Raw genomic sequence first — 144,179 nt, 5'->3', positions numbered from 1 at the left:
TGGGCCCCTATTCAAAATGGAAGTATTATTTCAAATGGTTTCTTATATTGGTGCAGTGTCTCTCTTGTGTTGAAGTCCTAGGGACAATGTAGAGGGTGGTTCTGATGCTTTGATCAAGAATCTGTTTACTGACACTGAAGATCCTTGTCCTCAATTGGTTCTTGATCAACCAATAAAGTTGCCAATACCCATTGACTAAGCGCGGGGCTGGACACTGAGAACTGAGTGGGAAGGACACAGGAGATTCGGGGTAGATTGAGAGAGAAAGGAAAAGGGGGGAGAGTAGCAGAGGAGGTACAGCCAACTAGCCATATGAGTGTCAAGGAAGTGACCTAGCCACTCCCCTGACTAGGCCTGGGGTTGCAGGGGAAGATTTAGGAATGACCGGTCATTGAGTTAGCAAAGGTATTTTGAGAATAATTGGCATGTATGTGTGTGTATGCATGTTTGTGAGAGAGAGCCAGTGTGTGTGTGTGTGTGTGTGTGTGTGTGTGTGTGTGTGTGTGTGTGTAACTCCTGGGTGGGTATGTGGGTATTTCCAGCCAGAAACACAAAGTGGTGTAATCAAAAAGTACATGCAACAGGGCAAAACCCATAAAAGCTCATACACAGGTGCAGGAGGTGCTGCAGGTGGTTGGTTCAGTTCCCAGATTATTGTGACTAATTATACAAAGCAGTTCTAACTGACCTCTATTGTGATTGCTTTCCAAGAACAACAAAGCATAGAACATAATAGAATATGAAGTCAACTGAGGCCTGAGAAACATGTCCTAGTAACAGCACATGAGAGGGTTTCCTTGTAACAGTGTAAGATGGCTGGCTACAGGCATAAAACAAAATGGCTACAGTTATGTTAGGGGAGCAGGCCTCAAGACTCTCTGATCCCCATTATGACAGGTGGCAGGCCTCTGCCCATCAAAACCTGTCTTCCATATTCCTACTAGGACAACCATTAAGCCCCATTTAAAGCCTTCCACAGCTTTCCAAATACAAAGTCCCAAAATCACATTCTTCCAAACAAAGGCATAGTCAGGCCTATCACAGCAATACCCCACTCCTGGTACCAACTTCTGTCTTAGTTAGGGTTTTATTGCTGTGAACAGACACCATGACCAATGCAAGTTTTATAAAGAACAATATTTAATTGGGGAAGGCTTACAGGTTCAGAGGTTCAGTCCAGTATTAAAGCAGGAGCATGGCAGCATCTAGGCAGTCATGGTGCAGGAGGAGCTGAGAGTGCTACATCTTCATCCAAAGGAAGCCAGGAACAGACTGAATATCCTCAGGCAGCTAGGAAGAGGGTCTCCAAGCCCACCCCCCACAGTGACACACTTCCTCCAACAAGGCCACTCCTTGTAATCGTGCCACTCCCTGGGCCAAGCATACACAAACCATCACAGCATGTATCACCATGCCCATAAATTTTGTTATCTTTTTCTTATCCTGACTTTGTTAAAATTTTAAGATGCCTTAAGCACCAATCCAGAAGTTATGTGTTGAGTGATAGATCTCCAATATAAAAAGGCAGAGATGAAGAAGGTGGAAAATAAAATATGCACAAATGGATCCTCTTTCAAATAGTGTAATCCTTCTTGTTGCCATAAGAGTCCTAACTCACTGTTCTATTTTTTTACCTTATTTTTTGGGTGGGGTCAGGTATTGTATAGCCTGAGTTTACTTAGAACTCACTATGTAGACTAGGTTGACCTCAAACTCCCAGAGATCCACCTGCCTTGGCCTCCCGGATGCTGGGATTAAAGGAGGGTGTGTACCACCATGCCTAGCTTCACCACTGCAAATCACACTTAATTTTATATCTTTTGTGTTTACCAAGCCCTAAGTACCTTTTTATCTTCAGAGATTTATTTATTTTATGTGAGTACGCTATCACTGTCTTCAGACACATCAGAAGAGGCCATCAGATCCCATTACAGATGGTTGTGAGCCACCATTTGGTTGTTAAGAATTGAACTCAGTCAGGACTTTTGGAAGAGCAGTCGGTGCCCTTAACCTCTGAGCCATCTTTCCAACCCCTAAGTATCTTTTTTTTTTTTTTTAAAGACAATTTCAGTGTGTTGGTAAAAACAACACAATCCTTCAAGAATGTGTCTGTTAATCTTGAACTTCCTTTTAGGGGACCAACTGGTCCTTCCTTTTATAAGGAGTCATATTATCGTTCGTTATAATCCATTAAAAGCAGGAAAACAAAACAAAATAAAACAGGGCAATCTGAACTTCTCCTCTCTACACCGTTATTCTGAAATTAGCTTTCATGTTTAAAACATAAACTGTGTACCCAGAAGCATCAACTTTAAAAGTGAGCATACTTAGTGTAGTTGAAGCACAATTCCAGAACATTCTGAAAGAGGGTTTGTTGATGTTGTGAATGCTATCGATGTCACAGTTGGTGTTCTCTGTGCAGAGAGCAGAGGCCATTTGTCAGGTACAGGCAGCAAGGCAAGGCAGGTCTGGTGAGGTGCTGAGTCAGGAGGATGCAGAGAAGCTGAGGAGCCAGTCAAGATGCAGCTACACGGGGAAAGAGACTAGCAATGGTTCACGGTGAGAAAGGAATGCCTTTTCTCTCACCCTTCCTTTTCCTTTTCTTCCTTTCTTTCTCTTTTCCCCCCTTCCCTTTTCTCTTCTCATGTAGCTCAGGATGGTCACAAACTATATATCCTCTACCCTCCAAGTGCTAGCATCACAAGGCTCATTACCATACCCAGATTCTCAGGCAGGGAATCTCTTATATTTATTATGTTCGTTGGAGTGTCCATGGATACCTGCACACTACAGAGCTTGTGATGGTCAAAAGACAGTTGTCCAAAGTACATTCTCTTATTCCAGCATGTGTGTCTTAGTCAGGGTTTCCATTCCTGCACAAAACATCATGACCAGGAAGCAAATTGGGAGGAAAGGGTTTATTCAGTTTACACTTCCACATACTGCTCTTCACCAAAGGAAGTTAGGATTGGAAATCAAGCAGGTCAGGAAGCAGGAGCTGATGCAGAGGCCATGGAGGGATGTCACTTACTGGCTTGCTTCCCCTGGCTTGCTCAGCCTGCTTTCTTATAGAACCCAGGTCTACCAGCCCAGGGATGGCACCACCCACAATGGGCTGGGCCCTTCCCCCTTGACCACTAGTTGAGAAAATGTCTTACAGCTGGATCTCATGGAGGCATTCCCTCAACTGAGGCTCCTTTCTCTGTGATAACACCAGCTTGTGTCAAGTTGACACAAAACCAGCCAGTACAATGTGGAAGGTACTCAGTGTTATTAGTTTGTACCCTCAAACCCCAGGTAGATTTTTGGCAATTACAGAGAATTACCTTTGCTAAATACAAAATTCTGTTGTTCCACAGTTACGGTCCACACAAATCAAGAAGATAATTTAAAAGCAAATATCCAGAGATTTGTCTTTCTTCAAATCATTAATTCTAATGTGTTGGCTCTCTTAAGAACTTAACTGTGCTGAATGGTTCTATAAACAGACACGTTTATGTAAGAGATTTCAAAATGAACTTGGAGACTCAATGTCTTTCCCATTTAATTCTACTGCTTTGGGGGGTGGATTAAGTATTCATCCTCCTGTCTCTTTTCCAAGCGCATTTGCTCAATAGGTCTTAGTTGATGAAGCACTCCACCCTAAGAGTAGAGCTTGGGAAACATGTCCTAGAATCAGATGGTTCTAATTGTCACTTCTCCAATCAGGATAAAGGGAGCCTTTTGACAACCCCAGGATTTTATATAATGGTGCATGATTTAATTTAATAATTTAATAATGTATGCTAAATGCAGCAACCTACCTACCGAGCTGCAGGCTCAGTGCTAGCATGACAGATCAGGAATTCTTGTGTTCATAATTGCACTTACGGCTTGTCCCCCAAAGGTCGCAGGTGTAAGCACCAATTTAATAAAGCTGGGGTCTTCATAAGAAGGCCGGGCCCTCCCCCCATTGATCACTAGTTGAGAAAATGCCTTCCAGCTGGATCTCATGGAGGCATTTCCTCAACGGAGGCTCCTTTCTCTGTGATACTCCAGCTTGTGTCAAGTTGACACAAAACCAGCCAGTACAATAGACTTTCTATTGCTGTGAAGAGACACCATTACCACAGCAACTTTTTTTTTTTAAGATTTATTTTATTTATATGAGTACATTGTTGCTGTCTTCAGACACACCAGAAGAGGGCATTGGAGCCACCATGTGGTTACTGAGAATTGAACTAAGGACCTCTGGAAAAGCAGTCCGTGCTCTTAACCGCTGAGCCATGTCTCCAGACCCACAGCAACTCTTTAATTAAAAAAAAAACATTTAATTTGGTTCTGGCTTATATAGTTCAGAGGTCCAGTCCACTGTCATCAAGATGGAAACATGGTGGTATGTAGGCAGACGTGGTGCTCAAAAAGGAGCTGAGAATTCTAAATATGGATCTACAGGCAGCAGTAAGAGACTCTCGGCCATGAGGCCTGGTTTGAGCTTCCAAGGCCTCAAAGCCTACTCCCACAAGGCCACACCCACTCCAACAAGGCCACACCCACTCCAACAAGGCCACACCCACTCCAACAAGTTCACACCCACTCCAACAAGGCCACACCTCCCAATAATGCCAGTCCCTATGATCCTATGAAGATCCTTAGGAACTAAAATTGCAGATGATTGTTAAAAGTTCTGATGTGGGTGCTGGTAACAAAACCCCTAACTTCTGAAAGCTCAGTAAGCACTCTTTAACTGCTGAGCCATCTCTCCAGCCTCTAAAATAGATTTTACTTTAAACTATGCCCTATCATATCTGGCAGAATGCTGAAGGGGCTCCTCAAATCCCTGTCCTAATGACCCCAGTGTTTACACATCTCCCAGTTGTCAAATCCAGGCGCTCTTAGGTTTTGCAGATGTAATTAAAATTCTAAGTCCATTGTTAGGAAAGAGAATATTCTGACTAAGCCTGGCCCTCGACCCTGAGCTGCTACAAAGGAGTTGGTTGCTCTTTGGGAGGAATTTCAGAGCATGTGGTGATCTTGTCATGAGGAAGATTTTTTTCACTGCTGATTTGAAGATAGAATGGGTCCATGGTACAAGAAATGTGGGTAAATTCTAAGGCCTGAGAGTGGGCCACATTTGATAGCTATTAAAGAAATGTGCATCTCGGCTCTAATGTTATGAAGAATTAACTTTGTCCATCAATAAGGCATAATCTTCGAAGTTGCTTCTTCCTCGAGTTTCTAGAAAGAGCATTCTTACTAGAATCACTGTGTACTGTTGTTTATCTCGTCCTAACTGTACAAAATACTGCATTTCTCTGGTGGTTTGAACAAGAGCAGCTTCTAATTGGCTCACAGACTTGGATGCTTAGGGAGTGGCTCTATCTGGAAGGATTAGGGAGTGTGGACTTGTTGGAGTGCAGCTTTGTTGAAGGAAGTGTGTCACTGAGGGTGAGTTTTGAGGGTTCAGAAGCCCAAGTCAGGTCTAGTATCTCTCTCTCCCTACTGCGTGTGGATCTGGACACAGAACTCTCAGCTCCTTCTCCAGCACCATGTCCACCTGTGTGCTGCCGTGCTTCCCACCATGATAATGAACTAAGCCTCTGAAACTGTAAGGAAGCCCCAGTTAAAGGCTTTCCTCTTTATACGGGTTGGCATGGCCTGGGTGTTTCTTCACAGCAATAGAACACTGACTAAGACAGTTTTATTAGGGCATTTAATATACACTTATGATAGTCTTAGTCTTAGATTATACAGTACCCTTGCACGATAAGTCACCACAGTAAATGTATTGGTTCGTTAATTTGGACACTTCCCCATGCAGAAATTCTAATGAGCCCAACCTCATGCAGGTCGTGTGCAGCTCTTTGGGCTATCGGTGCCTTCCCTGTTTGAATACGTATTGAATACAGCTACCTTTCTGTGCTTAATATGATTATCTCCTGTTCTATATATAAGGTGATTTTGTGCTTCTTTATAGCCAAATGATGCTCGTGTGTGTGTGTGTGTGTGTGTGTGTGTGTGTGTGTGTTTTCCTTACTTATTCATCATTCACAGGCATGCTGATGTTGTAACCTGGCTGCTGTGAATACTGCATGAATATACAGGTATTTCTAGCAGTTGGCGCGTCTGTTTCTTCAGGGATGAGCACAGGGGTGCTATAGCTTGATCATATGTGAGTTCTATTTTTAATTTTCTCAGGACTTCGAATTTTAATTCTAATTTAATTCCATATCGATTTCCTTAGGAATTGCAATAATCTACCTTCTCATCAGTGATGTCTAACCCACACCGAAGAGTCGATCCTTACCAGCCTTTAGTGTTTGTTTTTCCACTTATAGCCATTCTGACTAGGGTGAAGGGAAATCTCAAGCTAGTTGGAGCTCTGTTTCTCTGTCAGCTTGTTTGGGACAGAGTCACACTGTGTGACTTGGAACTTGGTATGTAGACTAGGCTAACCTGGAACTCACAGCAATCCACCTGCCTCTGCTGGGTATAAAAGTTATGTGACACCACATTCAACTCAGTGCAGTTTAGACTTGTGTTTCCTTGAGGCTAAGAATGTTGAGCATTTCCTTCTGTGATTAGCAAGGCCAATGTTTGACTTTACTTTTAACAATTTTCTGAGTTATGTTGTCTCAAATTTGGGCTCTGTACAAATGTGATCTTAGGAGCCGATAGTATAGTAAATAGGTAGATGTGTGGGAGTTTGCTGCTTAGTAATGGAAAACAAGAGAATCATTATTTATGAATAATTTATGACATTGTGAACCATGCCTGAAATCCCAGCACTTGGCCATAAGCAAGGCAATCAATTCAAGGCCAGCTTCAGCTATCTAGTGAAGTCTAGGCCATCCTGGGCTACATGGTAGCTAGTCTCAGAACCCCAAAACAAACAAAAAATAAGTTATTAGTAGTAAACAGTCAGGTTTGCAGTGGTCTGCAGGAATTCGAGGTTAGTGATAGACAGCAGGTCTGGGGGAACCAGTATGGAATTGTTCCTTCTGCTTTGATCTCTGTAACTTTTTGTATGTGTGAAATCATTTCAAGTGAAAAATTTCAAACATAAGATTAGCGGCTGTCTTTGTGGGTGTTTTCGGTTGTTTTGGTAAACAGTAGTTTATCTAAAACCTTAAGTTGTTCATTGCTGGGAACGGAAGGTTGCCATGGCTCCATTGAGTTAGAGCTAACTGCTAGCATCCTCAGTAGGGCCCACACACTTGGCTAAGTGCTTCACGTATCTGAACTCACCTAAATGTTACAACACTAAGAGTAAGTACTCTCCCAATCCTCTGCAGTGCTGGGGGTTGAACCCATGGCCTCATGCATGTCAGTCAAGCAGACCATCTCTGAGCTACACCCCAAGCTGGTAAGCATTCTCATTATCACCTTTTGGGACCTGAGTACCCTGAGGCTGTTCCAGGTTATAAAACCCTATCCAAAGCATCTGACACTAGACCCAGGTTCTCCATACAGTCCCCCATCAATGATCTACAGATGCCATTTCACACTAGGCCTCTTATCTGGTCTGAGTCTGGCTTAGTTTTGTTTGGGAATTTATAATAATCTCCTGGTCTCTGTTTTTTACTTTGGGGAAAGAAAGGGGGGAAAAATTTAAAAAACCAAAAAAAACAGAACAAAACAAACATAGTGACATTCTGGCTCAAAATACAAACAAACAGGATGATAAATAAATACATACATGTATTTTAAAGTCTGTGTGTATGAGTGCTTTGTTTCCATGCACATACATGCACTACGTGTGTCTGCTTCCCCTAGAGACCAACAAAGAGTTCCAGTTGGATCCCCTGGAACTGGAATTGCAGATGGTTGTGAGTCACTGTGTCGATACTGGGAATTGAACCTAGGTCTTTTGGAGGAGTGGCCAATGGTTTTAACCATTGAACCATCTCTCCAGTCCATCAATGGGGTCTTACCAACTGATTCTGTTGGGTACAAGGAATGGCAACAGACTGTATTGTTTTGGGGACCTCTGTGGTCTCTGTGATCAATAACTATTTAGTTGTCCCACATACAGCGCTGGGAATTTTGTTTAGCAACCCATTGCTTCAAGGTCTGGATCTTGAATGCACAAGCAGGCACTACCTCATGGGTTATAAAAGATTTTAGGAGTAGACTCTGGAAAATATGACCTCCCACTTTTCTCCTAAAAGTCTCAGGTTCTCTTCCCAGCATCCTCCTTATCAAAGCCTGTCTCCCCAGCTTCCTTTTAGGGGCAGAGAGATGGGATGGCCATAAAAGGACTCACTGTTCTACAGAGTCAAAGTTCAGATTGTAGTACACATGTTGGACTGCTTACAACTGCCTGTAACTCCAGGTTCACCTTCTCCTGGCCTCCGTAAGCACACACACACACACACACACACATTACATCACATCACATCACATTCTTCGCTTGCACTCATACATGTAAATAAAAATCTTTAAAAATATGGGTCAGGTGAAATGGCACGTACCTAAAATCCCATTACTTGGGAGTAGAAGCAGGCTGATCTCTATGAATTCTAGGCTAGCCTGGTCTACACAGTAAGTTCCAGGTCAGTCGAGGCTACGTAGTAAGATCTTGTCTTGATACAGGTATATATTGTTAATCCTGCCAGTTAAGAATAAAACCACTACTATAATTTTAGGCCAGATTTTAAGCAGCTTTAATTAGATACTGACCAAGAGAATGAACTCTGGCCAGGCCCATCTATGGGTTCTCAGAAAATTTTGCAGGGACTTAAAAGGCAACACCATGGGATCACCATATGTCAGGTCCAATCAGGAGTGAGCACATATCCTGACATATTTCTGCCTGCATTCCTGCCTACATGTGATCAAGCACATCCAGGTGGGTCAAATAAACATAGGAGCAGCAGGAGCCTACTCTTTTCTAATAATACTTTTTATTTTATTGTATGTGCACTGGTGTTGTGCTTGCACGTGCGCCTGTGTAAAGGTATCAGATGCCCTAGAACTGGAGTTACAGACAGTTGTGAGCTGCCATGTGAGTGCTGAGGACTGAACTCACATCCCCCAGAAGAGCAGCCCAGTGCTCTTAACCACTGAGCCATCACTGCAGCCCCGGTAACTTAGACTTAACTGCAAACTCTTAACATGCAAGGTATACTACTGTTTCCTATTTTGGTCACATAATATATCTTTAGTTCATAAATGTAAATGGAGATTATAGAAAATATTTAAATGGGACAGCCCATACATACTAAGTGTAATTTCCATGTAAACATTGATTACTTACAACTAGTAATTTGAATAAGAATGTCCTCCATAGGTGCAGATGTTTGAATATTTGGTTACCAGCTGGTGGAACTACTTAGGAAAGGTTAGGAAGTATGGCCTTGTTGGAGAAGGTGTGTCACTGGGTTTGGGCTTTGAGGTTTCAAAAGCCCACATCATTCCCTGTCTGTTTGTCTGTCTCTCTTTCTCCCTTCATCTCCTTCTCCCTCTTTCCCTTCTTTCCTTCTCCTTTCACCCCCTCCCTCTGTTTCCTGCTTGTGGATCAAATGTAAGCTCTCAGCTACTACTCCAGAGTCATGCCTGCTTGCTATGTTGCCCACCATGTTGGTCATTGACTCTTATCCTCTGTAACTGTAAGGCCCCAATAGACTCTTTCTTCTAGGTCTTGCCTTGGTCAGGTGTCTTATCATAGCAATAGAAAAGTAACTAAGATACAAGTAGTTGATATTTGGAGACACTTAGCCATATTTACCAATTTTAGTTGGAGAATTTAAAACTTCCGGGTGCTGGGTAGACGGTGCAGTCTGTAAAATGCTTGCTGTACGAGTGCGAGGACTTGAATGCAATTTCCAGCACTAGGATGTGAAAGCAAAGAGTGCCCCTGTCATCCCAGCACTAGGAGGTGGAAACAGAGGATCCCCTATTCGAGCTGACTAGACAGTGGAGCTGAGTCTGAGAGTTCCAAGTTACTAAGGGATCTTGTCTCAAAAACCAAGGTAAAGAGCAATGGAGGAGAACAGTGAGACCAGCCTCTGGCAGCCATATGCCTGTGCATATACATGCTTGCACAAGCACCTCCCCATTAACATACACAGGCACACACTACATGCATGCACCCACATAAAAGCTCCAGAACCAGTAGGGTATTTTTGTTAGAGATCTCCATTCAACAAGTACAAACTTACAAACAAATAGGAATAAGTGTCCTTATCTTACAGCACCCACGGATAACTGCAGTTAACAATCATGAATATTTCAAAATTCTAGAAATGTTTGAATGTCTCACCAGAAATCAGTGACGAACATCTGAGGCAATATATGTGCTCATTACAACGATTTTATCACAATGCAACATGTACATATAACTGAACACTTCATGGTTCACTAAAAACCTGAAGAACTACTTACCAGAAACCAACAAAAGAACTGTAATGTTAGAGAAACGTTAGGAAAGACTGTTTCACTAGGGGGCGCTCCTTCCTCTTTACGAAAGGGAGAGAGCTTCAGGTTTGGTGAGCAAAGGGTTTTGGGGATCAGACCAGGAAGGTGTAAATACCTCCCAGTGCAGAGGACCAGAGTCTACTTCTCCAAATACATCGGATTAGTTACTGTATTGGTTAGTGCAGGTATGTTTGTGTTGTATACTGGCAGTTTCCGTTTACAGCAGTAACCTGAAGGTGCTTGATGTGTGTGTGTGTGTGTGTGTGTGTGTGTGAGAGAGAGAGAGAGAGAGAGAGAGAGAGAGAGAGAGTGAGTGAGTGAGAGAGTGAGTGAGAGAGAGAACAGTGTCTTGTTCACTGTTAATGTCGGAGGCAGTATTTTTGGCCTAGGAAGTGCTGGAGAACCAAGAATCTTCGTAAATGTGGTGAGGCCACTGGAGAATGGTTTTTAACCTTGTGGCAGTTTTGTTTGGTACAGCCTTGTCTTTTTCCTGGGAGCCAATGACATGGTTCTAATTAAGTCTGCACTGAGCTGTCAGTTTCCAGACAGAGATTTTATATCACGAGAATATGGAGGTTGATTTACGCATCGGTTGAAGGTCTTCTTAGAACAAAATTCAGTGAATTCTTGTCCTTTTAATAATTGCTTAAACTCAAATTCCTCAGGGCCTGGTAAGACATATTTTCCCTTTTGAGTGGCTGGGTAGAGCTCAGGCACAGGAAAGAAGCCTGTGCTTACTTTGGCATAACATCCCCCCCCTCTCCCACCATCACACACACACACACACACACACACACACACACACACACACCCCTTAATCATCTGAAGATTCTTTCTCCCTAGAAAAGCCACAGCTTTTAGACAGGACTGTGCAGGTAGGTGTACACACTGGCCATGAAACACTTGCTGAATTGGAATTCCCAAGGATAATGGCTTGGTTTCACATAAAAATAAAGACATGAATTATTATTATTATTATTATCATTATTATTATTATTATTTTTACAACTTACATGTTACTGCAGCTCAAGAGGATCCAACAACCCTCTTCTGGCATTCTCAGGTACCAGCAATGCATGGACATACATGCAGGCCAAATACTTGTATGTATTCTGTGGAGATCACCTGTCAATAAAAATGCTAATGGCCAATGAGCTGAAAGGCCAGATATAGGACGCGGGACACTGACAGGAGGAGAGAGGATTCTGGGGAATAGTAAAAGAATAAAAGGAAACTCGGGGAGAGATTCGGAGAGATTCCAGCAAGACAGTGAGAGGGACGCTGAGGAAGAAAGAAGCAGGCTGGAACTGAAGAGGTAACTGACCACATGAGAGATATACAATAGTTTGAATGGGTTAAATAAGTTATGAGCTAGTTAGGGAATGAGAGTGAAAGCTTGTGTCCTGGACATTTAATAATAAAGAACTAGTCACTATTCTTCATGCTGGGGCTGGAGAAGGAAAACTTGGAATTTATTTTATTTTCCAAGATTCAATAAAAAAAATAAATATTAAGAAAAAAAGAATGGGAAGAGAGCTGTAGATCTGTGGAAGTGAAGCGACTCCCCCAGAGACAAGCTCTGCTGACCCACAGCAGCATGCAGTGAGTTCAGGGAAGAGTCCTGCAGAGTCTAGGAAGGAATGGTAGCTGAGGCCGGATGGCAGGCTACAGGTCCCAGAGGAGGCAGCCCAGAGCAAACTCCTAATGTGAAGTTCACAGTTATTTAAAAAGACATGTCCGCCCATGCTAAGCCACCCTTTTAATATTTACTGCGACACAGCCAGAACGTGAGAACGTGACTTCATTTCGGAAGGGTCGCTGTGGTTGTTTGAATGAGAATGGCCTCCAGAGGCTCCTGCGGTTGAATACTTGGTCCACAGTTTGGTAGAACTGTTTTGGGAAAGATGAGGAGGTGTGGCCTTGTTAGAGGAGGTGTGTCACTGGGAGGTGAGCTTCCAGCTTTCAAAAGCCCACGTGGAGCCCAGTCTCCTGCTTGTGGACCAGGTGTAACCTCTCAGCTACTCTTCCAGCACCATGCCTGCCTGCTGCCATGCTCCCACCCATGATGGCCAAGGACTTTACTCACCTCCTGAGACTGTAAGCAATCCCCAGTGAAGTGCTTTCTTTCATAGGAGTTGCCTTGGTCCTGGTGTTTCTTCACAGAAATGGAAAAGTAACAGTATGTGACAGTTTTCCAATACAATGTTCATTACCTTAAGGGTCACACTGGAAGCATGAAGGCAAATCAAACCCAGGCCCGCTGGACGGACTGTCCCTTTACGGTCTGCACGCACTGCTTCTCTGATCCTCGGTGTGCACGTGTGGAAGCCAGGTCAGTGTGCAGTCCCGCATTGAGAAAAGACACCCCTGCTCCATACGCAAATGAGACCGTGGGCTGAGCTGAGTGTGACCCAGCATGCCTCTGCTGCTGCCATCCCCTCTGTTCCCAAGCTCTTGCCTTTGAGAAGTGACCTCACAGCAGCGAGGAGTGGCTTTTCCCAAACCTTCACTCTGATTGGACTCCCCGACTCATTCCAAAACCTTTACTGGGACTTAACCGACTCACACTGTTTGCCAAACACCAATGTGTGTCTGGTGTCCGGTGCGAGGATTCTCTGGGATGGGCTTAATTTTAAAATCACAACACAGGCATTTTATTTTCTACAGCGTTTACACAATAAATGCAGCAAGCAGAAGCCAGCTGATTTCCAGACAAAACAGAAAACTTAAAAATTACAAGTCATAGTCATTTGTCCTTTCCACTAAATGGGATGTCCTTCTGAAGTCTAGTTTTCAACACTGACATGCCATTCTAACATCCTTAGAGGGTGCAAAATCTAGAAAGGAGAGACAAGACAGGCTCCCGACATTCATCACAGGGGGCTGTAGTCCCCACCGCACTCCAGCTTGCTGTCCTTTCAAGGTTTTATATTTTAATTAAGGACAGCAGGGGAATTAAGGACATGAGACCAACCTCACTATTTGGTATCACCTTGTCTTGATATACTGTAATAGTGTTAACTGTTAACTTGATAGAATCTAGAATCACCCAGGAGATAGTCCTCATTAGGGAGTGTTTAGGTAAAGGCTCTGCCAATGTCTGTAGAGCATGAGTATGAAATTGATGTGAGAAGACCCATGTCAACTGTAGGTGGAACCATTCCCTAGAGGAGGATGCTCGCCTGTATGTGATGGAGATGGAACACAACATTATCCTTGTCTGATTCCTGATCATGGATGTGATGTGACTTCAGGCTCCTGTTGCCTTGAGTTCCCTGTCACGATGGACTGTATGAACCTTTGAACAGTGAGCTAGAGTAAACCCTTTCTCTCCTGAATTGCTTCTGTGGGGTGTTTTATCACAGCAATGGGAAAATGAAGTAAGACACATGTCTTCATATCACTTCACCTTAACATGCTGTGGTATGCATGCTGGGGGTGGGGGTGCCAGCTGTGGTTCCAAGTCCTCCACTTCCTCCCTCTGCACACATGGCTGGAAGTATGAAGTGGAATCTGGAATGGGTGGGGTTCCTGGTCTGATGCGGGTTGAGAACCAAGAGGGAGACAGCCTTCTCAGAGGATCAGTGTTACAGATCTTTTAGACAAAGGCCTTATCTAATGGTCTTCAAATGAAATCATCCTCTTAGATAATCTTAGCTTGTGAGTATACCTGTATTGGGGGTGAGTTTATATGCTTACACTGTATTCAGGGTGAACCAGGGATATATATGGACTTTAGAGAGTGGGAAGGAGTTTTGGGGTAAATGAAAAATCATTGGCTAGAGCTTTAAAGTTCTGCAAATGTCTCATTTGTATGGAGAAGCATTCTAAAAGTCTCAGGTACTTGCTAGGCCAGTGTTTATGGGGGTTGGGGGAAGAGGAACTTGAAGGTATGGGGGTTATGTCTCCTCAGACAAGGTCAAAGAATGAGAAAACATGCTTAAAGGGGATCCTCTATTTTGTGCAGAGCTCAGAGAAGCTCTCTGGTCATGGTAGACTTTGACATTAATTAGCATGGTTTCCCCACAACATGCTACTTACTACCTTCCCCGGTTTGGTGTATCATAATAGTTGTGTTAGTTAGGGTTTCCATTGCAGTGAAGAGACACCATGACCAAGGCAACTCTTATAAAGGTCAACATTTAATTGAGGCTGGCTTACAGTCTCAGAGGTTCATCCATTATTATCAAGGCAGGAGCATGGCAGCTTCTAAGCAGGTATGGCTCAGAGGAGCTCAGAGTTCTACATCTTGTTCTGAAGTCAAACAGAAGACTGGCTCCACCAAGGCTTAGAAGGAGGGTCTCAAAGCCCACCCCCACACTACATACTTCCTCTAACAAGGCTAAACCTATTCCAATAAGGCTATGCCTCCTAATAGTGCCTGGGCCAAGCATATTTAAACCACCACAATAGTTAGGTGCTGGTATAAGAAATTGCTACATGCCAGAGATTATGCTAAATATTCTATAATTCTTTTTTTTTCAAAACAGGTTTTCTCAGGTTGGAAAGATGGCTCAATAGTTAAGAGTACTGACTGCTCTTCCAGAGAACCTGAGTTCAAATCCCAGCACCCATGTCAGAAGGCTCATAACTCTTTGAAACCTCAGCTCCAGGGAATATGACACCTCTGACCTCTGTGGACACTTGAACACATGTGATCATACCCCACGTGCAGAAACATACACACGTGCACACAATTAAAAAACAACAAAACAAATCTTTAAAAGTAATAAAAGCTTCAAACTTTTTGGGGTGTGTGAGGTTAAGCCAGGGTCGCACCGTGTAGCCTTGAGTGTCCTGGAACTCCCTGAGTAGCACCAGCTATTTTAGGAGCGCAAAGCAAAGGTAGAGATCTGAGCTGCAAGTGCTGCAGGCGTTACACCAAGGACAAAGGCTGAATTCTGGTAGCCTTGAACTCAAGACTTGAAAACCATGTGTATATCAGGGAGGAAGCTCAGAGCCTATCCAGGGTGGAGCATATAGTGGGAGCCACTGGCAGAAAACCTGAAGCACAGAACCAAAACCAAGAACAACCTCAATGAAGCTGGATGAAAGGGAAAGACATTCCCTGGTGAGAAGTCACATTCACAGCCAGCCTTTACACGATTCTGTAGTCCCAGTTGGCACTACCTACATACTTTCTAAAAAACCTCCCGACAGACACTGTCTACTATGACTGACTGCTAAGGGCATGGAGCATCTACAAGAAGAAAATACAAACCCTCCCCCCAAGAGACAGATTTCCTACTCAAATCTCAATGTGTTTCTACCACAGAGTCTAAGTAATGGAAATCCACAGAAAAATAAGGTCACAAAGTGTACTAGCAGGAAGGGCGCAGCCAGGAGGCACTGGCCTACTCTGGCTCAGAATGCCAGCTCTCAGGAGGCTGAGGCAGGAGGAGTGCCACCATTTAAGACAAGCCTGAGCTACACAGTGACTTGAAAACCAGCCTGGGCTACAGAATACCAAACTAGGGACTAGATATGGCTGAGCAGTTAAGAGTGCTTACTGCTCTTGCAGAGGACCAGAGTTCAACTTCCAGCATCCAGGTTTGGCTGCTTACAACTTCTTGTAACTTAGGCTGAGGGGTTGCCTCTGACCTCCACAGGCATAACCCTCCCCCAACACACATGCAAACAAACATGTGCACATACTCCTACACAGACATGCACATAATTCTAACCAAAAAAAAAAATCTTAAAAAAAATTAGCTAATTAATTAGGAGATCAAACATGGATTCTATTTATCCTATCCATTTAAATTTTTTAGATTTATATTTATTACACATATATCAGTGTTTTGCTTGCATGCATATATGTATGTATGTAGGTATATATGTATGTATATTACATACAAATATCTGTATGAATGTCTGTTGTCAGAAGAGGGTATAGAATCCCCAGAAACCCGAGTTAGAGATAGTTATGAGTCACCATGTGGGTTTTGGGAACCAAACACGTATCTCCAGAAGACTGGCAATACTCAATCACTGAGCCTTTTGTCCAGCCCCACTGTTCTGACTGTCTTGGAACTCACTCTGTTCCAAGCTGGCCTCAAACTCACAAAGATCCACCTGCCTCTGCCTCCTGAGTGCTAGGGTTAAAGACTTGTGCCACCACCACCCAACATATTCAATACTTTGTAAAAGTTTCAGCTCTTTAAAAATAATTTCCTCCTCCCGGGCCCCGCTGAGGAGTGTTGGTACATCCCTTTAATCCCAGCACTCAGGAGGCAGAGACAGGTGGATTTCTGAGTTTCAGACAGCCAGCTCTACAGAGAGAAAACTCTGTCACGAAAAAAATTTTTTCTTAATCATGTTTTATTATATTGGTGGAGGGTATAAGATGCTATGGCTTATACATGCAGGTTAGAAAGAAAGGTTCCAGGAATCTGTTTTTTCCTTCTATTGTGTAGGTTCCGGATACCGAACTTGGATTATTAGACATGACCGTAAATGCTGTTAAGCACTAGAGGGTCTCACCTGCCTTCGTCGGCCACAAATGCAGTTGCACATTGTGGGGGTCTCTCACCCTATCTCCTCCGTCCCTTTATTATTCCATTCTGTTTTCCTTTAAACACATAAAGAAACGTTGGAGGAAGTTAAGTGGCCAACTAGACCAAAGTGTAGCTCCCAAAATGTGCTCTGAGCACTGCATCGGCCTGCACCACCAGCCCCAGAATCCTGGCTCATTCGTGCGGATCGCTGAGGCACTGACTCAGCTGCTTGAGGATACCCCATCTCAGAAGTCAGACCCTGGGCTCCGGGCTGGAGGGCCCTCTCCTAAGGCAGACCTGTTTGGGGCATGGGCGGGATGTAGTGAGCTCAAGGAGAGCAGTTACCAGGAGCTGTTTCTAGACTGCACTCTGCCAGAGCTTCAGGGACAGAAAATCTTGACAAAGTCACCGGCCTCGGACAAGGAAAGTATCCAGTCTGACTGGCGGCTCACAGTATGTAAGGTTTCTGTAAGGCCTGGGCTTGCGGTTTGGACCCAGATCTCCAAGGAAGAGTTAGATGGGGAAGGAGGCTAAAAGAAGACGGACTTGGGCCGCACCTGCAGCTCCCTCCAGGCACCCGGCCTTCTGGGTCACAAGCATTTGTTTGCACTGTCTATCCACCAGTAGGTCTTCGTCCTTCCGACCTTGGAAACCGCACCTTTGACCTCACTGAGACCCCAGGTACTTAGTCATGCCTCATTGAGGCCACAGCAAAGCCAAAATAACCATGGGTACTTGTTCTGTTAAGCAAACCCTTTCCCCAAGTAACAACTAAGTGGGAAAAAAGAAATCGTTTAGCACTATTTCTAGACAGGCTTGCATAAATCACCACCAACTCCAGCTCCAAGAAATAAAACTATTGTAACAAAGTTTTGACAGTAAAAGAAAAACAAAAATAATTTCGCCAGCTGTTGCCTTTTTTCTGTGGCAGTATGATGCTATCCATGACAAAATATGAATGTATTCATATGCTTTTTGGTACTAGAGATCCAACTCGGGGCCTTGAACATGCTGGGGAAGTGCTCTACCACGAAGCTATCCAACCTTCTTCAGTCTTTTCTTTTTGCCCTCTTGCCTTTCTTCTCCCCCACCTCCCTTCTTTCCCCCCTCTCTCCCCTCCTCCTCTATCCTTTCCCTCCACCCACCTCTTATTTCCGAATGTCCCAGGAGTATCCATTTATTCACTCAGCATTCATTATTAAAGCGTACTCTTTCTATTCCTGGCCCAGCTGATGAACTGGCAAATCAGATGTGGTCCAAGACTTGGAACACTTTCTGCTAGAAGAGGGAGAGAGCCATAGCAGAAATAGTGGACAAGAAAAAGAAGTCATTCTAATAGAATCCCTTTGAAAGCACTATTATTATTATTATTATTATTATTATTATTATTATTATTAAGTTATGAGTGTGTGTGCCTGCATGTGTGTATATGGGCACTATGTGCATGCAGCACCTGTGGAGGCCAGAAAAGCACACTGGATCCCCTGGAAATGGAGTTACAGGTGGCCATTGTGAGCCATCTGACAGGGCTTCTGGGACCTGAACCAGTCTTCTGCAAGAGCAGTAAGTGCGTACGCACTGAGCTATCTCTCCAGACCTGCAACAAATTCCTTAATAGGTAAATATGATGAACAACAAATATAAATAAATGAATATTAGTAAGCATTGCTAAACATCAAATCGAAGGTGCTTTCCCTCTATGTAAAATGCGTTATGTAGTTTTATGTTTTGTGTATAAAGCATAGAGAACTATTCTATATAAATAATATGATTTTATGTATGTAAAATACAGAGCCATATATTAAAAGTGGAAGTCAAGGATCATATTTAACCACCAAAACCCATATTAAAGAGTTAGATTTATTGTCATGATAGCATATGAGGCTGACATTAGAAGAGAGAGAAGAAGGAACTGGGTACAGCAGCCAGAAGGACAAAGGCACAAACAACCCAAAAGGTGGGTAACTAAAATGGTTAGATTATACAGGGAAGGGCAACCCAGTTCCTGGACTGCAGATCTCAGGGTAGAGGATGGGATATGCCAACCATACCCTGTACTAGGTGGAGACTAGTACAGTGATGCTGGGAGAACCTGGTGCCCAGGTCTACTTTGATATGTTAACTAGGCCCCTCACCCATTTCTCTGTTCTCAGAGACATTTCCAGATTGGTCCAAATTAATAAGTGGTATGGATAGGTTCAAACCAGTGACTCAACTGAGGCAAAGTCATCAGAGGACCCTGTAGAAACAATGAGCTGACTTCAGGTAGTGGGTGTGGAGGCACAGGGTGAGGTTAGGGGGTCGCTGGGAAGAGAAAAGAATGTGCCAGAGGCTGGAGGCAGCATCCAGCATCTGTAGGACTGTTGAGGAACAGACAGTTCTAAGGGATGAGGCTCTGAGGCAGGCTGAGGTGTGTGTGTGTGTGTATGTGTGTGTGTGTGTGTGTGTGTATGTGTGTGAAAACATGGGGGCCTCTGAGTCGCTGAGGAATGAATGGTAGGATTGCTTCTCTGAAGATTCTTAAGCGGGAGTGTGATAAGGCTAGATTTGCATTTCGTAAAAAAAAATAAAATTCTTCAGCAGCAGCTGCCTAGATTAAAGAAAAGGAGCCTGGAAAACTACTTATCTCTCTGGCTCAAAAGAGCCAGAAAGTAATGACAGTCCTGAAAACAATCTAGAGAACGCCCAAACATCTGCTCAGAGAGCAACGCTGTACATTTCTGAATATCCTTCAGTACAGAGTAAATCAATAAATTGTTGTACAGTCTTGTAATAAAATAACATATGGTGGATGAAATGAACTCGAGCAACCTGTGCCAACAGGAAGAGTAATAAAGTCAAGAGAAGGAAGCAGTTTGCAGAGGCTATATGCAACATGGTATCATCTTAGCAAAGTGAACAGCCTTTGTAGCAATGCTTTCTGTTGTTTATGGACTTGCTGTAAAGTCTCAAACCCTTGGACAAATGAAGGAGAGGCCTACTTAACATAGCAAAGTGGGTCTGACCAGCAGGTTCTCCCAGCATCCCTTTGTACCTTTGTCCTCCTGGTTGCTGTGCCTGGTTCCTTCCTCTCTCTCCTCTTCTCTTTCCCTTCTCCTCACATGGCTCAGTGTCATGGCCACTCTGAACTCTCATTCAGATGTCTCTGTCTCTGGCTATGATTCCCCTCTTATCTATAATACGCTTTCTCCTCCACCATACCTAAAAGGAGTCATGGCCTTTCTGTCTTCTTTTATTTACAAATGTTTGTAACACAAGATGGATGATAATCATTTCATAAAAGTAACCTGGAAGAAAGAAAGACCGAGGACAAGGCAGCATGTGTGTGTGTGTGTGTGTGTGTGTGTGTGTGTGTGTGTGTGTGTGTGTGTAAATAATATATATTGTGTGAATATTTATAGAGAGATGTATATACTGGTATACAAACAGTCTCTTAAAAATCACACATATGACAATGCTTAAGAGTTTACTCAATGAAAACAAAGCCTTCATTATTCTCTATATCCAATTGTATATTCTTTTTAATGCATTTCAACAATGGTCTTGAAAAATTGAACTTAGGGAATGCTGGAAAGACACCAAGAGGTCCACCCACAGTGAGAGCCACTACGATGTGCAAGAATGTGGTGGAGAGATGGGGAACAAAGAGAAGAGGAATCGTTTGAGCATCATAAAAAGAGGCAGAACTGGAGACACACGGTAGAGAGGAAGAGCCTGGTGTAATAGCCTTCCCTGCTACCTGAGGCCATGGTAAAATCCAGGCCTGTGCTGCTGCTGAGGACCAATCTGGAGTCTGTGGCCAGGCAGCAGCAGGGGTCTGTATCTTTGACTCATATGACCAATCAAAGGCCATGAGGACATCCCTGGTCTGGGTGCTGTCTGAGACTATGTTGATATCCAAGGCTGTGCAGAGCTGCTCCACTCCTCACAGAAGAGCTGGCACCACCTCTCATGGGCTGCAGCACCTTGTTTAGGTGGCACAGTGGAGCTGACCCTGGTGGCAAAGGTGAGGATAAGCCAGCTGGAGGGCATGAGAACAGAAGAGCTGGTCCTCCCGCTTGCCAGCAGCAGCATTGGTGAGCCAGCTGGGGCCTGGCTGGAGAGCTTCCCCTGGTGGTGTGGGTGTGGGAGAGCTGGAGGGCTGACCAATGCAGCTACCACCCAGATAGATGCAGGACTTTGAGTTGGCCCATCCCAACGTCTACCCATCTATGAACTTCTGGAGTGTGTAAAACAGCCAGTCCTATAGATCCAAAGATGCAGGATCTCCATGACACAAGGCAACAACAGGATATCTGAGAGGGGTCCCAGTGAGGATCTGGTATTGATAGTGTAGCAGAAGCCAGAGGTGTTGAAACAGACCAATGACTCACTGCAGTGAACATCTGTAAGTAAAGATGTGTGGGCAAAAGGGTCTACTGTGTGGCACCGCTAACACACTACAGCTTCCGTGATGATATGATTTTTTTGTTTTGTTTTTTAATTAATTCTTTTTTTGTGGGAAAGGAAGGATTCGGAAGGGATGGGGAGATAAGTGGGATTGGAATCCCTGATGTAGAATTCACAAAAGAGTCAGTAAAACAGTTTTTTTTAAATGAACATTTGGAATAAAGTATTCTCTTGCATCAGTAAAGATGTCTCTGATAGCACTGTAGCCCAGAGAGAGGGATCTGGGCCACTGGTAAGTCAAGAAGAGGAGACAGGCACGGACTAAGGCAGGAACATCTGGATGAAGGAACCACAGGATAAAGAAAGCAGGTGATTGCTGAGTCATGGGAGGGAGTGGAGAGAGTGGAATCCAGATGACTCCCAGCTTCTTGCATTACTGAGGGGGTGTTGGGGCCAATGCCAGGGGAAAGGAATGTAGGAAAAATAACAGGTTTGACAAGTGTGGTGAGAAGAGATCAGTTTCAGACATGTTTGGCTTGAGGTTCCTCCAGGAAGAAATGTCCAATATACACATTCAAGCCAGAGGTTCAAAGTGTGGGATAGAAATATAAACATACTTGCTGGATATGTAAGTCTTACTTTAGGGATAAATACAAAGGAAGACTTTGTGCAACAATTAAGAAGTTTTTAACAGAAGAATTATACAAGGTATCATGTGTAAGTAACATACTAATCCTGGGTCTGGAGAGATGGCTCAGCCATTGAGAACATTTGCTGTCCTTGCAGAGGACCTTAGCTCAGTTCTCAACACCAGCACCTGGTACTTGACGTACTTCAGTCACTGAAGTACAGGGGGCTCTGATGCCCTCTTTTGGCCTACTTAGGCACTACACCCATGTACTTCATGTTTCGCCTTAAAGGCCTGGGGGAGGATTTGGGTGGGGGGTGGAGGTCTCAATCATGCACAGAGCACAAATGTCACCAGGCTGTTAACCACCTCTGGTTCTATTTGTAAGAGTCTGGGGAGGCCAGGTGTGGCTTGGCCCTACAGAGGTCACATCCATACCTAACCAACCAGGTGGAAAACAGGTATCTTCTTCAGTTGAAGAGACAGCGCCCTGCATTTAACATTCCTGTTTGTTTTTAGGACTTACCTATGTGCATGAGGACTTTGTACCCTCTGCAATAAATGTCACTCTGCACATAGCTTCTGGAAAAGAAACCATAGAGACATACTTAAGAAACACCAATTTTACCAATCGCTTTGTACTAACCATTGTATACTGAGCTGGCTCATTTTCATAGGTATAACTTTCTCTGTACTGAAAGTTGTTCAATGATGATCTTAATTTTGTGCTGATAATTCTGAGATTTTTTTTTATTTTAAGATTTATTTATGGGACTGGAGAGATAGCTCAATGGTTAAGAGCACTGACTGCTCTTCCAGAGGTCCTGAGTTCAAATTCAAGCAACCACATGGTGGCTCACAACCGTCTGTAATGGGATCTGACCCTCTCTTGTTACAGCTACAGTGTACTTATATATAACATAAATAAAACTTTTTAAATAAAGATTTATTTATTTTATTTATATAAGTACACTGTAGCTGTTTTCAGACACACCAGAATAGGGCATCAGATCTTATTACAGACAGTTGTGAGTCACCATATGGTTGCTGGGAATTGAACTTCGGACCTCTGGAAGAGCAGTCAGTGCTCTTAACCACTGAGCCATCTCTCCAGCCCAATTCTGCAATTTTTATCTAGTAAGTAGTTCATTATTTCTTTTTTAATCTTTTTTTTTGTTTTTTTCTGTCTTTCTTTTCTTAGAATTATTTGTTTATTTAATGTATATGAGTTACACTGTAGCTGTCTTCAGACACATTGGAAGAGGGCATCAGATCCCATTATAGATGACATGGTTTCTGAGAATTGTACTCAGGAACTCTTGAGAATTCAATGCTCTTAACCACAGAGGCATCTCTCCAGCCCCCCCCCCCTTTGTTTCAGTACAGGGTCTCAAGATGTAACTCTGGCTATTCTAGACAAGGCTGCCCTCAAACTCAGAGATCAGCTTGCCTCTGCCTCTGTTTCTACCTCTGTGTGCCTCTGCCTCCTGAGTGTTTCAAATAAAGGCATGAGCTGCCACTACCCAGAGAGAAGATGAAATGATGCAACGGTAAAGATTTCAACACATGGCCAAAAGGCCCAGCTTGACTGGTCATCAGGACCTAAGAAGTATCAAAAAAAAGAAGGCCATTGCTGCATACCCACAGAGGGACTGACATTGGAGAAGTAACAGCTGGTGGGTGGTAAAGATGGGGAGGAATACTAGGAATGCTAAGTTCAGGGCATGGAGAATGGAGTCACAGGAAAGTCTAACTGCTGTCATTCTTGTTTTTCTTTCTTTCTTTCTCTTTCCTCTTTCTTTTTAAACTTACTTTCATTTATTTGTGTGTACAATAGAGTGCTTCTGGTAGTCAAGGGACAATTTTCAGGAGCTGTTGACTCAATGGAAGTCAAAATCAGGTCCTTGGGCTTAGTGGGAGGCTTCTTTGCCTGCTGCTGAGCCACTGTCTTAGTTGGAGTTTCTGTTGCTGTGAAGAGACACCGTACCGTGTCCACAGCAACTCTTATAAAGGAAAACACTTAATTAGGGCTGTAGGTTTATCTTGGTAGGAAGCATAGTGTAATGCAGGCAGACACGGTGCTGGAGAGGTAGCTGAGAGTTCTACACAGGAATTGACAGGCAGCAAGAAGAGAGAGAGAGAGAGAGAGAGAGAGAGAGAGAGAGAGAGAGAGAGAGAGAGAGAGAGAGAGAGAGAGAAACACTGGGCCTGGCTCAAGCACCTGAAGAACCCACCCCCAGTAACACATTTTCTCGAATGCCACACCTACTCCAATAAGGCCTCACTTCCCAATAGCCACACCCCCTATGAGCCTACGGGGTTGATTTTTATTCAAAATACCACAGACATCTTGCCAGCCTTATAAAAGTTTGAATTTAAGGATCCCAAAATAGAACATCAAAATATCCTTCAAGAGGTATGATGAGTCAGGCTGGAAAGATGGCTGGGGGGGGGGGGGGTGTTAAAAGCATTGACTGTTCTTCCAGAGGTCCTGAGTTCAATTCCCAGCAACCACATGGTGCCATATAACCATCTGTAATGGGATCTGATGCCTTCTTCTCGTGTGTCTGAAGACAGCGACAGTGTACATATGTAAAATAAAATAATCTTTTTTATAAGGGGGGGGTGGGTGGATCAATGAAAATCATGTGGTATGTTAAGTTTAGAGCTGAACAATGACCCTAGTCAACTATGTGCTAGTACCTGGGAGTGTGATCTGATTACAAAAGGGAAAACATTAGACTGCCAACACGATTAGGGGTCCTGAGATGGGACACACACATGGGTGTGTTTATAAAGAAGGACAAAGGGACTGGAGAGAGGTGGAGACACTGACTACAGAGACAGACACTGCAGTGATGTGGCTAAGCCAAGGGATGCTAACAGCCACGAGAAGCTGAAAGAAGCAGGAATAGGTTCACCTCTAAAGCCTCAGAGGCCTTGGTTGAGGTTTATTAATACTGATTTTTAATTTGTGGCCTCGAGAATGACGTTCTGTTGCTTTAAGCCACTGAATTATAGTAATTTGTTACAGAAACCACCAACAATTAATTATTCCACATGATAGAATACTACTTGGGAATCAAAAGAAATGAATATCAATACACACAAAAGTTTGGATGATTCTCAGATGCATCCTGTTCAGTGAGAGAAACCAAACTGGAAAACGCATTTTATACAGTTTCATTTACATGGTATTTTATTATTTTATTTTATTTATTTACTTTGGTATTTTGAGGTAGGGTTTCTCGGTGTAGCACTGGCTGTCCTTGAACTTACTATGTAGACCAGGCTGTTCTCAAACTCTGCCTGCCTCTTCTGTTGTGCCAGGAAATATTTGTCAACCCCAGAAGACCACCAAGGAACCATCTCCGATGTAATCACATTAGGGTCTCTTTATCATAAGCTCTAGTTGGGTTGGGTTTACTCACTGCCAACCTGCAGAATGATTTGGTGAAGCAGCCCTGAACTCTTTCTTTTTTAAAAGATTTGTTTATTTATTTTATGAGTACACTGTAGCTGTCTTCAGACACACCAGAAGAAGGCATCAGATCCCATCATAGATGGTTGTGAGTCACCATGTGGTTGCTGGGAATTGAACTCTGGAAGAGCAGTCAGTGCTCTAACCACTGAGCCATCTCTCCAGCCCGGCCCTTTACACTCATAGGCCTCTTTCAAAACCAGTCTCAGGAAAAGATACGAAGCTGGTTCCCACACCTCCCAGGGATCACTAGGGCTCCAGCTAGCTTGGTCCACTTCTTTCTAGAAGCCTGCTGGCTCTGCCTGCAGCTTGGGTTCAGCTGCAGGTCAAGTTCTCAGGCCTTTTTTTTTCCTTTAAGATGGAGGTGGGTCCCAAGATGGAGTAGGTTTGGCCTCTCACTACCTTCTGAGTGCTGGGATTAAAGGCAAGCACCACAGTGCCTGGCTCTACATGACATTTTAAAGAAGGCAGAACCATAGGGCTAAAAAACACCCTGATGGCAGACTGTCCTGATACTCCATAGTGATGTGCACACACGTCATCTGTCCAGTACACACGTCATCTGTCCAGTACACACTTCATCTGTCCAGTACACACTTCATCTGTCCAGTACACACCTCATCTGTCCAGTACACACGTCATCTGTCCAGTATACACGTCATCTGTCCAGTACACACGTCATCTGTCCAGTACACACGTCATCTGTCCAGTACACACGTCATCTGTCCAGTACACACGTCATCTGTCCAGTACACACGTCATCTGTCCAGTACACACGTCATCTGTCCAGTATACATGTCATCTGTCCAGTACACACGTCATCTGTCCAGTACACACTTCATCTGTCCAGTACACACGTCATCTGTCCAGTACACACGTCATCTGTCCAGTACACACTTCATCTGTCCAGTACACACTTCAGCTGTCCAGTACACACTTCATCTGTCCAGTACACACTTCATCTGTCCAGTACACACGTCATCTGTCCAGTACACATGTCATCTGTCCAGTACACACTTCATCTGTCCAGTACACACTTCATCTGTCCAGTACACACTTCATCTGTCCAGTACACACGTCATCTGTCCAGTACACACGTCATCTGTCCAGTACACACTTCATCTGTCCAGTACACACGTCATCTGTCCAGTACACATGTCATCTGTCCAGTACACACTTCATCTGTCCAGTACACACGTCATCTGTCCAGTACACACTTCATCTTTCCAGTACACACTTCATCTGTCCAGTACACACATCATCTGTCCAGTACACATGTCATCTGTTTAGTACATATTTCATCTATCCAGTACATACGTCATCTGTCCAGTACACACTTCATCTGTCCGGTACACACGTCATCTGTCCAGTACACACGTCATCTGTCCAGTACACACGTCATCTGTCCAGTACACACGTCATCTGTCCAGTACACACGTCATCTGTCCAGTATACATGTCATCTGTCCAGTACACACGTCATCTGTCCAGTACACACTTCATCTGTCCAGTACACACGTCATCTGTCCAGTACACACGTCATCTGTCCAGTACACACTTCATCTGTCCAGTACACACTTCAGCTGTCCAGTACACACTTCATCTGTCCAGTACACACTTCATCTGTCCAGTACACACGTCATCTGTCCAGTACACATGTCATCTGTCCAGTACACACTTCATCTGTCCAGTACACACTTCATCTGTCCAGTACACACTTCATCTGTCCAGTACACACTTCATCTGTCCAGTACACACGTCATCTGTCCAGTACACACGTCATCTGTCCAGTACACACTTCATCTGTCCAGTACACACGTCATCTGTCCAGTACACATGTCATCTGTCCAGTACACACTTCATCTGTCCAGTACACACGTCATCTGTCCAGTACACACTTCATCTTTCCAGTACACACTTCATCTGTCCAGTACACACATCATCTGTCCAGTACACATGTCATCTGTTTAGTACATATTTCATCTATCCAGTACATACGTCATCTGTCCAGTACACACTTCATCTGTCCGGTACATACGTCATCTGTCCAGTACACACTTCATCTGTCCAGTATACACGTCATCTGTCCAAGGCTACAAAACTGGACATCAAAGAGAGCACATTTTTTTCTGTGTGTGCATTTAAAAATAAAATTTTTAAAAACTTAATATTTAATAGCATGGTAATGGACCTGTTAAACTTTAAAGTTGGTATAAAACAAATCCTGTTCTAAAGAACACTGATTTTCTGCATAGACATCATGTCTGTTTCCTTTGGAAAAGTTAACTCTTTGGTGGCCAACATCATATATAAGTCAAGAATGGAACTCAGAGCACGTTTGGATTTGTACTTTCTTATGACTATAACAAAATACCCGATAGAAACACTTTAATGGAAAGAAAGATTGGTTTGGGCTCATGGTTACATTGGTAGCAGGAAGGCTGTGGTACAGGAGAGCAATTCTCATCATTGTGGTCAAGAGACAAAGTAAAGGACTAGAGAGATGGATCAGCAGTTAATAGCACTGGCTGCTCTTCCAGAGGAACCAGGTTCAACTCCCAGCACCCACATGGCAGATCACAACCATCTATCACTCTAGTTCTAGGGGACCTGACACCCGCACATAAACACATGTGCAGGCAAAATACCAATGTACAGAAAGTAAAAATAAAGTTTCTTTAAAGTAGCAAAAAGGGCATAAGAAGGGAACCAGGGCCCACCCTATGGAGTGCCCAAGAACATAGCCCTAGTGACCTAACTCCATCCTTCCTGGTTCCTATCTTTCTTTTTTTTAAGATTTATGTATGTATGTATTTATTTATTTAATGTATATGAATACATTGTAGCTGTCTTCAGACACACCAGAAACAGGGTATCAGATCCCATTAAAGATGGCTGTGAGCCACCATGTGGTTGCTGGGAACTGAACTCATGACCTCTGGAAGAGTAATGAGTGTTCTTAATCACTGAGCCATCTCTCCAGCCCCCTACCCCCACTACTTTCCAAAAATGCCTTCATATGAAGAGTCTATCAAGAGATGAATCCTTACAGCAGGACCTCATGATTCAAGCATCCCTGGAAATGGCCTCACAGGTGCACCCTGAAGTGGTATTTACTAACAACCATCAAAGTATTATTTGATCCAATTAACCTAACAACCAAGGTTGACCCAGCATAGTGCTACAGCAGAGCATGGACACAAATACCTTACATTAGAAAGAAAAGAAACTTCTAGATTAGGACAAGAATAAGAACCCGAAGTGCTTGGATGGAGAAGTTTGCCTTTGTTCAGGATGATGAAGAGAAAACATTTCTTCAGAGACTGCCCTTGAGGCAAGACTGCAGGTATATATTTAAATTTATATCGTGTGTGTGTGTGTGTGTGTGTGTGTGTGTGTGTGTCTTGTGGAGCTAGGTACACCTAACTCTAGATGCAAACGGAGATCAGATGTGATGGATTGCCTGGAATTGGAGTTACCAGATGCTGTGAAGCACCTAATGTGGATGCTGGGGTCCTCTGCCTGAACAGTAAGTGCTCTTAACCACTGACTCTTCTCTTCAGGCCCCTCAATGGTTCCTTTGTTGCTTCATCAGTTTTATAGTTGAATTACTTGGGGTAAAGGTGAAGGGTTGTTAGTGAGAAGCAGACGACATTGTAGAAGTTGGTTACTGCACCTTCATGGAAGCAAGGGGAGGGGGATGGGAATGGGAATGGGGAAAGGGGATAACATTTGAAATGTATACAGAGAATATCCAATTTACAAAAAAGAATTTAGAAAAAAAAAAAAAAGAAATTGGTTACTAAGACCCACCCTCTGAGAAAGACAGAACCTTTGTAGATACTGTCTCTATAGCTTGTGAGGCAACTTTGTGCTTTGTAGACTCAATTTACCAGGTACCTTGAGTTGAGGAGATGATCTCGGGCTGTGCAGGGAAACCCACTCTAATGGCTTGAGCCTTCTAAGTGGAGAACTGTCTTGGGCTGAAAGGTGAAGAGATCAGAAACATGAGAAACTCTGGCTGACTTGGTGAAGCAAACCTTACAGGCAATCTCTAAACAAATCATTCTTGATGGACATTCAGCAAGAAGACAAAACCCTCATCTGAAGCCTGCATGGGGCTGAACTCTGTCAACAGCATGCGTGAGCTGGAAGTAGGTTCCTTCCTCTAGCCTCTAGAAAGAAATGGGACCCTCCTGACTTGAGTTTGGCTTTGCCAGGCTGAAGGACTTAAGTTTGTCCTTCCCAAATGAACAACTCAAATGAGCCACACTGCACTTGGACTCCTGTCCTACAAATTGTGTGCAAATATAGGTTCTCACTGTCCCTCCAACCTGAGGGTCCCAAGAGTACTAGTGTTTCCAATGCCCAAGATGCCATACAGTTCTCGTAGCCTCTCTGTCGCCATCAACCCACTGTATAAACTTTCTCTCTGCTTTAAAGATTATGAGCAGGTTCCATTTCCTGATGCCTCTGGTGTGATAAATATACTATAATACATATCTCCAAGTGTTGTGGTGGTGGCTGGAAAGGGTATACACTTATCTATTCACTGAATGAACATTATCTGAGACTCTAGGTCAGTGTTGGGCAGGTAAGACAAGGGCCTTGACCTTCATGAAGCTTACTTTGCCAGCAGGCAGACAGGCGTCTAATTACTGACTAAAGAGAGCCTTTATTTACGTCTTACAGTAAGAGAGGAACAGTGATCTGTGAGAATTTAATGAGGAGTCTAGGGGCCGGAAGGGTTGCCAGAGAATCAGGAATAATTAAAAGTCCTGCGAAGGAGGAAATATCAGAGAGGAGGACTTAAAATAATCCTAATTTATCTTGCGAAAACTTTAAATTGTATCATTAAAAATTGTCTTTCTTGGGGTTGCTCTTACAGAAGGTACAACATTGATTGATTCTCAGCACTTACCTGATAGCTCACAACTGCCTGTAACTCCAGTTCCTGGGGCTCCAGTGCCCTCTTTTGTCCTCTGAGGGTACCAGAAATGGACATGATGCCTGGATACACATGCAGGCAAAACACCCATACACATAAAATAATAGTGAAAAACTTTAATTGTCTTTAAAAATTAAAAAAAAAAAAAAGCAAAGAGATAGCTTAGTTGGTAAAGTGCTTGCCTTCTAAATGAGAGGGCATGAGTTCAGCTCCCCAGACCCCAAGTAAAAAGCCAGACACCACAATGCATGCCTGTAATGCCATCCCTGGTGACCTGTGGGACTCAAGGAGTTTTAAAGGGTCATAGAGTCTTACCTCCTTGGCAAAGTTCCAGCAGGAGACCTTGTACCAAACAAAAGGAGGAAAGGGCCTGAGGACTCACTACTTCCACCCCACCCCACCCCACCCCCTGTTACACACACACACACACACACACACACACACACCTCAGTTTTGAGCCCAATGCTCTCAAGGTACTGGTTTTGAGTGAACACTCAAGAGCCAACTGAGTTGCCTTAAGCTTAGATGAAACCCGAGTCTTGTCTGTGTAGGAAGTATAATAACTTTTTTTTTCAAATAGCTAAAAGTTACGTTGGATTGCCAAAGTCAGCAGCTTACTCCACCTTCCCCTCCCCTCTCATTCTCTTGCACAGGCTTGTTCCTCTCATTCGGGAAAAGCGGAGGCACACACGCCCAGACCCGGTCAAGCAGTCCTGAGTAAGACTTTCTGCTTTCCTAACAAAGAAACAAGCAGATGTTGCTTCCCTTTGCTCTTGCTGCCATGGACGTAGATTGATGTTTGAGGTGGCAGCGCTATCTTGTAGTCAGGAGCTAACAAGCACAATTGTAAGGGGATGCCTCTGCAGGGCCCATGCTGGAAGCCAGACAGCTAGGAATCAGCTTACCAGAACAGACTGTAGGAAGCACTCCCAGGGCAGCAAATGGGGGATGGATGAGCTGATAAATGTTCAGGGTGGGACCTCTGACACCTAACGTTGGGGAACCGCAGTCAGAGACAGCTCCGTAATTCTAGGAGCTCTCCTCCAGGAACCTTGCCAGTAATCACAGGAAAAGGAGTATGTCAGAGCATTTCTTCTAAGCACAGCCTCCTCCGGGAGACCCTTGAACCTGGCTTCCCTGGGCAATCATCAACCGAGCCGTACTCCTGCCCTATAAATAGGGGAAACATTGAAAAGCACAGGTAAACTTCTCAGTCTAAGGGCACAGGTTAACAGAAACCTTCTTGGACTGTTGAGCACTTCCATTCCTGCCCCATCTCTCCATTTCATCACTAATGGCCTGTCTTCAGCAGGTCCTTTGGCAGGTCATGTCCACCTGTCTACAAAGGCTTATAAGCCACATCCAAAGGAGCACAGTTTGAAGGCAAAATAAGTCTGCACAGAGAATGGCAAGAATGTTGGAATTTTGAACCTATTTTACAATTATCTTAAAGTTAGAAACCTGGTTTTTAAAACTATGATTACAATGCTAAGGCCTTTAATAATCAATGTAGATGTCTTGCAAGAACAGATGAATAATGTATTTAAAGAGATGGAAACTCTAAGAGAATAAAAGAGGACCATGAAAGGGGGGAGGGAAGTCCCTGTAGTCACAGAAGGAAAAGCACTACTTATGGGCTCACTGGCTTCACTAATGGGAAACGCAAAGGAAGAGTTTCTGAGATTGAGACTAAGACAGTCAACGTTTGTAAAATTGAGGCTGGGGAGATGGCTCAGTGATTAAAACGTATCTCTGTGCAAGCATGGGGTCTTGGATTTGAATCTCAAACATCGTCCCTAGTGGTGCACACCTGTAACCTTGTGTTTAGGGGCAAAGGCTGGTGGAACTTCAAGCTCTTTGGCCAGCAGTCCAGCCAAACCAGGAAGCTCCAGGTTAAATGAGATACCCTGTCTCAAAGGATAAAGTGGGGAGTGGTAGCCGAAAAGGACCTCTAGTTTTCACACACACACACACACACATACACACACACACCTTGCAAACATACATGCACATGTACATTTGCACACCCATGCCCATGCATACACTGACACATCAGAAACTCATAAAACTGAAAGCCTAGAGAGGAAAAAAAGACTCAGAGAAGGGAGAAGAATAAGAGCCGAGAGACATACAGAGGGCAACAGACATATAATGGAAATATCAGAAGGGGGGAGGGAAGAAGGATTAATATAATAGTAACAGTGACTCCAGATTAATATCAAAACCACACACGAATGACCTAGGAAGCTCAGGGGACACAGAGAAGGGAAGTAGAGTTGATTATCAACATGCATGCCTTAATCTCTGCACTCATGAGGTAGGGGCAGGCAGATCTCTGTAAATTCAAGGTCAGCCTGTTCTACAGAGTGAGCTTCTGGACAGTCAGAGCTATATAGTGAGATTCTGTCTTAAAAGGTGGGTGGAAGGTAACACTCGGACAAGCAAAGGTTGAGGAAGTTTGCTGCCAGAGAACCACCTTGTAAGAAACACTAAAACACAATTATTCAAGGAGAAGGGCAGGCCATAGACTTAGATCAGCACCCACAGAGGACGCACTCCGGATAAGAGAGGGTTGCCGACAAAGAGCTTAGCTCTCCTCCTTGAAGGCAGTCAGAAGTAGTCTACTCTGAAGCCCAAGAGCACTATAATGGAACTTTTTAGAACCTGCCAACAATATTAATAATGACACAGAGGCTTTTAATATTTTAAATCATAGGCCTTATGCTGGACATTTTTCTTACTATTCTAAACTTATCCCGACTAATCTTAGCATAGCACCCCATCAAGTAGCCAGTTGTATTCTCTACTTACCTCGGGTTCACCTCCATATCCCTTGCAGATCTCCCATTTCTGCCTTTTGTCCCAGTGTCCTTCTCACTGTCCAAAGATCTGCCCTCCACTTCCTGCCCAACTACTGACCCTCAGATCTTTATTATAGCCAATCAGGTATAATTCTAGATTGTCTTAGGCAGGTGAGGAAGAAAAATATTTACAATATATGAGACAAGTAATGGTCCATGGAAGTCACAATATCGAGATCCTACCAGCGTTTAGCTCTCTACAGGTACAGAATTAACAACTGAGTACACAGAGACACACCTCCACAATGCACCCCAACAAGAACTATGGCCCCAAGAACACAGATCTAGTTTGGCCAAAACCCTGTCTCCAATGTGGTAATATTTCATGGGGCTTTATACTACTAAAACAAGAAGGTTATAAACCAAGGCACTTTTAGACTACATCAAGCAGATGGTCACATCAGTCAGAGAAGCCTTCGTGACAGGTCTCTGCTGCTGTGTGATGACATTCTTAGTCCTTGATGCTAGGAGTCTGAACGTTTCTCTTTTTTTTTAAGATTTATTTATTTATTATAAGTACACTGTAGCTGTCTTCACGCACACCAGAAGAAGGCATCAGATCCCATTACAGATGGTTGTGAGCCACCATGCGGTTGCTGGAAATTGAACTCAGGACCTCTGGACGAGCAGTCAGTGATCTTAACCGCTGAGCCAACTTCTTGTGGACGAAATGAACATTTCAATGCTTTTATCTGATGTCAGAAGGATGTTAGCTCCCACACAGAGGTGCACAAAAAATAATTCTGAGAGGAATCAAAAATTACCCGAGATCATTGGCTCTGAACCCTAACATTCTAGCTCCCCTCAGTCACTGACTTCCTCCTCAGGCTTCATAGATCGCTTAACGTGGGCATTGTTTTACAAACAAAAATCCCAGCTATTGGATTTTACCAAATAAGACTCAGGAGCCAGATGCAATGATTAAAGCTTGTTAGCTCACAGAGGCAAAGAAAGTACCCAAATGATCTTACCCCACCAAAGTTCCAGAGGGGAAAAAGTTCCTCTCCTCCACGATATCTAAAGTATCCTTCAACTCAAAACCTCTCCTGTCTCTTCCCGGGCTTTTCTTATGTTCACTCCCTGTCAACTGATTGCTTGCTCTGCCTCTTGACCTATGGTGGACTTTATTTAATGCTCTCTACAGAAAGCTCTTGGATTAAAGTTGAGTGCTAGGGCTGAGCTACACCACAACAAGAAAGGGTCTTTCTCATTTACAATATCAAGGTTCACAACATAAACAAATATCCTGCTCTTCTTCTGGGAACTTCACAAGGTAAAATACCTTTTTGTCTTTTTTTGTGTAGTTCTTGGGATCAAACCCAAAGCCTTGAGCAAACTCAACCTGTGCTCCACAATTTAGCTGTGCACGGTGGTCCTCCTTCATTTTTCTTTTTATGATAGACTGCATCTCATTCATTTGGCTAGGCACATACCATCACATCATTTTATTTTTCTTCTCCTTTAATTGTGTGTATGTGAATGGTGTTCATGCACACATTTTCACATGCATGTGGGCACATGGGCATGTGGATATGCATGTGCATGTGGAGGGCAGAGGTTGAGTGTTGTGATGACTATATTCTTGCTTGTCATCTTGAGTTACATCTGAAAACCCAAATGGCAGATAGCATCTTTTGTAGGCAGTTTACTGGCCCAGCCACCTGCCTTTCTGAGAAATTCTTCCTGGTTATGAAACCTGACTTTGTTTGACTTGGACACCAAATCAGAAGCCCATAGTGTGTACATTTTAAAATGCATTGTTGAAAGTGCACAAAACAAAAATAATTTTGTGTGTGTGTGCCTGCTCATACATGTTGGTGTGGGGTGAGGATATAAGAGTCTGTCAATGGGAGCTGGAGAGATAGCTTAGCGGTTATAGGCACTGACAGCTCTTCCAGAGGTCCTGAGTTTGAGTACCAGCAATTACATGGTGGCTCACAACCATCTGTAATGTGATCTGATCCCCTCTTCTGGTGTGTCTGAAGACAACTACAGTGTACTTATATATAATAAATAAATAAATCTTAAGAAAAAAAAAGAGTGTGTCAATGGCTTCAGTTGCATAAGCAGCAGAGGATAGCACTGTCTGGCATCAATGGGAGGAGAGGCCTTTGATCCAGTGAAGGCAAGTTTTCCCAGTGTAGGGGAACGCCAAGGCGCTGAGGTAGACAGGGTGGCTGGGAGAGAGAGCACCTTCATGGAAGCAAGGGGAGAGAGAGAGAGGGAATGGGAATGGGGGGGGGGCAGGAGGGGATAACATTTGAAATGTAAATACAGAGAATATCCAATTTAAAAAAAAATGTCAAATGTTTTTCTCATGAAAATAAAGCTACCAAATAATATACAAAACATCTACCCTTAAGAATTTAACCGAACCATTGACCTATCGATTCAACATTCTGTAATTTAGTGTGAGAAAATAATTATTTAAGCTGGGCATGGTGGTGTATGCCTTTAATCCTAGCACTTTGGAGGCTATGAGTTCAAGGCTAGCTTGGTCTAAAAAAACAAGAAAGAAAGAAAAAGAATTATTTAAAGATGCTCAATGCAACAGTGTTCATAATGGTAAATGGAGATAGATTTTAATAGAAAAATAAGTAATTAGCCAAGTAAAAGTAGCATATGTGATGTTTGACAATAAAAATATTAAAGCATAATGGTTTTGAGTCATAAAATTCTAATAAAGCAATTATGCTGCATACTAGTGCAGTAGCAACAAAATGCCAGCTTTATAAAATCATACACACATTTGCACATATTCCTAGACCATGCTCAAGATATTAGATGTCTATCACTTACCAATAATCTATTACCTTTCTGTACCTGATTTCATTTCCACCTCTTCAAAACCAGAGCCGAATGTCTTGTGTCCTTTCTCACTGTCAGTCCAGGGCTCTGGCATGACACGGTTCGGGGCAGGGTTTCCCATGGCCTGCCTTGGCAGGTTCCTGCAGTCAGCTGCTTTCCCAGTACCCTGAGGAGTCAGGCTCCGATGGCTCCCAAAGCACACCAGGGAGGAAGGCAGGCTCCCACAACCACGCAGGGTAAGGTCCTGGGAGCCACACCCTCCTCAGCACCATGTGCGTTGGGTTCACAGTGTGATCAAATGTCCTGCAAGGTTCTTTGTTAGAGTAAGGAGATGGTGCCATTCCTTCTAGCTGCTGGTCTGAAAATCCCTTAGCGTTCTTTTCACTTAATAGCTCTTTGGATTTTGTTGTTTATTTTTATAATAATTTTTTCAATATTGCATTCATATATTCTCTCTCTGTGTCTGTCTCTCCTCTCCCCTGCTCTCTGTATGCAGACCAAATATCTATGCATGCATACATACTTTTTAAAGATAGGAAAATGGATTCATGCAGATTTTGTGAGTTTTTCTGCATCTGTGTTTGCAATGGTCGCACAGCACTTCTTCAGACTCACACGTCTTGAATTATTTACGTTATTTAAATTTCCCTGTGGTTTGGGTCTTTTAAGTTCACTCCAGTGTTGTGGTTTTGTAAATAGGGCTGTAATAAACATTTTTTTAAGGGGCTGGAGAGATGGCTCAGTGGTTAAGAGCACTGTCTGCTCTTCCAGAGGTCCTGAGTTCAATTCCCAGTACCCACATGGTGGCTCATAATCATCTGTAATGGGATCTGATGCCCTCTTCTGGTGTGTCTGCAGACAGCTATAGTCTACTTATATACATGAAATAAATAATCTTAAAAAAATAAACATATTTTAAAAAGCAATCATGGACTCTTGACTATCCACATTCTACCCTCATCTCAATTCCTTGCAGACCAGAATTATGTTTATTGTTTTTGTTGTTGTTTGCCGTCTGACTTCTGGTTGGCCCCAGGCAGCAGATGACAGATAAGAGCAGGGGTCAGGCCAGGATTCTAGTCCCTCCGCCCTTTTTAGGTCTCTTAGAGCTGACTATGGTCCTGCTCTCAGGGTGACCTCCTCAACAAAGTCCTCTTTTCCTAATTCTCAGAACCAGCCCTTGTCCTGTCTGATTTTTTGGTGGTGCTAAAGGTAGAATCCAGGCTTCATACCACTATGTAAGCATTCTATGACTGGGCCTAGCACTGAGACCATGCAGTACTTTTTCTTTTGCACTAAGGAAGGGTTGTGACTGCTCTGTTGCTATTGGCACAAGCCTTGGGTACTGGCCTGTGTTCTTCTCTGTCCATCTCTGAAAATAACTCACTTGAATCATCCATGGTAAGGGCCTGACGATCAGCCTTGTCCACAAATGCTCATCTATATTGAAAAGTCCTAGGTGAAGAATTTGCTACAACAGATCTAGTTAAAAAACCCTGCAATATACATTTGAAATTTTAGAGGGACTATCTACACCCCTGGTTTCATAGAACATTACCCTTTAAGAATGTACAATCTAAGGAGCTGGAAAGATGGGTCCACAGTTGAGAACACTTACTACTCTTTCAGAGGATTCAGGTTGGAATCTGAGCACCATGAAAAACTTCAGTTCCAGAGGATTCCATGCCCTCTGCTGGCCTCTGGGGACACCAAGCATATATGTGGTACATAGACCCACATGCAAACAAAGCATATATATAAACTGGGCATAGTGGCACATGCCTTTAATTTCAGCACTTGGAAGACAGATTTCTGGATTTCTGAGTTTGAGGCCAGGCTGGCCTACAGAGCAAATTCCAAGAGAGCTGGAACCAAATAGAGAAACATTGTTCAGAGGTAGTGCTGGGGGTAGGAGTGACAGAAGGGGTACTGTAATCCACACCCTGGATCCAACTAGCTGAAAATATGCCAAAGAAATCTACAGGAAGAAAAACTTAGTGAAGTATGTAGTCTGCCATTTACTTTGACCCTTGAGACAGTCTAGAGACCCCAAATATGTCTGAGGTTTAAAAAAAAACAAAAAACAGATTTTGTGAAGCAGTATTAGGAGGCTCTACATAGAGAGTGGACAAGAGCAATGCATCTTAGTTGGCTGATGAGTTTATGTACTAAGGTAGCCTTCCAGTGTGACCCGGGTTCTGACACATCAATCCTGTCCCGAGAAGTAGCCAGGGTTCATTTACACTTTTTAAAATTTGAATGATTTATTATTTCACAAATTGAATAAATATATGCATTTTCATATTCCCCCTTGTTACACCTCTTTTTTATTTTCTTTTTTCTTTCTTTTGTTGTCATTGTTTTTTTGTTTCTCTGTGTGGTTCTTCCTGTCCTGGAACTCACTGTGTAGACCAGCTGGCCTTGAACTCACAGAGATCCTCCAGCCTCTGCCTCCTAAATGCTGGGATTAAAGACCTGCCCCACTCTCTCCAACTTTGTTTACATTTATAATCTCTCCCTGCCTCTTACCAAACAAATCCCCTCAGGCTTCTATGTTTTTACATTTTAATTTAAAAGTTAGATTCTCTTGATGAAGAGTTTGGTTTTCTTTGATGATTTCTTGAGTGATCTTTTCTAAGACAATAAGACATTTGAGGGAAGTGAGGCAATTGTGGTTTCCCCCACCCCACTCCTCGTGATCTGGGATAGGGATGCAAGGTTTGTAGGTTGAACCCAGGAACTGGATATATTTACAAGTCAACAACTATCAATCGATCAGCAACTTTTCATGCCTTACCCTAGTCATTTTTCTCTAAGTCAATTTAATTCTATTTTGAACCTTTATTTTGCCACACTGGCTAGAAAGTGAAGCTCAGCCATGACTAGGCCATTATACTTCTCTTTATCTTCCTTTCCCTCCTCCTTCCAGCCTCCTCTCTTGCCCTGGAGTACTTCAGGGAGGAAGGGATTGGAGGAAAAGGCAAACTTCTGGTCACGTGATAGGGAATCTCCCACAACTTGGTTCTAGGTTCTTTCCTATACCACTCTGGGAGAAATATGTCACAAAGTTGCCTAGGGACCATACACAGGTCCATTGTTTGTTTGTCCCCCCCCCCCCCCCCCCAGGGACGGTAGGGGAAGTGCCAAGCTAGGTTTCCATAGCAACCCAGCCCTGAGGGCAAAGGAGTTTCTACAGGATCAAGACAAGACTTACTGTAAAGAAAATAGATCCCAGTCTACTCTACAGTGCCTGGAACACTCAGTAAATATTGATTGAAGAATAAATAAATGACCAGAGGGTTCAGCCCAAGCGTAGTAAACAGAGCAGAGAAACATCAGTCATTCATTCTGATTGATTGGCTTTTTAACTCATTCAGTCCTCAATGACTTACAGGTTTATAACTGAACAACGCTACAGTAATTTCTCAGGTTTGCAGCAGCTCCTGCCCTGTGTGACTCTGGGTCACACTACGGCTCCCAGTAGGAATCAAAGACGCCTCCTATTTCCCAGAGAGACAGCCTACTTGAGTACTTCGTGTAACTTCAAGCACAGATTGTTTTAGCAACCAGCCTTCACGTATGACACTTAAGGTCGCTTACGAATCCTGGGCAGCGGCCTGGCATACAGGCAGCCCCACTGGCATTCCTCTCTGGGACGCTTTGCAAGACTGGTCATGTGAGAAAGATAGCTAACAGCAAAAATTGCTGTGTGATGAATGTCCAGAAGCAACAGCGGTCGGCATGACGGGGCCGTGGAATGTAATCAGGAAATACTGACCGGGAACTAGATAAGCCAGGCAGTGATGGATGGAAGGCAGTCACTCTCCGTCCTTGTTGGCATCTACAGCCTGTGAGATGCTGATTAATTTTAATCGAAGTGGGCAGCTTCAGAGGCAGAAAGGCATGCTATGACCAAAGGCACAAACCCCAACACAAACTGTTCTTTAATCTTTCTAGCCACACTCAAACTCCTGGGAACATGGCTGCAATGAGTTGAATGCATTTTTCAATATGCTAAAGCACATGCTCTAAGGCTCAAAGCTTAGGGTCAGGCTGGGAGAGATTTCTGTTGGAAACTGGGAGGAAAAAGCAGAAGAGGCTAGAATCTGAGACTTAAGGGGCACATGAGAGCTGATCTGTGAACAAATGGCTTTGCTGAATTTCTTGACGAGGCAGTTCCGGAGTGTCCTGAAGTGAGCATACACAGAGTGTTATAGACGTCCCCCTGTGACACATCTCAAAGTCAAGTGATTATAGATGGTTCTTGTCAGAGTTCTGGGTTCATAGGGCCATGAAAGACGCCAGTGGACGCAGAACTCTGGATCTTGATTGGTCAGGAGGATATCTGTTTCCATGTTGTCTGGGTATGAATCTGATTCCCCAAATCACAAATGGAAGGCACGTCATGGCTAGATTCTGTTAATTCCAGGTTATAATCAAGACTTCACATGGGTGTTCAAAGAGTCAAGGGAAAGAATGTTATGAAAATTTCAAAGTTTCTGAGGATTTTCATAAAGTTAACCCCCAAAACAACATTGTAATTAGGTCACAACATCCTCTCATTGGCAAAAGCAGTTTTAAAGCTAAGCACAAACGAGTTTTAATTTCTTTTTTCTGTTAGATACTATTGGCTCTTAGATGATTTACCATGGGCCTAAAAATGTATAGAATCCTAGAATTCTACATGAAAAAAATACCAGAGATGACTCAGTAAAACCCTTCAGAAAGAGGGACATAAAAGACTCATAAAAAATCCTACTTCTGAAGAGTTCACAGACTCAGTCAGAGAGGATGCATTTTTCTTCTCTTCTTGGTCATGACAGACAATACTCTTAGCCCCTTTCTGCCCTTGGGAAGGTGGGGTAACAGGCTGTGCCTGGCTTATTCTGGTCTACTTTTCTCTCTGCCAGATATTTCAGTCTATCCTAGCAGTTCTTCAGATGCCTTATGTTTTGTTTTACTTTTACTGGAAAGAGGAATGTAATTCCTGAGGTTGATTTTATGACCCTAAAACCATGTGAAGGCTTTTGACTCTCCCTTCCTCATTGGATTCATCTTGGTTGCCAGGATTCCCCTGGAGAACCACACAAAGCCAAAAAGCACATTACATTAAAACAGGCTCTGCTCTGGAGACCTTCCCTAAAATGAAAGAAAGCTAAAGCTTCAGAGATCGGATATCGAGTGCTTGTAGACGACAGCAACACCAAGCCCTACAGTCTTGCCTTCATTTTACTCTTCTCAATAGTGTTGAGCATGAGACTGGTGAGGTGGCTTGTGGGTAGGTGAGGTGGCTTATGGGTAGGGCACTTGCCACACAAGCCTAAGAATCCAAGTCAAGGCAGAAGGGAAGAACAGAGAGGAAAGAGGACCAATCCCCCAAAGGAGTTGTCTGACCTTACCACAAGCACCATGGTACACACACACACACACACACACACACAAATAAATACAATCCTAAATATTAGGCTTCTCTCCCTGTTTTGACATATGAGGAAGCTGGGTTCAAAGATGCCCCAAGGTTGTCCAACAATTAGGAAGTGGAACTTTATAGTATGCGTCTTTTGTATCTGACTTTTCATTTAGCATTTAAAAATTTTTTAAAAATATTTTTTATTGTAGAAAAATATATTCAATACTTGCCATTCTGACCCTTTGAGGTACACAATTCAGTTTTTTCACATCTCTGCTATTCCAGAACTTTCAGCCTAAATGGAAACTCATACCTAAGGAGCAGATGCTCTGCATTTCATTCTTGCTACCCCTCAGGCTTCCAGGCCTCCCTCAGAAGGCCCAGTAACCAGCTAACTACTTACCTGCTTCTGTCTCTGTGGATATGCCCATTCTGAGCATTCACATAGGTGCTATTATGTAGCATATCAGCTTTTGTGTCTGGCTTTAAAATCAAAGTATTTAAGGTTTCTTTATGCTGCAACTTGATTCAAAATGTCACTTATTTATAGCAGAAGACTCTTCCAGTTAGTGGACATGCTGTATTGAGTCCAGCAGGAAAGGAGACATCTGGTCTACCTCCATCACTCCACTCAGCTATTACAAATAATGCTGCTGTGAAGACTGCTGTACAATTTATTTTGAGTCTCAGCTTTCAATTCTTTTCAGCCTAAGAAGAAAGACGACTAGATTACATAGTAACCTGTGTTTATCTTTTGTATAACCTCTACCCTACTTTTCATGGTAGCTATTATCAGTTTAAATTCCCATGAGAAATGCAGAAGCACCCAGATTGTTTACATCCTTGTGGGCATTGCCTGTATATTTTCTTTTTAATAATAGCTATCTTAATGAATATAAAGTGGTAACTCACTGAGGTTTTCATATTTCATATTGTCCCACTGCTTGACAGTGGGTCTTCATGCACAGTACCTTTAAGTTTAGGTTTTTGTTTTTACTAATTAAATCAATTGGTTAAAATAGCTGACTATCGCATCTTGGCCTTTTGGCTAAGATCAAGTGTAAAATAACTGACTAGGCATTAGCAACAGTAACTTGGACCTCTATGCTTGGCTCAGTACTGATGGAAGCAATTTGCTTCATGGTCTCAGGACTAGTCAGTCATTCAGTTATTGGTGGACTCTTGTCTGGAAACACCATAGGGTGCTTTCCTTGTAATTCTTGGTGTTTGGTAGGTCTGTCAACTGGTCCTTTTGCTTTTAGATTTTTTTTGCCTCTGGTCAAGTCAGCACACTCCTTCTCTAGGACTTCCCATTGTTTCTGATAAGTGTAATTCAAATTCTGTGAATCACCACTATGTGATCTTTAAAATTCAGACTGGCCAGTCTTGAGACCATGAAGTAGATTGCATCTGCCAGTACTGAGCCAGGAGTGGAAGTTCAAGTCACTGTTGCAGATATCTGAGTCAGTTATTTTAATAAACTGACTTAATCAGTAAATAACCTGTGACAGTTTGAATGAAAATGACCTGCACAGGGAGTAACATTATTGGGAAGTGTAGCTTTGTTTGGTGGAGTTTGATTAATCTAACCTAACCTATCTTCCTTCCTTCCTTTCTTCTTTCTTCTCCTTCCTTCCTTCTTTTTCTTACTTCCTCATCTCTTTCCTTTCTCCAGAAAGTATCTTCTGTAGCTCGGGCCAGTCTTGAACACACTGTGTAGCCAAGCATGATTCTGAACAGTTTTAAAAAATGCTGTTTTGTGAGACTGGAAAGATGCCTCAGTGGCTAAGAGCACTAGCTCCTCTTCCAGAGAACCCACATGGCAGCTCACAATTGTCTTCACCTCCTGTTCCAGGGGGCCTGACACCCTAACATGGACACACATGTAGGCTGTAGGCACAACACTAATGTATATATAAACAAATAGATAAATAATATATTAATGTGTATATGTGTGAGAGAAAGAGAGAGACAGAGAGAGACACACACACACAGAGACAGATACAGAAGGACAGAGAAAGAAGAGATACAGAGAGACAGAGATGGAGGCAGGGAGAGCTCAAAGTAGATACTCACATGCCATGACCTGTGTGTGAAGATCAGAGGACATTTGGAACTCTGGTCTTTCCTTCTCTTGTGGGTTGTTGAACTGAGGGCATCAAGCTTTTACTCACTGAGCCACCTTACTGGCCCTGAATCCTTGATTCCTTTCCTGGGGTTGGGATTACAGGAAGGAGCTGCCATATCCAGTTTAATTCTTCTTTTGTTGCTAGCACTTGGTCTCATATGTAAGGATTCATTGCCAAATATGAGATTATAGAGAGTGACCCTTGTGCTTTCTTCTAAGAACTGGATAGCTTGTGTTGAGGTTTGGTCTTTTGTTATGCTAAGTACTTGTTGCTCCCAGAGACTGCATGTAGACCCAGGCTAGGCTATATGACTTTGCCCCCCAAATAATCTCTGATTGGTGAATAAAGATGCCAACAGCCAATAGCTGGGCAGAAGAGGCATAGGCAGGAGTTATGGTTCCTGGGCTTGGGGATCAGAGGAAAATTATGAGATAAAAGGAAAAGAAGGCAGAGAAAAGAGAAAGCCACCATAATGTAAGAATTTTAATATAATGGCATGTAGGCTGGCTAATTGGAGTTAAGAGCAGACTAGGCAACACATGGCAGATTATATAATGGGATTCTTGGCTGGGACATAATAGCATAGAGGATAGACATCTGCCCAGTTCTTGTGTTGACCAGGCTTATTATAAACATAAACGTTATGTGTATCATTTATCTGGCAATCAAATGGTCAAAGGTAGGGTAGAAATCCTGGATTGAGATTAAATATTTGGGGTTGCTCTGATTTGAATGTTTATGTCTTCTCTATAATTCATATTGAAAATAAATCCTCACTGGAGAGATGGCTCAATGGTCAAGAGCACTTCCAGAGGTCCTGAGTTCAAATCCTAGGAACCATATGGTGGCTCACAACCATCTGTAATGAGATCTGATGCCCTCTTCCAGTGTGTCTGAAGACAGCTGCAGTGTACTTGAATATAACAAATAAATATATCTTTTAAAAAACAAAACAAAACTGATAGGTTCTCTGTAGCCCATCTATTAAAAAAAGAGAAAGGAAGGAAGAAAAGAAAGAAAGAAAGAAAAGAAAAGAAATTCTCAGTACAGGTGGGGCCTTTGGGAGGGAACTGTATCTGTCATGCTATTCCTGTGTGCAAAGAGGTCAGAACATTGCAGAAGAGGAGTGGCTTTGGTCCTCTACCCACTGCCTCTACCATGCAAGGACATATAGCATTTGCTCCCTCTGGAAAATGTAACAATGAGATGTTCTCTTGGAAGCTCTCAGTAGACATCTGTGGTGGTTTGAATGAAAAAATAATAGGCCCAAAGGCTGTGGCACTATTAGGAGGTGCGACTTTGTTGAAGTAGGTGTGACCTTGTTAAGAAAGTGTGTAAGAAAGTGTGTTACTGTTGGGGAAAAATATGAGGGTTCAGAATCCCAAGTTAGGTCTAGTAGCTCTCTCTTCTTGCTGCCTGCAGATCTGTATATTGAACTCTCAACTACTTCTTCAGCACCATGTCTTCCTGCATGCCACTATGCTTTCTGATATGACGACAGTGGACTAAACCTCCAAATTATAAGCCATCTCCAATGAAAAGTCTTCCTTTATAAGAGTTATGTGGGCAGGGGACACACTGCCTCTTCATAGCAATGGAAACCCTAACTAACCTGACTCTCAAACCTTGATCCTGGACTCCAAGCCTACAGAACTGAGAATTACCCAGGTTCAGACATTTTGTAATGGTAGTGTATGTGCAGACACACATGACAGCAGTACAGGTGAAGGCCAAAATCTATTTTCTTGTATGTGGGTATCTAGTTACTGCAGCATTTTTTGTTGAAGAGGCACATTTCTCCCTGTTGACAATGTGATAAACTAGAGATAGGCTTTCAGTACCATCCCACTGATCTACTGTTGATCTGAGGGTCTCGTGCATGTCAGGCAAGTACATCAAGCCTGAACTCTATGGAGTGGAGGGAGCTTTGAGAGGCCAGAGTTCTGAGTGAGTATGTATTTTTGACACAGGCTCAGACACAGCATGGACCAGGTCTCAGCCCTTTAGGAGTGGCAAACCAAACGCTTCCCCAGGTAAGGCTCAGAGGGATGGCAAGACTTTTCTCTGAAGTCCAGGACCCACTCATCAGGGAATAAAATACTAGAAATGGCGGATTCCTCCTCCAAGATGCTCACAGCCTGAGACCACGGGCCTGCGGGGACCTCCTGCTGAGATTAAGCCCCCCTCTCCACCCCACCCACCTGCCACCCTGATATAAATAACAAACAGGCTAAGGAAGTAATTAGACAATGGCTTTCCTTAACTGTGTCTGTGTGTCTGTCTTTTATTCTCTGACTGCTCCTAGTCAGTGTTCCAGGATCAAAGTAGGATGCAGAGATGAGTAAAAGATTTCTTCCCAGGGTCCAAAGAAATGGTATGCAAGTTCAATTCCGGCACTCAGACACAAATCTCTATGAGTTCAAAACTAGCCTGGTCTAAATAGTGAGACCCTACCTCAACAAAACAAAACAAAACCAAACAAAAGTTAATTTTTAAATTTTAAAAAGATTTATTTATTTTATGTATGAGTATGCTGTTGCTGTCTTCAGACACACCAGAAAAGAGCGTTGGGTTTTATTACAGATTGTTGTGAGCCACCATGTGGTTGCTGGGAATTGAACTCAGGATCTCTGGAAGAGCAGTCGGGGCTCTTAACCTCTGAGCCATCTCTCAAGCCTGGGGCTAAATGTTTGCCCATTATAAGATTTTGAACACACAGGTACTGGTGGTGCATATCTTTAAATCCTAGGACTTGGAATGCAGAGGCAGTCAGATTTATGAGTTCCAGGCCAGCCTGGTATATAGAATGAGTTCCCAGACAACCAGGGCTACACTGAGAAATCCTGTTTCAGAAAAAAAAAAAAAAAAAAAAAAAAAAAATTAACATACTTCCTTATTTTTTTTTTAAAGGCATCGTTTTATGTTTCATTTTAAATATTTGATGTTTTTGTGCTTATGGGATGCAGGATGGCCAGTATGTTGTCTTTGTCTAATTTATCTACCATTATTTTCTGAAGAATAGATGCATAGGTCTTAAACAGTGGGGACTGTGTGAGGGAGCAAACAGCAGTGGTATTCCAGGGTGGGAGAACAGAAGCCAGTGCTCATAGAGTAATAAAGTGGCTCTATTGAGGTGAATGTCAAACTTTAATATACAACTCATAAATATGTATTAATATTGTTATTTGAGAAGTGTGGTATACGTTTGTAACACCAGCCTTTGAGGGCCAACACATTGGATGTCAATTGGGGTTCTGTAGTGAATAGAAAAAAAAAAAAAAAAACAAAGCTGATTTGTGGAAATGCCCAAACAAGCCATGAGGAACCCTGAGAAATGCCGGTGGTCTTAGTCACTACCTCTGGTTTAGATGTAGCCTTCCTAGTGAGCATCAGCTAGTAATCTACCATAGTACACGAAGGCCACAGATCTCACTGGAATAAGCTTTCATCAATCTTGGACTCCTTGTAATGTTGCCAGAGACATTACAATTCTTATATACATATTGCTGTTTAAACAAAGGGAATACAAGAAGCATGTTTAACAGCCCAGAAAGCCTCTTCTGTCTTCAAGTGTCACTAATGTGCATGTGTGCACATTCATAGGTCAGAGGACAAGAGTGACACACACACACACACACACACACACACACACACACACACACACACACGGTGCAGGTGCACCTTTCTGCTTCTGTTCCTGTAGTGTGCTTCAGGGGTCTGTGCTCTTGCATGCTCTGTCTGCAACTGGCAGCTCTTTGAAGCTTATCTTGCTTCTTATAGAGCAAAATTCCAGTGCTGCAAGTCACCATCTTTTCTGTTCATCACTGGAAATGGGTCTTAACAGCCATTTCCCATCACTCCATCATGTTAGCTACTTCTGGTAAATACTTCAGGCCTTAGCTGCAGCGTCTTTCTGCTGGGAAGTGGGTTCCCTATCTCAGAAGCTATGCTGCCCTGTATTTCAGAAAAGTCATGTGACTGAAGTCAAAGCAAGAGGAGCTGTTCAAGAAACAATCGGTGGTGTCACATGACGGCGAGGTTCTACCAAATGAACATTAAGATGCTTTGTTGCCCGGAATGCCACTGGTCACTTTGCTAAGGAGTGCTGTAGAAGCAAACTGCCATAGGACTGGTATCAAAGGGGTAGTGAGAACACACTGTCTACTGGGTATTTAGTTTTGGACACCGAACAAAGGACTGAGGTGCATATTTTACATATCAAAGCCGACCTGGGCTTCCAGGTTCTCCCAGAATCCTCCAGTCCCTACCTAGCAAACTCTGCCCCCACCCTAAACTTTTGTGCTCTCTCCATCTCCCCTTCTGTCCCTCTCCTCTCTTCTCTGTATGCATTCCTTTTCTTTCTTTCCCTTTCCTCTCTCCCACCCCTCCCCATGGCTACTTCCCTCAACCCTTGGTGCCAGTGAACTCGCTGGAGATCAGCTTTTCAATAAACCTGCCTTTAGTCTAATCTAATCTGGCTTGAACGGTCTCATTTCACTGGTGGAGAAATTACCTATCAGTGGGTACTTCTCACGTGGAGAGCGAGAGAGAGCTAAAGATTGAGAACAAGAGCCAGAGTGAGCGCGGAGAGCAAGGACACATGAATGAGAGAACCAGGTGAGTGCTACTGATGGAACGAAGGCCCCTTAGGATGCCAGGAGCTGACCGCCAGAGCTCTGTGTCATGGGGCTTGTCATCCGGAAAAATCATTTTGTAGCCTTCACAGAATAACAGCTTCCGATCGAGCTTGGACTCTGCTTACTTTTTTTTCCCTTAAAAGTGGGACGTTCCCCAAACATACAGACATTCCAAAAGGTAGCTTTGAAAACGGTTGAACCATCGAAGCATGGTGGTGGGTGGAAGGTCCATTCAACAACGGCATCCATTGTGGAAGGGGAAGCTACTTGAAAGGATAAGGGTCCAGTTGGATCATTTTCCTCTCCATGTAGTCTCAGGGTCTCTCAGCAATGGGGTGGAATTTCCTTGTCTCTTTTGTTTTTGTTTTCTAGCTTTTGTTGTGTTGGTTGTTTCCTTTCCTTAGTCCTGGAACTTGCTCTGTAGACCAGGCTGGTCTCAAACTCACATCCACATGCCTCTGCCTCCCAGGAGCTGTGATTAAGGGCTTGAGCCACCACAATCTAGGGGTGGGTTTTCTTAAAGAGGCAATTTAGGGCTCTAAAATCAGTGGCTCCAAGGGACAGTGGGTGGAACTATGTGGGCCCAAAACTTGGCATAATATTAATTTTGTCACATCCCAGAGCCCTCCCAGATTCAATAGGGAAGCAGGAGTGGCAAATGACTGTGACTCTCTTTGTTATTATAAAAGCCTTTGAATTCCACATTCTTGAAATGATTACTAAAGAAAGGGTACAGCACAAGCCCCCACCTATGTACCAGCTCCTCTGTTTAAGAGCTGGTTGTTTCCAGAGCTGAAGTCTCAGAGAACCTTTTTTTTTTTTCAGATGAAGGCAGGTCTGACATCCTCTCTTCCAGCTCTGTAAGCTTTGGCTTCCCTGAACTGGCTGAGTTAGATACAATCTCTTTCTTACTCATGTTACTCTCATCTTTGTAGAACTCCCCAATTCTGGGAACCTCCTCTTCCCAGGATTAGGCTTCTTTTCATCTATCAATATACTGCAGGTCTTTAAATCTTTTCCAAAATCCAGAAACAAGGAAATTGCTACATGTTAAAGGCAGTAAACTATGCTTTTGTCAAATGAGGGAGGAGGGAAGAAATCCTCTTTAGGTAGCTACATTATACCTTATAGTTTTCAACAAAGTTTAATTTTTGGTTGTTTTAAGAGATAACTCAGATGCTGAGTGCTAAACCCTCTTAGCAAGTTAGTTGTGGATTTCAGCAACATCGGTGAGTAGTGAGCAGCAGTCATAGTTAATTATAACTTAGCTTAATTATATGTGTTAACTATAGTTAATTATGTTACATTTTACTATACTTCAAAACTTAAGGGTTGGTCTTAAATCCCAATAGGGCTTGCCATGTGTAACATTTCTAGTAAATCTTTTTGTTTTGATGTGAGCAATTAGAAAGCTTATAAGGATTGACGCATCCATCCAGCTGCTCCCCTTTGAAAAGTCAAAGTTTATACAGAATAGAAGCGGCTGCTGCATTTATACTTCTGTATCCATGATAAGAAGAAAGACATTTGGAGACTGTTTCCCTAAGGACCTGTGCTACTGTCTAACTTACAAACGAACCTAAGTATCATTTCTGTGTGAATGATGGTGTCCTTTTCCATAGTTAGAAAAAAATATTCTAACTGGAAACTTTTTTTGTGAGGGGAGGAGGTGCAATTATAGAGTTGTTTGTAAGCTATTCAAGAAACTTTAAATTCCATCACAGAAACAATACATTTCCACTTTGTATTAAGCCTGATGGCCTCACTTTCCAACAAAGCCAAATCTTCTGGCACTCACAGGCTCAGAAGACAGTGGCTCAGTAATCGACTTTTGCTGGCCTTGGAGCCATCGAGAGCTGAGTAATATTTACGAGAAACAAAAGGAGCCGGCTCCTTGGGTTAAAATCTGATAGAATGTCGTCGTAGAGAGGTAGAGAGAAGTGGTGATTGGATATCCGAGGAATTCTCAGCACCTCACCAGGCTGTTGCTACACACGGTCCAGTTTTCATTTCCGCTTTGGAAGAGCTCTGGAAAGCTTGGGCAGAAGTCATTCGAACACAGATAGATGCGTAGCATTCTTGTATTCAGCCTATAATGAGGACATTCTCTGTTAATGTTGACACTTATCTGATGCTCAACTCCTTAAGGATTTGCCCCTGGGTAATGGTGAGTCTGATTGTATATCTCTACCCTACACTCCAGAAGCGTGCCTATTGTTTGGTAACTTTTGAGGAGAGCTTAGAGTATGGTGTTTGTAGATATGTTCTGCGCAGTGACTGGCGTTGTCTGAGAGAGTAGTAATAATAGAAAAAAACAGTAAAAAGCAACACAGGGATTCTGGTCAACTTCTCTTAGCGCTGCAGTTTCTAGTTATTTATCCTTGCTGAAGGAATGGCCAGCAGCCAGCAAGCACTGCAGTCTCACAATATTTGCACACAAATTTATTTAGGCCGGTCTCTAATAATCCCTCTTTCGGTTTGTAGCTAGGGCTGCTCAGAGAACTTTATTCTGCAAAGGAAGCGTTCGTTTTTTGAGGATTTCGGAGAAATACCAGCAACGTGTGTGTCCCAGTGGTGTGTGTGTGTGTGTGTGTGTTCGCGCATCTAACAACTTGGAGTATACTTAAAAGGCATCATCCGGTGTCGGGGGCCAAGTGGTACTTTTGTGAGAGGGTCACGTGAGACCAAGGCCGATTGGGGGAGGCAGAGTAGGGTTGAGTGGATGAAGGGATTCTGCTGGGACTTCCTGGCTGGGGGGAGTGACGTCTCTGCAGGACAGCGGGGGGGGGGGGGTGCACCTCGAGGCCTCCGTCTGCGTGGACCTGTCCCTTTAAGGGGCCGGGCGGCCCCTCTGGCCGCGACGCCCGGACGTGCGGAGCCGCCCCGCCCCGAAGCCTCCCGTTTCCTGCGGGGCGGCGCGACGGCACCTGAGCTACTGCGGCGGGGCCTCGGAGCGCGCTGACCCGGAGGTCGAGCTCGCGCCGCCGCGTCGTCCCGGCCTGGTTTCCGGCTGCGCAGGGTGAGGAGCAGGGCCGGGGGAGTCCTGTGCGCTTGGGCGCGGGGTGGGGGGCGCACTCGCCCGGTAGGCCTCGGCCCGGGGGTCGCAGTGTGTAGCGTCCGCCCAGGCCGCGCCGCCGCTGGCCCGCTCTGAGGATCCGCCTGCGGGTTCCGGTTCTAGGGTTTCGGCTCGGCGGTTTCCCCACGGCCGCCAGGTCCACACCAGCTCCGCCAGTGACCCGAGCTCTCGGGCCGTCTCCTCTGAGGGCGAGGTCGGCCCGCCCGGGCCGCGGGGTGACCGAGGAGCCTATTTTTAGCGGGGCTCGCAGGCCCCAGGGCAGGCGGGAGGATTAAGGCTCCGGTGAGGGTGACCGGAGGGAGCGCCTCGCCTCGGGCCCGGGCTGGGCCACGCGTGCGCCATGCGGGAGCGGCTCGCCCCTCGCTTGTCCCGGCGCGCGGCCCCTCCCACCACCGGGTTCTGGGAGTTAGGGGAAATCCTGCGAAGTCCTCCCTGTCTCCCAGGGGTGTGTCCGCCTCGGTACCCAACAATGGAATTTGGGGCGTCCGGGATCTGGCCGCGTTCGGGGTAAGGAAACTGAGTCCGGCCATCCGAGACCGGGGCGTGGGTGAGCAGCGACCTCTTCTTTGTCCGGCTGCTCGTCGGTTTAGGTTAAAAAAGTGCTCTGTTTAGTGTCTTCGGGTCCTTCTGGGCGGAGGCGGAAACCGGGATTCTAACAGCGGGGGGCCTCTGCTAGACATGGATTCCTTAGCAGCTATGTGAATAAGCACAGCCTCAAAAGCTGCGGCCGAACAGTTCAAAGTTTCGGAGTGTTTAGAGAGGAATTTACACCACCATACCCAGGTAAAGAGGAGCACCCCAAAGGTGAGCTAGACATTCCGTTGTGTAGCAGGCGACTAAGGCGTGATTTGACCTTTTGCTTGAATTAGCTTGCACTTGTTTCTCCCCTCACCCGCAAGCAATGGCAGCAGTGGCTCCAGTGGCAAAGCATTTGGTGATGAGACTCGAGATAATCTTTCCAGGAGCTGCTTTGGAGCACTCAGGCAGATCTTTATTTTGTATGTTCCGCGGTTGCCTTTCATATCTGATGTATGGCTTGATAAACAAGCCTCCTTCCCATTCCACCTTTCTTTTAGAAACCTTATACGAAATAGCTGAGTTTAATTATTTAGGTTCCTTTCGCATGTCAATCCTGAGTTAGAAACGTCTCTCAATTTTGTAGCCCCCAATAGACATAAATGTCTTAATTATCAGGTGCATTAGAGAATAATGTCTTCTACATTACTGAGACACACACTCAAATATATAGGGAAAATTCCTCAAGTGTATTAAACACTTTAATATCATAAAGGATACCTACTATATTACCCTTTCTTGATTAATTGTCAGCATTATGAAAAGCCATTGGTTTGTTTTATTGCATTGGTATATTTTTGTGACCTCCCTAAGTATTAACAGTCTCTTTCTTTGGTATAGTTTCCCACTAAACAAACAAATCTAATAAGCAAAAGCAAAATCAACACAAAACACTCAACCCTGAGCAATTTACAGGCTTGCTAATTTGTGGGTTTTAATCTTCTTGTAGGTTTTAATCTTTTGTTAAGGTGTTTTTTTTTTTTTTTTTTTTTTTAAATAAAGACCTAACAAGTAAAGGCTTATTCTGAGGCTTAACTTCTTAAGGACCCATGTTAAGATTGACTGTTGGTCAATTTTTAGCTGGAATTTTACGTGAATTCTTTGAAGGATGTATTATTTTTCCAGGGAGGGGCACACTGGGATGAACCAAGAATCTTGAGAATGCTGTATATACTTTTGACACCTCTAGTCCTTGGATATGTATTTTTATTTGTATGCCTACTATGCCTTTTTATGGCAAAATTTTAATTAAAAAGATTTTCAGTACTTTGAAAAAATAAAAATTAGTAAACTCAGTGGTTCTAGGAGAGTTTGGTGTACGAATCTGACCTCATGTGTACTGAGGAAATGCAGGAGGTGTGTGTGTGTGGGTGCTTTACAGAATGTTCAGGTGTTTGAGAGTAAACTCTTAGGTGTGTGATTTAAAGTGCTTTGAAGGCAAATCCAGAGTGTCCCTAGAGACCAGAAGTAATTGTGCAGAAGTCACAGTGACGCTCATGTATAAATGGACTGTATCCACATCATTGTTGCTTCAGCTCTAACGAACAGTCTGGAGTGTTCTGATGAAAAAGATACAGTTTCTCCTGTGGGCACCACTCACATTCCTGTCCCTTAAGTTACTGTAATACCTGAGCCTACTTACAGGTAATTAGATTGGGGGGAAGGGGAGGAGATAATGAATTCCAGCTTCAGGCTTGGTTTAGTTTTGACAGGCTATTAGCATACCAAGGGTGTGGATCTCTCTATCTCCCAGAAGCTGAGATTAGGTGTGCCTGTAGTGGGCTTGCATGAGCATTAACCCTAAAGGCTAGTATTTGCTTAGTGCCCAGTTGATGGGAAAATCTAGCACCATGCCGGTGTGTATGTAGTTAACTCTGGGTAAAGTGGATTAGTCTTTAAGTTGTAAACTATTGTCAACTAGATGTGTTTCTCTGGTTGAGGATCTTTTTCTTTCTTTTTTTTTTTTTTAAGATTTATTTATTGTATGTGAGTACACTGTAGCTGTCTTCAGACACACCAGAAGAGGGCATCTGATCCCATTATAGATGGTTGTGAGCCACCATGTGGTAGCTGGGAATTGTACTCAGGACTTCTGGAAGAGCAGTCAATGCTCTTAACCACCGAGCTATCTATCTCTCCAGCCCTGGTTGAGGGCTCTTAAACAGAGCCAAGGTGGCCAGGTTAGGGTCCCTGTTTGGCTACAGGAAAGTGCCCAGGGCAGAAATGTGGATCTAGGGTCTCCAGGTACCTGTGCTTGTTAAGCAGAGCTGACTTCATTTTCCTGCATGTAGTATGTATCAGTGCCTTCGGAATCCAGATGAAGGCATCAGATCCCCTGGAACTTGTCATATAGGTGCTATGAATTGAACCAAGGTCCTATAGAAGACCAACCGGTGCCCTTAACCACTGAGCCATCTCATCTCCCCAGCCCCTCAAACTTTTAAACCTAATGTTTCAATAAAGTCTTGTTCTCTTGGGAAAAAAAAAAGAAAAAGATACAGTTTATGTGTAAGTGGCTGGGAAGAATTAATTTAAGACTATGAACTTTATGTTTCCTATAAATAGAAACTTAAGGGGGAAACTTTAGGTGCCATGAACCAAAGAGTTTGAGTAACTTAAATCCAGAAGAGAAAAGTAATAATTTATAAGTGTTTGTCAAGTGGATGAATTGGTGCTGACAGCCTTCAATTGCTTTTAAGCCTTTTCAGTTTTAAACAAAATGCTGTTGGTCATGATGGTGCCTTAAATAATCCTGAGGCAGGGGCAGGGGCATCTCTGACAGTAAGACCAAAATAAAAATTTGAGTTGTTTGCTTTAGCCTTTAAGCTATCTCCCCTACTCCTTTTAAAAGAAAGGGTCCAGCTCTACCATAGAGACTCTTTGTATCCCCACGTTCGTTCACTAATGGCTTGGAATCGACCTAGTTGTCCATTAGTGGATGAGTGCAAGATGAAAATTGGTCTATATAAAACTACTATTCAGCTCTAAAGAAAAACGATGTAAAATTTTTGTAGGAAAATGGACAGGCTTGGAATGTATGCTAGTAATCAAGGCTCCACACTCTCAGAAAGGAATAAACTGAGCGTTCTCTCTCAAGTGCAGCCCAGCCAATTGTACCTGTGTAGATGTACATGCAGGTACGTATAACAAGAAGAGAGAACAAGAAAGGCTAAATATAAGGGTGAGGAGGGACTGGGTGAAGGTATGACGTGAGTTTGGGTTATAAGGCATGATTGAGGTTGTAAGGCCAGTTGCTTTTCTTGTTCTAGTTCGGTCATGGATTTTTGTTTGCTTTGTTTTTGATAGTGGGTAAGGGCATAAAATATATTTGATACTGAAAGTGTAAAATTTATGTGAAACTTCACAACTTCATTTGAAAATGTCAGTACTAGCTATAGAAGTTCATTAAGTTATATAGACCGGCTCTGGTTAATTTTGGCATTTGATGTTTTTATTTGAAAATTTTAAAGTTTACAAAATAATAGACACTTTGGTACTAAAAAGAAAGGGGCTGACTCCATAGTTCTTACCTGTGTTTTTGCCACTGCCTCTTGAGCAGTACACCTTACTTCTATGGGCTTTTAATTGCTTTCATACTTGAAGCAAGACAAACTTTCAATTAAAAAGTAATTTAGATAGAGATTCTGATTGCAAATATAACATTCCCAGGAAATGTATATGTAATGCTCAACTCTCTGATAAGTCATGTTCAACTACTACGAATATAATATCATTTACCCATTTCTCAACATTAAGGCTTGACCCCTTTTACCCATATGTAGCCCAGGCTGGCCTGAATTTGCCAACATTCCTCCTTTCTCCTTGCCAGTATGGGATTAGATTGTATGCCATGACAACTGAGTTTTCTTTGTTTAACATGAGTTTAAGGCATTATCTGGTTCATAGGTACTAAGTAAGAAGTTGTCAAATGAATTAAGCCTGTATCTTGCAGTTCCTTTTCTTTGGTAGATTCTACATTCTGGATACATGTAGTTTTTAGTTTGTTCCTTTCCTAGGAACTTCCAGAGAACAGAAGAGAGTGGCAGGGAGTCTCTGGAAACCTTTTGGTTGAAAGAATAATGTTACATGTAGCAGAGACTGAGAGTTACTCACTCCATTTAGTGAAGACCATTGTTTAATTTAAAAAGCTACTTTAAAAAAGGACTTAAAACACATATGTATCTTAGTTGGGTGTAGTGGAATCTGTCTTTAATCCCAGCAACTCAGGGGGTCTGGGTGGAGAGAAGAGGCAGGTGGATCTCTGAGTTCAAGGTTAGCCTAGTCTACTAGTGAGTTCCAAGACAGCCAGAGCTACATGGTGAGACTGTTTGAAAAAAGCCAAAACCCAAACTAAACATGCACATTCAATATTTGTACTTCAGGCATTTAATATTATTCCATATATGTGTCTTTATTTAGACTAATCAGTTTTCTTTAGAATAGGGGTTTTCTGATTTTCCCTCTATAGATTGTGTTCTTTCTTTTTATTTAAGATTTATTTTATATATATGAGTACACTGTAGCTGTCTTCAGACACACAAGAAGAGGGCATCAGGTCCCATTACAGATGGTTATGATCCACAATGTGGTTGCTGGGAATTGAACTGAGGACCTATGGAAGAACAGACAATGCTCTTTTTTTTTAATGTTTTTTTTTTTTTTCTTAAAGATTTATTTATTATATTTGTATGAATATACTATAGCTGTTTTCACACACACCAGAAGAGGGCATCAGATCCCATTACAGATGGTTGTGAGCCACCATGTAGTTGCTGGGAATTGAACTCAGGACCTCTGGAAGAGCAGCCAATGCTCTTAACCACTGAGCCACCTCTCCAGCCCCAGACAATGCTCTTAACCTCTGAGCCATCTCCCCGGGGCCTATAGATTGTATTCTAAAAGCCTTATCTATAACTTCTAATATTGGTTTCTTTAAAGTAGAATGAAAGTATTGGTAGTAGAAAACTCAAAATCCTGTAATTTTCCAGTCATTTAAAAGGTCTTGGTTTTATTTTCCCTACACTTAGCTTTTGGCAGATATTAGTCCTATCTTTTTGCAGAAGAGGGAAATGCTAGGGATTCAGGGTTAGTCAAGGTAGCACCATCCTGAGTAATGTTTGTAGTAGGCTTAGGGTCGCAGTCTCCATTACTAAGAAGGAAGGCTACTTGTCCACATTTCCTTTCTTTTTCTTTCTTCTTTTCTTTCTTTCTTTTTTTTTTTTTTAACTGTTGTCTTTTTTCAGGGGTGCTGGTGTTTGAATCCAGCGACTGTGAGCTTCCACTAATCTGCAGCCCTTACACATTTGTTTTGATCGAATGTATTTGCAATTTCACTAGTTTTCTGAGGTTCAGTGGGGACGTTGTCTATTAGGAGGACACACATTCATATGCTACATGCTCACCGGAAAATGTGGGACAGTTCTTTACTCTTACCCAGAAACCAGAAGTGAGCAATGATTCTCGGAGGCTGAAAGGAGACCTGCAGGTTTTAGTCTTGGTGACTGAGGTTTATGGAAGTCCTTTTCCACAGGCGGTCCTGTGATGGATTGGACTGGAGGAGAATGGTAGCTGCAGAGCTGAGCTTTAATCTAGGCTTGCAGCTCACCACCTGGCATTTCTACCCGCTGAGCTTCCTCATATTCATTCTCTTGGCTTTTTCAGGCTCTCCTGTATACTTTGTTCTTAAGCCAGTGTTGGTTTTTTTTTTTTTTTTTTTTTTTTTTTGTTTTTTGTTTTTTGTTTTTTGTCTGCTTCCTCCGTAAACTTCCACTTTTCATTCAGCTTTGTAGGTATGGGACTTAACTTTTATTGCTACACAGACTTTGTACGATTGCTGTTTTTCTGACAGACTGCTCAGACTGACTTTGAACTGCCACCCACACCTGGTTTAGGTTTTTTAAATGAAAGATTCTCCCCCCCCCAGTCTCTGTCTCTGTCTCTCTCTCTCTCTCTCTCTCTCTCTCTCTCTCTCTCTCTCTCTCTCTGTATATGTAAAGTGATTTTTTTTTCCATTTATGGAATCTTGCAAAATAGAAAGTTACTTTGGGCTCCCTTTAATCTACAGAATTGCCGTGTCTTGTATGTGGTTGCCCTCCAGTACTTGTGCCTGTATTGGTTTGAGTTTCTCCTCTCGAAGGATGAAGGCATGCTAAGGATGTCTTTGAGATAAAAGGGAGCTCAGTTTCTATGCCAGACTGGCCTCATACTCCCTAACTCCTGCATTAACCCTCCATGCACTGGTATTTTAGGCACGTCCCTTCTTAACCGTGGCCTTAAACCTATTTTAATCAGTTACTAGTTCTGAATTTTTTATTGCTTTTTATTATTTTCCTTCTTCCCTTCCTCTCTCCCTCCCTCCCTCCCTCCCTTGATTCCTTGAGATAGGTTTTCTCTGGGTAGCCCTGGTTGTCCTGTAACTTGCTCTGTAGCCCAGGCTGGCCACTAATTCACACAGAGATCTTCCTGCCTCTGCCTCCCAGGTGCTGGGATTAAAGGCCCGAGCCACTACCACCGCACTTTTTTATTTTGCGGAAATCCTGATCAATATTTGTTCAGTCACTTTTTTACATTGACTGCTTTTTGTCTTAGTAAGGGTTTCTATTGTAAAATACCATGATCAAACTCAATGTGGGGAGGAAAGGATTTATTTTTTAGTGAAAATGAAGATATGGCCTCTCTTAGGTTGAGGAGGTTTTTTTTTTTTTTGTTTTTTGTTTTTTGTTTTTGTTTTTTTTTAAGTTGTATTCAGGAGGGAGAGAACACCCAGAGGCATCTGGAAGAATTCAGGCTGAACGTGGCCCACAGACTGAAGTGGGGCAGGCGGTTAAAGAAATGCTGGGAGGAGCCACAAGTGCTGAGTGAGAGAGACCTGTCCCAGGTTTCTTTGGAACCTAACAGTTTCATCTTTCAAGGAAGTCAGAGCAGAAATTCAGGCAGGAACCTGGAGGCAGGAACTGATGCGAAGTTCCTGGAGGAGTGCTGTTTACTGTTTGCTCCTCATGGCTTGCTCAGTCTGCCTTATAGCACACATGATCACCAGCCAGGGGGATGGGCTTGCCTACGGGCTAGACTGGTGGGGGTATTTCCTCAGTTGAGGTTCCTTTTTCCAAAATGGCTTTTGCATCTTTCAAATTTGACACAAAACTAGCCTGCACACTGCTCATGAATGGGACATGTTTATGCACAGATAGTGCACATGCTCCTGTTACCTCATCTGTCTCTTCATTCCTCTGTCCCTCCTGTACTGCCCTTCTTATTTTCCTTTGTTTTTCTTCCTGTATTTTATAAAGGAGAAAATACTTGATACTTGAAGTGTCTGGTTTATTTCACTTAACATGGCTGTGCCTAGTTCCATCTGTGTCCTGCAGATGAGATGATTTCTTTTATTGCTGAGTAAATTCCCTACTGGTATTTGCCATATTTTCTTTATCAGTTGATGGGCACCTGAATTGATCCCATAAACTTGTCTCTTATGGCCATTAGTGCAGTGAACATGGTTATGTAAACATCTTTACTGTATGCTGCTTTTGATTCTTTTAGTATTTACCCAAGGAGTGATAGGGTAGGATCATACTTTAGTTCTATGTTTTAGCTTTTTAGGGTCTAATACAGATTTCCAAAGTGGCTCTACCGTATCTCCACTCAGTGCACAGTGCACTCTTCCCTTACACCCAGCATGAGTTTTTTTTTTTTTAAGTTATTGACTGAATTCTGAATGTTAATTGTGTTGAATGAGTAGTTTGTAGAGATTTCCTTGAGTTTTTTTTTTTTTTAAGCTATCTTTTTCACGGTTTCCGTTGCTGTGTAGAAGTGTTTTGTTTGATACATCCTCATTTGTCACTTACTGGTTCTTCTTGAGCAGTGAATAGAATGTATAGTCAGCCTGTGCCCGTGTCTGTATCTTGATGTGTTCTCTGTTAGCTGTTTCTGAGTTACAGGCTCTTGGCTTGTTTTGAGTGGATTTTCAGGTAGGGTGATAAAGATGGTTCTGGTTTCAGTGCAGGTTGTCTGGTTTTCCTAGCATAGAAGAAGGCTCCCTTTTCTCTAGTATGTGTGTGTGCACCTTTGCTGATAGTTGGCTGTGGATGCTCCGGTTTGTTGCTGATGCCTTAAACTGGCTCCACAGTTATTTCTATTCTGTTCTGGGGCTTCTGCGGTTTAAACAGGCCTTGTGATAGTTCTAGCAGTGCTCTTTTTTGCTGAGCCTTGGTATTGTCTTTGGATGTTTTGGCCACTTTGACATTGCTTGTCAATCTAGTGTATCGCCTATGTTTCTAAAAAAGTGCATTTGCCTTAAAAAAAAAAAAAAAACCCAACATAAGATTAGGGATTGTAGATTTAAGGGACAGGAAATATGGAACAATGGTGGTCTGTTTGGAATGCTAGTATCTAGGCTCCCATCTTTACCAGGATGTAATAAGCTTGTTTGGTAGAGGCCTCACACCTCTTTGTCATTGAAGAGAATGCTTATGGGCTCGCTCATGAACATGCACATCTTTTGAAGGCATAGTCATTTAGTTGTTCCATTCCATTGTTTTATAGTGAAAGAATTTAATGCTCTTAGATGGAAAATTACCTGTATTTGGTTATATAATTTTGTTTTTTCTATGTGCTAGTTTGCCTGTGTTGTTTGAATGTACAAGAATGGGGACAAGACCACTTTTGGTTTTAGTCTTGTGCTTTGATACTCTTATTTCCCCAATTGTTCTTTTGTTTTGTTTTGTTTTTTTTTTTTTTTTTCAAGACAAGGTTTTTCTGTGTAGCCCTGCTGTCCTGGAGTTCATTTTGTAGACTAGGCTGGCTTTGAACTTGAGATTTATCTGCCTCCTGCCCTGCCATTGAGGCATTTGTCATGGGCTGGAGACATGGCTCAGTGGTTAAGAGTACTGGCTGCTCTTCCAGAGGTCCTGAGTTCAGTTCCCAGAACCCACATGGTGGCTCACAACCGTCTGTAATGGCATTTGATTGATGCCCTCTCTTGGTATGCATGAAAACTGAGCAATCCTATGTCACAACTGCCTGGCTTCCAGTTGTTCTTTTTAAATCATCCAGCCAATATAATTTTATTGAATGAAGTACAAAAAAAATTGTGTGTGTGTGTGTGTGGTAAGTGTAAATGTTAGTAGATGAAGGAACAAGTGAACATCTAAGTAAGGAGACAGAATTCATTCATTCATTTGAACTTTAGTAGTATACTATGATAGTTCTTTAGCTCCCCTCAATATGTGGGTAAGGGCAAGCAATTTCTTGGATGCTGTCATTCTGTTACCAGAAATGATGATTCCTTTTGAACCTATGATTCTTTTCACAGCAAAGCTCTACACTTTCTTTTATAAAAGATTTTATGTGCATTGATTTTGTACCTCCTTGTATATCTCTGTGAGGGTGCTGGATCCTCTGGAACTGGGGTTACAATTGTAAGCTACCCTGTGGGTGCTAGGAATTGAACCGGCAGCCACTGAGTGCTCTTAATGGTTGAACTTTCTCTCCAGCTATGGGCAAGTGATTTTTTCTTTTAATTTCTGTTTTTAGTTTTATAAGTATAACATAGCTGAGTGTGTAGATCATACCTATAATTTTGTATTTGGGAGTGTGAGGCCAGCCTGAGTTGCCTTATCTAAAAAAAAAATAGTGTAATATTTGTACATTAAGAGTGATTCCTAGCCTGGCGGTGGTGGCACACACTTTTAACCCTGGCACTTTGAACTTGTTACTGTCCTGCTGGGGTTTTAGAGTCATGAGCCTCCTTACCCAGTTCACTAGTTGTTGGGAATTGTGTGCGATAGGCAAACAAAACACTCTATCAGCTGTTTATATCCCTACACCACCCCTTTATTTTTATTTTTTAAAGGTTTATTTATTTTATGTATGTGAGTGCTCTGTAGCTGTCCTCAGACACACCAGAAGAGGCCAGCAGACCCCATTACAGATGGCTCTGTGCCACCATGTGGTTGCTGGGAATTGAACTCAGGACCTCTGGAAGAGCAGTCAGTGCTCTTAACTGGTGAGCCATCTTTCAAACCCTAGACCACCCATTTAAAAATAACAGTACTTATTAAGATCACATGTATGATAGGCTGCTCACTATATAGTTGGGAATAACTCTGGGTGTAAGGTGCTCCAGGCTCCATTTCCAGAGTGGTGGGATTATGGGTTTGTACTACCAAGCCTCGTTTTTATGAAGTGCTAGAGATCAAACCCCAGGGCTTCATGCCTGCTCGGCCTACCAATAGATCCATCCTAAGCCTCAGAATTTCAGCTTTTAAAATTATTTCAAGACTGTTAATTAAAACATTTAGATATATTTCAATTTATTGTACATTAAATTTGCAAAAGTTGGCACTGGGATATGGGATATGGGGCTCAGTGGTTAATAACATGTATTGCTCTTGGAGAGAGTTTGATTTCCACATCAGGTGGTAAACCTGTAATCCTCTAGGGAATATGATGCTTCTGACCATCAAGGACACCTATATTTAAGTATATAAATACACACAAAATAAAGAATAAATCTCTTTAAAAGTACACAAGTTAATTAACTTGTTTCAATTTGCTTTAAGTATGTCATAGGTTATAATTTTATCTGTTACTTGTGCTGTCCTTTTCCACAGCATATTGGAGGCAACATAAGATTATGTACTACTATGTAGAATACATATCCATATATGTGCATGTATATGTGTGTATTTTTTTTTTTTTTTTTTTTTTTTTTTTTTTTTTTTTTTGGTGTTTAGAATCTAACTCCCAAATCACTTTTACTTTAAATTTTGTAGACACCGTGGGAGTTGAGGCATGTGGTGTTTGTATTTGAGGCAGATGTGGCTGGGTAATCAGACTGTACCTTCAAGCAGCCATTGAGTCATCACAGATCTCGGGGGCTGGTGCTGAGGCAGAGCCTTGTAGAAGACAGATAACAGTGCATGCTAAATTGCTTCATGCATGAAGTTCCGAGGATTTATGAGAAACATCTACTTTGTGTTGTGATGTCAGATGCTGTATAAAACCATTGTAGGGTTTAAGTTCTATTTGCATACTCTTGCTTTATCCCGTGACATCTTTTTATGCTGCTCATTAGAGGAGTGAAGCTGCTAGCACTTTTACCTCTTCCAAAAGGCGGTGCTTTTCTTTCTTTCCTTTTCTTTCTTTTTTCTTTCTTTCTTTTCTTTCTTTCTTTCTTTTTTTTTTTTTTTTTCTGAGACAGGGTTTCTCTGTGAAGCTCTAGCTGTCTTGGAACTTACAGTGTAGACCAAGCTGGCCTTAAATTCAGAGATCTAACTGCTTCTCTGCTTCTAAAGTACTGGGATTAAAGGCATGCACCACCACCACCACTGGATCTAAAAGTTTGCAACCTTTAAAGACAAAAATATGTTGATAATTGCTAATACATCTTTATTTTCACATGTAGCAAGTAGTATATATCAGCATTATATACTTAGAGGGGAAACCAAGTATTAAAACAAGCACCAAAGTTGAGTCTTAGGTATCGTCTGCGGCAGAGCACATTGGGTGTTCTTGGGTTCAGCTCCTAGCAGTGCTTCTCGGGACTCACTTTCACTTTCTACACTGCCCAAAAGAGGGAGGGCAGTGGAGAAGACCCCCCTCCCTCCCCTTTTACAGTCTTGTCCTGTGGTGTGAGAAGGCAAGGACATGCCACACTTGTCACTAACTACCTGTTTCCCTTGTATAGTTGAGGTGTAGGTGACAGCTGTGTTTTAAACAGCTAACTTATTTTGTGTTATGAGTAAGTCCAGATTAGATCTGAAGTGTTAGTTAGGGCAGGGTGCTGTTTACTTGTTTATATAATTGACTGTTTTCTTTGTCTTTGTTGCCTCCCTGTTTAGATTCTGCATAGGCTCACGTTAGGTGAAGACCATGGAGCTGTACGAGTCTACGTATTTCGTTGTCCTTATCCCTTCAGTAGTTATTACTGTCATTTTCCTTTTCTTTTGGCTTTTCATGAAAGAAACATTATATGATGAAGTCCTTGCAAAACAAAAAAGAGAACAAAAGTTGATATCTACAAAAACAGATAAAAAGAAGGCAGAAAAGAAGAAGAATAAAAAGAAAGAAATCCAGAATGGGACTCTTCATGAATCTGATTCTGAGCATGTACCTCAGGACTTTAAACTTTCTGATGCTTCCCCTGTGGAGGATGAACCATTTGTACGTGCTCCATTGAGTGTGTCAGAAACTTCCAGCAGTGTTAGGGAAAGAAAGAAAAAGGAAAAGAAACAAAAACCTTCACTTGAAGAGCAGATCATCAAAGAAAGTGATGCATCAAAGATTCCAGGCAAAAAAGTAGAACCCGTCCTAGTTACAAAACAGCCGGCCCCACCTCCTCCTGAAGCAGCCGCCTTGAAGAAGAAAGCAGGGCAGAAGAGGTCTAAAAATGGAAGCGGTACATGATCTTTTTAACTCATTGCGTGATTCTGTGTAGTGACTGAAGCACATCGTTCACCTCACTGTTTGCTTTTCTTAGCATGAATCGCTGATAAAAATTACCAGGAATAAACACTTTAAATTTCATCTATACCTATAGATAAGATTTGCTGGAAATTTATAACCCTGACATTGATGGTTTAAGAGCTTGTAGTTATTGACAGTGATATTAGTGAACACAGTCAGTGTGATAGGAGTTGGAAAGGTGAAATAGTGTTTCTCACTTTTGATTCAGTTTTCAGACATTTACATCTCTGGAAGCCTGGGGCTTCAGAGATGAGATAGCAGCTGTAGAACCTAGCATAACAGGTCATGATGGTAGAGAAAGGTCACGTGATCTGGGTATCAGAACTTCAAGGGTCACTGGGAGCATACAGTGCCAGGCATTAAAGCTTGGTAAAGTGCTGGTTAGTTGTGTACACACACACACATATCTGTGTGTGTATACACCCATGTATATAATACATACATATGTATATATACGTACATTTATGTATATATAAAATATTGGATTGAAAATACTTGCAAAATGATTGTGACTGAAAGTATATGAACATGTTTTCAATATGGACAGTTAAAACTGTCAGTTGTTTTGTAGACAACTATTTACATAGCACCAACTTTGCATAATATAAGTAATCTAAAGGTGTTTAAAGTATACAGGAGAAGTATGTGGGTTGTATTGAAGTACAGTGTCATTTTCTGTAAGGGGGTTGAGCAGTCTCAGGCTTTAGTTTGGTGGCACTTTCTAGAACTTATGGTTGTAAGAGGACAAGTGTACAGTGGGAAGTTTCTGAGTCGTGACAAGTGATAGGTAGACCTGCAGAGAGTTGGAGTTGTATGAAGGGCTGAGATCCTCTGCGTGTCCTTATTGACAGTGTTAATGACTACACTGGACTTAAAAGGCTTACTTGCAGCTATGACCACATATGCTTCTAGAGAAATAACAGTGAGCACTCCATGCCTTAGGAAGGAGCGTGTGTAGGCCAGTGATAAAATGTGATTTATGTAGAGATATGGGAGGAATAATGTAAATGCAGAAGCCAAAGCAACAGTAGTTCATGGAATATATGGATAAAGGGTTTACTGAGGCCATGCCTAAGCTGTCTTTAGGGTTAAGTCACTTTACCAAGTAAATACTGGGTCTTTTTCTATGTGGACAGAAAGGTACTTGCTAGGGCTCAGGGGAGGTATGTGACTTCAGAGTTGAGAGTGAACAAAGCTGAAAAGATCATGATGGTTCATGTAAACCACCGTAGAAAATGTGACTTAGATTAGTTTCTATTGGAAATTTTAGTCAGGTTAATAACAGGTCCATCGGTCTGTGTTTGTCTGTCAATCAAGTAATACTGTAGAGGAATGGTGATTTGAGGGATGTTTGCTTTGATTTTAGTGTGTAGTGTGTGTGTGTGTGTGTGTGTGTGTGTGTGTGTTTAATTAGGAATTTATCTTTATTTTATGTGCCTATGAATATGAATATTTGGCTACGTGTCTGTCTGTACACTACTTGCATTCCTGGTGTCCTCAGAATCTAGAAGAGGGTGTCAGATTTCCTGGAACTGGAGTTATAAATGATTGTGAGCCTGGGAACAGAACCCAGGTTCTCTGCAAGAGCAAAAAGTGCTCATACCTATTGAGCCATCTCTCCAGCCACTTGTTCTCTGGTCCTCAGCAAACGTTTCCCAGTCAGTAATTAGGGCATGTTTGTCAGCTCTAAGGTAAGGAGATGTTGGAGAGCCTGACTGAGAAGAGAAGGGAATGCTTTTGGTTTTTCTCAGGTAACTGGTTATCAGGCTCATAGATAGGGACTGCGGGTGCTGGGCAGCGTGAGGGCCAGGTAGAAGGCAGGCTTAGTGTGACAGTGATCATAAAGGAATGCCTGCACCTGGTGTTCACAAAGGCAACTCCAGAGGAGTGTAAGAAAGTGTGGGAGTGCTCCTGTCATGGCCATTGCTCTTTTGAGACAGGTTTCCCCATGGAGCCCACACTGGCCTGGAACTTGCTTTGTAGACCAGGATGACCTTGTCTTCACTGAGATCTGCCTGCCCCTGCCTCCAAGTGCCATCGTGCCCAGCTGGGAAAAAAAAATAATTGCAGTAGAATTTGGGCCAAATTTGAGTTACTCCTTTATCGGAGTGGGCAAGATAAAAATTAGGCTGCAATTAGTGGTCTATAGAAAAAAAAAGTACTGGCTGTCTTTGTTTTTCTTTTTCTTTTTTCATGTAGAAAGGAATGGCTATGGGAGGTGGGAATTGTATCAGTAGGGAAGGTTTTTATCTTTAAAATGATAGGTGGGCTGGAATGGCTCTGAAATGAGAGATCAGAGCAATGTACATTAAAGGTTTGACAGTATAGAGTAAGAAAGCTGGAGTGAGATGTTTGAGCGACAGATTAAATATAAGACTAAACTTTTTGGAGTAAAGCATTCTAGAAATTATTAAGTTTTTTTTTTTTTTTTTTCTGGTTGTTCATTGTTTGCCATGATGATTTTTTCCCACTTATTTAATGAAGATGAGCAAGATAAAAAGGTGGAAATGCTGATGGCACCTTCAAAAAAGCAGGAAGTATCACCTTTCCATGAAGAAATGAAGCAAGAAGGTGGCCCAGGAAAGAAGAAAGGCTTGTCAAAGAAGCAAAAGACAGAAAATGGTGAGATATCTCCACGTGTCTTATGAATGCTAATTATAGAGCGGTGTGGGGCAGCAGCTCTGGAGAGTCTATGTGCTCTTCAATTTCACCTTTGTGTGCACTGTAACTACTTGGATGCTAATTCAAGTCTAAAATTCTCTGCAATCTTATAGTTGCATTGCTTTAATAGATGTGCTAAGAATGCTTATGTTTAAATCTGTGATTTTAAAAGGGCAGAATATTTGTAAATATTCAGTTTTGAAAAATAGTAAGTTTGTATAAGCTATATAGAATTAAGATGTACCCAAAATATTAATATTTACATTTTTTCAAACGTCTTATTTTTTAATTACTAACCTGTTATTTGGTCACACTAATGATTGGGGGGGGGGCGGGTGTTGCATCTTTTATTTCATATCATAGCCTCTGGAGCATCCCTGTTCTCCAGCTTGAAGTTTCATGGTTTGAGTTCACCTCTGGGCTCAGCATTTGCCATCCTTCATGATCTGAATGTCCTTTCTGGTTTTCATCTCGGTCATGCAGAGGTGGCATTTATTTTCATATGTGAGCGCATCTGTGCCACAGATCAGGTTAGGTGTCGGGGACAGTTTGGAAACTCGGCCATGTGCTCACAGATGGAAGGTTCAGGGGTTGAGTCTAGTATCATCAAGGAAAGAGTATGGCAGTGTTCAGGAAGCCAGGGGGAAGGAGGAGCTGAGAGAGAGTTCTACATCTTCACCCGAAGGCTGCTAGGAGAACACTGACGCGTTAATGATTTTTTAAAAGTGACTTATTTTGGTGTTTTGTCTCATGATGTTCAGTGTCTTCTAACTCACCGTGTATTTGAGGATGACTTTGAACTTCTGATTTTCCTGCGTCTAGTTCCCCAGTGCTCTGTACAGGTGTGAGTCACCAGGCCTGATTGGTTCAGAGTTTGTGTGGTGCTGAGGATTAAACCCAGGGCTTTTAGCATGCTAGATGAGCGCTCTACCAACTGAACTACATCTCCAGCTCCAGGAATGGGCTTTAATGTGACATGTTCTCTGTGAAGTTTCATACCCATTTATATGTATGTATGTCTATCTCCGTGTGTCCCTTTGAGCATATCCCTTTCATCCTTCCTTATCTTACGTCTCCTTACTCCCCTGGTCTCTTTCCTCCTCTCTAGAGTTGTGCTTCTACTTTCAAGTTAGGCTTTAGGTTTTTAAAAATGAGAGAATACATGTAATCATGCTTTTAAAATATCAGTTGAAAATAATTCACGTTAGATCTGCATGACCTTGCGTTTCTCATTCTTTTCTATGTAACATATGAATGTGTTGGTGACAGGAATCCAGTTACAAGTGACAAAACATTCTGATATAGTTTAGAGATTTCTGGGGAAAGTGTGCTATAAATTGGTGGAGGTTAGACAGTAATGTTTTTACAAATAGTGCTGGGCTGTCATTACCCAGTGGTTAGAAAAGGAAGTTTGGAAAGAGAAATGATGACATTTACATTAAAATTATGATGTATCAGACAAGTTATGAGACAGTATTACCTACATATACTTGATATAATTAAACTTTGTGAGACATAGGAATTATTAACACAAAACTCCTTATGGGGAAGGCTATATAAGATCAAACCCAGGGCTTTATGCATGCTAGGTAAGTGCTTTACCACCGGGCTGCCTCCTCATCTACAAAAGTTTGTTATCTCTAAACAACATACTTTTGTTTGGATTCTTAGGAGAGTTTCTCACATTGGGAGAAAACACAAACTTGGGAGCAAAATCTATAGGCTTCTATCCATGTCTTTCTTTTTTTGAGGATAAGGACTAAATAACCTTGGTTTGCCTGGAACTCACTCTGTAGACTGGCCTCAACCTCAGAGATTCATCTGTCTCTACCTCCTAAGTGCTGGATTAACGGCATGTGCCACTGTATCCAGCCCTTCCTCTGTTCTTACAGCATAGTAAGGTGTGCTGTAGAGCCTATTGGAATGAGAAACTATTGCAAGCAAAAATGACAGAATTTGTACCTACCATAGGAAAGAAACAGAATTAAAAATGATTGTGTGGAAAGTGTACAGAAAGCTGTGTGTTTAATCTCTGGCATTCCTGAAACTAGACATGTAGGAGGGTGCCTGGGTAATGGGAAGTTCAGTCAGCCTGAGCTGCATGGTGAGTTCAGTGCCGCTTATGAGGTAATGTAGTATCGTCACAAATAAAAATAGACTTTGTAAGAGTACTAAGGAGATGAGGAGATGAAATAGGTTTTCTTCTGTTCAGACAGAGACTGGCTTGGTGTTGCAGTACTTCATAATTTCATCTTTCAGAAGGCTGAGGCATGATTATCCTTTGTTCAGGGTTTTCCTGGGATGCATAGTGACATTTCATCTCAGAACCTCAGAAAGATTAAACAAGAGTTAGGTCGCTAAAGGCTAGATTGAAGAACTTTTCAACACTATTAAAGAAGATGCACTACCATTTAAAATGACTCGAGTGATTTCAGAATATTAAACTGATTCTTTAGAAATTGTGTTAAGGGTTGGAGAGATAGCTCAGAGGTTAAGAGCACTGACTTCTTCCAGAGGTCCTGAGTTCAATTCCCAGAAGCCACATTGTGGCTCACAACCATCTGTAATGAGATCTGATGCTCCCTTCTGGTGTGCCTTAGGACAATGATGGTGTACAGTGTACTTACATAAAACAAATAAATCCTTTAAAAAAAAAACCCAGAAATTGTGTGAAATGTGAAGTGGGAATTTGAAACTAAATTCAACTAATCTGAGATTTTAGGGTCACTGCATTTGTAATTAAATTTAAGTGTGCCTGTATATTATTTAATTACTTCGTTTTAGCAACCCAGTAATTGTGATATCCTTACTTAAGTTGCAGTCTTGGTGGACGAGCCCCTTATTCATGGAACTACCTACATGCCTTTGATGGATAATGCTAACTCGAATCTTGTGATGGATAAGAGAGAAATTATTGATATGATTAAACCTGATCATGTAGAAGGAATCCAGAAATCTGGAACAAAAAAGCTGAAGATTGAGACTGACAAAGGTAGTGTGCAAAGTGTTCTGATCTGTTAAAAAATTATGGTTGTGAGTCTTGGCCTGGTGTACATTTTCTCATAAGATCAATGCATTGGAAAAGATCAACAGATGTCCATGAGGTAAAAGACTCTAGTCCAGAGCTTCTTAACTTTTAAACACTTGACCATCTTTTGCTTGAGAAATTTTTATGCAATCTTAGATATATAAAATTGGTATGACAAGAAGACATTTATTATTAATAAATCAAAGCAATTTGTTTCAAAACAGTATAAATAAAATTTTACCATTTGTTAAAGTTATAAGGAAATTTGTATTCTAATAAGGTGGATGAGCTTGCTTATTTTTTAAACTTTTTTTTTAGGATTTTAAAAAATTTTATATGCTTTGATGTTTTGCCTGCATGTGTGTCTGGGTGAGGGTTTTGGAGCCTCTGGAGTTACAGACAGTTGGGAACTGCTATGTTGTTGCTGGGACTGAACCCTGATCCTCTAGCAGAGGAGCCAGTGCTCTTAATTGCAGAACCATCTCTTCAGCTCAGACTTTTTTATTTTTACATGAAGAATTAAATGATAAGTATTTGGTATTGCAGAACATTTGTATCTTTTTCTGAATTGGTTGATACTTTAATTTTTTAAAATTTTCTGTGTTGAAAATGTTGTCTCATATAAATATGTAGTACAAAATCATAGGAGTACATTGAGAGTCATTTCAGATATGAATTAAAAGTCTGTCACAATCTTAAACCAAATTTCCTTTAATATTAAAAAAAAAAAAGCCCAAACCAAAAAACCTCTGAAACCCAAAGTAAAAAACTGAAACAGTATTTAAAAACATCAGACATTCTAACAATACGGTCCAGAGATAAACTGTTCTGATGTTCTGATGCTTACTTGCTGAGGAATGATAACCGGAAAGTACATTCATCACTTCCTATCATTAAACTGTTGTCTCTGTGAGGGCTGAGGCGCTCATGTACTGTTATATGTACTGCTATATGTACTGCTAAGACATTGCAGTTTGTTTTAGACAGTGCACTGTTTTGTTCTTTGTTAGTTGGACACAAGCTAGCATTCTTTATTTAGAAAGAAGGACCCTCAGTTGAGAAAACACATACTCCTTCAGGCTGTCCTGTATGTAGGGGAGTCTTTGGGGTATCTTCTTGATAGGCCCAGCCTTTTATGGGCATCGGCACCCTGGGCTGAACAAGCTATAGGGAAAAGTAAGCACCTTTTCTCCTGACTTCTTTATAGTGACTGACTGTGATATAGAAGTTTGTAAATGCCAGAAGAGGGTAGGTATGTGATCTCCAATAACTTCAGTTGGCGTTAGAGATGACCTTGAGTCTGCATGTGGGTGTTGGGAATTGAACCTTGGTTCTTTGAAAGAGTAGCCAGTGCCTTCTTTTTCTTCCCTAAAGATTTGTTCATTTTATTTATATGAGTACACTGTAGCTTTCTTCAGATATAGAAGATGACATTAGATCTCATTATAGATGGTTGTGAGCCATGGAAGAGCAGTCAGTGCTCTTAACTACTGAGCCATCTCTCCAGCCCCCTAGCCAGTGCTTTTAACTACTGAGTCGTCTCTCTAGCCCCTGTGATAGACTATTTTAGATGAGCACATTCCTGCACATCTGGGAAGTTCAGTACTAACTGGGCGACATGAAAAGATGCTGTCTTAATGTATTTAAGAGCAATTTTAAGTTCATATCAAGATTGAGTAAAGGGGGTTAGACAGTTGACTCATCTTTTAAAGAGCACTGGCAGCTCTTTTAGAGGGTCCAGGTTCAATTTCCAGCATCCACATGGCAGCTCACACCTCTGTATAACTCTAGTTCTAAGGGATCTGACACACTCACACAAATATGCATGCAGGCAAAACACTAATGAACATAAATTAATTTTTAAAAATTGAGTAGAAAAGGCAAAGTTTTTATCTACCCCTTCATTCCACATGTGCTTAGGATTATCTTTTAAAACATATAGTGCAGCTGACATGTAAAAGAGGCTTAGGCTAGCTGCTTTGGGAGAAATTCCTTGAAGAAAGGGAGTTTCTCTAGGCAGTCCTAGAGGATTAGAGTAGATGAAGCTATGAGATGTTTTATGCATACAGTGTTTTAATGTCAGACCTGCTTTATATATTTGATCTTTTTAGAAACAGATTGCATTGTGATAATTATCTTAGACTTATTTCTCATCTGTGGAGTTTGGTTCACTCAGACAGGATTAATAAAGTTAAACAAGGATATTATGACTACCCCTAGCATCTACCCCTAGCACCTAGCAGGTTGCTAGCATCTACTAAGTGCTTCAATGGCTTTAAGAATGAGGGCAGAACTAGTGAGATCCTTTATGAGGTAAAGGCACTTGCTGCCAAGTCGGGTTACCTGAGTTCAAGCCTCAGGACTCATGGCAGGATCGAACCATCTCAACAAGTTGTCATCTGACATGTGTGCTCTGCTCCCAAGCAAACAACAAACACACGGAGTAAAACATAGGAGCACATTGGTAGTTTAGTATCTGGTATTCTGGAAAACCTTAAAATGTTTCCATGGTACAGACAATAAACATTTTTTTCCTCTTAACAAAAGTAGGTATTGTTACTTGACCTAAAGTCTGTTTTCTTGTGGTTATTGACTTTATGGGTCAGGGATTCTTTTTTTATGTTTATGTTTGTTCAAATAACTGCTTGTGTCTCTAATGCTAACTTTGCCCTACTTTTGTTTACAATTAAGAAAATGCTGAAGTGAAATTTAAAGATTTCCTTCTGTCCTTGAAGACTATGATGTTTTCTGAAGATGAGGCTCTTTGTGTTGTTGACCTGCTGAAGGAAAAGTCTGGTGTGATAAAAGATGCGTTAAAGAAGGTAAGCAGTTTTGATCGGCACAGTTGTGAACAGCTTCTAAACGTTTACCAAGTGAGGCACACTGTAAAAGTTATTTATATTCCTGTTCTTCATACTCTTATAACCATATCTAAATGTTTTGGAATGCTTCAGAAATTATTTCATATATATTCATGCTAATTTATGAACTTGTTTAGACAACCATTCTTTTGAGTCATCTGCTGCTCTGATAAAAGCCAGTTGTTCAAAATAGGCAAAATGATTTCTATGGCTTTGCAGTGTTTGGCTCTTAACTAAGTTGGTTCATGCTTTGCTTTAGCCATAAGTCTTGATGAAGTAACACCAGATGATTTCTAGATACAAAACAGATAGTAAATACTTTGTAATTGAAGATTGTACATTAGAAAGATCCTAGGACCTTTTGTTCCAGGTTAGAGTTTCTGTGTGTAATGTTTCTTTGCAAGAATACATGGTTTTGGGCTGGGGTTGATAACTTTAGTCCATAAAGTTCTTGATACACAAACCTGAGAGTCTGAACTTGTTCCTAGAGCTGGCCACTGGGTACATGGCTTGCCACCATCGTTTAGTAGTTAGTGTTCTTGTTTCTGATCTTTAGGGACTCGTGTAAACACTAGGTGCCGTGGCATGTACCTGAGGTCTCAATGCTGAGGAGACAGGCAGAAAGAGTCCTGGGCAGGAATTGTGGTACTCACCAGCTGAATTAGTGAGCCCCAGAACAAAGAAACCCTGCCTCAGAAAAACTTAAGGTAGATAGCTATACTGAGAAATAATACCTTAGCTCTACCACCCCTGACCCCATCACTTCTACCATTCTTTATGGATAACACTCCTCCCTCATGTCTGATTAAAAAAAAAAAAAAAAAAGCGCCACCAAAACCCACAACCAACAAAATCAAAAGCCTGTAAAATAAATAACCTTAAAAACATCCCAGTGCAACTAATGTTCATATGGTTCATGTTCACCAAATATACTGTTGCATGTCCTTTTTCATATAAAAATGTGCCAACTTCGTGTTAGCTTGTGTAAGACCCGGTATCTAGTATTCAGTGTTAGATGGCTGACTTAATTTTCTTTATTTTCAGTCAAGGTGCATACATAGATGTTGTCTTCATCTACCCATTTAGGTGTGTTTGTAACATAGTTGGATTTTATCTTGAAGACCACTCTAGCCTGAGTTTCCTTAGACCACTCTATTTTTTATGTGCCTGTGAGGTGATGAGTGAGACGTAGATCAGGTCACCTACTCACTGTTAGGCTTTTCTCTGCATGTAGACTAGTATACTTCTCATTTTCTTCCTTTGCAGCTGTGTTTAGTGACATCTTTTTAAACCTTCACTGCGTTTTACTAAAACTAGCTCTTTTCTGGATCTTCTAGCACAAGTCTCTTCTTTCTCCTCCTTGCCAGTGTCACTTTTCAAGTGTGCCTCACTTGATAACCAATTATTTTAGAGCTGCTTTGTCAGAAACTATGGACTTTTTCTTGTCACAGCATTGAAAGCCTGCCCATACTTCTGAGTACGTTAACAGTACACTCAGCAAGTCTGACATTTTATATCATAGTATGCTGGCTAGACTGTGGTTTTAAAAGTGAAGTTTTCAAGACAATCAGCAGATAAAAGTGACTTTCTTGGTGTTTTTGTTTTGTTTTAAATTGCCTTTTTGAGGCAGGGTTTCTCTGTGTAGCCCTGGTTGTACTAGAACTTGATCATAGACCAGGCTGGCCTTACTCACAGAGCTTGCCTGCCTCTACCTCCTGAGTGCTGGGATTAAAGGTGTTTGCCACCACTGCCTAGCTATCTTGGTATTCTTGATTGAATAGTTTGTTCTTTAGATCACTTTGGTATAGATTGGTGAATGTATCTAAATAGTTTTTAGCTATTTGTGGGATTTTGGAAAAGTTTGTAGCACATGCATGGTTTGAGGTAATATTACTACCTAGCTGTTACTATCCTTAAAATTAAAACAACTGTTTAAGTGTCTGTGTTCTTGTTAAGGTTGCTGCTGCTGATTTATGGAGATAGTTATGTTATGGATGGAGGCACTTTGGAAGCCTTGAAGACTGAATGGGAAGTTAGAATTCCTTTGCTTTTTAGTTAAGGTAGGCCTAGGAAGAAGTTAACTAGTTACTAAGAATAGCATTTGATTTAGGGGTGGTAAAACTCCAAGTGGAAATAGAAGTAATATTGTCTAATGGTCTAGTTGTAAACAACCAGAAGAGGACACACTGGCATTAAGTAAATAAGAAGTAAAACTAACTCTTCACTTAGACATTCATATTTTTAAAGGACTTAAGATGTAACAGATAATGAAGACATGGCATTGAGTCTGTAGATTGCTTTCGGCAAGATGGCCATTTTTACTATATTATCCTGCAGGTCCATGAGCGAAGGAAAGCTAACGTTTGCCTGACACAGGGATTTCAGGTCTCTCAGGGACGTTATAGAAAATGTATTAATTCATTTGAAAATGCTGACTGCAGAGGTGTGCTCTGTCCATGCTACAGTGTACTAGAATCCAGCACTCCGTCTAGCCACACCCCTCATGTCTCCCAGTGCAGTCAGCGGGCTGAAAGCCAGCAGATATACACTGCTTGTATTGTGAGGGCACAGTTTGATCAAACTGTATGGCAAGAATGTCAAATTCAGGCTTTGTTTATGTGGAGAACAGTAAACAAGTAATTGAAGGAAAGGGAATAATGTTAACCTCACTAAACTATCATTCAGGTCTAAAGTCAAGAATTCAGGATTTTAATCTGACAAAACCTGGAAAGTAAAGTTTTCATGAAACTTCTTGAAAACTCAAAGAAACACAACTGTGGCCAACAAGTTTAAAGAAGGACAGCCAAGGCCTAGGCCACTTTTTTTTTTAAAAAAAGATTTATTTGTTTATTTAATGTATATGAGTACACTCTAGCTGTCCTCAGACACACCAGAAGAGGACATCAGATCCCATTACAGATGGATGTGAGCTACCATGTGATTTCTAGGAATTAAACTCAGGTCCTTTGGAAGAGCAGTTAGTGCTCTTAACCACTGAGCCATCTCTCCAGCTCCCAGGCCTAGGCTACCTTGTACTCATAGAACCAACACTAAGAGTACAGAGGCAGGCAGGAGTTACAGGGAATATGCGGCACATGGAAATGCTACCATAAACAGGATGGAAGAGGAAGGAGAAGGGGAAGTGGATTGTCTTGATGTTTCCAGTGTGGAGCTGCTCTCTGTCCCTTCCTTGCACAGGCTTTGTGCTGGGTGGGTAGATGTGAATTTGTCTAATGTTTTCTTTGGGGCTGTTCAGGCAGTGAGGCCTCTGTTCCCCGTGGGCCTCCCATATTGCCCCTTCCTCCCCCAACCCCTGCTTGCTGGGTTCTAGTATAGTAAAGTTAGTGCAATTTCTTCATTTTTTCTTTTCCTTCATACGACTTTTAAGACAGTTCTCCAAGAAAGTTCTTGCCTGAAGCTGCATTTTTCCTCATGTCAAATGGGACACTGTGGTCTTGTTTTGTGTTTTCCTTTGGGAATGGTGCTTGCTGACCGTAGAGACCTGGCACTGCTGCCATCTCGGCTTGTTGTGACAGAGCTGTTGAGCTCTGTGTGTGATTGTCACTGTCCTGTTGGTCTTCACTGGACTGTGCTTTGAGATTACACATGGCTGTTTCTTGGTGAGAGGTCATATGATTTCATAGCCTTGATCCTTTAGAAAAGTAAGGAGAGAATTACTTACTTGTTTTGACTTTTGGGCTTATAAGTGTTACTACTTTGTTAAAATGTGCTGCTTTGTACCCTACTCATTTTAGAATATTTACTGTCAGAGTGACTTAGCTGATTTTATTTTCGATGTGGTACTTTTCATTGACGTAGGCTCTTGATAGTAGTTATTTCATGCGCACCATTTCATTGGGTCATTTTAACTTACTCATTCCATCCTAATCTCAATTACAGTCGAGTAAAGGAGAACTGAGTGGCCTTCTGCATCAGCTTCAGGAGAAGGAGAGGCTGCTCACGGCCGTGAAGGAAGACGCTACTGCCATGAAGGAGCGCTGTAAGCAGTTGACTCAGGTGAAGACATTCTTAGGTCAGGGGTGTGCTTCCTAAGTCAGGCGGTGAGAGGCTTAAGAAGCACTGTGTGCTTTAATTTAATTTTTATGTAATAAATTTATATAGAATAAAAATAATTTTTGTCTAGGATTTTCATATGGAAGACTTGTAGTCATTCGTGATATAACAAATAAAATAAAAATATTTATTAGTCTAACCAGAAGAGCAAAACAATTGTACTCAGAACACAAGAATTTGTTTTAAATGGATATGACATGGATCTGTTCTTCTGAGAAGCATAAGGTCCAATTGTGTGATTCATGTGAAGCTTTTATTATATATGTGTGGAAAGCTTTGTGATAAATATTTATAATGTTAAATTCTGCTTCTTTAAAACCGGAGACATTTTAGTCTGAGGGGTAAAAATCTAGCCCCACACAAACCTTTTTAAAAATATCTGGGTCAACTGAGAGCACAGAAGTGAACTCTGGAGAGAATGTTTCCTGCTTTAGAGCACTATATACAGGCGTGTGTGATCTTACCACTGCCCCACAGGGATGAATGGCTCTCAGTGTAAGTCTTTTGTGAGCTAGACTAATAAGAAAAGCCAGTGCAAGCACAAAACTGTTATCAGCCTGCTACCTTTTAATTAACTTTAATATATTTTGATGTTTTTTATACTGTTTTTTGAAGTTTAAAAAAATAGGCTAAGGTACTTTTTGATATTTTGTTGTGCATACCCTCTAGTGGCTGTTTATCACTTCAACCCAAGGCCTATCGTCCTGCATACTAGGGTGTGTATACTTGGTAACTAAGTTGGATAGCTGCATAAAAAAATACATCTGACTTAATAATCTTCAAAATAAAAATTATTCTTAATTATATTTTATATGGAGTTCAATAAGGTGCAGTGATTTTTTTTTCTCCCTGTAATTTGGAACAGTCTTAGGTATCCCAGGCTGGTCTAAAGCTGGGTGTATTGCTGAGAATGACCTCGTACTTCTGACTCCCTCACTGCACCAAATGCTGGGGTTGTAGAAGATTGCTAATGTTGCTGGCTTTAGTATGGCACCTTTGTAAACATGCACTTAGTGTAATTCTTTAAAAATAAACTGTTATTTGTATATCAGTATAACAGCTTTCAAATATACATCTAAAACATGAAATGTAAGTATATAATTTCATAAATTACATAAAAGCTTCAGTTTTGTCACAGCTTTTTTAAAAAAAGATTTATTTATTTATATGAGTGCACTGTAGCTGTTTTCAGACACAGCAGAAGAGGGCATCAGATCTCATTACAGATGGTTGTGAGCTACCATGTGGTTGCTGGGAATTGAACTCAGATCCTCTGGAAGAGGAGTCAGTGGTCTTAACCATTGAGCCATCTCTCCAGCCCTTGTCAGTTTCTTGAAGCAGGGATGTAGTCATACCTTCAGATAACCAAAATTGCTTGCTTTCATTTGCTTGGATAATATTTATTCTAGGAGTTTATATCTTTTAAGATTTGGATTAGATAATAAAACTTTGCTTTCTGACTTAGCCATTTTTAAACTTATTTTCTGTTATAGACATACTGTGTCTCTTCCTCTAAGAGATAGGCTTGTCTTTGGTTCCTATTCGAACACCTCTCCCAATCTTTTCACTGAACTCAAAAGGAGAGTAAGAAATAATCACTGTTTTGCCTTAAAATATTTTTTTTTATAATCACATTAGCATGTAGGATTTATGTTAGGCTCACAGTTTTTATGATTGAATCAAAAAGTGCATTTGTGATAGAGATAATTTGTTAAGTGTTTGTAAATCAACGTGTGGAGAGTAGGGGCTGCAGAAAACTTGGTTTCTTTGTTTTTAACCTTTGACTATGCTTTTTACCAGCCCTGATGGAGCATTCATGGTATGTTACTGTTAGTACATTGTTGTAGCAAGTTCTTCATGTATTTCTTTACTGGTTTACTATTCTAGGAAATGATGACAGAGAAAGAAAGAAACAATGTAGTTATAGCAAGGATGAAAGATCGGATTGGAACACTAGAAAAGGAACATAATATGTTTCAAAAAAAAATGCATGTCAGTTACCAAGAGGCTCAGCAGATGCAGATGAAGGTATGTTTGGAGTCTTAGAAAGTAAGATTTGTTTATATTTTAAGTGCCTTGCATGGGTTGAGCTATTAACATAGTGGCTAGCTAAACTCACCTCTCTTCATTCTGAAGTAAGTAAATATTCTGTGTGGGGATAAGCTAGGAAGCTGGAAGCTGATAGGGCAATACAGTAGGCCAGTGGTGGTGAGCATTGTGTGCGTTGAAGTGGTGGAGTTGGGAAAGATGGGAAAGAACCGATGGTAGATAGAAGAGTAGTTAGACACTGTTTTCAGGCTGTGTTGCATCTTCTGAATCAACATTGTCAAGTGAAGCTAAAGGTGCAAGGGGCTGGTTGTAAGAATTATTTGGTACTTGGTATAATTCTTTATTCCCTTCTCAGTAGATACCGGGGTTACTGGGTGTATTTTGGGCATGCAGAATTTTGTGAGAAGTACAATAAAAGTTGTAAAAATTGAGAGCCAAGGTTGTAGTGAAGAAAAGTGTAGAAATAAGTGAGGACCCTGTTAGAGCATCTCGGATGCCTGAAGACTGGTCAGCTTTGGATGAATTTAGGGAAGGCAGCAGAGTAATTGGTTTTGTTTTTGGTGGTCACTGTGGTAGCAGGTGTGGAGAGGGGAATAAGGAGCAGTTGAAAACACTTTCAGGAATTCAAGTCAGAGCAGCCAAAGACAACTAGATATGGTAATGAGAAGATGAGGTGGGTTAGTCCACAGGGGGCCTGGTGTGGAGGCAGTGAGAGTGACCGCTGGGTCACTCATGCATCTTATACTTTTCTCCAGGGTCGCAATGTCTCAGAGATCTGGTTCTTGTGATCTTTTCTATGAATTAATGATTTTAAAGATTTTGGTTAGGTCTGCACCAGTGAATTTTTGCTCTCCTTTTCCCCTTCTTTCTATTCCTTGATGAACAGAACTTGGATTTGTCAGTTGCAATTTTAATATTCTCCATAATAGAATTCTTCTAAATTGTTACTTCCGTTTGCAGGCCGATGCTTTAATTCTAAAGGAAAGTGAAGATGTGAGATTTAACATTATTAATGTGAAGTTCTTACTGATCAAGTTCTGTTTTTTGTTTTAAATTTTCCGACAGTTTAAGACATTTTCTTTATTTGAATCATTTGACTTTTATCTTTATTGGTCTAAATCTTAAAGATATTTTATATAAAATTTGAGGAATGTAAGGAGAGCTTGACAGCCTGGGTTTTGACTTGGCCTAGGCTGTACTCATACCCTTTCCTAAGAACGCACCTAGCGACCTAGAACCCTTACCTGATTGAGCTGCGTGTTTGCCCCAGTTCACCTCCAACGATGGAGGAAAGTTCTTTGTCTGACATCCTTCTTATGGTTAATTTCTTATAAACATATTTTGGGACTTGTACAGGTACAAGAGGCAGTAGGCCCATCCTGTTTGACCTAGCTTTGGATGCATGAATGGTCAGACAGACTGACCTCTGTGTAAACAGGGAAAAATATCCCTATTTACCTACTGTAGCTTTAATTTTTCTCAAAGCCCCCTTTTAATGATAGCTCTTAAACATTTTAACAACCTTTGTTCTAGCCCACCACCCACCAGAGGTAGTGGGTAAGAAAGGTTATGATACGAGGGAAGTGGACTTGTTTAGAAATGGGTTTGTGCAGCAAATCTCATCTGCGTTGTGAAGAAATTAGCAGTTCAGTTCACAAGTCAGCTGTGACACCTCGATCCACTTCCAAACACTTCATAGACACACCAGTAATCCAGTTTGGTAGGGTTGGGATAACAAACCCAGATTAGAATCAGTGGCATGGCCTAGCAGGAACAGCCAGGCCTCAGCTGAATCAGCACCAGTCACGAGGGATTAAGACTAACAGGAACACCAGGAGAAGTTCTTTGCTGTACCTCTCTTGAAGATCAGTGAAGATGTGAGACCCAGGAAGCTAGCTGTGCAAAGTAGCAAGCCTGTGAGTCCTGTTCTTACTCCCTCCAAACATGTCCTCCATGAGTCTTCAGCATGTGAGTCTGTATCAGCCAACATCACTCTGACAGTCGGCCCAAGTCTGCAAAATGGCAAGAGGCCTTTCTCTGGAGTTCTGATACAAGGAGCTCAACTATGCATTGTAGGGTAAACCACTACATGTCGTTAGTGAATAATCCTTCATTATGCGTCTTTTCAGATGTTTGCTTTAGCAAAATTCCTTCTTGTTTGTGTCTGCTTCAGTGAACTGTTTTCATGAGTCTGTCTTTAGCATAACATCTTTTCACCTGTGTTCTCTTCAGAAAAACACTCCTTCCAGTTTTTGCCCCAGCGAAACACCATCTGATGACACAACTAACTTCCAAAGAAATGTTAAGTTTCCTGAACCTACGTTATATCTGAGCATAGATTGAAGTCAGATGCATTGCAGGAAGGGACAGATACAGTGAACAAAGGCTTACATAATTCAAGCCTGCCCATCAAAACAGAACTGTCCATATTTGTCCTTAGCAACCAACTCATTCTCCTGGGCTCCATAAACAAGGGCCCCAGACAGTAGCCAGGGATTTTGAGTGCTCTAGCTCAAGAAGCCAGGGCACACTTGCAGTGTAATTGGATCTGTGGTTTAGTTTTACTTCTCAGTAGTTTCCTAGCCAGCTTGCAATCTGTCAGTGTTTTCATTAAGATGTGACTAAGGTTTCCCAGCACCAGGAAACACCTAGTTTAGAGAGTAACTGACCAAGCAGCCTCTCAGTTGATTCACTCTGCTTCTGCTTGATGTATTGTAGAGGTCAGAATATATAAATCTATATATGGAGTTTATAGAAATCCTCTGAAAACTAGAAATGCATCCTTTATTTTGTTATCTGAATTGTTAATAAGATTATCAAAGGGTATCCATGATATGATTTGGAATGATTTATGTAGTAAAGGAAGACAAGTCCTTATATGACTATAAGAATTAGCATTTTTTATTGTCTGATTTTATTATTCTGAAATTAAACAATTAGGAGTCAAAGAAATGTTAAAGTAGTGATTGTTGTGGTCAAGGGGTGAATACGAGTTACTTAGGAGTCATGTATATGAACGGTAATGATGGTCATATAGCAGAGTGGATATGTTTAATACCATTGAACTTTGTATACATGAAAATGGTAGAGCCAGCCAGATGGCTGAGTCTGACAACTTGAGTTCAATCTCTGGGACTCAGGTGGTAGAAAGAACTAATTCCATATTGTTTCCTCTGAACACATGCAGACATGCATGAGTTCTCACACAGCACACATAGCACTTGTGAGTAAAGAAGATAGTGGCTCCAATAACACATTTTATCTCATTTATTTTATGTTACTTAGCATGGTAAAAAAAACCCCAGTGTCATAAATGTTTTTCAATTAGATTTTATACTGTCTGTTAGTTATGCTTAATTTATAGCTTTATAAATGTTTATGCATATTTATAATCTTTAAACATTGGATAGTAAAACTTCTAGGGGATGGGGGTCTCTATTTGTTCTCCTGGGTGGTCTGTAACTTGCTAAGTAGAGCAGGCCAGCCTTAAAACTCACAGAGCTCTACTTGTTTCTGCCTCCCATGTGCTGGCATTAAAGGCATGTGCCACATTATCCAACTTAAAACTTTAAAAGTTATTGTTAATATAATATTGACATATTCTGGGGTCAGAACAGGACTTCTGTGTTGGGTGTGATAAGTCCCAAATCAAATCTTCTGAAACTTGATGCGTGTTTGGCATCATACCTCAGACGTACGTTGGCTGATGATCTTGTTAGGTTCTGAGCTGGACAGTTTGTTCTTCACATTTATCACTAAGCAGTTCTTTAAGTCTCTTCAGATTGAGCTGAAAAAGATGGTTTGTATTTCATTTTCTAAATGCTTTTTACTCTCTTATTATAGTGCAATTTCTCTTAAGGGTGGCTTTGCTGATCTTTGTTTCTTAATAAATCTTTTGTATTTTTTAATAGTTTCAGCAAGTTCGGGAGCAAATGGAAGCAGAGATAGCTCATTTGAAACAGGAAAATGGTATCCTGAGAGATGCTGTTAGTAACACAACAAACCAGCTGGAAAGCAAGTATGTCTCCAGACGCCTCATTCTCAACTAAATGGCAGTGTTTATCTCTGTCGTAAGGAGGTGTTGGATAGTGATTGGCTTGACTTTTGCTTCTTCCCATTTGTTTCTAATCTTGAGTTACTTTTTAGGAACAACTCTTCTTTCTGGGAAGACCTCTGGCTCTTCTAAACTATGAGTAGTGCAGACTGCAAAGCCCCTGAAAGCCTCAGTGTTAGCAGTGAAGTGGCACACTTGTACTAAGGCTGCCCTCCTCCAGCCCGATACTTAGACTTCAGCCTAAACATGGAGCTCAGGTGCTTCATGGGGGGCTTAGAGATGCTAGTGGTCTTGCCCAGAGGTGCACTGGTTATTATTTGTAATACTGAAGTAAAAGCTTCCTTGTCAGAATTGAAAATGCTCTCTTCCTCTGGACAACAGGCCGAGTCCAGTTACAGTGGTGTTGGTATTAGGAAGGTGTTGTTTTTTTGTAAAGATTTATTTTATTTTAAAGATTTATTTATTATATATAAGTAGCTGTCTTCAGACACACCAGAAGAGGGCATCAGATCTTATTATAGATGGTTGTGAGCCACCATGTGGTTGCTGGGATTTGGAAGAGCAGTCAGTGCTGTTAACCACCGAGCCATCTCTCCAGCTCAAGATTTATTTTATGTGTCATGAGTATTTTGCCTGCATGGCTGTGTACCACATGTATGCCTGGGGCCAATGGGAGGCCAGAAGGTGCTCGGATTGTTTAGAACTAGATTTAAGGATGGTTATGAGTCACATGTGGGTAATAACGTGGGCCTTTTGCAAAAGCAACAAATGCTTTTAACTGCTGAGCTTTCTAGTGTCTGTATTAGAAGGTTTTTAGATCAGTTTAATGGCAGCAACATCTGATCATAATGCTGAGTATTTGTTTATCCGTTTTTTTCTTGATATTTTATAGTGATTTTCAAATTTAAAATTATTATTTTATTATTGTGTATATGCCACAGTATGTTGTTCTGTGGAGTGAATATGGAGGACACAACTCTGGGACTCAGGTCTCTCCTGCCATCATGGGGTCTGGGGTAGCACTCAGGCTTTTCAGCTTGCACAGCCCTCACCGTCTTCGGCAGCCTTTCAGCCCTAGAGAGGCTTTAGAGCTTGCATCACTGGAATTTTTAAGGCCCACCGCTCCCCCCCCCCCAACAATCTTACCGCCTAGTCATGTTCCTTTGCATTTGCCTGTAAGTGGGGTGACTAGTTCACCATAATTAACATAGGGTATTTGTGCTTATTAGTTCTTTATGTGTGTAACAATGTGAAGCCCCTAATCTAGTCACTGTTTGCAGGCAGTCTGCAGAGCTAAATAAACTGCGCCAGGATTGTGGGAGGCTGGTGAGCGAGCTGAACGAGAAGACGGGAAAGCTGCAGCAAGAGGGAGTCCAGAAGAAGAATGCAGAACAAGCTGCTACCCAGTTGAAGGTGATCCCTCCCTTCCTCTTTGTACCCTTTTGTAAATACTATAATGCCCATTTCCATGCCATAGTGTGTAGGTTTGAGAAATCTAGTGTGATGTTTAGTTAGACCCACATTCTAAGGGCTTTGCCTTTTTAAAGTTATGTCTTGAAAAAAGGATTCATTATAGGCCTGGATTTGAAGCTACAGACTGAGATAAGAATGAAGCCAAGTGATTGGCAAGTAAGGGTAGAATTTGTGTGTGTGTGTGTGTGTGTGTGTGTGTGTGTGTGTGTGTGTGTGTGCATGTGTGTGTGTGTGTGTGTATTGTTTCAGATATGCCTACACATGTAAGGCAAAAATAATTTTAGAAATGAACCTTTAGCATTACTTTTATCATCTGTGTATAATCAAGTCAAGTAGAGTCCTTCCCAGAACTGGCATAATGCCTTCCCCAGGTGCCACTCCATTGGCTTTCACTTGAGTCCTTGGTGGACAGAACTGTGCTCTTTGGGCTGGAGAGATGGCTCAGTGGTTAAGAGCACTGACTGCTCTTCCAGAGATCCTGAGTTCAATCCCCAGCAACCACATGGTGGCTCACAACCATCTGTAATGGGATCTGATGCCCTCTTCTGGTGTCTGAAGACAGCTACAGTGTACTCATACACATAAAATAAATAGATCTTAAAAAACCCAAAAACCGTGGTGTTTTCAGATCCCAGAATGACAGGATTGTGGTGAGGTGCTCATGCTGTTAGGTGTGTAGGTTCTCAGGTTGCCTGAAGAGGAGCAGAATCACTCACTCATGCTACATGAACTCAGGAACTTACATGTTTAAGCTACCTGTTCCTTCTTGTTTCTAGGAAGATTTTCTAAAAATGTACGACTCAGTTTGTAGAGGTTATATGCAACCTTCCTGTTAACTTCCTATCCATACGGATATATAGGATACCTTGATGCCAGTTCCAGACAGTTATAATTGCCTATAGAAAATGTATAGCTTGCTTTTTCCTTTTCTCTTTAAGTTTTGTTCAGTACTTTGTGAAAGTGATGTTAGTGTCATCCCTTTAACACTGGAGTTTGTATCTGGGGGATTTATTGCTGACGTGTGGGTGAAGGAGTGTGATAAGTGGCATCACAATAATCATAATTAGCTGTTTTCAAAATGGATATTTCAAGTATGTAAAATTTTAGGTACTCACTGAAATTTAGCAATAGATAACTGTTCTGTCTCTTAATAGCTTAGGGACTTAAGAGTGGTTAATGGTGGAAAATGGCTTATAGCTCAGTGGGTCAGATAAGTATGTCCATTGTGATCTAACCGACTTCCCCAGGTGTTGGAGAGAATGATGGGTGTGGCCGACAAAGAAATGGCTAGGTTTTTACAGGGGGAATCTTGTCGGGGTTGATTTTTTTTCTCACCTTTCTCTCTCTTTAAATATCAAGGTTCAACTACAAGAAGCTGAGAGGCGGTGGGAAGAAGTTCAAAGCTACATCAGGAAGAGGACGGCAGAGCATGAGGCTGCACAGCAAGGTAAAGAAGAGGCATTGTGCAGACTGGGACCCCCCCTGCTGTCTACAGAGATTTCAGATTATCTTACGTCTTCAACATTTGTTAGGTGCTGTAAAGTCTGCAGTGGCGCTAGAGTAGCATTAGCATCTAATGGGCTGCTGAGAGCACAGCCGAGACCCTGCTTCCCCTGTGGCTTGCCTTTGGTCTGGGTGGTGCTTGAAGCCTTATGAAGAGACCATTGCTTTATTGAATCTCTTTACCTTTATAAACATGAATGTTGTCTGCTCATTGGTCTGTAATTTGACTGGTGCATCCATGTATGCTGCTTTCATCTCTACTGCTCCCTTTGTTTAAGGTTCCTATTGATGTGACAAACTCTGTGACCAAAGTCAACTTGGCTAGGAAATGATTTATTTCATCTTAGAGCTTGTAGTCCATCATGATGAGATTCAGAGCAGGAACGAGGGAGGAGTTTGGAGGCAGGAACTGAAGCAGAGATTATGGAGGAATGCTGCTTTCTAACTTTCTTTCCATGCCTTGCTCAGTCTGTTTTCTTGTAGCACTGCCCGGGGTCCTCCCACATAAAACATCAGTCAGCATCGTGTCTATAGGTCAGTCATCTGGAAAAAGTTGCTTAAGATTTTTTTTTTCTTAGATGACCCAACCCTGTATCAAATTGACATAAACACTAGCCAGAATGTCTTTCTAAACTTGAATGTGGATCCACGTAAGAGTTCATCTATGGGTAGCTCTTTGGTTTCCTCTGATTATCCTTTTTAGTCAACACCAAAATGAATACACCAAAATAAATACAGGATACTTTAAGACCTCTGCTTTTATATAAAGATGGTATTTATGTTAAGATACTTTAACTTATTTAAATATGAACCATTTCATATGTTATGAGTGAAACACAGGACTCTTGCTAGAAGGCATCAGTATAAACCAAATACCTATAGAGAGTAAAATGGCACTTTTTATTTCCTATTATCGAACTGTCGTTTTAGGTTTATTTCATCTTATGTATATGAGTGTTTTGTATGGATATGTGTATGTGCATGTGTACTTGGTGCCCCAAGAGGTCAGAAGAAGGTATGGGATGCCCTGGAACTGGAGTTACAGATGGTTGTGAGCTTCCGTGTGGGGGCTGGGAACCCACCCTGGATCTTCCAGCGCTCTCACTGCTAGGCCATCCCTCCACCCTGTAACTGCTCTCTACCTTCACTTTTAGTGGGTCACCTCCTGTTGTGCTCTAACTGATCATGCCTCTTTAGAGCCTCAGTATTTTACTCTGTTTTTCTTTTTAAGATCTATTTATTTATTTTATGTATGTGAGTACACTGTAGGGGTCTTCAGACACATCAGAAGAGGGCATCAGATTTCTTTACAGATGGTTGTGAGCCACCATGTGGTTGCTAGGATTTGAACTCAGGACCTCTGGAAGTGCTCTTAACCACTGAGTCAGCTCTCCAGCCCTACTCTGTATTTCTAAATAGATTTAATACTGGCACTTAAAGAAGTGAGGTTGTTTTGTTTTGTTTTGTTTTTGGCTGCTTAGCCCTGTAATTCAAACTCTATGTAGACTAAATTGACCTTGAACTCACACGATACACTTACCTCTGCCTCCTGTGTGCTGGGATTAAATGCATGAGCCACCACCCAGCAAAAGTGAATCTTTTTAAAATATAAAAAACAAACTTGTAAATCATCCAGACCTAATTTTATAAGCTCAGTTAACTATAAAGTTGGAGTAGTTATTCCAAAGCTATGGAACTTAACATTGGGTTTTACTTGTTCACTGAGATATATTTTTACGTATTAGTTGCCACTGAAAAATGGCAAATCCACCACAGTTTTAACTAGAAAACCAGCTGTTGTTAATTGATTCTTGGCTCGTGCCTAATGCCAACAGCATCTGGTCGTATCTCCCTTAGTGGTCTGTCTCTGGTTCTTCTTCATGCTCATGCTTCTGTTCTTTCCCTCATGCTATGAGAACACACACACATGAACACTTGCTTACATGTATGTATATAGTATTGGCTAGAGCCTATTTACGAGAGTAATGCGAGGTTTCTTTCTTTCTGAAACTTTGACCTCAGTAATTTTTTTTTTTCATTTCCTGTTTCCTGCTTTGTCTTTCCCTCTTTTTCTGTTTTTGTTTTTTTAGTCATGGTTTTTCTGTGTAGCTTTGGCTGTCCTTGAACTCTCTATGTAGACTGGGATATCCTAGAAACTCACAGAGATTCCCCCTACCTCTACCTCTGTACTGCTGAGATTAAAGGTTTACACCACTGCTGCCCAGCCCTGTTTTTCAGCAAATTTTGTAATTGCTGTTTTTTTCTTTATCTTTTTTTTTTTTAGAGCTGGACATTTTTCTATTATTCATACATGCACGTACGCACATGTATATGTGCGAATGCTCTCTCATTGTATGGGTACCACATTTCTATTGTCCATCTGTTGATAGGCATCGGGTTGATTCTCATACAGCAATAAAGAATTGCTTCCTTTTGGTGGATGCTGACTTTATGTTCCAGAAAGTAAAGTGTTAGTCTGGTTTCTCCTCCACATCACAGTGAAACGTTTCCTGAGTTGTATGTCTTATAACTGTGAGAACTTACCTTTCTTAAGGTACGGACACATTAGGCCTCATGGACAGCTACATACTTCTGTCTGTGGTAATGGGTTCCCTTGTATAGCACAGGGTGATGACTCATGCTGGCAGTTGTCTCCTATCATTAAGCCTTTGACTTAGGTTTCCCTTCCTCTTTTCTATCAAATTAGTGGTTGTCTTTAAAAGTTAGTAAATATACTTTTTCTGTTTTTTTTTTTTTTTGTGGGGGGGGCGTGTTACCTGAGGGAAGGAAGAAAGGAAACAAAAAAAATATATATCCTTCATTTCAAATTATTTAAATGCTATTTTAAATGTCAGCTTTTAGAAAATAGATTTCCTTAGCATCTCTCTGTAGCAGAGTTCAAGGAATTTTCATGGAATTTGTTAACATAATTAAGGCATCTTTAGGGGAATAAAGAGGGCTTTCAAGAAATGGTAGAACCATTTAAAAACCTTTATATTCCATTTAGTTAATGCTTATTGAGTATGCAGTATTTTGCCAAGTCTTGGGCTAGCTCTGAATACAGAAACAACATAGACTCTTAACCCAGAACTCACTCTGGTGGTGGCAGGAGTTAGATAGCCGCTGACACTGCAGAGGGGACAGTGAACCTGTGCCAGTGTACCTGAGAGGAAGAGGAATTTTGTAAGTTGCACCGTTTTGTTTACTACAGACTTACAAAGTAAATTTGTGGCCAAAGAAAATGAAGTCCAGAGTCTACATAGTAAGCTCACAGACACCTTGGTATCAAAACAGCAGTTGGAGCAAAGACTAATGCAGTTAATGGAGTCAGAGCAAAAGAGGGTGAGCAAAGAGGAGTCTCTGCAAATCCAAGTGCAGGTATGACCTGGCTTTCTTTCTTATGTGTTTATATGTGCTACAGTAATAATAAAAAAATCATGAATTTGAGAGCCATTGGAGAGGTTGGGGGGATCATCTAATTATAATCTGATCTAAAAATTACAACTGAAGAAAAATTAAAATCTATGTCTGTAAATACATTAACTTTGAATAAACTTCCATTTTAGTGTTCAAATCATTAAGAAATTAGGATAAGTGTGGTATGTCCTAATTATCTTTTTAAAGATTTATTTTATATGAATACACTGTAGCTGTCTTCAGACCCAGCAGAAGAGGGCATCAGGTTCCATTACAGATGGTTGTGAGCCACAATGTGGTTGCTGGGATTTGAATTCAGGACCTCTGGAAGAGCAGTCACTGCTCTTAACCACTGATCCATCTCCCAAGTCCCCTGTCCTGATTCTTAACAGTGGTAAATAGTTAACATTTAATCTTCGAGCATGTGTTAAAGATGAAAAAGTTCTACTTTCTTAGGACTTTTTGCAATAGGGTCAGGGACAGTAAAACGGCCTTGATGTCTGCATTGTAAATGAACTCAGAATAGAATGCGTAACTGCTTTAAATAGAGATAATTTAAAGATATCAAGACCATGTAAATCTTTGTGTTCGTGTATACTTGATGTTTATTACTGACACCTTTGTCCTCTCTTTTTGTTTGCTGTTGATGAAAGGATATTTTGGAACAAAATGAGGCTTTGAAAGCTCAGATTCAACAATTCCATTCCCAAATAGCAGCTCAGGTAACAGTGCTTTTTAATTGGTTACATTAATTATAGCTTTCCAGGTGTTTGAATGGTTGTCTGTAGTACCAAACTTCAGTAGTTGGGAGTCAATGGATCAGTTTGTAGTGGCCCAAAGTTTCAAACACTAAATATTACATTTAATAGTTGGGCAGCACTGAGAACCTCAAACCTGTGTAATTAGAAAGGGTGGGTGAGAACTCTCAGTCCTTGGGAAACGCTCTGAGCTCTGTCACAAAACCAAAGGGACATTTGTTGATGTGTAGACTAGGACTCATGTAGGGATTGATGTACTGTCACTGAACACTGACTTTGCCCAGGAATCCCACACATGCACAGTGGGGAGCTGTGTTAACCACAGCTCCCAGGTTGTATTTGCAGAAGGCTCAGTTTAAAATGTATAATTCAGTTTAGTTAATGGCAAACATTGCAGAGTTTAAAGATTTGCTTATTTATTTTATGTATGCGAATACACTGAAGACTGTAGCTGTCTTCAGATACTCCAGAAGAAGGCATCTGATCCCATTACAGATGGTTGTGAGCCACCATGTGGTTGCTGGGAATTGAACTCAGGATCTCTGGAAGAACAGTTAGTGCTCTTAACTGCTGAGCCATTTCTCTAGCCCCATTGCAGAGTTTTGAAAAAATAGTATGATAAGATCTGTCATTTTTGATGCTATTGACTCTTTGATTGATTGATTATATAGGCTTTGGAATATAAATGATAGAACATTCAGAAAAATGTGAAAGTTTTCATAAATACATATACTATAAATTTCAATTTCAGTTGAATGTTGAAGTTATAAAAGCCATTTATAGAAACAAGTAGTAGAAATTTGACTTGGACTGCAGAGATGGCTCAGCAGTTAAGTGTGCCTGTGCTGGGCCAGAGGACTAGTGTTTAGATCCCAGCACCTGTACCAGGTGACTCAGCACTGCCTGTAACACCAGCTCCAGGCAGTCTAATGGTCTCCTCCATCACTGCACCTGTGCTCATGTTCCCCCAGCGTTTATACAATATTCCAAATAAAAATAAATCTTTAAAAAGAAAAATAATTTGGCTCTTACACAAAAAGGGATTTTTAACTTTAAAAGTGAATTTTAGAGTTCAAACTCCCAAAGCTTTGTGCATAATGGCTTTTCCTAATTGCTTTTTTTAGAGATGATTCTGTAAAATTAGCTGTGGGTAGAATCATCTAATTTAGCAAAATGGAGCTGTATGTTTGTGAGTTACCAACCGCAGTTGGATTGGGAAGGGATCTTTATCAGCGGAGAGGTAGTGAGCGCCACAGCCTGTCAGAATGCTGGAGCGTGCTGAGAACCTGACAGTGGAAAGACAGCCTCTCACTGTCTGGTTGTGAAGGGGATCCTTTCAGACAGTTTGCTGAGGAAGAAATGCAGAGGGATAGAGACAGCCTTTGTGGTTGGCTCTGCCCCTATGTACTTGTTGCTTGTCTTTTATTCTGTAATGTGTGCAATTCCTTAGTAGTGCTGTTGGTGATCAGACATGTCTTCAGACTGATAGCTACTCACCATAGGCCAGACATGTCTTTAGCAAATTTATACATGTTAACTTTTCTCTTTTAAAAGCTCTGTTGTGATTATTGTACAGCTTTTAAGCTTTTTGTCAAATTCTCTTATGTTGATAATGTTTTTCTTTCTCAGACCTCCGCTTCAGTTCTAGCAGAAGAATTACATAAAGTGTAAGCTTGCCATTCCACACTTCTCTTAAAACTGATAACCACTAATGGATACCTGCTAGATACAATACACAATTAATTTCAAACTCTTACCTTTTTATAAAATTACCCTGAATTCTATTTTGACCTTTTCTTCTAACCCATGTCTGTTTAGTCCCAAACGTTACACTTGGTTTTTGTTGTTACGATAAAACAACTGCCTAACTTTCCTTCATTTGGGATATTGGGAATTATGTAGACGAGGCAATTGTGTTTTCAGAGTAGTGGAAGGAAATTAGTGCTTGAGTCTGCTTTGTACTTGTGGCTCTTCTGTGTCTAGCCCTGTGACAGTAGTAAACTTACATAGCTACATAACTCTACAGATATGGGTTAGTTGTGTGCAGATGACCTATTATCTGGTTTTGATACCAGATTTTTCAATGTAAATTAATTTCTTTGACTTAAGTTGACTTAAGTTTTAAACAATGGATCTATTTATCTGTGTATCTATGATTTGAGGCCTCAGTCTGTATCCTAGACTGGCCTTGATTTTGTAGTGATCTTCCTGCCTTTACCTCCAGAATGCAGGTGTGAGCCATCATCTTGCCATAAAATAGGGGATGTTTTGGGGCTGGAGAAATGCTATTGTAGAAAAGAAAGGCTCTCATTGTCAAACCTGGCTGACCTAATGCTATCCCTGGTCTCACACGCTGGAAGGAGGGAGCAAACCTTTGCGAGTTGTTCTCTACCTACCTACCTACCTACCTACCTACCTACCTACCTACCTACCTACCTACCTACCTGTCATCTGTCTTTGGGTAATATGCTTTTTGACAGTTACTAATATACTAGTACACTAAATAGTGTCTCTAAAGTACAGTTATATGAGAAACTTATTTAGTTAAGATGATCCTTTCCATGTAAGACTTTTTAAAATCCTTTTGTTTGTAAATGCTTATTAAAAGCACAAATGTACTTTCTTGAAGGATTGCAGAAAAGGACAAACAGCTAAAGCAGACTGAAGATTCATTAGCAAGTGAACAGGATCACTTAGCAAGCAAGGAGGAGGAGCTTAAGGTACAGTAGTCCTACAGCTTGCTGTGGCTGTGGTATTTATAGGACTCAAAGCTGAACTACACTAAAGATAATCGCCAGTTCCTATTGTACAAAGGGTGGGGACTACTCTAGAACTCACGGAGAGTGCTTTCTTTTTCTGAACTATAAAGGAGGACACTTCTTGAGCTCTAAAAGGAAAAAGCCCAGAAGGGTTCTACTCTCCTAACTGTTTCAGACATTTGCCAAATAACAGAAATTGAGTGTTTTTTGATTTAGGAAATTTATAATTTGAGACCTTTACTTAACTCTTAAGCAGAACAGTTACCTTGCCACAAGTTCAATTTGTATTTTATGAAATTTTTTTAATCTTGTGTATTTTTTTTTCTTGCTCTAGGATGTACAGAATATGAATTTCTTACTAAAAGCTGAAGTGCAGAAATTGCAGGCCTTGGCTAATGAGCAGGTAAAGAAGCCACTTTTGCTTATTTATGTCTGAAGAAGTTTGATGTGCCTTTCTTGTGTTTGAGTCTATGAACCCCAGTTTTCTGTATATGGTACTGTTTATACTGGTTCCTTATGCCTGGCTGAGGGAGTTACTGAGTGTATGCCCGGATCACTAGGATAGTACTGAGTCATATTGGAATCAGTGTTTGGTAGAATGACCCACTCGTTTCTGAGAGAGAAGAGATTGTGAAAACAGTCCCAATCTCTTACCCGTTTTGGATTTTTCCATGTGCAGAGGGAAAATCTTTATTAGAGAAAATTAGCTTCTGAGAAGTTAAATATAACAAACAATAAAACACAGATTTACCATAGTTTGTTATAACTTTAATCCAGATGTATGGAAATACAAGTTTTCATATGAAAAAGTGAATAGTGATAAGAGTCTTATTTTATTCTGAATACAGGCTGCTGCAGCACAGGAGGTGGAAAAGATGCAGAAGAGGTGAGTAATGGATTCTGTGCAGAGACACCTGTGCATGTGTTCATATGCAGTGATGCTTCCAACTGGAGCTTGTGCATATAGCCCTGAAAACTTTGAGTGTTACGAACTAGTCTTAATTGAGCCTCCTCTTCTTGTAGTGTTCATGTAAAGGATGATAAAATAAGACTGCTTGAAGAGCAGCTACAGCACGAAATTGCCAGCAAAATGGAAGAATTTAAGGTGTGTGGGTAAGCGTGTGAGCTCCGCCTTCCTAGAGCAAGTTCATACAAGTTTAATTCCAGTGATGCTCAACATGCGTCTTTTTTTTAAAATACAGTCATTTGGAAATATTATTTTCCTAGTTTATTTGGTGTCTTAGGTAAATAATGAATTTTTACTAGATTTTTTGCCTAAAGGTACTTTACTTGATCTTAAATTAAATGTTTGAAATTGATTTTGCCCCAAGCATCCCCTAGCATTTATTTTAAATTTATTTTATTTATATGAGTACACTATAGCTGTTCTCTTCACGCACACCAAAAGAGGGCATTGGATATGGTTAGACATGATTGTGAGCCATCATGTAGATGCTGGGAATTGAACTCAGGACCTCTGGAAGAGCAGTCTGTGAGTGCACCTAACTGCTCAGCCATCTCTCCATTCCCTCTGGCATATTTAAATGAGTATTTTACATTTGTGAATATTTTTGCTGTCTTACTGTTGCTAATTTTTGTCCACTGAGCTCTGAATTGCTCTGTCTGTATGGAACCCTACAGTCTAATGGACACCTAAAGCAGCAGTGTGGCTTTGCTTGTTCAGAAATTGATTCAAATGATTGCATTATTGCCTTTCTTCTTCTTAAAAAAATCATAAATTGGGCTTCTTTCTTCTAGATTCTGAATGACCAGAATAAAGCATTACAACTGGAAGTTCAGAAGCTGCAGGCTGTTGTTTCTCAACAGGTGAGGTTCCGAGGGTAGTGTGGAAACAGCCCAGGTGTGTGAAAGTCTGAGCAGGGACTGCTGAGTGAGACCGTGTGCTTAAATTTATGCGTGCCTGTTCGCTGCCCTTTTCATTTTACCATTCAAAGTTTTGTATCAAAATTAAAGTTTTGTGTCTCTGAAAAGAATCAGATGTTAATCTTCTCATAAGCATTTTGAAAGGGGAAAAATTCTATTTTTGGAGCCTTAAACCCTACAGGCAGTAGGGTTTTGTAAAAAAAGGATGGGTTTGAAACATTTAAGTGCCTCACACCAAGACTGCATTTAAGGATTTCTTAAATTTCAATGGCAAAACTTGAATAAATTGCTTAGTCTAATGCTTTGCACATAGACTACATCAAAATAATTTTTAAAGAATATGTATCTATTCTGTCTGTTTATGTTTTACAATGATTAATATGTACACACACATACGTTCATTTTTCACCTTTGCAAGCTAGTAAAGCTATAGCAGGCCTCGAATGGCACTGCTTCATAAACAACATCCAATCATGTCTTTTCTCTGGTACTGCCATAGTGTTGCCTTTACATTTTTCTCATATAAGTCCTTCAAGTCACAGTGTTAGAAATGTTCTTGGAGTTGGCCAGATAGTTACTTCCTACCAATCCTGAGGACCTGACTGTGATTTCTGGGAACCACGTAACAGAAGGAGAGGACCACCCACAGCTGTTTCTGACATCCACAATCACACATGCTCTCTCAATAAATAAGTAAATAAGTGTAAAAATTTTTAGAACAGGGTAGTCTATAACTCTTGTTGTTGCATGCTCTGTTAGAATATAAACTTTGCATGTTTTCCTTATAAGTTTTTAGAAAATCTGTTGGAAACGATAGCACATCCTTTAGAGATACTTTCATTTTTTTGTTTTTAATATTCACAGTTAAGCAAGTATATTATTGATGCAAGTAGCTGCCGCTTGAAGTATTTGTTAACATTAGTTTGTTTAATCCTATGTTCCTGCCCTTCTGTGAAATGCAATGCTGTGTAAATTTTATTACTTTGTGTGTAAAGTAGCATAGAAAATGTAAATATTCTCATTTGTTATAGATTATGAATGATAAAGTACTCTGGAAATTATTGGAACCCAAGCCCAAATGAACACCTTTGAAACTTGAGTGTCTGTTGTAGTCTTCAGCTATAGTGTTTTCTGATAGCATTTTTGTTTATTTTTAAAGAATTTATTTATTTATTTTATGTAAGTGCACTGTAACTGTCTTCAGACACACCAGAAGAGGGCATCAGATCTCATTAAAGATGATTGTGAGCCACCATGTGGTTCCTGGGAATTGAACCAGTCAGTGCTCTTAATCACTGAGCCATCTCTCCAGCCCAGTGTTTTTATTTTTGACTGTTAAAAAATGTTTTCTCCAGACAAGCATGTACCTTGGTGGGTAGATTAAAGTATGATAGTTTTCTTCTGTGTTCATTAATCCTTAAATAGCATGCAGTTTTTATGTATTAATTACCAGAGATCTTCATATATAAACTCTAAAAAAAATTTAAATTTAGCTTTCTTTGGGTAAAACAAATGTCTAAAAATATAAGGGTTTTCAAAAGAAGAAAAATTTCAGTGTTTTAACTGTTTTTAGGCTCTGGAGATGCCTACATTTGAAGAGAAAATATGAATCTTTATTGTATTAAAAACTTATTAATTTATATAGGGGTTAGTGTGTGAGAGATGGAGAATGTGTATGAGTATGTGTGGGGGGGAAATGTGTGCGCGCGCGCGCGCGCGTGTCTGGCTTCTTTCACCATGTACTTTCTGTGGGCATCAGGCTTAGTGGAAAGCACCTTTACCCATTGAGCCATCTTAATGACTAAAAAATCTTGAATCTTTAACCCTCTCCCTCCTTTTTAGCTTACAGGGGTTTCAAATAAAATACAAATATGGAAATGAAAATGAAATGACTTTGGTTATATTTTTCAAACATATTTAGCATTTTAACAAAATATCTGTCAACAGAGAAAAAAGGAAACAACCTTGTAAACTTTTGTTTTTCTGTTAAACTGGTGTTTTCCACTCTTCTGTAATGTTAAAACCTAGCCTAACATTTGTCCTAGCTCCTGTGATGCTTTGAAATACGCTTTTCTACTATTTTATGTAAGATTTCCAATCATACTTCTGGAATAAAATATTTTGAGAAATTCTGTTTTTCTGATATTCAGCTTTATATGTGATATATGATAAACGTTAGATGTTCTGTTAATGACATCTGGTAGTATGGTGCAGAGTTCTCTTATGTTCTGAATTCAGTTTTGTAAACAGAAACAGTTTTCTGTTTAAAAGAAGGAGATGGGAAAGTCATTTTTGTGGGACTAATTTTGTTCTGCTATTGAGTAATCACCAATGTGTTTTTTAGTTTTGGAAGAAAAGTAAAATAAAAGGCACATTGACTTACATAGGTTTGAGTCATGCCTGAGACCTTTTGTCGTAGCAAATCCAAACACTTTGTACTTTTCTTTTGGTTGTTCCTTTCGATATTTATTACTATGTACATATTTTGGTCTATTGATTTCAGAGGCAGCCTGAGTGTGGTTTAGGAGTCAGTTCTCTTCCTCCACTGTGTGGGTCGTAGAGACTGCAACTCAGGTCCTCAGGCTTGGCCACAGGCACCTCCACCTCCTGAGCCTTCTTGCCAGCCTTACTCTTTGGCTTTTTCTGTAGTCATCTTTTAATTGATACTGAAGGTGAAATAAGAGATAAAAGCTTGTATAACTAAATTTCTTTACGTTTCCAACTTTCTTTAACCTCCTCTTTCCTGTATAGCAGTTAGAGTTCCAAATAACAATTATGAGAGAACAGGTTTGTGATGTAAAAATTTTAGCTCTCTTGACAGATGGTTTTATTAAGGAGGAAAAGGTTTAACTTACTGAAGCAGAAATTATGGTAATGTTGCCATAATTTTTCTTCAGGTGTAGGAAGAGCAAAGAGCAGAGTCCTCAGGTATGAGAATGTCCTTAGACACCAACCAAGTAAAGGGACGATGACCGTGTGCAGGTTTGATGCCCTTAGGAAGACCAGTAAGCCCCTGCTTCTCAGCATAAACCACATGTGACTGGACATGGTTTGCTGGCTTGATAGCCCAACAGCAGGATGCCTTCATTTTTGCTACAGTTGCCTTTTAAGAGTCTGTCAGGGTTACTCAATAAAAATCATGGGAAATTGCTTCTCTTTTGCCTGACACCTCTTCCTGAATAATGAAGATTGAGGTTTATCATCCTGGAAAAAGTCACAGGATTGGATTAGGTTGGTATAGGAAAGAGACAATGTTAGTCAGTATCCATGTTGAAGAACCAGCAAGGGAAATTGAGTTTGAGTATTTGTTGAGTATGCTTGGTGGTGTGCCACAGAATTGACATACATTCGGAGCATTCTGAGATATTTTGTAAGGGGTCAGTTAAAGGTTTACTAGGGTCTAACTAGGGGGCTTTGCTGTTGTCTCTAAGGCTTGTGATCCATTGAAGAATGGACAAACCTTTACGTTAGAGAAAAGTCACAGTGGTAATAGTGAGCCGCCTGACGTCAGGAGTCCGAGACGCAGACAGGATAACTAAGTAATTATGGTGCCAGTAGCTGGACTTGATAGTGTCTCATGTGAGATGGAGACACATGGACTAAATAAAACCTGTCTTCATGAGAGTTTTCAGTTTATAAAAAGCAACTTTTATGTGAGTTGTTTATTATCAGATTGATGAGGTACATTTTGGGAATTTCTTCTCTCCTTTTTTATGTTGGGACAGTTTTCCTCATTGGGACACTCTACCTGTGCAGTTCACAAAGCAGTCCTTGTGATCCACAGACACAGAGCGTTTAGGGCATTGCGATGTTTGAGATGAGTAAAGCTGAGGACCAGAACGTATGCACTAAAGTGAAGGACTCATTTTGACATGTAGAAGATGTGGAATCATAAGACTCGGATTTGGCAATAAAAATATTAGTTTTATTTTTGAAAAGGATTAAAATGAGATAGGGAAAACAAATCAGAAAATAACAGGAATAGGAAATTGGTTCATGAGGTGTGGCCAGAAGACTCCACACCTAGAGTGCTGACTTACCTAAAGGTCTGAGAATGCTGAGGGTAAAGTCTTGGCTTCCAGTTACATAGCAGCCTGGTGATACTTGAGCACAGTTGGGTGGATCTTAGGACCACAGGGTAAGGGCATGGGGTCCGTTCTCATGCCATGTTTCCAGCGCTTTCTAAATGGCTGCATCCTCGCTGCTGCTTCTGCAGTGCACTGGCACTTTTAATAGTCTCTGTTTCATAATATCTGCATGTTCAAAATTCATTGAACTATAAACAAGATGTATGTGGTTGTGTTTATATCAGACTTCAGTGTACGAGGAAATCATAGGCCTCTTGTGACTCCATGCCTTAAAGTTGGAAAGTTTGTATATTTGAAGAAATCTTCCCTGTCTTCTAGGTGACTATAGATTATCTTTAAATTAAGAATTGGGTTGTGAGCAAGTCCATTTTGCTAGTGCTGTTTTCTTCTTGTATCCTGTGTGTTGATGTTCTTTTTGCTCTCTTTTGAATAAAAAAATTAAACTTAAGCAGTTCTCAAGTCAGAACTAAATTTTGGAACTATTAGAATTCTAAACTATTTCCAGAGTTCTTTTTCTAAACTAATTTTTATTTTACACAAACTTGGTATTAAATATTTTTTGATGTTTTTGTTTTTAGCCTAATAAAGATGTTGTGGAACAAATGGAAAAATGGTAAGAGTTTAATTTTTTTTATATTTTAGTGATTCATTTCACTCAAGTTTGTGGCAGAAGAATTGGCAGTGGTAGTAATCTGGGTTCTTAAAGTACTGTTGGCACGCTGTGATAGACAAGAGCCTTCTGGGCTGTGCATTAGCCAGACTTGTTCAGGCTGCTGTCAATCCATACATTACCTGTGCAAATTTACTTACTGTTGAGTTTACCTTAACACTACGATTGAGATCCTGAGAAGTTTCTGTAGAATTAAAGTCTCATACTGAATAAATAAAAAATAAAGTGTCGGGCTGGAGAGGTTGCTCAGCAGTTAAGAGCACCAGCTGCTTTTCCAGAGGTCCTGAGTTCAATTTCCAGGAACCACTTGGTGGCTCTCAACCATCTGTAATGGGATCTGGTGTGTCTAAAGACAGTTACACTGTACTTGTGTACATAAAATAAATACATCTTTAAAGAAGTGTCGTGACAGTGGGATTGATCCATGTAAAATACTCAGAAATGATACTTACCTTGACCAAGTCATTCATATGCATGCTTTAAACTTATAATTACAGCATTCAAGAAAAAGATGAGAAGTTAAGGACTGTAGAAGAATTACTGGAAACTGGACTCATTCAGGTGGCCACCAGAGAGGAGGAGCTGAATGTAAAGTGTTTTCTCTATTGTTCCCTTGTGTTTGCTCTGTCTGGCTGGAAAGGCTTCATGGGAGTGTTTCTACAGTGGGAGCTAGTGTCTAAGTTACACGGTTTTCATTTAATTTAAATGACATTTCTTTGGAAATTGGACCTGTGAGGATGATTATATAGTGTCTGCCTCCTCAGTCAGGCAGATGCTGTCCTAGTTGCAGTATGTGCTCCTCTGGAGCCATGTTCAGATGATATGCAGGATTTCACTGTTCACCTTTACTAAAGTGACATGGACTTCTGGGAAAGTTCGTTAAGAGCTGTAATTGAATTTATAACTGTTGTGGCTTAACTGACAAATGACAAACTGTCTTTGAGGATGTCAGCATTTCAGTTGAAATGTATAGTGGTAACTGAATTACAAAATGGTTGATCAACTATAAAAGTTATAAAGGAGGGGCAGAGGAGGAAGAGTGGGCTGGCTTAATTTGAACTAGTTAGTACTAAAGAGTTAAGAAGTGTGTTGTTTCTATGTTTTTGAAAAAAGGCTATAAGAACAGAAAACTCAACCCTGACGAAAGAAGTTCAAGAGTTAAAGGCTAAGCAGAGCGATCAGGTAGCGTATGTGTTGGTCCTGCGTGCTTCTCACAGTGGGCAGAGCTGGGACGCAAGTCGTTTCTTTTTCAACTTTTAATCAATGAATGATATCTGACTTAAGTAGCTCAATTTATTCAAAACTATTTGCACTCTAGGTAGGTGTTCTGTGAACCACTCCAAATAAAAATTCTTTTTGTTTTTATCTACTTGAATTTACTTATTTTATGTGTATGAGTGTTTTGCCTGCATATATGCCTATGCATCATGTATACATACAGTGCCCACAGAGGCCAGAGAGGGCATCAAGTACCTGGGTCTGCAGTTTGAAGATGGTTGTGGGCTGCTATGTGGGTTGCTGGTTATTGAACATGGGTCCTCTGACAGAGTAGCAGGTACTTCCAACTCTTGAGCCATAAGTTCTAAAATTTATTATTGTTGTTGCTGTTGTTAGGATGTATGAAGGCACACATTTACCATGGATCATGTAGATGTCACAGACAACTTAGGAATAACTCTGCCTTCTACTTCATTTTTGTAGGATTGAACTCAGTCAGGAATCAGGCTTGCATAACATCTTGCTGACCATCTTTCCTTTTTAAAAATATAGTAATGAAGGTTTTGACTACACATACAAATTGAGTCTCAATAGCAAAAAAAGGTTATATGAAATAAAACAATTTCTTAGAAGTAATTTCTCCCCTGGTTTGAATTAATAATTAAGTAACTTGAACATTTGTCTAATGACTCTTCTTTTGGGCTGTACTTACAGGTAGTCTCATCTGCTTACTTTCAAAATGCAATTCCTTTTCACCACTATGACATTAAGAAAATCTAGAGGGGATCTGGAGAGATGGCTCAGTGGTTAAGAGCACAGATTACTCTTCAGAGGTCCTAAGTTTAATTCCCAGTAACCACATGGTGGCTCACAACCATCTGTAGTAGGCTCTGATGCCCTCCTCTTCTGGAGACAGTAACAGTGTACTCATATACATAAAATAAATAAATCTAAAAAAAATAAACTAGAAAGAATTTCTGGGTTTACTTTTTAAACTTTGATGTTTTTTTCACCCTAACAAATTTAGAGATTATGCATTTCTATTTCTGTCTCAGTTACAATTTTAAAAAATACTAAATAATGCATCTTTTTTGTGTTTCTAGGTTTCTTTTGTGTCTTTAATTGAAGATCTTAAGAAAGTGTAAGTGATAACAGCATTGTAAATCAGGTTTTTATGTTGATTTATTTTCTTAGTACAATTAGACGGAGTTAACCATTTATTTGGGAGAATTGACATACATTACACCCCTATCTATCTATCTATCTATCTATCTATCTATCTATCTATCTATCTATCTATCTAATCTAATCTAATCTAATCTAATCTACCTACCTACCCACCCCCCCTTCTGACATGTGTTACTTCTCTCTACTTCCTCCTGTTCCCTTTTTTTCCCCCTTCTTTCCATTATAATGCAGTCTGGCCAGGGTTTTTCTGAGTACCTGGGGCTGGCATCTTACCTCCTGACACTCCATCCTCCCCTTCCTGAATGCTGAGGTGTTAGTGTATACACTTGGATTACTTGGATTTTCATTCTAGAATTTCTCATCAGTGGACTAAGGGAGATTAGCTGTTCTTCCCAAATTCAAAGATTTTTATCTTTTTTTTTTTTTTTTAAAATCCATTTTCATAATTGATTCTATTTTTTATGGGACATCAAATTGTTAATTTTACATGTTCAGTAGATACTATTATAGATGAGTTCATGCTGCACAGAGAGATCAGTTTTATATCCCCTTTTTGAAGTACCTGTCAGCTTTGGCACCATATTGTGTAGTAAGCTTAAAATTATGTAACCCAATGTTATTGAATGGGACTCAATTCCTCCTGGTGTTGGTATTCTTCATGGTTCAAATAGTAGATTTTCTGTGTAATTTTGAAGCATACCACCAACTTCTTGTATGCATACATTTTTAGTAGTTGCTGATTAAATTCTTATTGAAAAAGGAGCTTTAGGTATTTCTCTGCTTTTGTCTGTGAAGTTGAGTTCTTGTCTTACCTTATATGAAGGACTTGGCTTGGAGAGCTTCTCAAGATGTGGTTCTGCCTTTATGCTTACTTGGTGGATCTCAGTGATTTCTAGTCAGGTTAATACTTGATTTGTTTATTTAAGGATCCATGAGAAAGATGGACAGATCAAGTCTGTGGAAGAGCTTCTAGAAGTTGAACTTCTCAAAGTTGCTAATAAGGAGAAAACTGTTCAGGTATCAGGAGAGAGAACAGTGTCTGGCCTTTCTGTTTATCAACTTGAGTTAAACCATTTGATCTCATGTGTTTGTATGTTGCATTCTTTGTCAACTCAGTGTGTTTTCCATTGTCCAACCCTGTCTGTTTTATCATTGTCAAGGCTTTGAAACAGGAAATAGAGGTTCTAAAAGAAGAAATAGGAAATGCCCAGCTTGAAAAGGCTCACCAGGTAAAAATCTCAGAGCCATAGCATGACAGATGGATTAGTGTATATGTTATTTGTGAGCTACTTTAAAGTTCTGTTTCTCTTGTTATTTAGAAAATAATTCTTTAGTAGTTTGCTACAAGTATATTTGTTTATATATTTTTTTAAACCTTGTACTAAGCCCTTTTCTAGGAAAAGTTTTTTGTATTAATCTTTATTTTAGTCAGTTTAAAAAATACAAAACATAGAACACAGACTGCATGGATCAGAATTTGTTGTTAAAGAGTGTATTCATCCTCTAACTGTAGAGAAAATAAGTTTCCTTGGAAATCTTAGACATTTTTATTCAGTAGATGGGTTTTATGAGATTTAATCTGACAATTTTCCTTAAAATGGTGAGATTGTATAGGAGAGATGATTTGTTCATTACTGCATTAAGATTACAGCAGCTCGTCAAAGCCCTGTCCAGGGTTGGAGCGACTGTTCTTAGTGGCTTCTCCAAAGAGCTGACATGTGAAACAAGGCTGAGAAGTAGAGGGATAAATGCTAGATTGTCTCTGACTGGGCTGAGGAGATAGATAGCTCAGCAGGGAAGGCGCTCACTGTGCTAGCCCAAGGACTGGGGCTCAGTTCCAGCTCCTGTGTGGAGGGCAGACATAGCAGCATGCAGATGGAACCTGAGCAGGGAGGTAGACACAGGATGGTCTAGGGGGCCTCACTGGCTAGTCAGGTTAACCAGATCAGAGAGCTTCAGGTTCAGGAGAGACTTTTTCTCAGAACATAAGGTAAGGAACAGTAGAAGAGTCTGGATTCACAATGTTGACCTGGCCTCTACACCGCACTCACGCATACACACACACACACACACACACACACACACACGACATACAAAATCATAAATAATATGTATATAGACAGGAAATAAGGAAGATGGGCTGGAGCATTCTGATCCTGTATGGAGGTGTGTGGAGAGTTACTGAATGAAGACTTCTGTTCTCGTGTAGAAATACCACCTTATGCAGGCCACTGATAATCATCTTCTCCACCTTGACCCCTCCTTGTTACTTTTACTGTCACTGGAAAAAGAAGAGGTGAAATGCAAACACATTTTACTTTGGCATGAATAGTTTAGCTTGGGCTTTCAGATTTTGAAATGTATACGTTATAAAGCTTGATATGGTTAAAGAAAGGCTAGTGAGCTGCTTCTCCTTTGTGTTTTAGTTGTCTGTCACTTCTCAAGTCCAGGAGCTGCAGAACTTGTAAGTGGCATGTCTCATTTTCCTATACATACCTCTTCCCTGCAAGTTAAATGGGATGAAATTGTCTGTTTTTTTAATATTTGATTTTAGTGTTCTGAAAAATATAAGTTGTTTCAAGAGATTTTAGGTTTTTAAAAAGTCCTTTGGTTCTCATTAGATTTTAACAGCTGCTAGGGGTTTTTTTATTTTTATTTTATTTTAATTTTTTTGTTTCTTTTTTGAGGGAAGGAGATAGTGTGAGACCTCTCATTCTTTCGATTTATTTCTGAGTATACCTTAATTGGAGATGTTGCTTCTTGCTTATTTTGACACCTATGCCAGTTTTTAGGCTGTGAATTTACTGATGCCGCCTAGAAGGGGTGGCCTAGGGAGAGAGTAGAGCTACACTGATTTATCCAGTGTCTTCTCAGTGATGGGCGACTTTCTTTAATTGGTGTTTCAAATCTTTTATTCCTTTATATTAAATTGGTTTGTAGAAATATTTATTCCTATAATAGTCAGATGGAGTTGGACTGCTAGAACACCTGATATTTTACAGTCTTTGCTCTTTATAATCATGTAAATTTTTTCTGTCTCGTCAGATTAAGAGGCAAGGAAGAGCAGGTGAACAGCATGAAGGCTGCTTTAGAAGACAGGGGCAGAGGGAAGTGCACACAGGTGAGGTGCTCACAACACGAGGGAAGCAAGCCTGTCCTGATCTCTATGGATGGGCAGGGAGGAAATAGATCTTGAAGGTTCATGTTGAGAAGGTAGCACAGCCTAAATTGCCAGTGTAACAAACAGCAGTGTCTTCTTAAGCAGTTGCCATTCTGTGTAAGAAGCATATGTTCTCAGTTTCTCTGTTGTGCCATAGATAAGTTATTGGTGTTAAAGTAAGTAAACTTTTATCACTGTCAAGCCATGTTTAATGGCTTGATTTGTCAAACTAATAGTATACACATTTCCTTTCCTCCCTTTGTCAAATGCACGCCAGGTTATGCTTAACTGTGTATTTGGTATAATAATCTAGTTCTTTAGGAAAGCACTTTAATAGTTAAGTTTGATGAGGAAACCCACTCATTCTGTGATGCTGAAGTTAGAGGCTCACTGTGGGCTTGAGGCCTGAGCTATACAATGAGCCTCTGTTTTAAAAACCAGGCAAAGGAAAAAAGGAAATTATTTCATCTTAAATAAACAATCTAATCTTAAATTTGCCACATAACTATATTTTTACTTTATGGTTGGGTGGTTTTGCATGTATATTGTAATACCTGATTAGTTTTGATGTTAACATTAAAAAGGTGAATTTGTTTTTTAGGTGTGTTTAACACCACGATTTGAAGAACTTGAAAATGTGTAAGTATATTTTTAGCTAGCATTTTGATGAGGTGTGCCAGAATGTGCTTAAAACTCATTTTTATGGGTCTCTAAAAGGCCGTTCATTCCAGTATTAGTCATAGTCAAGAGACAAATAAGAGAAACTTCTGTTTGTTGTGTGATAAGCAGAGACCCCCCCTTTAATTTCAGCGCTTTAGAATACAAAGACTTGCTCATTTCCTCCAGTATTTTTTCTGCAAATGCAGACATTTTTTCAAATTATGCAGTTATTATAAAGAGGAAATCAATTGACTTCCATATAATCGGGGATAATGATAGCTATAACAGATCATGGACATAAACTTGCTTATAGAAGGCATGGATCTTGTCAAGGTAATTCTGTGCTGAATAACAAAAATATCACCAGTTAGCATCATAGAGATCTGTTTTCTCAGGCATTCGCACTACAGCACTGTTTTTTAATTCTGCAAAGTTTTTTTTTTTTTTTTTTTTTTTTAAACAGTCTCATTTTGTTGCCCAGGCTGGCTTAGAACTTACTAGGTAGATCAGGCTGGCTTCACACTGACTCTGAACCTATGCGTCCTACTCCCAGCTACTGGGAGTGCAGGTATAAGCCACCATGATCAGTGTCTTAGAGTTTCTGTTGCAGAGAAAAGACACCATGACCAAAGCAGTGCTTATAAGGGAAGACATTTAGCTGGGGCTGGCTTGCAGGTTCAGAGGTTCCGTCCTTTGACCTTATGGCAGGAAGCATGGCAGCGTCCAGGCAGGCATGGTGTTGAAGGGCCTGAGAGTTCTACATCTTGATCTGCAGGCCTCTAGGAGAGTTCTGTCTGTTTCCCAGGCAGCTAGTAGGAGGGACTCAAAGCCCAGCCCCACAGTGACACACCTCCTCCAACCAGGCCACACACACACCTTCTAATAGTGCAACTTTCTGGGCCAGGCATATTCAAACCACCACAATCAGCAAACATTGTTTTTTTTTTTTTTTTTTTTTTTTAAACTATACAGAGTAAAGATGGAAACCTGGGTCCCACGTTTTTGAGAATTACTTTAAACAAATACTTTTTGTGTATGTATGTGTGAGTGTTTGAGCCACAGTGCATGTGTGTAGACTGGAGGACAATTTGTGGGCGTCAGTTTTCTCCAACCGTGTTGGCCTGCGGATTGAATTGAGGTGTCATGCTTTGTGGCAAGTGCCGATACTTTATGAGTTACACCGCTGGCTCAAGGAAAGGTTTTCTTGACAAGGAAAGGTTTTCTTGACCATTGATTGGTACTTGTTTTAAGAACTGCCCTTTTGGAGGCTGGAGAGGTGGCTCATCAGTAAAGAGCACTGACTGTCTTGACTTTTCCTTTTTAAAGACAGGGTCTTACTGTGTAGCCTTGACTTACCTGGGATTAAAGGCATGTTCCACCCTGGGAGAAATTGTGTCTTTAAAACAAATTATAAGTTGATAGAATACAAGAAGAAATGGCATTGTTTGTGCTGTCTTTTTATTAGGAATATCAGAGTATGTTTTTTCCTTTTCCATGTACATTAGTAAAGTAAGGTCTTTGTAAAAATTCTAGATTGAAAGAAAAGGACAATGAAATTAAGAGAATAGAAGCTATATTAAAGGACACAGAGAGTGATCTTTCTAAGAAATCAGAGCTGTTAAAGGTAAGTGACTACTAAAAATTAATTATTGCAGGAATTATTTCTTTGGTTGTTTTTAGAAATGTTTTGACTCCTATAAAAGGAAGCAGTGCAACATGAGCCTTTCTTGTAGGTGTGTGCGATTGTTACTGAAGGTGTGTGTTAGGTGGACTGGCTGTGTTCTTTGAGAAAGCGCTGAGTAAGTTCCAGTGTTCGACTTTTTATAGAAGTGCCTTTCTCCACTAAGTTTTGTTTTGTGCTGATCAAATCCAAGGAATCCAAAGCCTTGTGTCCTCCAGACAGTGCTCTACCCTCTTTACCTACAGTAATAGCTTACAGTTTAGAGATTTTTTTTTTCTTTTTCTTTTCTTTTCTTTCTTTCTTTTTCTTTCTTTTTTTTTTTTGAGACAGTTGTGTTAGCTCAGCCTGACCTTGAACCCAGACTAACCTCAAACTTTTGGTTCTCCTGCTTCTGAGCTTGAATGTTGGAATTAAAGGATGCCAATGAATGTTGGAGTCACCATGCTCTGCTACCTTTAATAGGCTTTATTGTATTATATAAGCAATTTCAGCTGATAAAGTTACCTAGTGTATTTAGATTTGTTCTTCAGTTAAAAAATATACTCTCAGCAGCTGTCTTTACATATGTGTTTTCAGTACTATTTATTTGTCTTATACTTTCTTAGAAGTAAAGTTTTTTGTTAATGGTTTATACAAGTTTGCTTTGTTTTCTGAGCTATTAATAATTCAAAGAGAAGCTCAGATTTTACATGACATGTTACTATTCGAAGTACTCACAGGATGTTGACCTGAAGGGGCAGTAAGTTTGTAGCCACATACAGCACTTTCAAACAGCCTGGCTCATGCTTCCTGTTCTAGGGTGAGCAATTGCGGTATCACACTCCCTCTCCCCCTTAAGTACACTTACGGTTAGCTTCGTGAGGCCATGCCGTATTGCTCCTTAGTGTGCTCTTCCTTATTGATACTCTTGCCAACAGGCCTTTTCCCCTTCTTATCCAACACTGGCTAAAGGTGCCCATGTGATGTCGTCCCTGGAAAGAAGGCTTATTTTCTGTTGCTTTAGGCTGAAGGAAGAAGAGGGTTTTTAGTATGTTTAATTCATTTGTACATTAATTGCTTTTCTAATCTTGTTCTACAGTTTTTCCTCTGGGGTGACTTTTTTTAAAACCTAGTTTATAAGACTTTTATGTAATTATGTGAAGTTTGACTTCCTTTGCATCCTATCCCCTCCCTCTTCAAAAAAATGGAGTCTGTTTATCTATTCAGATATAAGCAAGGAGTAGAGAACGCTCATTTTGTGATTACAATACATTTTTGTTTTCAAGTACAATTTTTACTTACATATTTTTAGTTCAGATGTAATTTACCTCAGAGTTCTGAGAGTAGCCCGTAGGAAAGGAAGATAGCGGATTGTCAGTACTGCTCTGGCTCTGCCCCGAGGGTGTTTAGTCACTCATGGGAGCAGATGTCTTTGGCTGTTGCTGCACCTCTCTGGAGCCTGTTTAAATTACTAGATGACAGAGGAGCCTTCCACAAATGCTGCAGTATGGAGCGTGAGAAAGCTTTCCTGAGAGATGCATGGCACCCTGCACTAGACACAGGGTTGGGTCAGATCATACCCAACACACACCCTGTCAAGACTAGAACTAATACAACTACTATCATTTATGTCTTAATGTGGCTTAATCCAGCCTCTTAAAGTTGTTATTATTGTGAACTATTTCTAGACTGTATGACATTTAAAAACTTATTAAAGTATTATAATCTCTGTCTAGGTATTCATGTTTAATTTTTCTTTAAATAGGAGGTACAAGATGAAAATAAAATATTTAAGTCCCAAGTTGAACAACTCAATCATCAGAATCACCAACAAGTAGGTACTATTCCATGTATCTGTCACCTTTGACTGTTTACACTTACATGTTATATTTACATGTTCCCAGAAAGAAAAATAATGGCTCTTTATTAAACAAATTCTTATAAAAATCAATTTATTATACAATATGTAAGATAAAGTAATGTGTAATTTATAAAACATGTACAAGTAATGTTCCAGCTCACCTACATGCATGTGTGTGCTCTGATCAATGTTCCAGTTCTACTTTGTGTACACATGTACAAGGGTGTGTTCCAGTCATTTTTCCAGCTCCATTATAATCACGTGTGTATGTGTTTGTGTGCTCCTACTAATGTTCCAGCTTTATTATATACATATATGTGTGTACATATGTGTTCTGATCAGTGTTCTGGTTCTGTTATATACACATTTGTGTGGTTGTTTGCAGAATAAGGTTCCAGGTCCATTATATGCATGTGTGTGCCTGTTTGCCTTGATCAGCTCGATTATCCCCATCCCCCCTCTGATCAGTGTTCCAGCTTCATTATGAACACATTTACCCTGATTAATGTTTCAGCTCTCATAATATACAAGTGGGTGCATGTACGCTGATAGTTGTTCCAGCTCCATTATAATACACATGTGTGTGCCTAAGTACTCTATTTGTGTTTCAGCTCCGTTTTACATGTGTGTACATGGGTACACTTGATTAGTGTTCCAGATGTTACTTATACACGTGAGGGTGTGCCCTGATCAGTGTCCCAGCTCTGTTATGCACACACGTTAGTGTGCTTGCATATGTTTCTCCTATCTTATGTAATGCTTTTCTTAGGAAATCAGCAAATGTCTTGTACAGGGCTATTTAAATCTAAGTCAACAGCCTTTCTTCTGTCCTTAAACATTAATAATTAGAAAGAAACTAATGCATAGAAAGATAGGTTCTATAAGTAATGGGCTAGCATTAATATGCTCTTTACTAGGTATTTCTGTTTGGTAAAAACAAAAATGTGTTTAAGAAGATATGTGTATATGACATAGACATGTTTTTGCATTTTGGAGGTTGATCCCAGGGATCTTGTGCATGTCAGGCAAATGTACTATCACTTAGCCAAGCATCAAGCCCTACCTTTCATTTTTATGAACATGTATGGGTAGACCAGGGTGGATTTTGAGAAACAACCAAGATTCCCTGTTGAAAAGCAGCTCCTGGTAGTTAGAGTTTGACTAAATCACCATCTTATATATCCTATATGTGAAAGCTGCATATTATGAAAAAAAATCACTTTTTTGATTGGATATGAGAAAATCAGCTCTTAATTTATTTGTTAATTTTACCTGGGTAGTTTTAGAAATCAGTATGAACAGCACCTTGATGCTAAACAGTACAAAATTTGTGAGTTCTTGCTAAGTGAAGACTTTACAGAGGGATAGTGAGAATTGGCTTTACTACTTATTACACATCATAAATTTGTATATTTTTTATTAAAACTACTTTATTAAAATCACATGTGATGACATAATGAAGTATATATTTTTAACTTCAATGTTGATTTATTTCTAAGAAATTTTTTTTTTTAAACATTTTAGAAACCTTTATTGTGAACTAATATTTAACTCTTTCAATAGGCATCTTTTCCCTCTCAGGAAGAATTGCAAACAGTGTAAGTACTTGATTGATTCTGAGTTTGCTGTTGTAGATAGAGTTAAATACCAAATTACCTTCAGACAAGTAATTTCATGCAAACACAGCAGGGGCGTGCGTGCTCTGGGCTGCAGGCCGGTGTGCAGGGCTGGGCTTCTGCTTACCCATGCACAGTTTGAGGCATGCTACTTTTCCAGGATTTTGTTGAGGGGGCAGTGGGGCTTGCTTTCCTCCTCTTGTCTTCTGGAGACATTGAGAAACTCGAGGGGATGGAGCTGACTTTGGAGCTTGTTGCAGGCCAGCGTAGCCCCAGTCCCCCTGCTTGCTCTTCGTGGCTCTCAGGACTTGCTCCACTACTGCATTTTGTAAAAACTTGCTGTTGTGGATCTCTTCTAGAGATTTTTTTATTTTCTTAAGAAACTGAAAAAATTTTTTTTCTTGTTGGCCACTTATTTCTCTAAGAGAAAAATAATTTCTCCTTATAGTTTGTTTCAAAATAACACCAACCATACATATTATGTATATCAGTAGATGATAATAGTCTAAATGTTCTTGCATCTTGGTTTGTTTAGCTAGGGTTGTTTGTTGTTTTAACTGAGTCTTGAGTCTGACTGTGAAGTAAGAGTACAGACATTTTCTGTAATAAGCTGACTGGCTTCAGAGACCATACAAGTCTCAGTTTTGTCTTGTTACTCTGTTTTGTGTGTACGTGGGTTTTATTTTGGTTGTGTGTGTGTGTGTGCCTGTTTGCCTGTATATGCACTATGTGCATACAGCCTTTGGAGTCAGAAGAGGTCATTGCATTTCCTGAAAGTGGAGTAAGAGGGGTTGAACTTGGCCTGACCTGGGTGCTAGTCAGGTTGTGCCTTCTGCAATGGCAGCAAGTGCTCTTAACCTCTGAGCCATCACTCCAGCCCCAGTTTTAGCTTTAAACTGTAGTATTACTATGTTAATCATACTTAACTACTGTGACAAGATGTTCATCAGTCCATTGTCCTTAGCTTTTCTGACTCTGGGCTGTAACAGGGAGAAAAGGATGTTAGAAAAGCCACCTGGGAGGTTCAGGGCTGGGAACAAGATCCCTCCAGTTGTTCTCCCCCTAGTAATAACATTTTCTATATGGGTGCTATCCAAACAATTTCAAAATCGCACCACCACCACCATCACGCAAGTCACTGTGAGGAAGTACTTCATTTCTAAACTATAACAAATGGCTTTTTTAACAACATATTTTTCTAAAGATTTATTTATTTATTATATGTAAGTACACTGTAGCTGTCTTCAGACACACCAGAAGAGGGCATCTGGTCCCATTACAGTTGGTTATGAGCCACCATGTGGTTGCTGGGAATTGAACTCAAGGAAGAGCAGTCAGTGCTCCTAACCGCTGAGCCATCTCTCCAGCCCGACAAATAGCTTTTAAGCTCAAGGACCAGATTGGTTGTTGAGCAGTTCTTTATAAACAGAAAGCTGTTTGTGAATGGATATGCTACTCAAGTATAACACAAATGAGTTGTGGAATTTTGCCTTTTTCTTTTGAATTTTGGGAAATAGCTAAGGCATTAGACAGGACAAAGAGAAAACCAAAGGGAAGCCAAAGCCATGATTCCTAAGATTGGATAAAACCAGGTGAATACCAGGTCACTTCAGTATAATGTTGTTAGTTTAATGAACCAAATAGTCATAACTAATTTAATTTCCTTAAAATAAATACTTGTAAAGACTGTCTTTGTATTGAAGTGGTCCCAACCCCCTTTTAGACAGTTAGGTAACCCAGGCTGGCCTTGTGGTCACTATAGTGAGGATGACCTTGAACTTCTGGTCTGCCTCCACTACCCATGTGCTGCTATTGTGGGAGCCATGTGTGGCTTCATGTGCTGGGAATCGAAAGCAGGACTTTAGGCCTGAGAGAGGCAAGCTCTTGCCAACGGAGCTGCAGCTAGTGTGAAAAATTGCCTTTAAAATTAAGAGTTTATAGGATGGGCTCTTCTATGCCAACAGTAGCTGATCAGTAATTACAGTTTTAAGCTATCACCTGCTCTTTTTATTTTGTTTTAAAAATATTGATATGTAGGTATCTGAATGGTATTACTATTTATCTAATATGTAAGTTATATTATTATTTTAGATGCTGTTTACCTAAAATATAATCACATTCTGATTTAGAATTTCAGAAAAAGAGAAAGAAATAGCTGATCTCTGCACTGAGTTAGAGTCTTTGAAGAACGCTGTTGAACATCAGAGGAAGAAAAACAATGTAAGCCAATATTGATGAGCACCAGACTTCTTATGGAGTATTAGTGTTGAAAGATGGACAGGGATCTTCTTGATGTCTACTCTTACTTTAGAGCACTTGATCTGTGTAGAGCACTTTTGGTTTCTTTGTGTCTGGGGGCATTACTAGCATAAATTGTTTTTTTATAATTCAGGTTTAGTAATAAAAATAAATTTTTATAATGAAAAAATAGCAGAATGGAGCCTTTAAAAGTTTTTTAAAATAAAGAAAAATATGGTTTAGAAAAATAAGTCTTCCAATATTGTTATCTTAAAAACAAAGACATTTATTTTTTCTTAAACATGTCTAATTTGTATGTGTGTGTTTATGTGTGTGTGTTTTTCTGACAGACTAAAAAATTTGTTTCAGCTTGCAAAGTTCTGAAAACTACCCTTTTTAAAAGTGAGAGGCAGTATACATTTTTTAATCAAGTCTGCTAGTGGGTCTTAGAACTTCAGTAGATTTACCGAATGGCTTACTCTTAGGAACTATAAATCTTTACCAAGTAGAAAAAGAGTAGATGCAGCTAGATTTCATAAGTTGTCACTTACCAAAAGGTAGTAGTAACTAGAAGAGTCCAAGTATTCTTGAGAGGGAAGTGTTTTTTACACAAAAGTTTGCTTGTCTTTTGAACAAATCAGAATGTTATTTAATGATAGAATATTGGTAGTAAATAGATATGTATTTTTAATATAATTTAAGTCTTTCAAAGTTTGTGTTAAATTGGTAACTAACATGTTGGCATTTTTCTGCACCCTGAATTTATGAAAATTTGGTATGTGAATTGCTCCTTGTGTGTTATGCAATATTAATTACTAACAGCATTACTTAGCTACTAAATTTGGTATGAATGTTCCAATATAGCTCTAACATTGTAACTGACTTTGTTTGCTGGGATTCTGAGGTAAAGGGCACAGTAATGTAGTTTAGTTCACTCAGCACAGTGGTGGCGGTGCTGAGGGCAACAGCTCTGCAGGTCTTTATTTCAAACCTTTGTAAAGAGCCAGTGTGGAGGCCCGCAGAGTGCAGCTTCAGCCCACATTTGGCCAGATTTCTTAACTTTCAGCTATAGTTTCTCATCTATAAAGTGGGAATAAAAATCTCACAAACTATTGTAAGGATTAATGAGAATTTGTGTAGTGTTAAATACACTATTTGGCATTTAAATTGGAAAATAAATGGTAATTTCTTTCAAAGCTCACTTTTAAATGGCCCCAGTTTCTCTCTCTCTCTCTCTCTCTCTCTCTCTCTCTCTCCCTCCCTCCCTCCCTCCCTCCCTCCCTCCCTCCTTCCCTCCCTCCCTCCTTCCTTCCTTCCTTCCTTCTTAGAAAATTGCAAATAAAAAGTTTAATTTCAGAAGTCAAGTTCATCATTTATAAATACACTAAAGTGTAGTTCACGCAAATTCAGACCGAGCCTATAGTATTTTAACAAAACAATTTTTTCTAGAAGGTCAGAGGCAAATGAGTGATTTGTTTCACCCATAATGTTTAAATGATTTGACATGAGAAAATAAAAAACTTCTTTAGACACAATAAGCAAAAACTTTGGAGTCTGGTAAAGAATCTGATAATGGATACTTCATTTTGTTATCCCTGGGATTCTATAATGCCCCAATGATGGTGAATCTTCTCTGTCATAGGTAAAAAATCTAAATGCCTAAGGCTTTTCTCATGACTTCAATAAACGAGCACTTTCCTTGTTAACAGGCTACCTCCTCAAAGTAGAATCTGAGCTGGAGTCTGGTCAGACTGTGAGGGGGTCAGTGCATACTTCTTATGAGATAGCTTTATTGTATAGAGACACAAAAATAATTCAGAGGCATGGAGATTGATCAATAGGATATCTGTTGTAAACGAGTCATATCATGTACTGGTGAAGTCTCAAGCATGACTTTGAAACTTGGATTCAATTTCTGGAAGCTCATGATAAGTGGGATATCTCTGAGCTAACTGACCGTGTAAGACCTGAATGCAAACACTGACATGGGAATGTTCTCATGACCAACTAGCCATGTGACTGACCCTCCGTGACATGCCCAAGTTCAGTTTTGTTTTCGCATGCCTGGTTCTGTCACCCCAGTTTATATTTCTCTACCTCAGTTGCTTCAGTCAGCTGCCTAGTTTAGTCGTGTCTGATTGCTTGTGGCACCCATGTTGGTCTGTACCAAATACAGAGCACAGGGGTTAGGTCCTAATCTTCTAGGAAGGTTAGAAATGTGTTAATTTTATCTAAAATAGTTACAGGAAAAAAGTTACCAAGTAAAATCCTGTGAGGCTGACGTTGGACATTTTACTATTACATGAGAAGTATTTTGCAGCATTGTGTATGCTGGCATTGCTTTAATATTATGTGAGAAGTGTTTGCAGTGCTGTGCATTGGCTCTGTCCTTAGCTGTAATGCTAGAACTTGAAGTCATAATTGTTATCCTGGTTGGTGTGTTTACCTTCGAATGCTTTCTTCTTTGTCACATGTGCCCAGTTAACTGTTCTTAAGAACTGGCATATTTGGTGTGCATACTAAAACATGAGAAGTAGACATTCTTATTTCTCATTCAGATTTCTAAACATCATTATTATTATTATTTTGCTAATACACATTTTCCCATTGAAATTATTTTGCAATAACCAGCATTTAAATGCAGTGCAAAATATTGATGAAGTTAAAGGAGAAGCCTTTTAGTAATGGATAAACTGAAATCATTCTTTCTAAAAATGATTAGGACCTTCGGGAGAAAAACTGGGAAGCAATGGAAGCATTGGCCTCAACTGAAAAAATGCTGCAGGACAGAGTGAACACGACTGCCAAGGTTGTAACCGACTCCCAGCGCTGCCGTCACAGGCTGCAGCCTGTGCAGACCAGACTAAAGTGGTCCCTTTGCTTCAGTCTAAACCGTTGACATAGTTGACATAGAGCAGCTCCGTGTCACCATCTCCTCTCATCTTCTCCCTGAGACTTGAGTTGGGGCATTCTGTGCTGGGCTGGCTCCACTGTTGGTGTTTTGGTGCACAATACAGCACACACAGCACAGCACAGCAGGGCTTTAGGGGAAAGATCTCAGGACACTCAGTGCTGTTTGTGCAGGTCCTTCCTTGTCTCATGCTGTGCCTCTTGGTGTAGTTAGAACCACGATGAGGTTCCAATCGGAGTGAATTAATGGAATGCATTAAAAACCTAGCATGTGTTTGTGAAGCACAGTAAAGTGGGGTTTCCAGAGCATTCTAGGAGATTCAGACAAGGAAGGAAAATAGTAAAAATCTTAAAACAGTACAGAAAAAGGCTCCATTTAAAGTATGCTGCTGGGGTTGATTCCTCAGGAGACACACTGAAGTTGCAGAACAGCAGTTGCTCCCATGTCTGCTATGTGTTGGCTATTAGTATGAATGGATGATGAGACTGTGTAAAATGTCTCCTTTATCTTAAACAACCAAGGACATCCTTCTTGTATCCCTGGGGAGCAGGGTCATAATGGAGGAGTAAAATAAAGATTAGGACAGCTGAGTGTGTACACAACATGAATAGTGGATTTTGAGGCCAGGTTAGTGAATGCCCACAGTTAATTTCCATGTTCTGAAAGTGTTTGTGTGCCAAGATAATCTATTATGTTTTAATTAAGCAGGTGTTAAGGATATTTGAAACAGTTTCTTAGTAGAATGCAATTTTATGATTTGCCAATTTTATATGAATGGTTGTGTTTCCTTTAATGCAATAGATTCATACTTAAGTTTTCATTAAGCTTTAAGCTGAAACAGTTGATATCTATTACTGTCAGAGACGGAGGCACAGATTTTTGTAATTGTGACAGGCTCCTGTTGTACAGTCATCTCTGTCTGCAAGAGGAGTTCTAGTGTGGGCTTTTCACTGTTCAGAGCTACAGGTCTTTATGCTTTTTCCGCACAAAGTACCATTGCATCCTCTAATGCAAAAGGGAGCTCCAGTATGTGCATGGTGGCTTGCAAAGCTGATGATCTGCAGGGAATAGACTCTTAGCAGTTCTCTCTTAGCAGCATGTGTGTAGAATGATACTGATTTACTAAGTGCCACAGACTGTGATGTGACTGCATAAAGCACTGTCAGTGATTTTGGTGTTAGAAATAGTTAAGTGGGTAGCATATTGTTTTTAGATATTTAGTTTTTATCGATGAGCTCCTCTTTCCCTCTTGTGTGTTTGGGTCTCAATATGTAGTCCTTTTGAGGCCCTCCTGCTTCAGCTTCCCAAGTCTAGGGATTAGAGGCATGCCTTCACCATTCCAGCTTCTGGAAAGAAAGTTTAGTTTTTCTTTTGAGACAAGGTCTCACTATGCTGGGTAGCCTGGAACTGGCTAATCAATCAGAACAGGATAGCTTCAAATTCTGTCTACCTGCCTCTGCCAGGTAAAGGCTTGAGCCACCAAACCTAGCCTGGAGCTAATTTTAAAACACTAAATACTTGTTAGAAACTGTAATGATTGTCTTACATAAAAGATATTTTACATATTCTAATCAATGGTGGTACTAAGGAAATAATCCACTTTCTAAAATTAGATCTTTTTCAGGTATTGAATAGAAATTACTATTTACAACCAAATTATGTCAAATGAAAACTCTAGCTAAAACATTGTATAGAGTGAAATGGCTTACTGAATGCCTGTTGATTACAAGTGCATCTCCCTGTGCTCCCAAGACACCTCTGTTCCACAAATGCTTTCCTTTACGATTGCTCTGCATGTCTGAGGTCTCATGATACAGTGATCTCTTGATTACCTCTGAAATAGCAGTTTCCTTTGAGTGAGTAGACTGTGCTTTGTGCAGTGAGGTACATGCTTACAAGTTTGTGGACTTCACTAAATTATTGAAAATACTTAAGTAAAGCAGCTATTCTAAAATATGGCCACTAATCTTTAATAATATATTAGCTTTTAGTGTACATAGAATATGAAAGTTTGGTCTGTTATGTAAATTTAGATTTTCATGTGCTTAAAGTTTTTTTAAATTGAAGTGTAGGTGTCTTGAGCTTGTGAAGGTGCTTAGGAGGTACTTACCACCTCTTGTGATTTCTTGGACTCCAGTAGTAACACAATGGTTGTGTTGGTTTGGTTTTGGTGTACATTTTTATAGGTGTCTTTAAAAAAATCTTGTAGAAATAATTTGAGCATTAGATCTGAGGGGATATGTATATATGTGGTCAAATCATGTCCCTCATTTTGGCAAACATACTTCTGAACTTACAGCTGACTTTGGAGTTAAAAATCACCATCCTTAGATTGAACATTAGTAATAATCGCCATTTACAGCTCACTGTGTATCAGAAGTCATTTATTTAGCACATGGAAACTAGATTAGTGAAGTGACGTGTCTCAGCCATCTTCCCCCATTTCTGCTTCCGATAAGTCCTTTCTGCTTGTTTGATCTGACCATGAAGAACAGAGTCGGATGTTCGTGCTTCTTTTGTAACCTTCCCTGGTTTCCTGCTCACTAGGCTTCAGTTGTCTTGCCCAGATGCGCATTCAGCAGCCAGGTCCTCTGTGAGGCTTGACTGATAGGAAGGAATGCTGTGTTTGAAATGTTACTAGAAACGCAGGTCCCTTTATTTCTAACGCCTAAGAAAATCCATATTGTCACATACTACTTTGGCTTGATTAACTAAGGAATTTTTTGCTAGTTATGCCTTAAGAGATTTGCAGATTTTGTCTTTAAGGAAGTATGTTTTAAATGCTTTAAAGTGAGAAAAATCACTACTTTTCAATATTAAAATGCCTTTTGAAAATTGCTGTTTTCTTCCACTAGAACTTAAAAGGTTATACTTTTTTTTAATTTATCCTCTTTGAACATTGTCTAATGTTGTAAGCTTGATCCTCTGTCCTTTGCTTTAGGAAAGACGACAACAAGTGGAAGCTATTGAGTTAGAGTCCAAAGACCTTCTCAAGAGGTTATTTCCGACCGTGTCTGTCCCTTCCAATTTGGTAAGATGAACCTCTTTTTTTAAACATTTAACCTGAAGTTATGTAGGAAGTTATTGGTAGCAGCATTTGATTTCTGAATTTGTTTTGTTAGCACGCTGAACTTCTCAGTGTCTCCGTAACTAATGTGCTTCTGAATAGTCAGATGGTAACTTAGTTTAAAGCCCCTTTGTCCAAACCGGAAACTTCTGTTGTATTCTGTCACACTGAACAGATTGTAATGTATTTGAAAAAGGTTTTCCTGAATGAGTAATAAAACTAATAATAACTGATTTAAGTGATTACTTGTTATTTTTAAACAATTATTCTTTAATGTATTTGATGGTATAAATTAAATCATTTTACATTTTAAAATCATGATTTTTTTTTTATATCAGTTCTTCACCCCAAGTACTAAAGTGTAGCTGGCTTGAGGTTGAACATGGTTCAAGTAGAATAGAAAAGGGACCAGCAGCGAGTTTACTAGGGCAGAGAAGGTCAGGGAATGTGCCTGGTTTCCTCAGATGATGAGATAATCTATGGATTGATGTCACGGTGATACGTGACTGGACAGTGGGGGTGGAAAGGAAAAAACTCATGATGGAGCTGCAGAGAGCAGACCTAGACCTTGGTGGCCATAACTGTCGATGGGTAGATATGAATATTATAAGGGATTCTGTAAGGGCAGAATTACATCTTTGTTCAATGGATGTAATCTTATTGTGTAGAGGGTTTGTGGATTGAGAATTGAATATATAAACCTAACATGAAAAGCTATCAGGCCTTAGAGTCATGTTTCTGCTGGGCGGTGGGGTAGAGAAACACACCTGGATAGAAGCACCAGAGTGGGTGGAGTGAACCGCCAGGGAAGGGAGTCTCGTGGAGAGTGTAGCTGCACCATCTGTGTGTTTGGCTCCATTTGGCTCCATACTAGAGCGGCGTCTGCAGATTGAGACTGCAGGGGTTGATAAAGAGATACGCCATCCATATTAAATATTTACTGCAACATAGGCCTTCTTAAACTTTAAATAAAACAATGTGTGTATATACTCACAAGTAGGCAGTGGAATAATGATCATTGGAATTCACCTTGTGAATTCCCACATGTGTTTTTGTTAATACATCAACGACTTTCTTACCTTATCCATCCTGTTAGCAGTGGCTCTCGGCCTTTCCAATGCTGTGACTCTTTGATACAGTTGCTCATGTGGTGACCCCCCCCCCCCCCCCCGGCCATAACATTATTTTCATTGCTTCTTCATAACTGTAATTTTGCTACTTTATGAATTACAACATGAATGCTTTTGGAGATGTAGAAATTTGCCAAAGGAATTGCAACTGGCAGGTTGAAAAACTCTGTGTTAAGATCATCCTTAAGGAACTCAATCATCAGAACATTTATCTGTAAATATCTCAACACAAGAGACAATTCTTTTATTTAAAAAATATACCTTTAATTAGACAAGTTTAATCATTCCCCTAATTAATTATCCTATAGTCTTCATGCTTATTAAATAATAACAAGGTGGTTTATTTTATAATCAGAATCCAAAGTAAGACCAACATGTGATTGGTGCCTGCTGAGCCCCTGCTAATCTCTGCTAGTGTGCCATGTCCTTCCCTGATATGAAGCCTAGAAGTGTCCTGTTGCAGTTTTTGATAGTTTGGACTTAGCTGACTACATTCCTAGTGCTAGTATGTTCCTCTGTCCTTTGTATAATTCATAAATTGACACTCAGGTTTATCTGATCCAGGGCCAGTATTTCAAGGTAGTGGTGGGTTCCCTTGCCTATGTTGTCATGAGGTCTGTGATATATGCTTGCCTGGTTTGGTGGAGTGATGTGTTTTAGGCTGGCTGTAATGTCCTTTGTCAGCTCTTGTGCCTTGTACTGTTAACAGGATGTTCTAGTTAAGATACAGTTAAAGCTTCAAGCATGGAATGGCCCCATTCTCCAAGGATCTGTTTCCTCTCGGTGTGAGTGCAGGGGCAGAGTAAGTTCTTACTGGTGTGTTGTACTGGAGGCTAGCTGTTTTCTCTCTTTAGCTTATGTGCACATGTGCCTGCTGTTAATTCAAGTAGGGATGAAGGCTCTTGTTTCCGTTGTGGCTGTGGGAGGGTACATAGGCTTGAATAGCAGATGCACACTATCACCTGAACTGAAGCAGTGCCTTGTTTTGGATGGTTAGGAGAAGGGGGCTGTTAGTATATTTCCTGTCTTTTTCTTTTCTGGCCATAATCTGATTTTGTTCCTATTGTGTGCTTTATTTATTGGTTTACTTATTTGACAATATTTCATGAACCAAGAGCACTGAAGATCTGTAGGTTCTCTTCTTCAGAAATGGCCAGCACTCAGTTTTCTTTTAACGTAACAAATTCTGTAGCAGTAAGTATTAAAAAACATAAAAATCGGTTTATTTCCCTATTGGCCCTGAGGTCTCATTCCTTTATTTTACTAATTAAAATGGGAAGGTTCAGTTGGAGTCACGTGACTAGGCAGCCTTTCTTGGGGAAGTGGAATTAACATTAAAATATAAACAGCTTTAGGACAATCTACAAAATTAATTCTTTTTTGTTTGTTTTGTTATTACTTGCTTGTTTGTGTGGGGATATGGTCTTGCCATGTTGTAGCTCAGGCTGGCCTTAAATTCCTGATTATAGGTATGTCTACCATGCCTGGTTAAATTCATTCGTAGTGGCTTACTACTTATATTCAATAACTAAATATTTATGGTTCTGTAACAATTTGTATATCATGTAAGAAAGACATGTAAAGTATTCTTTGTGTTGTTCACGTGCTTGTTAAAAGTTGATTCAGGGGGGCTGGAGAGATGGCTCAGTGGTTAAGAGCACTGACTGCTCTTCCATAGGATCTGAGTTCAGTTCCCAGCAACCACATGGTGGCTCACAACCATCTCTAATGGGATCAGGTGCCCTCTTCTGGTGTGTCTGAAGACAGCTACAGTGCACTCACATAAAATAAATAAATAAATCTTTAAAAAAAGTTGATTCATGTGTTTTAAAATATTAAGCTTTTCATGTACTACTTAGAGATTAGTATTCCAGAATTTTAAAAGAATTACTTAATACAGCCAGGCATGGTGGCACAGACCTTTAATCACAGCACAAGGGAGGCAGAGGTAGGCAGGCTATCCTGGTCTATATATCAGCCATTGTTTCTAATAGCTGAGTAGTAAGTACTTCATTGTGTACTACCATTTCTGTATCCATTCCTCTGTTGAAGGACATCTGGGTTCATTCTAGTTTCTGGCTATTACAAATAAGGCTGCTATGAACATAGTGGAGCATGTGTCCTTGTTATATGCTGGAGCATCTTTTGGGTATATGCCCAGGAGTGGAATAGCTGGATCTTCAGATAGTACTGTGTCCAATTTTCTGAGGAGCTGCTAGACTGATTTGCTGAGTGGTTGTACCAGTTTGTAATCCCACCAACAGTAGAGGAGTGTTCCTCTTTCTCCACATCCTTGCCAGCATCTGCTGTCATCTGATTTTTTGACCTTAGCCATTCTGACTGGTGTCATTTGCTTTTTAAAACTGTATTTTGTTCAGTCTGTGAGTGTTATATATGCCTGTGAAATCCTAAGTATGATGACAAAGTATATGGGCTTCTTTTATAATCATTTGATTTGGTGCTTTTAAATGATTTTTTTTTAAGTAATTAGACTTTTGTGGAAACTAGTAACTTTGACCTCCCCCCCCACCCCCCCACAGAATTACAGTGAATGGCTACGTGGCTTTGAAAAGAAGGCAAAAGTATGCATAGCTGGAACTTCAGACACAGAGGAGGTCAAGGTTAGTTGAGGAATGAACTATTTAAATAAACAGAGTTGAAGCACCTCAGAAGCTATTGTCCGGAACGCTGGGATGATGGAAGGGTGTATTATTAATTGGGTAGTGAAAAGTATATGGTGCCTTCATTTCTAAAATAAAATGTTTAACTACTCTCATCTTGTTTTAGCCTAAGTTTTCAATGTAACCAAGTGAAGACCCTTAGGCAGTTTCACTGTCTTGCTGAAAGCACCAGATAACCTCAGAAGCACTGGAACTGGCTTCTGTCTGTCTTTGGCCTCCTCCCTTTTGGCACAGCCCTGATTGGTTTGAATCCTAGGTGGTGGGAGTAGTCTCCTTCCTCGTGTGTCATAGCATTATACCATGTACTTATGGGTCTCTTTACATTTTGCTACGTGTGTGGAGTAAAATCCATGTTGTAAATGTGTGATGGCGTTTCTTAGTGAGGACTTAAGAGCTTCACAGATGGACACCAGTGACCAAAAGGCCCTCAGACGGCAGTGCTGCTTAGGGATGTACTGTTGTGTTAAGTCGTATTGAGCCTGTGTATTACGTCGTCAGATACTGAGACGGATGCGCCGTACAGCCTCTTGTCTGTCTTCTCTCGCTCTTCGCAGGTTTTGGAGAACAAACTGAAAGAAGCTAATGAAGTACAAGCACTGCTCCGGCTGGAGTGTGACAAGTACAAGACTGTCCTGGCAGAAACGGTAGCCTGAGTTACATTCAACTTTATTTCTACATTGTTGACTTATCTCTTCCAGCCTGTGTGATTTATCTTGGCACCAGAATAATTGAAAATCATAAAAATTTCAACAATTCTGCCTTTGTCCATAGGAAGGGATTTTGCAAAAGCTTCAGCGAAGTGTCGAGCAAGAAGAAAGTAAATGGAAAGTTAAAGCTGAAGAATCTCGAAAGACTATTAAGCAGGTATTTAAGGAAGAGCTTATCACAGCAGTACTGAGCATGTGAGTTCCACCAGTGTCACCTGGGAACACAGGATACCTCCTAGGTCACCTGTGTCCTACACGTGGGTGGCAGAGCCGCAGATCTGGAGTCCTAGGTGATTTTGATGTTGACCCATTTGAAAATCAACTAGAGGGTGGTATAGTGGGCAGAGTGCCTTGTGAGTGATGGTACTACATGTCATAACAAGATCAAGAACCCAGGTTCAAAACTCGCTACCCACATCACTGCATTGAAGAAAAAGTTAAGTCATGCTTCTGTTCATGTGACCCATGTGCTACTGGGAAATCTTTATTTTTCTGTCATTTTCTCAGATGTTGTTAAGAAAGTCATGGTATTTTGCATCAATGTATGCAGGCAGGCTACAGATTGCTGGTCTTGTTCTGTGTTAATACCTTTGGAGAATAAATATATTGATAAGCAATTGTTACCAAAAATTAAATGATTCTAGCTGACTCTTAATATAGGATCAGTACAAGTGGGTAGGTAGGATCTGAGCATTATTGAAATGAAGTCACATCTGAGACTCATTTTTAAGAGCTTTAACTGACAATTTGTTATGGGCTAATTTTTAATCCTCTAAGCGGGGCTGCCAGAAGGCACCTGCTACAACCTGACAACCTGATTCTATTCATGGTGGAGGGAGAGAACTCCTGCAAATTGTTCTCTGACCTCAGATGCACTGTGGCTGTAGTTGCCTCTCTCTCAAATAAAATAAGCAAAAATTTAAAAAGCAAAACTAAAACTCTATCCAACCCGTGGCCCAGGATAGAGATGAGTATCTGAAGACCGTGCCATGTCACATGCTCTCGTTCCCATGCTGTCTCAGCGGTTCTCTGTTGACCTTGTCTCACGTTTCAGATGCAGTCCTCCTTCACAGCCTCAGAGCAAGAGCTAGAGCGACTCAGAGAAGAAAACAAAGATATGGAGAATGTATGTGATTTGATACTTGCAGCCTGTGAACTCGGTTTTAGCATTATGAGTTGTTCAGACATCTGTGCTTTTTTATGTCTCATATGTTTTATCTTGAGTAGTTTGAGTTGATAGCGGCTTTAAATTCATTAGCATCCTGACATTCTATTATGGGAAAAGCCATGGAATGAAAATGTAAATATCTTCCCTTTGTTGTGTTGACAGTTGAGAAGAGAACGAGAACATTTGGAAATGGAGCTAGAGAAGGCTGAGGTGGAGCGGTCGACTTACGTGACGGAAGTCAGAGAGGTACTCAGACATTCTTCACACTTACAACTCAGTTCGGTTGAGAAGGCATTAAAGTGATTCCTTTTAAGTTGTAGAAGAGCTTCCAATTAGCTTCGAAGTATGGGTTATCATGGAGATCAATCTTAAACTTTAAACTTCATTGCAGCTGAAAGATCTGTTGACTGAGTTGCAGAAAAAACTTGATGATTCATATTCTGAAGCAGTCAGACAGAATGAAGAGCTTAACTTGGTAAGAAGCTTGTCCTCCACTGAGCATCACGTAGGCTCTGGAGGCACACGTGTGCAGGCTCCACCAGACTTCTTTTCCTGGCTAACCACCTGTAGCTTGGCACTTTCCTTAGGTGAAAGATAATTTTCCTCTTCTGATGTCTCCGAAGATGGTTCTTCTTTTCTTAGCTCCTAATAATGGCATGTTTGGCTTCAAACTCTATTTCAAAGTTTTCTGCTTTTTATACAGCCTAATTTATTGAACATGTTTCTTTTTGGTGAATAAAGAAACAAAGTTTGATTGGAGGAGTTGTAAGGATTGCTATCTTGAACTATCTGAGTTAATTAGGATCTAGTTTTGTAACCTGGAGGAAGCTTGTTGAAGCTCACAGATGCCTGTTCTTCATTCAAGAGATAACCCAACCAAAGCTAACTAGTCTTTCTAAAAGTAAATTTTAGGACTTTTAAAAGTAATTTCTGTTCTATTCTTTTGAGACTAGATCTCTTCTGTAGGCTAGTCTCAAACTCAGAGTAATTCTTCTCAGTCTTTCAGATGGGATCACAGATGTGAATGGCTGTTCGTTACCAGTGTGGAATCTAACACAGTCACCCTAACCCACAGTGACTGACTGAGGAACTCAATCCCTCCCTCCCTCCTTCCCCCCCTCTCCCTCTGCTTTCCTTCCTTGTAGTTCTAGGAACTAAACCTAGGACCTCATGCGTCATAGGCAAGAATTTGTCCAAATTGCATCCTCAGCTCTTTCTTTTCCTTTTCCTTTGATACAAGGTCCTGCCTAAGGTAGCTTTGAGTTTTGTAGCCCAGGCTGCCTCAGCCTCCCAAGTAACTAGGACTTCTGCTCCAGGCCTTAGTTTCAGCTGAATTTGTTAAGACATAAAGTTCTTTGAATTCCTGTTATTGTAATTTTTAGGGTTTTGTACTGATTGCTGACATGCTGACCTGTCAGAGTTATTCTGTTCTGTTTTATATACTAATTAAATCCTGGGATTTAAAACACTTTATAAACATTAATTTAAAAAAAAATCTTTGCATACTGTAAGAATAAAGTAGGTTTCTCCTGAACTTTAGCGCTACACATGTACAAGGAGAGCATTTTTAGCCTATTTTTCCCATTCCTGATCACTCTTTGAAACAGCAGTTATGTTTATTACTTTTTATATTTTTACTTAATAATTTAAAAAAGTTAGGTTAGCATATGGTACTGAGTTTCATCATAGCATATTCATGTATGTATCTTGACCATTCCCCTCCTCCACACCCATCATCCCTGCTTCTCTTGTTCCTTCAGACTGCTGCTCTTTCTTCTTGAGATTTATTGAGATTTACAGGTGTGCACCATGATGCCCTGTATGACAGTGACTATTGAGAATTAGTTTTAGAATTGTCTGAGGAATATTTTGTGCACATATATGTATGTGTGCATGTGCACATACACTCCCCTGTATTTTCAATTCTTGTTGCATTCACCAATGCTTCGTTTTAACTGTACTTGTTTCCAGTGCAATATAAGACTAGGTTTGTGCATTTATTTGGTGTGTATCACACTGATTAAGTCTGTAACAGCCCACTATTGTAAGCCTATAGAATGTTTTAGAAGAATCTTTGTTTCCTTTGTTTTGTTTTTTTCAAGACAGGGTCTTTCTATGTAGCCCTGGCTGTCCTGGGACTCACTTTGTAGACCAGGCTGACTTCAAGGTGAAAGATCTGCCTGCCTCTGCCTCCCAGTGCTGGGATGGATTAAAGGGACTTGCCACCATTCCTGCCTTTCTTTCTGTTTTTGTTTTTTGGGTTTTTTTTTTTTTTTTTTTTTTTTTTTTTTTTTTTTTGTTTTGTTTTGTTTTGTTTGGAGACAGGGTTTCTTTGTAAACTTAGCTATCCTAGAACTACTTCTGTAGACCTCAAACTCAAAGAGATCAGCTTGCCTCTTCCTCCTAAGTGCTGAGTTGAAGACTTGTGCCACTACTGACCACCTAGCGGATTCATTTTTGACTAGAGAATTTTCTTTTTAGTTTTGGTGCTTAAAGCTGACTTGGCAGTTGAAGCATTTGTGCCAGATATGTAAGCTCCTCCATTGTGATGGTTGGTCTCTGAGTTAATTAAACTTCGGGAGACAGCTTTAAGTGGCAAATTCTGCTTTTTTCTTTCTTGTCTTGTGATTGTAATAGTCACTTTATTTTAAAATAAAATGAATTGTGTTCTTGTGTCAAAAGATGGTCTTCTCTGCCAGAGAACTGAGTGAGCTCTCTCCGTTAAGTACAAAACAGAACCTTTAGGCATTTAAATGTACCTCTCCAAATAAGGTGGGACTTCCTCATACCACTTTAAATTTTAGTACATTCATTCATTCATTCATTCATTCATTCATTCATTCATTTATTCATTTATTCACTCACTCACTCACTCACTCACTCACTCACTCACTCACTCACTCACTCACTCGTTACTTTTAAGATTCCAAAAGTTTTTTTGAAAGTCATGCCCTTGGCTAGGAGACAAACTCAGTAACATGTACACACACACACACACACACACACACACACACACACACACACACACACACACACCACATACACACACTTTTTCAAGACACGGTTTCTTCATGTTACTGTTCTGTAACTCACTCTGTAGACCACAGTGGCCTTGAACTCGAGAGACCTGCCTGCTTCCGCCTCCCAAATGCCAGGATCAAAGGCGTATGCCACCACACCTGGCATTAACTTTATTTAGACAATGTGAATAATTTCCTTCTAGTTAATTGGAACAGTTGTAAGAGGTACTGAACACTGGGGTCATATACAGTCTGTTTTTGACAATTTGGCTGTTGAGAGTTCTGTCTCAGTATTTTAGAAAGCATGTTTCATGCTTATGAGTGTGTATGCATGTGTGTGTCTAGCACCCACCAAAGGTAGAAGAGAACACTGGATCCTTTGAGATTATTAGAATTATAAATAAATGGCTGTGAGCTGTGTGGGTGCTAGGAATTGAGACTTTGGAATTGAACCAAGGTCCTTTGGAAGATGTAACCAGTTGACGTTTCTCACTGGTGCAGTTTAGGCTAGAATAACCTTACATTGCTGTTTTCAAAGTTTGTTGGATTTTTAAACTGTTCACTGGCTTAAAGTAATAACTTTTTGAAAAATTTAAATTTATTATTTTATGTGTATGGGCAGTTTGTCTGCATGTATGTTTTTGCACCATGTTCATGTCTTGGTACGTTCGGAAGCCTATGGAACCTGAGTTTAAGACAGCTGTATTTAGGTGCTGAGCATCAAACCAAGGTCCTCTCCAAGAACCACAAGTCCTCTTAAACAACAAGCTAAGCCTTCAGCTACCCTCATCCTCCAACTGACTTGTAAAAAGAACTGAACTCTAGGTTGACGGAGTGTTTTAAAGATGGTTAGAAATCTATTTTCCTTTTATTTAGGAATACTTTCAGTAACTGTGAACAATATCTACTAAAGGTTCTTAGTGTCTGGCTTTGGTTTGGGGTTAAAAGTTTTCTACTAAACTCTAGTTCATTCTCTTGCATCTCTTAGGTTCAGCTCTGCAGTTTGGACCTCTGCTGCCAGCTTTTCTGTACCTCTGATCAGCTGTTAGCTAATCCATTGTGCATCATGGCTCTTAAGAGTTCATTCTTTCATAGTCATTCTTCATAACCAAAGACTCGTTCTGTTCCTTTATTTCTACAGCTCAAGAGACAATTAAATGAAACACGCTCAAAACTTCAAAATGAACAAATGGAGAGAAAGAAGGTAGCTGATGATCTGCATAAGGTGAGACGCTGCTTGACCTGGAGACAGTGTCTCCAAACATTGTCCTGCATGCATCTTAAGCAGGCACTGTAAAACTAACTGCTCCTGTCTTTTTGGGTCCTTAGACGTGTAGGCTGCTTACATAATCACTTTTTTGCTAAACAGCAACAACAATCCAAAACAAAACAAAAACAAAAATAAAACCTTTTTTCTCATTTAGAGTTAGAGTTTTTACTTTTTATTTCTTCCTTTTATTTTTTAAATTTATTTTATTTATGTGAGTACACTGTAGCTGTCTTCAGACACACCAGAAGAGGGCATCAGATCTCATTGCAGATGGCTGTGAACCACCATGTGGTTGCTGGGAATTGAATTCAGGACCTCTGGAAGAGCAGTCAGTGCTCTTGACCACTGAGCCAGTTCTCCAGCCCTATTTCTTCATTTTTGAAAATTCTTTGAAATTATTTGGTGTGTATGTGTGTGTGTTGTATGTTTTGTTGGCTTGTATGTCTGTGTACCACATGGGTACTTAGTACCTCTAGAGTCTTTGGATCTCCTGTAGTTGGATTTGCAGATAATTATGAGCTACATGTGGGTGCTAAAAATTGAACTCTAGTCCTATTCACAGGCTTAAAGTAAATGAACTGCTGAGCCTCCTCTCTAACCCTCTAAAGTTTTCAAATAAAATTTTCTACTGTCACTGTCTTAGTGAGGGTTTCCATTGTTGTAAACAGACCCATGACCAAAGCAACTCTTATAAAGGATATTTAATTGGGTCTGGCTTTTAGGTTCAGAAGTCTATTCCATTATCATTAAGAAAGAACATGGTGGCATATATATCAGTTTGTTTATGAAATGAAAAATATATAAGTGTCTAATTTCAGAAGTTTGTTCCTTTCAGTCAGTGTTTTATACCGATGTTTCTTCTTCACTCTCCTTTTCCTCTTCCTCTTCTTCCTCCTCCTTCCTCCTGTTCTTTCTTCTGAGATGGTCTCACTGTGTAGCTGACCTTGAACTCAGTGTTGTAGCCTCTTGACTGCTGGACTGCAGGTGTGTGCCACCATGCCGAGCGTTTTTCTTATTCTCTTATTCATCAAGAGTTTGTGTTAGAGTACAAACTCTTTTTGTTTTGTCTTGAGATAGGGTCATAGCCTTAGTTGGCCTTGAACTCTCTGTGTGAACCAGCTGGCCTCAAACTCATGGAGCTGCCTCTTGAGCTGGGATTGAATGTATATGCCCCCATGCCCAGAGAGAGCGCAGACTCTTTAGGTTGAGATGCATATTAATTTAATTTGGTGTGTTACTTTAAGTTTTAACTTATGAATCAAAATATAAGAGATGTAACTTTAGGCTGGCAGTGCAGTTTCTCAGACAGTCAGGAGCCAACAGGCCATGGTCTGTCTGTCTGAAGTAGCAGTGGTCGCTAACACTCACCTGCCTGTAGATGCTACAAATGCTCAGTTGGAATTGGAAAGGCACATAACTGTGTTTTACTGAGGTAACAAAAAACACTTTGTAAAACATGCAGTATAAAACATAACTTACGGGGCTGGAGAGATGGCTCAGTATTTAAGAGCACTGGCTGCTCTTCCAGAGATCCTGAGTTCAATTCCCAGTAACCACATGGCAGCTCACAACTGTCTGTAATTCCAGTTTCAGGGGATTCAACATCCTCACAGAGGCATATCTGAAGGCAAAACACCAATACGCATAAAATGAAGTAAAAACTAAAAAACCATAAAACTCATTCTTAGCTATGAGCTGTAAAAAAAAGATTGTGGGTTAAATTTGGCAGACTTTATTTAGTCTAGCTTAAAATTTAAATTTATCAATGTAATTATTTCTAGTTTTAATTTTTTTATTCAGTTCCATGTTTGAACTGCTGAAAATCTGCATAGATGTTGTTATAAGTTGGTGGGAGATGTAGCTGTTTTCATTTCAGTGACAAAAGTTTGACATTGTTCGTTGAGAGGAGCTTTAATTTTGTACAGAATACACAGTAAGCTATTTTGTTTGTGTGTTTTGATGTATCTTCTCCTTATGCCTTTGTTACAGGCTCAACAGTCACTGAACTTCATCCACTCGAAAATCTCCCTGAAAGCTGCTGGAGACACTGGTGTTATTGACAACACTGGTATTTCTCCAGAAATGGTGGGTATTTCCTCTAACCTCAAATTTCCAGGCTAGTTGCCTTACGAACTTTTTGAAGAACAAGCATGTTCTTTGGCTTCAAACTGTGCTTTCCTGTTTGGGGGAAGGGAGCAAACTTGGGGATGGAATCTATGACCTTGTGAATATCGCACAAGCTCTGTCTCACCGAGCTAACCCAGCTCCATCCCTTCTCACCAGAGTACTGCTGCATTCTTGTTGTTGGCACTTTCCCTGTATTAACTGTAGTGCTTTTATGGAGAGGTTAGTGCTTAGGAATTAGAGTGTGGATGCTTGACTCTGCCCTGCTGCTTACTAACTTCATGTGTGGCTGTCACTCTGCTTTAGTAAAGGGTGCTGGCAACGTCACCTGCCCTGTAGGGTTGACAGAAGGAACAACCAAATACCATGGAGACCTTGGGAAGGGGTAGCTCTGGCACCCAGTAGGTACCTGTGTGTGGCTCCTGTGCTTGGAGCTGTTGGAGGCATGCCCTCCTTTGCTGGATAAGTTGTGTTGTTTTCTGAAAGGAAAAACACATCATTTACACTGTTCACAGACTAGAGTGTTCCTTTGTGGCCAGCATATTATGCAGCATAGTTTTGGTGCCAGATAGTTTGTGCCACTAATCAGCAAACATCTTTGTATATGATTTTTACTGTTCCTAATTTTGTTTTAAAAATGTTTAGGTCGTTTCCCCTTTTGGTTGTACATTGTTGTCTTTGTGTTTGGAGGCTTTTGAAGTTATTATCCCTTCCGCCTTCTTTTCAGGAGTCTCCTGAGAAAGACACGCTGTCTGTAAGTCTCAATCAGACTGTGACACAGTTACAGCAGTTGCTTCAGGACGTAAATCGACAACTCACGAAGGAGAAATGATCCAGTCTGGGGTACGAACACTGAGTTCTGCTGCTTCCTTACAAATACCGCAGTGGAGAGAAGTGCAGATGACATTACTCACTGTAAAGTGATCTTCAGGTCACTTAAGAAAAGGCTCCCTCTCAGAGTTTCTGGGTGGCAGCTTTCTTTTGTCGTTTTTCTGCATACAGTGTGAGTCTTCTGGTTTAAGGAAAAGAACCACAATGTAGTTACCAAGTGCAGATGGTTTGTTGTAGTGATGACCATGATTGCCCGTTAGTTAATTCTGATCCTACTTCAGGGTGAGCGTCTATGGCATTTTCCTTCTCCTTATGACGGTGGTTGCTTTTGGCTTTGTTTTATCAGTGTTGGTCTGAAAATGAAGCCATCCTAACTTTGTTACATGAAAAGAACATACAATACTTATTGCATACCTAACGATGGGAGTAGTAGATTTCTGTAATTTCTGCTGATTAGAGCTGGCTTGGTGGTGTGTTTTGTTTTGTTTTGAGATGACTTGCTCAGGCACTGTTGAGACCTGGCCTCAAATGTGCCAGAATCACGGTGGTGCCACCATACCAAGTTGGTGTTTTGTTTTAGTTTCCTTTTGTAATCTAAGAACATTACTTCTTCATACCTTAACTGAGGACTTCGGTATAGGAAAAAATAATAAATCCATTGTTAGCTGATGCTATGAGCTCTTTTGCTTACATGACTGCCGAAAAGCCCAAGTTTAGCAGCAGTTAAAAATGCTTTGCATGACTTAAAATCATACTGCTAAGGGGAAAACATTTGAGCATAAAAAGAATGTTTCATATATTTTTTTCTTCTGAGGCTCCTTGCTCCAAAATTATTGTGATACCCTGTAGGCACAAAGGGGCAAAGCAAACTGCCCTTCAGAACCTATACTAAAGTTCCTCTAACAGCCACACAGGGTAGGTTAGGCTTCTCTTGTGATGTGGCAGGCATGTACTGCAAATGCTTTCTATTCAGGACAGCTGTTCTTTAGCGTGCCTGCACCCATGCCCTTGACTGTGCTGACACCCTCTCGGAAGGCTGAGTCCATCCTTTCTGTGAGGCCGGAAGCTCTTGGCTAAGCCTGTATCTTTGTAAGCTCAGTTTTCCATTTTCTGGAACTCAAGTTTCTGACAGATGACTTTGATTTCTCTTTAACAGAGAAATTCTTCTCCTCTTCCCATGGTGAACCTATTTCTTTTCCAGATCCTTTCTTCCTATTATTTTCCTTCATGATGTCAGTTTTTATTTCACTTATTTTCTCGTGTGTATTTCTTCCCTGTGTCATTTCTCTGTCTACTCTAGAATAACTTCTAGCTCAAGCCATTTTGCCACCATCATTAATGACTTGTTGAAGCTTTTCTTTGCATTCAGTAGCTTAGTCCTAGAAAGTTGCAAAATATGCCAACTCTGCCAACTTGGTGCTATGAAAAGGGCTTAATTATTAGAGAGCTTTATACAGTAATGGAGACTGGGTGCTGACTACCTCCTACCTTAGATCGTGTTCTTATTAGAGATGGGGTTTGTAGGTTTCAGCCTGTTCACCTTGTACCTTTGGTTTGCATTATACTGAGCAAGACCTAATAACAGTAGCTCCTTGAGGTTGTCATTTCAGTCTTCACCTAAAGGCTTTGAATCCCCAGTCTCCTCGCATGGTCGTCACCTTCAGTGGGTGCTCCGAGTGCCACTGCAGCACCAGGCTGGACCCTGTGGACGGAGTGGGATGTGCATGTGGGTGCTCTCACTGTGCTCTAAACAGATTGCTTTTCTATCTTTTACAGAGTGAAGGGATGGAGAAATTATTCCTCACAAGTTAACAGAAGGCGTTGTATTATATTTTGCCAAATTAAAGCCTTATTTATGTTTTACCCTTTCTACTTTGTCAGACACTGAACAGTTTTGTCTTTTCTAATCCTTATTAGACTACTGACTTAAAGAGAAAACACTTTAAAAAGCCAACTCTGTAGACACCTTCAGAGTTTAGTTTTATAATAAAACTGTTTGAATAATTAGACCTTTACATTCCTAAAGATAAAATAAATGTAATCTTTTTACCTTATTTTGCTCAATTAAATTGTTCAAAAGATCAAAGTGGTATAGACAATGTGAAATTTAACATTTAATACTGATGTTGTTGTATACTGTTTTACTTAACATTTGGGTAGAAGCTGCCTCTGACATCAACTCAAGGAAACACATTTTGTTGCTATTATAATCAGCAAATAAAGGGACACTTATTATTCAACACGACTCACTCCCCTTGTCCTTGAGTTTTGACAGGTTTCACCAGTGCTTCAGACTGCTGTCATTTAGAATGCAGTTTCCTAATTGCAGCCACCAAACAACACAGTCTTGATGCTCCTGTAGCTTCCTGACTAGACCGTTGTGTCTTCCTTGGGTCAGGTACTTGTGCCAAGTACCACAGCGTGGGTGACAGCAAGGGGTAGGCACTTGAGTCCCATTCACCATGGAGGAGAATTCTGGTTTATTTTTACTGTTGTGATTGTTGTTTCAAATGCCAACTCTTTAAGTTTCCCTCTTCGGAGACTGTTAGCACAGGTTACATACATCCTCTTTTCTGTTGGAAGGTTTTGTGTGTGTGTGTGTGTGTGTGTGTGTGTGTTTGTGGTGTAGGGAACACTGTTTTCTTTAGATGACAAGCATCTCGTGCCATGAATATTATTAAAGTATCTTTTAATATGATTGCTATTTTAAAGTTTTATTTTTACCTTAAGTGTATGAGTGATTTGCATGCATGTATGTATGTGCACCACATGCTTATAGTGCCCATGGAAGCCAAAAGATGGTATTGGAGCTCCTAGAAGAGAAGCTGACAGACTTGAGCTGCCATGTGGGTGCTGGGATTGAAGACCAGGAAGTTCATCAACCATTGTGGTGTCTTGCCAGCCCCTATTGCTATTTCTTGGACAAAGCAGCCATGTTTTTACCACAGAGGCTTTTCACTCTATTCCTTCTGTTGAGAGCTGTTTGATTTTGAAGCAGGTCTAGTGGACACACCTGTCAGATGTGCAGTAGGTAAGCAGAAGCAAAACGACCTCGAGTTAGAGGGTAGCCTGGGCTACAGTGGAGACTCACAGAACACAAATGGCCTCCTTTGTTTTGAATGTCACCTCAGTTTTTTATTCATCCGCACCCTCCCTCCCTCAGTGCCACAAACACCCACACTCATGCATTTGCCTTTGAAATTGTAAGACACTTCGTAGTGCTCATCCCGTTGTGGGACGTGACTAATTTTTACTTATTTCCTATGTGGAATCCTGTTGGAACTTTTGTCCCTAGTACATCTATCTAGCTTCTCCACTCTGGAGTAATACAGGGAAAGATAACCAGGCTCCCCTTCGGAGATGGTTCATTTGGACAGCTGTAGTCTGTGCTCAGTCTGCCCTTAGCTTCAATACCCCTAGAGCTGCAGTTGTGTGACTGGAGAGAGGCCTTACTAGCTGCTTCTCCTTCTTGCCCTAGTGTTCATCTTTCTCCTGTCTTACAAGACATGTATTTGGGAACAGACTTGTTGGTACTCCAAAGGAGAAGGAGGAGATGTGCAAGGGAGTGATGGGAATACCTATGAAGCAGCCCATTCCTCTTGGTGTCAGAAAGCTCGTCAGTTTCCAGAAGTCAGTGACACTGTGTGAAAGATGGACGTCAGCTGTCTTTGAGCATCCCACAAGTGAGGGCAGTAGCTGTGCTTCCTCAGAAGTACTGTGAGGGCTCTCCTGGATGGTATGCTGTGGATATGAAGCACAACTCCCGCCACCCTAGGTCTGTGTGTTGAAGACCTGGTCCCCAATAGGTGATAGTCTCATAAAGGTTCTAACCTCTACCACACATTCACATTACCATGGCATGTTGTTAGGCCCCAAGCAGTGAAGGCAGCCAACAATGACCTGCAACCATCACCTAAAATAAGTTTCTCTGTAAATGGATTTGCTCAGGTTCATCAATAGAAGGTGTATGGGAGGAGCAGAGGCCACCAGTAGTGCCCTCACACAGAGACTCCATTATCTGGGTGCCCAGAGATGGCACGTGGAGGAATGAGAAGGACACAGTCCCTGGTTGTACCACTAGTGCCTGAACTCAGGTGCTGACTGTTCTTGACCTGCGGCTGTAGCCTCTGATGAGGGTTGGCATAACACGTGAGGGGAGTACCACAAAGGAAAACTGAGACTGTGTCTGCAAAGAAGACTTAAGTTCAGGCTGTTGACAGATTGCTGGTAGACTTTATGTTTTCCTAGGAAAAGACCATTTTATGTTTATTGTAGAGCTAGCTCTATTGTAGAGCATTGTCATGTATACAGTTTATCAGATGCTAAATACCTTAAAAGCATTTGCTTGAAATGGATATTTTATTATTCAGTAGATTATATTAAGGTAGGAATGGAGTATGCTTTTATTATCCCTTTCATTGTAGATAGAGAAACTGAGGCACAGAGAATGAATCTTCTAGTCCTGGTTACTCAGGAGAGCCAGTATTCTGCTCCTGAGCCTGAACCATCCGGCTTGGGATGAACACCTGAGCATTTACATATATATCTACACATATGTTTCTGTAATTATGTATATGTAACTGTAGCTAGAGAAAAAAAAAGGTTGTATAGAAAAAGTAATTTTTAAAAGGAGAGGTATTTGTTATGATTACTAAGTTGTTTTCTCTTGATATTTCTAAGGGACTGTCTACCTCTTGTATTTAGACGTGTATGACATATAGAACACTTGACATCTTCCTGATCCTTGATTTCTAGGGATCTTGAAGGTCAAAACTACTTTCATAAGATACCGTCTGCTGTTTTTACTGTGTTGACCTCTATGCTGCACCAAGGAAACACAACAGACAAAACAGGGCTGATGCACATGGGAATGCACAGGGACTGGCAGCACCACAAGTTCAAGCCAGATGGGGTCCCAGTGTTGCTAGGAGGAAGTGGATACCCACTCTTACCCCGAACCAAGGAGCTTCCTGCAGTTGGTACCTGCTGGCAAAGGAAAAGGCTTTCTCCCGTGGAGACTCTCTGGGTATCTAAACCACCCTTCAGGGCAGGCTCCATACCCAGGAGTGGCTGACCAGCATAAAATGAACCCAGTGGTAGTTTTCTAGAATTTTATATCTTACTTTGCTTTGTTTGAGCTTCCTTTGAATGTGTCTTGGTTTAGTTAATGAGTTAGGTAGTTTGTTTATTTTACAAGGCATGGGGTTGAGTGGGTGTTGAGATTGGGAGGATTTGGGGGAGGGGAAAGCATAATCATGTATGTTGTATGAAAAAAGTTCTAACATTTTTTTTCTTTCGTTGGTTTTAATCTTAGTACATTGAATATTGATAGAAATAACAATCTTTTAGATCTAAAGGAATTCTGAGACCAAAAATTACTGATTCTTTCCAGGAGTTTTAATGACATCTGTCTGGCAGTCATCCACACTTTTAAAATTATACATCTTGTTTTATATTTTTATAATTTTCATTTGTTCTTTGATAACATTTGTATAAAATTTGTTTTTAATAAATTTGTTTTAGACTGTAGGTTTTCCTGTGGATTACTTTATTATAAATTTTGACATGTAGAAGTTTGTTATCTTTGAGTATATTAAAACAATACTTCAAGCCTGTAGAAAATGAGAGGGAACGCTGCTTTTTGTCATCATTAGAGTTATTAACAAGTTTGCTTGGCTTAAGTGAACTCCCCTGGCCACGCCTCCCTTTTCAGATACAGTCACTGCAACTACCTGAGAGTGGCATTGAACATCCCTTGCATGTTATCATGTGATCACATAACTGCACATCCTCTTATCAGTGTGTTTGGTGTGCTTTCAGAATGTGTGTGGGTTACTTTGCCATTTGCTTTATTTGGCAGTGGATATATACCTAGGAATGGCGCCTGCATTTAGAGTGTGCATGCTCAGTTCTGGTCCTATCAGATGACTCGTGCGGTGGTTATTTTACATCCCACAGAAAGTAACAGGCGGTGCCCTTGTTTGTGATGTCACATACTGTACTTGGATTACTTTCATCAGTTTAGTGGGGGTGCATCCAGAGGCCTTATTTTTATTTTTTAAAGATTTATTTATTCATTTAATGTATATGAGTACACTGTTGCTGTCTTCAGACACACCAGAAGAGGGCATGAGATCTCATTATAGATGGTTGTGAGCACCATGTGGTTGCTGGGATTTGAACTCAGGAATCTCTGGAAGAGCAGTCAGTGCACTTAACCACTGAGCCATCCATCCAGCCTGACCTTATGGTTTATTAAACTTGTCTGTATCACATGTACACAGCTGGATGCATTTTTCTGTGTACCTATGAAAACACTGTAACTGAGAGCAAAGCCATTAGCCACAAAAGATTTTCATGTCTCTACTTCCTTGTTTCCAGGCAGCTCTTGATATGCTTTCTGTCACCTGAGGTTACTTTGAACTCTCAATTTTATGGAATCCTACAGCAGGTACTTTTGTCTGGCTTCTTTGACCCAGGGTTAGGGTTAGGGTTAGGGTTAGGGTTGGGTGTTGTGGTTATGTGTTCCAGAACAGGTACAGAGATGTACTCCAGTTGTTCTCAAGTCCCTTGAGAATTCCAGGGTCTAAGCTCACCCAACCATACCAGTTCTAATGACTGTCTGTAGTACAGACAGACCTACATGCCCTTTACATGTTAGCTCTAAGCTTGCCTTTCATTGTTTGCCGAAAGGTAGGGCTGGATCTTCTAAAGCTTTCTCCGGAGCTGCAGCACTGAGCTGTGTCAGCGGAATGTGTAGGAGGGATGTGGCCTGGGAGCATCTTCTCTGCTGTTTCCCACCTACTTGCTCCTGGGGGACAGCTGCCAACAGCACGTGTGAGGTACGTACACTGGTGCTCACCAGGCTCGGGTGTCAGATCCCAGCTCCAGGAAGATACTCCAGGGGCCAGTGGGGATCCTGTCTGTAAATTTCCTCACCTAACCCTGCCAGCCCAGAAGCAGGAGAGTCTCGCCTGCTTTCCAGGATAGCAGACGGAATAATGGCCCCAGAAATGTGCATTTTCTAGTCTCTAAAACCAGTGAAATACCAAGGAGGAGGTAAGGCTGTAAGTGGGATTAAGATGACTGATAGATTGTTTTGGATTCTGGGGGTGGGGTGGGGTGAGCAATGAAATCGTGGGAATGCTTTAAATGTAGGAAGCAGGGATTGGGGTCAAAGCCAGTTTAAAAATGGGGCAGCAGAATGTTCCAGTGTGAGGCTTGAAGAAAGGAAGGCCACTAGACATGAAGCAGCCATTCTGGGTCCATGAAGGATAGGGCTGGCCTACAGGAAGAAAAACATTTGCAGCTGTTGAAAATGTCCCCTTTGGAGCATCTCACTTCCAGACAGGGTATGCAAACAAAAGATTCAAAAATAAAAGCCCCATTGACTTTGTTTAAACCACTACAGTGATTTCCAGCTCCCTTCAGTCCTGTGTGCACACGAAAAATATCCTTCCAATCCATCTCATGCCTCACACAGCTTTCCACCCAGTGTTATGTCTTGTTTGCCTGTCAGACTTTCCTAGTTCTGTGAGCACCTTTCAAGGACAGTGTTCTTCATTATGATGACCCCCAGGACTCCACTATGTGTGGGAGCCTAAGAGCCTGCTAGCAACCTAGTAATGCTCTGTTAACATGTGAGTATGGCAATGGGGGAGGGGAGAGAAGGGACAGCCAGGTCAGCAAGGAGGCTGGAGCATCTTCACATACAGGGAACCAGTCTCTGGTGAGAGATGGTGGATGAGACGTAGAGGAGGAGAGAAAGCTGGCAGATCTTGAAAATGAGATGGGTTTGACTATCTGCTAATTTAAGACTGGGGCAGGCTCTACCACCATGTGACTCTGAACAGCAGGGGAGAACACTGTGTAGAGGATCCTCATCATGTGCCTTTCTGGAACACAGCAAGTGTCCAGTCTCTTGTGACACACACACCTACTTAGGGCAGGGAGTGTGGAGGTTGTGGAGAAGGTGAAGATTCACAGAAATGGAACCTAGTTGGATGGAAGGGGTCGGAGTCATTTACGGATATTCAGCATCCCTCTCCATACCTGAAAAGAAAGAATTTATTTAAAATGAGACTGGAAGTCTTTTACTATGCTTAAGAGAATCAGGATTAGAGGCAGCCTGCTTTTAGTCAGGGCTTGTGCTGGCTGCTTAGACTGCTTTGATCATACTTTTCAATGTGCCCCAGGAGGCTTGGGGGAGGAAAAGAAGACTCAGGTTCATTCATTTTTAATATGAAGAATTGAATACTATTCTGGGGCACAGAAGTCTCAAGAGGGTTGTGCCTAGTACATTACTACAATTAATGAAGCCCAACAGCTGAATAGCAAGAGTTGTAATGGAGACCCATTACCCACAAGATAGCAAAGAATTATGCAGGGCCAGGCAGGTGACAGTAGAGGGGAGGCCACTCTTAAATACTGACACCAGAGTGATACATTTACAGGGGTATTGGGAGGCAGTGACAAAAACTCCCCTTTACTGAGTTCCTCAGAGGGTCAATTCTCTTGCCTCAGTCTTGATGTCCCCTTTATGGGGTGGACAGGTTATGGCACTCATTTCTAAGAATGAGACAAGGATTGATACTAAGATGTACCAGCCAGGAGGAGGTAGACGCAGGATTCCCTGCACATAGCTGTAGCAGCCACTTCCTGCACAGATGTTCATCTGGGCAGTGTGTGCTGCTGCTCTACAGAAGGACGTTCTTAGCTTATACTCTGTCTAGAAGCTTCCTGCTCATTAGAAGGAGCAGATCCTCATGGCTGCCCTAAGCTGAAGGGAGAGAGCCAGGGAGAGAACGGAAAGCCTGCCGCAGATGAGGTGAGAATATCTGGTGCCCACATATTACTTTGGGTGTTGCTCAGGATGTGTCCAAGGCAAGCCGGTAAGCAGTTTTCACTAACATTCAGTACCAGTGAGACTTGGTTTCATCCACTTGAGTGGATGGCTTTCTCTAGTAGGAAGGGATTCCTCCTGCCTGGTGTCAAATGAGGACACTAGCCATTTCCTTCCTTCTTGAAATTGAAACATTGGTTCTTCCTGGATCTTCCGCTTGCTGCCTCACCCCACAGGACTCAGGATTAATCAGTCAATGTGTGCATATGTGCATATATATGAATGTCATATGTGCATATGTCTGTATGAACCAGGTATTTCATACAGACATGCATATGTAATGGGATGTATATGTCCTGCAGAATACTGTATATACATCAGCAGCTGTGGTGAAGCAGGCAAGCACTATGTTCTTCAAAACGCAGACGAAGACCATATTTATAGAAACATGGACTTGAAGCACATATTGTGTATTCCTTGCACAATGGGCCCAATGATTCAAGTGAAGGACAAGTCAAAGTGGCTTTGGTGGACATAGTGTCCACTCCTCTACATAGAGAGGAGGTGGCCAGAGCCAGACTTCCATCAGAGCACCTGCAGTGCCCCATCAGTCACACTGGTGACTTGTGGCCAGTTTGGGTGCTTTCCTTTTCTCAGCTCTGGTGAAGAAGGAAAAGGGGAGACACATTGTACAGGACAGAAGCCACATGATGCTAATATAACGGGATAACATCAAAGCTAGACTCGGTTCTTAGCAAAGAGAGTCAGCCCCATTACAAAGCATAGAGCTGTGACTTCAATTTTTTTAAACCCTATTTTGAATAACGGTTCTTAAATGTTTTAACCTTCCTTCTAGCCCACCACCCACCAGAGGTAGTGGAGAAGTAAGGTTATTAGGATACGGGGGAAGTAGACCTGTTTAGAAACTGTTCTTTGGAGCAAATCTTATCTGTGTTGTCAGGAAATGAGCAGTTCAGGTCACAGATCAGCAGTGGCGGCTCGATTCACCCGAAAACACTTCATGAATACACTAGTCCAGTTCAGTACTGTGGCAATATCAGTAGCCCCGGTGTAAGCTAGCTGAGAAAGCCAGGTCACAGCTGATTGGCACGAATCAGCAGGAGGGACCAGGACCACCAGAGACAACAGGAGAAGTTCTTTGCGAAGACTCAAGACCACAAGCAATTCCCTCTCACAGACTGTTGAGTCCTGTTTGCACTCCCTTTAAGCATCACGTGTCCTGTATGGGTCTTGCCTCAGCATTCGAGTCTGTATCAGCTGATATCTCTGCCGATCAGTCCAAGTCTTTGGACGCAGCAAGAAGCCACCAACACATCACCAGAAGGTTTTCTGGTGCATTTCTCTCTATGGAGTTGCCACAAATAGAGCTCAACCATGCAGTGTAAGCTGGACCAATGCATGCATGTCGTTAATGGATAGTCTGTTTCAAAAAAACATGTTTGCCCCAGCAAAGACCCTGTGACATAACTGACTCTCCAAAAGAACCCTTAAGTTTCTACTTCAGATAGCTCTCACTGACCAGTACTACAGTAGTGAGCATCCATTGACTGCTGTGTTCTAGCTGCTGGGAACATTATCTCATTTACTGTCAGCACTGATGAAGTGGATTCCCACTGTACAAATGAAAAGCCATAGGCTTAAGAGAGATTCATGACCAGTCAAGGGCCAACTGGGCAGTGGGGTACTAGGACCTGTGTCTCCAACTCCATCCCCTAGTGGGAATGGTGACGTATCAAGTTAAAGAATCCCTCAGGTTCCTTCCTGAGTGGGGAAGTTTATAACTGCAGTCTATGGTTGGCTATCTAGATTGACCAAGCAGTTCTGAGACTCAGTCTGCTGTTTGCCTTTTAGGCATAAATGGCATCCCTGCCAAGCTGCATGCAGTAGCCTTGCACATGTGGCTACTGTTCTCCACCCTAGACTAAATTATGAAAAAGACTTTTCTAGTGTGCTGCTAAAAGAATTTGAGTTTTCAGAGGCAGCAAAGGCTCTGTTTTGTTCTATAAGAGGACATGAGGTTGTAGAAGTGACTCTGGTTACTCAGGAGACATCAGAGAGACAGGGCTGATGATACCTCCAGAAAGCAGAGAGATAGGCCGGTACCTGCTTCAGGGGCTGCTTGCTCAGTCAAAGGCATTTGCTCAGAAAGAACTTGCTCCTGCTCCATTCTCATGTCCAGGCTCAGGGCTGGAGCCATGTTTGGAGGCTGACTCTAGAAATTACTTTCCACCATCCCGAAACAGTTCTCACAAGCCTGCAACTGCTCTGAAATCTTCTCCCCTGTCTCTGAGCATGTGCGTGCATCGGCTCATGAAGCACATGTTGTAAAAGCTTGCTTAGCAATTGGAAGGCTGATTTAAGTCTTCAAGCATTCCCTGTGTCCACTGTTGAGTATCAGGTCCAGCAGTGCTTCCAGCCTTCCCCCTGAGCCCAGCCCAAGGGTGGTCAGAACTCTGGACCTCAGGAACCCTGAACCTAGTACCTCATGCTTAAAACCATATTTTCACCATCATTTAAGTGAGCATTGCTGCCCCAAACACAGTCTTGTTAACCCCCCCCCCCACACACACACACACTTGTGTCTGGCTCTCTGGGTTTCCTGGATGAGCAGACAAACTTAGGATCCAAGAGAGCATCAGGAAGAGGCATTTCAGCTTCTTGGAATGCCAAGGCTCTCCTTTAAAAGTGCACCGCCAGAAGCCAGGCTAAAGATGACTGGAAAGCAAGGGAGAGACATTACTGTCTGGCTGGAAAGAGTTGCTTCCCAGCAGTTTTAGAAGTCATGGACAGGCTGACAGGCCTCCAAGGAAGCAGTCAGTGCTGCTCACTGTGGCCACCATTGGATCTGAGCGGTCTTCCCTCACAATGCTTGCACAAGTATTAAGCCGCTCAGTCTGCTTCTAGTTCCAGTTATCTCTTCGATGTACAGTCTCTACCCCCTTTGTGTGGACGGAGGCCGGCTCACATTCTTACAGAACACCAGGCTTCGGGCACCACATGGGCTTTCAAACCCCAGGGTGATTTCCCCTCTCCCATTTTGACTGGTAGGGTGCAGCTAGCATGTCCAACTTGTGGGCTTGTCAGCCAAATGCAGCTGAAGACAGATGTGAAATTAGCCCAAGGCAAAATAATAAACTTACTTAAAACATGATGGGAGGGCTGGGGAGATGACTCAGTAAAGAGTCTGCCATGCTTGACCTGAATTTGATTCCCAGGCACTGCTGT

The 144,179-nt window shown here is 41.0% G+C and overlaps 1 protein-coding gene across 11 annotated transcripts; it reads left to right on the top strand.

The window, feature by feature from the left end:
• Positions 1 to 51,052: 51,052 nt before the first annotated feature.
• Positions 51,053 to 133,959, top strand: KTN1 (kinectin 1). Of its 11 annotated transcripts, none has more exons than XM_080926385.1 (43): positions 51,053 to 51,204; positions 63,678 to 64,234; positions 66,787 to 66,924; positions 69,779 to 69,955; positions 72,683 to 72,813; positions 76,753 to 76,869; positions 78,814 to 78,954; positions 82,887 to 82,993; positions 84,310 to 84,442; positions 85,862 to 85,949; positions 89,217 to 89,383; positions 90,076 to 90,144; positions 91,810 to 91,847; positions 92,810 to 92,900; positions 93,274 to 93,342; positions 93,788 to 93,825; positions 93,963 to 94,044; positions 94,698 to 94,766; positions 99,490 to 99,524; positions 100,079 to 100,169; positions 100,695 to 100,763; positions 101,903 to 101,940; positions 102,914 to 103,004; positions 103,148 to 103,216; positions 104,414 to 104,451; positions 105,033 to 105,108; positions 105,749 to 105,786; positions 107,341 to 107,431; positions 109,233 to 109,301; positions 110,892 to 110,926; positions 113,074 to 113,164; positions 115,905 to 115,991; positions 119,035 to 119,124; positions 122,831 to 122,911; positions 123,526 to 123,615; positions 123,743 to 123,835; positions 124,733 to 124,804; positions 125,009 to 125,092; positions 125,238 to 125,321; positions 129,008 to 129,091; positions 131,126 to 131,221; positions 131,988 to 132,103; positions 133,868 to 133,959. In XM_080926385.1, exons 2-42 carry the CDS (start codon positions 63,709 to 63,711, stop codon positions 132,090 to 132,092), a joined length of 3,978 nt encoding a protein of 1,325 aa, XP_080782511.1. In that variant the 5' UTR covers positions 51,053 to 51,204; positions 63,678 to 63,708; the 3' UTR covers positions 132,093 to 132,103; positions 133,868 to 133,959. The 11 variants fall into 11 exon arrangements, with proteins under 11 accessions (XP_080782511.1, XP_080782512.1, XP_080782516.1 ...); XM_080926388.1 differs by lacking the exon at positions 51,053 to 51,204 and adding an exon at positions 51,354 to 51,768; XM_080926386.1 differs by lacking the exon at positions 69,779 to 69,955.
• Positions 133,960 to 144,179: the final 10,220 nt, after the last annotated feature.

The sequence above is a fragment of the Micromys minutus genome (genome assembly GCF_963924665.1).
Source record: "Micromys minutus genome assembly, chromosome: 12".
Taxonomy (NCBI): Eukaryota; Metazoa; Chordata; class Mammalia; order Rodentia; family Muridae; genus Micromys; species Micromys minutus.
This window is presented reverse-complemented; position numbering and strand designations above follow the sequence as displayed.

Excerpts from the sequence above, each read along its gene's own strand:
- KTN1 (XM_080926385.1), top strand. The coding sequence starts at position 63,709 with ATGGAGCTGTACGAGTCTACGTATTTCGTTGTCCTTATCCCTTCAGTA. Across the intron at positions 129,092-131,125 it reads TAGCTGATGATCTGCATAAG|GCTCAACAGTCACTGAACTT; the intron begins GTGAGACGCTGC and ends CCTTTGTTACAG. Across the intron at positions 131,222-131,987 it reads CTGGTATTTCTCCAGAAATG|GAGTCTCCTGAGAAAGACAC; the intron begins GTGGGTATTTCC and ends CCTTCTTTTCAG.